The sequence below is a fragment of the Columba livia genome, chromosome 2, assembly GCF_036013475.1.
Source record: "Columba livia isolate bColLiv1 breed racing homer chromosome 2, bColLiv1.pat.W.v2, whole genome shotgun sequence".
Taxonomy (NCBI): Eukaryota; Metazoa; Chordata; class Aves; order Columbiformes; family Columbidae; genus Columba; species Columba livia.
Window position 1 is genome coordinate 91,181,009 of NC_088603.1, and position 144,179 is coordinate 91,325,187.

General features: G+C 36.4%; 1 protein-coding gene and 1 long non-coding RNA gene across 7 annotated transcripts; one reads left to right on the top strand and one right to left on the bottom strand.

Annotated features, from left to right (window-relative positions):
- Positions 1 to 33,169: 33,169 nt before the first annotated feature.
- On the top strand, positions 33,170 to 81,082 carry VSTM2A (V-set and transmembrane domain containing 2A). 6 transcript variants are annotated; one of them, XM_065052796.1, is made up of 5 exons: positions 33,170 to 33,688; positions 36,103 to 36,269; positions 37,193 to 37,243; positions 40,886 to 41,222; positions 80,862 to 81,082. In XM_065052796.1, exons 1-5 carry the CDS (start codon positions 33,610 to 33,612, stop codon positions 80,903 to 80,905), a joined length of 678 nt encoding a protein of 225 aa, XP_064908868.1. In that variant the 5' UTR covers positions 33,170 to 33,609; the 3' UTR covers positions 80,906 to 81,082. The 6 variants fall into 6 exon arrangements, with proteins under 6 accessions (XP_064908868.1, XP_005507573.1, XP_005507572.1 ...); XM_005507516.3 differs by lacking the exon at positions 80,862 to 81,082 and adding an exon at positions 56,718 to 57,373; XM_005507515.3 differs by lacking the exon at positions 80,862 to 81,082 and adding an exon at positions 56,840 to 57,373.
- On the bottom strand, positions 35,135 to 37,040 carry LOC135578573 (uncharacterized). The gene is made up of 2 exons (XR_010470362.1): positions 36,882 to 37,040; positions 35,135 to 36,312 (listed from the first exon to the last, which is right to left on the bottom strand). It is a non-coding gene; the product is annotated as an uncharacterized LOC135578573 (long non-coding RNA).
- Positions 81,083 to 144,179: the final 63,097 nt, after the last annotated feature.

Genomic DNA, 144,179 nt, shown 5'->3' on the forward strand with positions numbered 1-144,179 from the left:
AGAAGGATGGGCTGGAAAGAAAGATGAAAGTATTTGAAATGGAAAAAAAAAAACCTTGGGCGTAACTTTATTTTCATCCTCAGAGTCAAATCCTTCTGTCCAGGAATGGGTTGATCTGAAGGAAAAGTCAGAGCATATGAACAATCTCTTAACTCAATTTAGATTCTACATGTTGACAAAGTATCTCCTTGCTATTGTCTATAACTTCTGGTATCTCATTGTTTATTATCTTCCTACTTGTGGATCAAATAAAAAAGGTCACTTGCATTAGTCAAGAGGTTTGTAATGTTCTCAGGAGTCAAAAATGAACTGAAATTATATACTTGTTCTTCATAGAACTACCTCTTAATAGGCAGAAACACACAGTGGGAGCAAAATACCATCTAGGTATTCCTGCTTTATATGCTGTATAGAGTTTAAATGCACTGCCATGTCAAATGAGTTGGAAATTCTTATTATAATTCTTGGAATTACAATAAAACACACACCTTGAGTGTGTGGTGCAAAGCCTATTTGGCCTGAGATTTTTAAAATGTGCTACATAATTTTAACTCAGCTTTCAAGTAATGCAGCTGTTCCAGCTTTATGAAGATCACTCTCATATAAACAGTTTACCTAAACCATACTGCCATTTAGGTATATGTTTCATGGATCCCTACAAGCAGTCCATTGACTCCTCTCTCAGCCCTAGGATTTACTGAGTTCATGAGACGTCAAACTAAACCAGACACAGGGTGATGAGGTATCTGGCCTGGTGACAGAGACTTCGTATCATTGGATTTCCAGCTCTCCTCCAAATTTTCTATATGACCTCAACAAATACCACATTCTCAAGCTCCTTTTGTGCTGTTAGATGCAGGTAATAACACTTTCTTTTTTCCATTTACTTTTCTTAAAATGAACAACAATGGGTGCACATTGCCTGGTGTGTGACAAGATGTGGGGTTATGGTCCCATCTGCTCTAGCACATGCACAAGAACTGCCTAGAGACCTGTGCAACAGCCCGGAAGAGAATGCTAGCACACTTCCTGTCACATCTCCAGTTGATGACTGGTCTTTGCGTCTTCGATTTCTGTTAACTGATGGAAAAGCGCATTACTAACCCTGCTTTGCTGGGAGGGCTGCATTATTCACATCAACGCGTGTATTAATCTTTTCTCTGTATAAATAAAGCCCATACATCTCTATTGCCTACACCCCTGGAAGCATTCTTTGAGCAAAATTTGAAAATTTAGATTAAAAGAAAAAGATGTCATATTAAAAGCAAGCCTACAGATAACAAACTTCTGCAACATTGGACTTTCTGAGACACAAAGTTAAGTGACAATAGAATACAGCACTAAAACATTCACAGGTTCTTTAGGGTGTCACAGTGCATAATGTGAATGTGAACAGGTCATCCAAAGAGAGCTTTATTATTACTATTACTAAGAATGCTTTATTATTACTATTATTATTACTGTGAATATGTAATGATTGCTTTACTGCTGTCTATTTCCTACTCTGACTCCCAGGCACAGAAATGACAAAATACTTCAACAGATGAAAGGCTGTCCGTAGGGTATTTCCAGCTCAGTAAGAAGTGGGAAGTGCAAGACGTCTCACAAGAAAGCCTATCTTTTAGCAATTTATAGCTGTATTGTGCAGATCCTGAATCTTTTGTGCAGGATCTTTGGGGCATTCTCCTTTTGTCCATTCTGAGTATAACTCCATCTTTGTCATCCTTCTTCTTTCGTCTTTTTTTTTTTCTTCATCTTTTTTCTTTAAACAAGGATAGCTTCAGGCTGCTCCTCTTGTTTCACTAGAGCTTTAGACTTCAGTATTAGGTCAGGTCTGTGAACTCTACTGTTATGTTAAAAATCCTGAGATGAATCCTAGTTCCCTCGTGGTCCATGAGAATTTTGCCTTTGCCTTCAACAGGACAGGATCATACAGAGATGTTTTGCGCAAAGATCCAAGAAAGAAGGGCTTTCTTTTCCTTCCCATTTAACTCTTCCCTAACAGACACTGAAGGGGTTGTCATGTTTGGCCCTTAGATACATAACTTCTCTGAAACAATAATATTATATAGCTCTACAGTGTAAACTCTCTCACTTATATTTATCAATTCACTCCACTGAAGGGGTTGAAGATCATTAGCTATAATTAACAGACTTGAAAACCAAAGGACAGAGTCATTTACTCAAGGCCATCATAGTGATTGCTAACAAGAAAAGGAGATAAACTCAGATTTTATTATTTCAAGGCCAGCACCTTATCCTCAGGAGCCAGACTAGTAGCCTGAGAGGGATATATTTACTGAGGGTTCTTTCATCAAGCTTATTTAGTTTCTGTAAAACTAATTGGTGTCTTATGCTCTGAAAGAGGAGTCAACCTACTAGTTCTGTGACCAATTTTCATGAAACATAGTGGAGTTTTGGGGATAGGACCTCATATTGCAATAATCAAACCTATCCAAATGCCACCCGAATATTGAGACCACACTTGAAATCAGAAGGTAATAGCTAGGAATAATTTATCAGATGTAATTAGTGCAGAATCACCTTTGATAACGTTGTCTGAAGTTTCTGCATGGCTCAGAATAGGGTCAATGCCTCAATTACGTCGAGGTGCCTAAACATCACAGAAAAAAAATAATGCTGTGATACATTCTGTGTCTAGTGGAAGCTCTTAATCCTGAAAATTGGGGTGTTTCTTCACTAAGAGACCCCCAAAAGCTGAATACCTGTGGATTCATCAACATTAGAAGCATTGCAGGTGCTAGACCCAACTATGTACTAGCTAACACTAGGACTGGAAGTTAAACTGTTATTTCAACATGGTTCTGCAACCACACTAATAAGCACTAATGGGAAGTAGGCATTGTATCTTTCTGATAGCAATGAGCAATATGTCTCTGCACAGAGTTACCTTGTACCACATCAGCTCTGCATTACCTCTGCTCTACCTTTCACTATGTAATGAAAAAAAAAAAAAAGCTGTTGAAGGTGCTGTGGCTTTTTGTTTTCACATGCAATGCTGCAGAAATAAAAATAAAAATAAATAAATAAAAAGAAAATCTCATAGTTTAAATATATGTAGGGATTTGAGGGAGTTCTGTTCCTTCAGAAGTTTCTGTACCACTCCAGGAAGGCTTTAGAGGAAAAAAAAAAAAAAAAAAGGAGAGAAGAAAAAAGAAAATAAAGAAAGTATATTACTTCTGGTTTGTTTTTATTATGAGTTTATATCTAGTGAATGATACTGGTATGATTTTCCTTGGTTTCTATGAATTTTGCAGTACAGAAGAGTTCATGAATTTGGGAGCATAAGATGAAAAATGACAGAAGAAGGGTAAGCAGCAGCAGGAGTACAATGTTAAAAACAATAATTTGCAGTATTGATTGACTGTTGCCCTCACTCATCACTGTTATACTAGCTTCATATGGTATATTACTGCCAATATCAGACTATCCTATATTTCTGTGAGTACGTAACATTAATGCAACACTATCCTGAGACACTGGGAAAAGTAAGCACACATATATTATGAATACAGATATAGATTTTGCCGTTGGTTGTTCACCTGTAACAACCACAAAGAGCAAAGAAGCTGTATAGCTGAGGTTGCTGAATCTCGTAATAATCACAATTTAGCTTGCTCATCTGTACATAGCATTTTATATTATAGTTACACTTTCCGCCTGCACACTTCCATCCATAAACAAACAAGTCAGTCTGAGTGACAAAACTAATTTCGTAAATCCTCATGTGGCCTTGTAAATGCGGGCCTCATTTTTCATAACTGTGAAGCAAATGCTGTCACCACTTATTTTAATAAGATGTTAGGATGCTTTCTGAAAAAAAAAAAAAAAACTGTGATAAAAGGCAATCTAGGAAGAGATATTGATATTTGCATGTTCTTTGATGCAGTCATACAATTTCTTTAAAAAATTCTGAAGTCCCCCTGGTTTGCCCACTTGGATGAAAGCTTCGTGTCCTTGAGATCATAAACCACAGTATATCATCCTTTGTGGGCAGACCCTGTTAAGTAACATACCAAAAGACAAGAAGAGACTGGGCATAATGAACAACACAATGCAGGCTGCTTTATAATGCTGCAGATTCACTCTGGCTTTAGAGAAACTAGAAAGAAACAAAATGGCAGGCATGGATATGTTCTCTATACTTCAGAGTCAGGTGGAGAAAGAATGAAGGAGCACCTAGGAAACATTGCAATAATAAAGCTCCTGTAGTTCATCTAATAAACTTAGACTTATATTTGTTTGGTCTCCAAATTGTATTTCATTAAGATCAGTAAAAAGATTGAAAAAAAAAAAACACCTTAATTTTACTTGGTGAAAATCAAAACCGAGCGTGGTATGAAACTGGTCTAATGACTCTATAGTGGACAAAGATCAGATTGCTCATGCTGATTAAGAAAATTTAAGAAAATATTTGTGATACTGTGGACCTCTGAAGTCTTAAGTGCGTGCATCCAGACCTTTGAGAGAACAAATTGTCTTATACTGTCATGATTCTTGCCTTTCCTTTTTAACAACACCTCAGAGTGGGCATGGAAAAAGATGCAGCTGTACAACAAGTTTCTGGTGTAGATTTTTAGAGCTTTCCTTCAATAGCCAAGTTAAAATAACTTATTTACTTTAACAAATACATACCATTACTATATTAGCTATGTTATGTGCACTTTTGCAATTCAAGGGAAATAATGAAATCTGATTCATGGTACCATCAACATGTACATAATATACCATCATATGTTTTCTGAACTCTGAACAGAACAATTCTGATGTTTTCACAGTGCCTGACTGAGGCTGAATCACCAACAAGAGGAAGCTGTTTAAGACTCAAGAATAATCAATGAGGGCAGGCATGTACTATAAGCTGATGAGAAAAGGAGAAGGAAACACTGAAAATACTAAGTTAATTTTCAGTTTTAAAATTTCAAGTCTTCAGCTATTTTTACTTTAATTGGAAGGATATCTGCTTGTATCCCTGCAAAATCAGAGATTTTTCAGTCTTATTACCAGTAAAGGAATTTCACATGGCAGTCACATATTTAGAATCACAGAGATAAGAAATGCTCAAAAGAAATACACATTTCTGTGAACAACTTTTGCATACCTCTAAAGACAAGCAGGCATGATTTTTGTCCACAGAGGTGATAGGTTATAGTAGTATGGTTATTTGCACTATAGTGTAATAGCATAATAGTTGATTTTTATTTTTTTTTAATAATAATTAAGCTCTTAAAGTAGTTGAGAGAAATTAGGAGACAGAACAGAAGGTACCAGCACAGGGTTATATTGGTAGGGACACAAAGACTGGATAATGCAAAAAAAAAAATCAGAAAAAAAATCTGCAATTTGGAAATGTGTTTCTGCTTCATTTGGCCTTTGCAATGAAACCACCCCTTATGCTTTTACTGGCCACTTAATGCTACTGTGAATCTAGACCTAGTTCTGATATCTGCATCTTGCATTATCTCCTTCCCAGACCTCTATGTCTGAAGATGAATATTTTCAGGCTCTGTCTCATTCTCACAATGTGAAGATCTTTGTGAAACAGCTTTTCAAGTAACATTTCAATGAACAGAACTCTAATGATTTCATTAACATAATGGCTGTTCACGGATTTAACTGTAACTGAGCCAATGCATTGCCATTTCAGTGATGTTTAACAAAGTTCATTAATCCTGGATGTATTTATTTAGCACTGCCACACTTAAATTTTAATGTAAGAACTGTAAGGACATACATTTACTTGAGAACTTGACAATTTTCATATGTAAACATTTTCAGAATAATTTAATATATTTCTACTTTTAGAAAACTGTCTCTAAAAAGAATTAGACAGTACTACATGTAGGACTCTGAACACATTCTTTATGATAACGTATGAACCTCTAATGAAGCTGGGAAAGATGGTCAGCAAAATTACAAGTCTGTAGAATGAACAGCTAAGAATTACGCTGACTCCTGTTTATTATCAAGAAGATTTTACTCATTCATTCATTCATTCATTCATTCATATATTTTATTAATATTAACAGAGGTGATTAAATTGAAAAAAAAAAAATCCGTAAAGTTAAGTAAAAGTGCATCATCACTTTATGAGTCAAACTGGATTTTTATTTGGGATAAAAAACACATCAAATGTGGAAAAGGAACCCTTTTAATGTTACTGCAATGGTTCTAACTAGAGAGTAGGTAAGAACTTCAGCTGAAGGATTTAAATTATTTCAGATGCACTTTGCATAATAATTGTTTACCTGGGTGGTTGGCAGAAGCATTGCCCCAATTCTTTACTCTTTTTTTTTCTTTTTCACTAACATAAGAATAAACACTTCCAGATTGTAACAGTTACTCATAACTATTCCTCTAAAAATACTCTCATTCAAGATCTTCGGAGAAGCCCTAGAAACAAGCTTTAACACACACAATAGAGGTAAGTAGCATAAGAGTAGCTCTGATAGCATGACAATTTCAAGTTCCACGTTGTTTTCTATTTGACATTTGATTTGCTACAGCATAAAAACTAATCTTCACAGTTTTAAGGTTTCTAGAGCCTTCTTTCAATTGTGTCCTGTAAGGAGACAATATTTTTTTTCTAAATGGGAATTAATCAAATTATTAAAAGAAAAAGAAACCACAAAATAGGTGTTTCAGACTGAAGAAAAGCTGGCAGACATTCTCTGGATTTTATCCTTTTCAAAAGGATCATAGATGGACTTCTAACAGCTGCCAGCATCCTACAGTGGCTGCTGTGTGTCAGTCTCCTTCAACTGCTGGCTGTGATGTACCACCTCTTGCTGTGCAATATCTTTGCTGAGCAAGCCACGAACACACTGAAAGAGACTTTCCTTCCTCCACTGCAACAGTGCTCTTGCGGTTCTCTCTCTACACCAGCTCTTCAACCATAAATGTCCACTCTAACTCCTTCCATTCTGCAGTTATTTGATACTCCTTATTTCACAAAATCCTGTTGATAATATTGACCAGCAGTTAATAGGAGAAAAACATCTCATTTTTCCCTTTCTACATGATTCTTTTCTGACGTTCACTTTGTAAGTGTCTGCATAAGCCTGTCACGGTAAGGCATTATTTTTCTTCTTAAAGCTCAGAATCAGATTTTTTCATTCATACATGGAGTAGATCCATGCTTAAACTAGCTAAAATACTCTTCTAAATCCCAGCTGGTTTTAATATAACTTCACCAATTTGGCCACTAAATTTCCTACATCTTTTCATCACACCTTAACAAGTAAGAAGTTCCTTCATGTTCAAGCTATTAGCAACAGTCATGTGGTCTCATTTGCAGGGTGGCACGGATCAATGGAGCTAACACTGTGCAATCTGTGCAACAAGAAACTCAGAAACTAGAGAAGAATTTAGAAATTGTCTGTGTAACATCTTATTGCAACCTACTCAATATTTATACAGTAGGTAAATCCATTTCTGAAAATCCCAGGTAGAAGTTCAATATCCTCATTATTCCATATGTCACTAATCCAAGTGACCCAAGTAGCCAAAGGCTACCTCCCCATGCTGCTAACACTCCTGGTCCTCCTGCCATTGGACATTGCTGGGGGGCACTTGCAGCTGTGCAGCCCAGTAAGACAGTATTGCCTTGGTTAGGAGCAGGCCACTGGCACTGAAAGTCCTCAGGGCTGAGGGACATCAGGTATGCTTTGTCCAAGATCAATTTTGACTTCCTGGAGCTTTGTTTTGGAATATTTAGCTGCAACAGCAATTTCTGCAGTGATCAGGACTATCAGGACTACGTTTAAAATATTTGTTTATTTATTTATTTATTACATTTTTATAGTGTAACCATAACTTTTCTATACCTAGTAGTAACAAAGAGCTATTCTGTGTAAACTGGAATATTCAAAACTGCAGCATGATGGTGCAATATAGAGAAACACAGACTTGGTATGACAGCAGAACCCTTGAAAAAGAAGACAAGGGATGCAGTGTAGGGAGTGCAAGAATGGGATGGTAAGAGATACAATGACGTTGAAGACTCCATAGCTAGAAATAGCTCACCAAAGGGCAGACAAAGAAATGCAACCAGGGGAGCTGGCTAAAACCAATTTAAGGGATAAAAAGAGAACAACAAACAGGTACTCAACACACCTAAACCATGGTATTTACAGCAAACTTGAGTGTGATGTGGACTTGTAAATAAAGGAAGAAAGACCAGGGTATAAAGTATGTCAGAGAATATAAAATTAGCCCTAGAGTGAGGAAAAACATGTCTTTGTGATCAGTTTCACACTCTTTCTTGGGAGGAAAAAAAAAAACAAAACAAAAAAAACGGAGGAAGAAGCCCCATCATAACATCACTGTCCTCCTGACAAAGAATCTGGGACACTGTCACCTCCCCATAAATCCCTTCTTCCATCTCCTGCCAGACGGAAGTCACTCACCTTAGGTCTCAGGAGTATAGGGATTGGTGAGCATAACAACAGATAAAAGGGGTAAGTACTAGACTAGTACTAGTACTAGTTCATATAACCATTTTAAGAGTGTGATTCTTATCTATTACGGTTGAGCCCTTTTTCTGTAGGAGTATCTTTTCTTTGTTTGCCTTCACTTATTTTTTTCTGTACTAATAATAATTTGATTAAGCTTTTAAGATTTGAATTACACTAACAATAAATTCCTAACTTTGCATATTAGGTGTGTTTCTGTTTTGTCAATATATTATTTTGAGTGTAACAGGCTATCTGAATAATGTCACAATATTCAATCAATCTATATTTGAACTATTCACCTTAAGCTCCTCTGCTAATTGCTTTGACTAGACGAAATGGCCGAAGTTGTGCCAGGGAAGATTCAGATCGAACATTGGGAAACATTTCTTCAAGTAAAGGTTGTGAAACACTGGAACAGGCTGCCTAAGCAAGTGGTTGAGTCACCATACCTGGAGGCATTTAAAAGACATGTGGATGAGTTTCTTAGGGATATATTTAAGTTCTAGACTTAGATTATGCTTGGACTCAATCTTAAGAGTCTCTTCCAACTGAAATGATTCTATGATTTTAATAAAAATCAGTCAGTGATCAATGGAGTCAAAGATATAATCCATTTTAAAGCAAATATTTAAACTATATCCTCTTTCAAGTGTTTATAAAGGGATCTTCAGTTTGTAGCTTTGACAGAAGATCTATGCTGAGGACTTCTGAAGTTAAAGAGATAAGTTTCATTGTGCTTGGTACATGAAAGTTAGTATCACTTCTGGTTTTGTATAGTGTAAAAAGCTTACATTTTGACACACAATGAGCCAAACAAAATAGACATCTAAAGAGTATAGCTTCAAACTACCAAATAGTGTGTTGAAAGGATTCAAGTAATAACACTGCTTCAGTATTTGGACCAGTTGGAACAGTTCCACACCATTTAACATCAGAAAAATCAGCAGAGTGAGCCTCTCTACCTGCCGTATACACCGTCACAGACTTTCATGACCATGCACATATATAAGTAAATGTGGTAAGGCTGCTTTCTTCCATGTTCGTCACACACTTTTGTCTCAAAATTTTCTGCAGTAATTTAATTCCTACAATAGTATGTCTCATAAACCAGTATAAGTTAAATCATCAGATGTTGTAACCAGAGTAGGACTGTTTACTGTAGTGCTGTGTGAGTATTTACAAGGGAGAAACATACTCTAGTGTTCAATATAATGCACATCAAGAAAGGAAAACTTAATCAATGGTTTTCCAGTCTTGCATTATGTTCTCCCTCTTCCAAGCTCCTCAGCAGCAGAGCTAAGAAGCAGTCTTATGTTTCCCCCATTCACAAAACAGACACAAAAATAAACTTTCAATTGAGTATGACATTACTTATCTGATGCCCTTTTACTTCAGTAAGGGAGGCTTCTAAACCCCAAAGATAAATAAGAAACAGCAATCTCAAAGTTTAAAATACCTGTGGAAGACACCAAATATTTGCAAAAAGATAATTGGTATTTTTTTTCAGCTCTACATTCAAAAAATAAATTAATCTGGATCCTGTATTTACTAGAGCAATCAGCATCCTTTACAAAAGGGCTGAACAAGAGAACACTGCAATTAGCGAGTGTGGGCACAGCCATGATTAATAATGAACCATTGTCATGGTTTAACGCCAGAGAGCAACCAAGCACTACACAGCCATTCACTCACACCACCCTTGAGTGGGATGGGGCAGAGAACTGAAAAAAACTCATGGCTTGAGATGCAGGCAGTTTAATAGTATAGCGAAGGAAGATTATTATTATTAATAATAATAATGAAATATACAAAACAAGTGACTCACAATGGAAGGGCTCATCACCCACTGGCTGATACCCAGACTGTCCCCAAGCAGTGATCAATCCCAGCAAGGCTCCCCCAGGTTTATATGCTGAGAATGACATCATATGTCATGGAATATCCCTTTGGTCAGATTGGGTTAGCTTCCTTGGCTGTGTCCCCTCACAGCTTCTTGTGCACTCCTCACCATCTTGTTGACAGGCCAGTATGAGAAGCTGAAAAGTCCTCAACAGCTTAGCAACAACTAAAACATCAGTGTTTTAACAACCTTATTCTCATTCTAAATCAAAACCACAGAACCATACCAGCTACTAGGAAGACAATAACTCTGTCCCAGCTAAAACCAGGGTTACCATGAAAGAAAATACTTTATATACATGAACACAAAGCATTTTGTATACTTAAAGTGATTTAATCTTTAAACGTCAATTTGCTGCTACTGAACAAGCGTTTCAAGCCTTTGAAAGAGTTGTTCATACCCAAAAGACTTTGCTTACTATCACTATCTTGCTTTAAGTATCCAATAAGTGTTGCTTGCTTTCATTGACTAATAAAAATCAATAAAAATATTGGGTAGAAATATAATTTTTTTTCTTACAATTTTGATTAAATTTAAAACTATTTAGAAGTTGGAAATACATAGCTCCATATATATTTTGTTATCAATTTGTTGCACCAAGTTACAGAGGTTCCTTTAATTTTACTAGTTTATTAAGCTCTTCTTACAGGCAAAAGAAACAAAACCAAGATTTACATTGTTAATCTAATTAAATCTTAACAGACTAACCAGAGAATTGTTACCAGGCCTTTTACAGTGATCCTAATTCTTATAATTCAAGGCAAATGTAGTTAAAATCACACACACACAAGCCTTCTGGTGTCTACTGCCTTTCTTTGCCATTGTACTTACCATTCCATGGCCTCTTTGGCTCCTTGGTCAATCAATTACTTCAGCTGGGGCAAGCTACCAAGTGTCCCAAGTCCTTTACCAGGAGGAATATGACACTGACACTGATGATTTCTTCTTCCTCATTATTGGGTCCACTTGGGTTAATTTTTATGTGTTTACTAATAAGCTCTACCTTATGCTCTTTTTTCAGTTGTCTGCAGCTCCACTTTACATCCAAGTTTGCTGTAGATTATACTGGTTACTTGCTTCTTTTGTTTCCTTATTTACTCCTGAAGTAACTTTAGCTGGCTCCCAAGGTTACCTTTCTTTGATGATCAGTAATCATCCTAACTAACATGTTTACAGCCCTGAGTATCCCACACCCTCCTGTGTCTCGCTTACCAAATAATATCCATGCCTCTCTATTCAGCATTTTATTCCAGGATAATGGATAGCTCATTTACAAAGAATAACTACTTTTTATTGCAAACTGTTAGTTACACATGTATAGATACACACAAGAATTATGTGTTCTTGTGTCTGTTTATGACATGTATGCACTTATGCACTGCAGAATTGTACAAAAGCTTAAACATAGGATGGAACAGTCCCCTGCTCATTAGATAACAGTCTTTAGTTATACAAGCTAAAACAGGATCCAGAAAGGTCAAGAGAAGTCCAGCTATAGCCCAACAAGACGGAAGCATGTGCTGTGAGCTTAATGCAAAGCCCGTGGTCTGTTTCTAGCAATAGCAACACCAGATTTGCTGCACTATAAGGTTACAATTTATTTTAAAATTGAAATAAAAATTAGTTGTAAGGAGATAATTTCAAATATTTGTCTGGAGTAGTATTCAGACCATGTTAGAAAGATCACTTACAGAGTTACAAAGTACAGATTTCCAATAACAAAAAGATGAGCTGTGTATGAATAAGAGAAGAGCAAGAGGACAGATCAGTAGTCTAAGCAGTCACTGATGAAAGAGCTGGGGTTTTGTTAGGATAGACAAACACAAAGGGGAAGACATGGAATGCTGATAATTCCCGGTGTTGAAAAGGACAGAGTAAATGCTTTCTTCATGCCACTAGCGACAGAAGAAAACATAACAGGGCTCATTTAAAGAAAGGAAGTTAGATTAGATAATATGCATGTGTACAAATATATATATATATCTACACACACACATGTAGTTTTCATAATGAAGGATGGGAAGCGTTGGAATGAATTGCTTGAAAAGGCTGTAAAATACTGTTCCTGGGTGGGCAGGAGTCCAGAATAGACTGGACAACAGCAATTATATATGGCATAGCAAGATTCTCCTTGGAGATAATAGCTGGACTTAGCAATCTTTAGGAATCTTTCTACTTTTTTTCTTTATAATTTTTAGATAAGCTCTTGTGAACCCAAAAAGTTGGGTGGTCAAGTACCATAAAATTAAGAATAGTTCTAAACAAAAAGAAGAAAAAAAAAAAAAAAGAGGAAAGGATGTGGGAACCTGCAAAACAGCCCAGATTTCAGGAAAGAAAACTGATTTGTTAGTGCCTATAAAGACCACTGTAAGGGACTACAAAGAATTTGGTTAGTATTTGTATATATTTGTATTTATTGATCTAAATGTGTGAGCATTTGTGCTGTATTCTGAATTAAGCAGGATTTAAGCAGTGACATCACAAGAGTACTATACTCTCTGTGATTCTTCACTACAGCTCTGCATAATCACCATATGCCCAGCTCTTATTTCAGCAGCACTGCATTAGTTCTAATGGCAGGACTAATTCCAATGGATACATTCTTGCACCCTGGAAGCAGATCCTGCAATTTTAAGCATACATAAAGATTCAGTCCCCTCCAAAATAAAATTCACACTACTTTACTAGCAAATAATTTTTTATTATGAAAATGCATTGCTGCAAAATTTATGTTGCTCTACGTGAATCCTACACCACCATCCATAAACAAGTATGAACTGCATGTTTAGTTGGCAGACACCTAAGGGGCTTGTTCTCTTGATGAATTCTTGAAAATATGTTGACTGGAACTATATTTTTCATTGATTCATTATATTCAAAACATAATTAAGTTCCAAATGCATACAAGGCTCACATTTTTTCTGAGCAAATTGATACTAACAAAACTACCATACGTAAGTACATACATGAACATCTGCTTATGGTAGCGAGGAACAACCATCTACTCTTCACTCTGAAAAATAAATCTGGGAAATCTAAGGCTAAGAAAGTTGAAGCATATCATGCTACATACTACTGTTATGTCAAAATATGCTGAACCATGGCATGCTTCTGCAACTCTGGAGTGCTTGGTTTCTTTTTCTGTATAACTCATGGTTATGATGTCAAATTTGTACTATGATATCATTTCAAGAGCACTGTTAGTATGTAAAACTATCCCTCTTCTGTAATGTATTTATTTCTTTAGCAAGGTGGGTTGAAATTCAGTGGCTAGAAATGCTTACCCCAGGCAGAGAGTGGGTGGTTAGCTGCTGACAATGTTTGTTGGAGTGCTTAGTTTATTACTTCAGGGTTTGAATGTGATCCTTTCCTTTACAGCAAAGCTGGGTGTGTTAATATATCCTGCAGTGACATTAAAAGGCTTAAAGTGGTGATGCTGTCAAACTGACTGTGTCACCACATCCAAAGCTTTAAAGTGCAGTTACAGCTTGAAAAATTATTAGGAAAAATTCCATATTCATACCCAGCTGATTTAATCCCCTTATGTACTTGATGTATATCTGCTTACTTTAGTGACTAAAGCAAACGTTTTATACTGTTAGCACTGCAAAACCAAGACAGGTCTGAAAGATTGCACAGGATTTCACTCTGGTTCATATATCACCTACAAACCTGTCAGGTGAATTCCAGCTGCAGAATATTTGATATTGAGGATGATGTAACAGAGTAAGAGAAGATTCCTAGTTGAATTTGTACAGTAGGCAGTTAAAAAAATAATCTTTTGACTCATATACAGAAAAGCTCTTCTAAACTCTTTTAGTGACTGCAACATAACACTTAACCACACATTGCAACATAACAAACAAACATACAAAGATAACAATTGCTAATACAAAATCCACATCTGTAAATCAGGAATCCAGAACAACAGTCATGTCCAAACTTCTTCAAATCCATAAGAGGTGTGGTTTTTCTGTACTTCATGGAAGACTATAGTCTGTTTCCAAGTCTCCTTTCAGTCGTGATTCTTTAAGATTGATCAACATTCAAATAAAGTGTTTACCCAAAAGTGGTCCCAAGATAAATTAATAGGAGGGGGTATTTGTAATATAAGAACCTATTTATTTGAATTTTGCAGGAAATGTGTCCATACCCAACAATTAGTCTTATAAGCTATCTGTATGGTCTTCTGGATCATTACAAAATGTACATTTTGGGTCCATGGATTCTTCTGATTTAACAGTCTGTGAACTTACTATACCACATAACAGACAAAGACTTATATAACTGTATTACATGTTTAAACAGATATCTACAAAGGAAACAGGCTTATATTAATGCTACAATCAATACTAATAAACCTTCTTGAACACAGTCAAATTCTGTATAAGATTCTATTTCAGTCCAAGTGCAGTTCATTAAGTTTTCTTAAGTTTTAGTTTTAAAGGAGTGATCTCTTCCGATTTCTACTCCGTCTCTGTACTTTTCTTTATTTTAGTGTAGTGAATCCGGGAATTGACTCCCTTGAGTTTCACAGCTTTGTTGTTCAGCAATAGCATACAGGGTCCTTTCCACTTCTCTTTCAAAGCTTTGTCCTTCCAGGTCTGAAGACAGACTTGAACTGCAGGTCAGAAGGGAGGTACAGACACATCCAATGGCACAAGTGCTTTCTCCTGGATATACCTATGTAATTATGAGAGCCTTTTCAAACAATAATGTATATTCAGTGTGGATTTAGTTCCCCAAAATATTCTTTTAGTCAGCTTTTCCTGTCTGTATTACTTCAGCTGTAGAATTTGGGTCTCGATCTGACAAGGACCAGAAGTCCAGTAAACTTTTTAATAGTCACTTTCAAATGGTAAAGACTATTTCTTACTCTTCTAACTGGCTGCCTACTTTAAGGTAGTAGAGAATCCTTTATGTTCAGATATGTGCTAGACACATTTAAAAAAATCCATGAATACTGTTCACACAATTCAATTTTGAAAAAAAATATGGCCAGAAAGCTGACATACTTAGGGAATTTCTTCTAAATCCTGTGTACAACCTACATCACACTTTTCTCTCTGAGGTCTTGTGCTGGCTTGACTGCAATTTGAGTTAATTTTCTTCATGCAGTTAAAAACTTTTCACCCTAGGATAAAGTAAAAAGTTTTCTCCAAGTACTGTTCAGTGTTTGGGATTTGGTATGAAAAGAATGTAAGAATTTACTTATATCTTAGCTGTTGACAAGGGGAAGAAGGACTTTTTGACTATCCAGCTGTGGGTGCAAGATAGGACCGGGGAGAAGCAGATCCAGGACAGCTGACCCAAGCTGGGCAACAGATGCATTTCATATCATGAACATCACGCTCCATATATAAGCAGGAAATTGTCAGTGACTGGCTTCTTTCCTCAATGGCCACCATCTGGGAGGTCTCCATCTCCAGTTCCCATTCTTGCTCTCAGTGCCCATTCCAATTTCTGCATTTTACTGCTCTTGCTGTGCTTGCAGTGTCTGCCCTCTGGCCTTCACTACTGGGAGCACACATTCCAGTGGCTAAGTATTTTGCTTTGTATCACTCTTTTATTATTGTTCTATTAAGTGTTTCCATCTCAGACCTCAAGTCTTCTCCCCTTTTACCCTTTCCTTCTCCTCTGGAGAAGGAAAATGGGAGAGGGTGGCTGTTTACCATTTGGCTTCTGCCAGGGGCTAAACAGTAACATTATTCTATTCTAAACTGGCTGATTTTTTATTTGCTCATCCAGGCAAACAAATTAGAAGTGAACAAAGAAGAACCAGACTAAGTTGAATCAATGTAAAATAAAAAGTTTTCCTCTGTTATTCTGCATTAAAACAAACAAAACAAAAACTGTTGGATTCAAACGAACAGAAAAGGAAAAAAAAAGAAACCATTTATACTTTTAACAAAAATTGCTTCTGTTTGATTTGGGATGACTGTAATCCCAAAAAAGCAGTGGAAATGAAGTTGTAGATTCAGACATGTTTTGCAAAATCCAGAGGCAGGTGGTGGTTTACTTTCATTGAACACCTCAGCAATCATGAGATGTGACAATGCATCAGAATTTTCTCCAGTTGTGAGGGATTGACTAAGTGTTAACGGGTCTCTTTCTGTGTTCCTGATTAATTTGCCTGAAGCTTCCATCTTTGTATTGTATCATTCTTTGGATGAAAAGGCATAAATATTTTGCTTCAAGTATCCTAATTTCTCTTTAGAAAAATATTCTCAGGCTACAGAATGCTTATCTAGAAAATAACAGAATATCTATAGAAAATATCTTTGATAGTGTAACTGAAAATAATGGAGAACCCCACTCAAAAATCTTTGTCAGGTGGCTGGTGACACCTGTTGGCTTCGGATCCTACGACCTCTGGCAGCCACCATATCATTTGTGGTTCCTAAAATCAGCTGTTAGCAGATTTGCCCTCAAATTATAAATTACGTTATCTTTGGATAGAGTCAGCAAGGGAAAAAAAAAAAAAAAGAAATGAGGTCACTGAATTTTTCTTGAGTTATTGAGGGTTTTACAAGTACAACTAACCTTCTTCATATTGTACATATGTGCCATCTTAAAAAAAAAAAATATAAAACAAAAACTCTCCGTGCCAGAAAATAAATGTAAATGACAGAGATGCAGAAAAAGTCATCTCTGCAATGCTAGTTTACTTTTGGGTTTTTATTACTCAGTTGGATACTTACACATGACCCCTGCCTTGCTCAGTACAAGGATGGATTACATTCAGGAAAATAATGAGGTGTTGAAAATTTTTTTTATCTTCTTTTTTTAAAGTGTGTCCTTAAGTCTTGTTTGTACTGCATTATTCAGACTTTCCTTTGAAGACATTTCTTTAGATTTCTTTGTGGTGCCCACAATAAATGCCTTTATTTTTACAGCTGCCTGTAAAGTGTAACTATAATATTACCCCTATTCCCTAGGTAAAGCACCAAGATTAAGAACCACTGATTTTGGAAGCCTGTGGTCTCAGATCACTCAGATTCAAGGACTCTGCCTGCTCTACCCTTCTTGAATCACAGCTCCCATAGGCTACAGCCTTCACACCAGTCCATCAGCACTGGCTGCCTTCGCATTTGGGGAACTCCTACCACCAAGAATCAAAGGCAGGTATGAGAGAAATGGGAAAGGTCATTAGTCAGCAGTGTGAAAAAAAGTGTTTTAAGCAACTGGCCTATCATCAGGCAAAAATTCTGTGGCAGTTTCAGGGACAGAAATAGAAATCAGCTTTTCAGTGTCCTCACCTTGAGGTAACCTTTGTAGCCTTGCCTCAGGCATAGTATGTGTTCCCGGTTCTGTAAAAAGGAGGCAGGGGGCCCTGAGGAAGCAGCCTCCCTCATGCTCCAAGGCACTCTGTTTCTACTCTCCAGGCCACCCTCTCTGAGACTGAATTGGGGTCCTGTGGCATAAAGGAACAGAGAGATATGTCATTAAGGACATAATGGGAGCCGTGATGGAACAGAGCAAAGGGCACTCAGTATCATGTCTGACAACAGTTGGTAAAGGTTTCTTAAAGAAAGAGTGTAAGAAACAGATGAAACATAGACTGTTGTAATTTTCTGCTTTATAATCATGAGAAGCTTAAGGTTTTCCCCACCCACAACTTTTTTTTTTCCTTTTTTGTCTTTTTTTTTTTTTTTTCAATCCAGAAGTTGCATCCAGGCTAGTGCACTGAACAGTCGCATTCATGAAATAAAGCTGCCCAATTAACTTCTGAACCTTTGGTTTTTTCCCTGCACAATATCTTACAGCAAAAAGTTTCACAATTGAGGACTGCAACAAATATATGTACCCAAAACAGTCTGCAGTCCTGTTTAGGACACTCTGCTTGTGGAGTGACATTGTGTATTTGAAACCCTGGGGTTCAACAGATGAATTATCCTGATCCCTACAGACTGAAAATGAGTGTTTTAACCCAAATGTAAAAATCAAGATGTTGATTGCTGTGTGGAACTCAAAACAGTGGAGTCAGGCAAGCTTTTTGAATGCTTAGACCCCTTTGGCACCCTAAATCATGTCCATATCCCTTTACAGGTAGCAGTTTCTCTGACATATGCCATGTTGAGGAATAATGCTTGAATAATGACTTTTAGTGTTCCTAACTAACATGAACACAAGGTACTCACATAGTCAAAGGGCATTATATATTTGGAAGCAAATTGTATAGAAAAAGCTTCATTGATATTGCTCAATATACCTGAATAGTAGGAATAGCCCTGCCTACTTTCTTCCCATATTTAAATACACACGTGTACAGACAAAAATGATGCAGTCATTTTAATTGTAAAGATAGAGTGAATTGATCTCTGAAATAAAACTGGATTTTATTTTTTTTTTTAATCTCCTCTGGATATACACCTGAAATCTTTTCACCATATGGTGAAATGTTGAGCATTTCACCTTAAATTCCTTGCTGAAGTCCATGGAGGTTGCTAAAATATGAATCTTCGAATGGCAGAGGATTACCTTGCTCATATGATTAGAAAGGTTCTACTATGTAACATTGGAAATATTAAATCTTGCCAGCAGATCAGACTAGTAGCCGTACACCAAAACCATACAGGTAGATACCAGTTAAATGAATGACAATTCAAGGAAATTATGAATGACTGACCTTTATCAGGTAGTCATATAAAGGAGGAGCAACTGTACATCACCCCCAAAAGTTTTCTTTTTAAATCTCTGACACTGTTCAGCCCATCATAATTATCCTAACTTACAAGTAATAAAATGTTTTGCGGGACAACTTAGGGAAGCAGAATGTATGAGAGAAATTATGCAGTTAATGGGGAATTGCTCAAGTTGTAATTTACTAAATATTGTTGCAGATTCCTTGTGTCAGCTTGCAATAAAAGCAAGATCTTAATGAATTAATTTATACTGGTTAATTAACTCCTAGATAATAACTAGCTGTACTTCTACGCAACATGAACCAAATATTTTAAGCTGGATACCTGAGGTTAGACACCAAAAGTCTCACAGAATCAGTTGCTGCACAGATCCTTAGTCTCAGCATGGACTTAGATGGCTAAAAGCAGGCAGCTGCGTTTGAATATTGGTCTGTCACAATGCTACTGTGCAGGTCCAACAATTAATACCATTTGTTACTTCATCCTGATTGACCCTTGTATGCCTGATACGTTTGCTAAAAAATTTTTTTCCTGAAAAATGAAAGCAAGGATGAAAAATGAAAACTGGGCTGCACGTGTATTGTTATAAACACTGCCTAGGAGTACAGAGGAGTATAGCAGGTAATCATTTATTTGAGTGGCACATATTTACTTGAGTGTGCTGGATACTCCTCAATAATGCATACCACCTCAAGCTAGGAAAGTGTGAGTAACTAAAGGCAGGAATGCAAATGTTGCTGTGTAAGCTTTTTCTTCTTCAGTCCCTTATTTGCAGTGGAGAGGAAAGCAGAGGGGGAAGGAGGAAAACAAATTGTAAGCAGAGACTTGGTGTGCTCCATTTGCTGCTTGGGCTTCCTCCTGCTGTTTACCTTTAAAGAGATCTTACATGGATGTTTTTCTGAGAATAAATAAATAAAATTAAGTTAAAAAGCCACATTTTCAAAGAATTTGCTTCGTGAAAAACCTAGACAGATTTATATAACTATGGAGAAAAAGTCGCACCTGCACCCGAAATTCAAAAATAATCTAAACCAATATATAGTTAATAACTGAAAAGGTTAGCTTTACTTTTTTTTTGGGGAAATCTATTTTCCTGTTCATTATCTTTCCAAAGTATGGAAGAGAAAAAGCCAGGGTAAAATATTTTTAAAAACTTGTCAGTACTTGTGTATCTCCGTGCATTTTTAATACTAAAACTCCACAAGATACAAACTGGAGCAACTCACTGAAGCTAACAGGGATGAGAATTTTACTCACATTCTTTTTACACTGTTTCTTTGATATATAGAACTTTCACACTAAGGAAAGCTCTGTCAGACCCCGACATTAAAACATCACCCTCAGAAGAATTGGGCACACAAAGTAATGACACTGTGCTACAGTGAGCAGGTAGTTTTAGCAAGTGGCCACTAGCAAGTTTAACTTAGGACCAATACATCATCTTTAATCTGTGAATTCCAAAGCTCTTTAGAAATAGCTATCATCCTTAACATAAACTTGGATAAAGGACTTCTAATTATATGCAGCATTCCCAATGAAGCAGAGAAAGTCAATGCCAGAACAAAGATCAGAGCAGAGCTCCTGCAAAGTCATGCCTGATGGGATTTAACCAGCAGGCTGAACAGTAACTTTTAACCAACAGTTTATAGAACTGCATTTTGATAACTAGATAGCTCACTGAAAGGAAGAATTTGACACTGTGGGTTGGAGTTTCCCAATACTTCATGAACATTTCAAATCAATGATTGAAAGTATCACATTGAGGGAAAGGCCCTTTATTTTATTTGTTTGCAGTTGTCTTTAATTAATTGAGCCTAGCTTTACTCTTTTTGGAACAGAGAAAGCCACACAACTAATGGGTGTGGCCAGCTCATGCTTAAGGACAGTGACAGAGAAATCCGTATGTTTTCAAAAAAGTCCTCAGTAGGCATGGTGTGTAATTCACCCTGCTATCTGCCCCCACGTCCCTCACGTGGGCTGCTGGAGGAAGACATCACTCTGCAAGCATCACTTTGCTTTTTTCAAAGACAAAGTTAGTGTCATCTTCTTGTACTAGGTACAAGAAGTGTTACTGCTTTTGGGCAACTTTTAAATTCTTCATTACTCTTTGAGGAATCAGACCAGATTCTGCAGGAATCACACCAGTGTGTCCAGCAGGAAAGTCCACATTTCTTTACTTTGTGCTTTCACACGCTGTTACAATTTACTAAATACTCCCCAGGGGTCAATTTGTGTAGCAGCACTGTGCATTATGCAGTAACTACCAGCATAGTACTTACACCAGCACTGGAGAGAATTACACCTGAAATGCTCCCTTTGGTTTTATAGTACAGAACAGTGTCCTCCTCAGTGCCTCCAACTTTACAGTATAAAGAACTAGAATGACTCACTGTCCCACTTTAGATTCAAAAGAAGACAGTTTTCCCTTGCTATTAAGGAAAAAAAAAATAATCTTTCAGACATCTTCTGTTCCAGCTGTAAAGATGTGTCAGGAAATGTAAATTAAGCATTCTTGGCAGGTAGCTTCTTCCTAATGTTTATGAGTCAGGTTGTCAGACACGAACAGCAGGGTCAGCCAACTTCTTCTCTTCAATAAGTGACATAGTTTTTTTACTTGTAGAGACCTAAATGATTTTGTGCTCTGGTTACCTTATTCTTATGTTTTTCTTCCAAGCAAAATTTTAAATGAACGTTTAAATGATATTTCAAATTATCTTCAAATGGGTATTTCCTATCTCTAGATGCAAAAGACTTTTCTAAAAAATTCTTTCTTCTTTAGGTACTATGGCAACAATTCAGGGTTTCTTGCCATTAATTTGTAATTATACAAATGAGCCACCACTGTCCATATTTACCTCTAGTGGATATCAGTGAAAGCAATTAAATGCAAAAGCTGTCAGTAGATGGGAGTTTACAAATGCTGAAGGAGCCTGTAAAGAGATATGAAAACAAAGTCCTAGTTTTTTCTCAGACTCAAAATTGTTTGTGTAACAATTTGGGGAATACTGATTGGAAATTATAGAGTCATACAGGAGTCATAGAGCCATAGAGTCATAGGAGTAAAAAACACCACTTGAATTCAGGGTGAAATACCAATGACTTGTCATCTTTCCTGTCACCAAGAGGTGAAGCTTTTACAGTTTAAAGACAGAAATATTAATATTTCTACCAAAATCTTATTGAGTAAAATAAATGTTTTGTTTTGTTTTGTTATGTTTTTAATCCAAGAGACACAAAAGGCATAATTCCTTGATCACAGTATCAGAAGGATCATTTTCCCAAACCTTTCTCCTGTTGCATGAGCTTAATATCATGGATTTAAAGAGACAATCAGCAGTGTGATTTTCCATCAGGATTTCTTTTGATTTTTTGTATATTTCTATATCCATATTCTGTGTTATGATTGTTTTATCCCATTAAGTGGTTATATGAGTATAGATGAATTTTAATGTAATTCTCTTTGACACTTATTTCATGGAAGAATGGGGGAAACTATGGAAACCTTATGAGGACATTAGTTGCCTAAGCACAGACACCAACTGGCTAAATGTCACCTTAGGATACCCTGGCTTATCTTTAGCTGCATTCTCAAACAGGTGTAGCATTGCTCCAAGTTCTGTTGTGCATTTGCCAACCACATGACAACACCTGGGATAGTCTAGGGAACCTAATAATAGCAATAGACACCTTTAGCATCAGCAGTTGGAGTGTTCCCCTATTTCAGAGCAGTGTTAAAGATTCAACTAGCGCCAGCAAAGCCTGGCCAGAGGTGGTATTTTTATAACTCCTGTACTTAGGGTGCAATGGCAGTAACAAGGATGAAGTTAAAATGTCTTCTGGTTCTCCTTTTAAAATACACCTCATGTAGTGAAAGAAAACCCCACTGCCGAATAATTTATTAATTAAAATATCTTGTAATCTTCTGCAACAGCAGTAAAAGCCCACTGTTGTGGTAATCCTAGAGCTGTCCCTCATGAACAGGCCCATGCAGAAGTCCTCAGTTTACAATATCTTCTTCTGAACACCCCAGAAACTTTAACTGGTATTCATTGCAGTTTTCAGAGTAATTGTGACATTTTATTTATATGACTACAGAGTAAAATATAAATGTCTCAACAGAAGGACAGAGCCAGTTTCCATTTAGATTAATGGAAATTCTTGCATTCTTCTGAAATTAAATCAAGCCCTTAATAAATAAAGCTTTATTTTTGCTTGAATAAAGTATGGAATAGCACTATTCCACAGAAGGTAAAAATAGTCTTTTTCTTTGAAATGCCTGTACTTGCAGATTCCTTCCATTTCCAGCAGACGCATTAGCGTCACATTTCAATTTTGTACTTAATGTCAAAATATGATATCAAAAAAAACCCAACCCTGGTTCCTCATTATGCTGAGCTGTACTTGCATAATTATTCTTCAGGCTTCACTTAATTATATGCCCCACCATGTGTTACTTTTCAACACCCTAAGTGGTACCATCTTACTGCTAGGAATATTAAACAATGAAAGGCAACATTCTTTTGTTTGGTTACAGGGCATGCTGTGTCTGAATTCAGTTTTTTCTCACAGGTCCTGCCCCCCCGGCTTCTGAATTATATTCTTTACAAGTGTTTCCAAGGAGGGCACTTACAGTCATGCTTGCTCTACAATGTTAGGGTTGGTATGTGGTTTTGTATTTTCTGTACTCCAGAATCTCCCCCATTATTCAGAATTATATTTAAAATCATAATAATAATGAAAGAGAAGAATGAAAGGAACAGAAAAAGTAAAATAAACTACAAACATCAGGAAGTGTTATTTCAAGTCAGGTTTTTCTTACCCTGTCGAGATCACAAGATAGTAATCAAGATGAGGAAAGAAGCATTGGAAAAACTACTTATCTACAAATGGTATTTCTTAGATTTCTAACATTGTGTTACCGTAAAAGAACAAGAATGCTAAAGAATGAGTGAAGAAAACCAGGCAGTGACTAAAAAGATACTGAAGATTTTGTTCCAATTCAGTTGTATGGGAGTCTTGAGCAAACCTTGTACATTCTGAAAGCTTTTTCATCGTAGTACAAAAACATGGAACCATCTGACCTCACTAGTGTCAAACATTGTCAGATTGACTAACCAATCCAGAATGCTTTTTCAGACAATAATTTAAAAGTGTTTGATTCTGTGAAGCACATTGTTCATGCCCCAGTTAGACAGATGGGGTTTTTATATGGTTAACATCATTCTTTATCAGACAGAGAAACTGTGAATCCTAGGCCACTGAATTTAAATAAAAGATGCCAATTGATTTAAATCAGCTTTGTGTCAAACTCAAAATGAGGATATACTAGGAGTGTCTCAAAGACAGGAAACTATTTTAATAGTTTAGCCCAATAAAAGTTAACTTCATTTTATTTTATGGTTTATTTTGTATAACAATATTCCAAATTATAATCCTAAAACAAAAACTCTCAAAAAAGCCAATGAAGACAAAAAAAAAAAAAAAAAAACCAACCCTCCATGCTCTAATTAAATCTTACTGATAAATCATCCTGAAAAACAAAGCAACCTATCAATCATTTCCAATCAACAAATACTAACAGTTAATCACAGGCATATTCACACTTCAACATGGATCCTCTTCTGTCTTTAAGCTTCTAATTAATAGTTGTGTTGTCAAAATGCAGAATCTTGAATGGTCCTTCAGGCTTTTCCTGTACAGAAGATGATGAATCCTTGTGCTTAGCCAATCAAAAGTTTATTTACTTGTTAAAGAATTTGTCCCTTTGAAGTAGATTCAAAAAATCAAAATTACAACTCTTTGTCATTTTAAATCAATTTTGATTGTTGCAAAGTGAATATCTGATAAATAATTACTGAAAAAGGCACATGCCCCTGGGTTGTGGATTGCTGTTCCATGGATGTTACCTACTATGATGGATTTATTATACCATGGTGGGTGTTATGGGACAGATTTTGTCATCTTTACTCACACTTCGTTCCAAGGATGTAATTTTCTTTACAGAGTGGAACCTATTCTTACTGATTCACTGAATAAAGAAGACTGAATAACATGTAAAAAAACACCAAGAAAAAGTCAGATTGTTTCTAAGGTGAGTATGTCCAAGACTGGATCAATTTTTTTAACAAAGCTGAAACGAATATGAGGCTCAGATGGGTTTCTACTTACCAGCTACTTTTGTAATCAAAACCTTCTCAGTTTGCAATCATCTCTGAAGCTTCCAGTCCCCCTTGGCTTCTTGATTCTGCATGGTGAAGATAGCCTTACAGTTATCGAGTCTACTTGAAAGCTACTGTTTCATAGATGAGCAAATGCAGTAAAATAATGCCCAAAGACAAATGCTGACAGTCTTGTTTTTTGTCTCCCAAGAAATGTTCCTTTCACAAGTTAAAACTGCTATGGTAGCTGTTTCACTGAACTACTTAAAAATTAGAGCAAAAGTATACCTGTATTTAAAATTATGAAAGTGGATTTATTTACAAAAAAAAAAAAAAAGTATACTGAATTGAATTGATAGCTGAAGCTATCACAGTAGTTTTCAACATCTCCTCTATGAAGCTTTCCAATGTGTTGAAAAGGCATTATAGTAGACATTTTGCATTGTCACTGTGTTACCTCAAAGGGATACGCAATATCTATTGTTGAAAAAAAAGCCTGCTTTAGTTTGAAATTCTTATATTTGTTCTTAGCAGCAGCATGATGAAAGATTGCAGTTTTATTTTATCAAAGGCCTCTCCCTTTTCAGGCTAGCTGTACTTCATTCCCTGGTTTTGCAAAAGACACTTTGTGGGTTTGTTCGTTCGTTTTAAAATAAATAATTAAAAATCATAAAGGCATCTCAGAAATAGCCAAAAGGAACTGAATACTGCAAATGAAAATTTTTGTGTCCCATGCTTTTCTGGATGAATAATCATAAATATTGTCCAGTGATCTTGTCCTAGTCACCCACATACAGACAATGATCAAATAGTACTTTCCACAACCTGTCTTGTCCGTGAGTTGCAGTGACTCCCTCAGTTTCCTGTTTCCCAGCTTGCTGAGAAAAGTTGCAACAACTATCCTTATTCTCAGCTGTTCCTCACTGCCTCCTTCCTTAAATAACTGTCCACAAGAGGGCTAGACATACCGTAGTTTAAAAACACAAACCAAAAATCCATTAAAAATAATATAGACACCAATATCATAATTGGATTTTTATATGGACTGGAATTTTTCTGAAATGCAGATGCTATAGTAGGTAGAAATTCATAAGCCTGTAAGACGGTTAAACTTGTGCTTGTGCACATCCATAAGGCTTAACTGACAATTAGAAATTACAAGTTAAGAAAAATGACCACAGAGCTGTTCTGTTCAGAAAGACTTATTTGAATAAGTAGTTTTTGTTTCAAAAACAAATTAACAGATAACACCTAACATGCAACACCAGAAAAAGTATTTTCAAAAGCTAAATAAAGAACTTGTCTTGCAAGAAAACAGTTTTTTTCTCTAAGGCTACTCTGTGCCTTCATGATTCATTATAAAGCTTCAAACTAACAAAAAAAAAAAACAAAAACACGCAAAAACAAAACAAAACAAAACAAAACAAACCAACCAACCAACCAAACAAACACAACAAAAAAAAGCGCCTCTTCTGCTTTCTTTGTTGCTATTTCAGTGGGCAGTTACACCCAATATGCCTGTGCCAGTGAAGGTAGGGGAAAAAAACATAAACTAAAGAAGTGAAAAAGGTAAATTCTCCTTTGTTACTCTGTTAAGAAATTTAAGTATGGTCTTTAAGCATTATGAGAACACTTTTTCCTTCATCAAACTAATGGATTTTAAGGAATCAAGTACATTTTGGGGCTACTCCCACACAAAAAAATATTAATTCTCTCATGGACAGAATGTGATTTGCCTTAGTATGCTTCAAAGAAAGGAATGGAGTCTTTTATCTGACCAGCCTGAAAGCTGTCTCCAGCCCTCCCCATTTATTTGAACCTGGTAAGAACACTCTCACCAACTGCACACTGAATGGTGTGGACAAAACAGTCTGGCTACTGTTCTACTCTTCAGTGTGCCTTTCTTCCAAGAAACCCCTCAACTATTACTATATTTGGGACCAACAATCTCAGAGATTCAAAGACACAAAAAAAGGGGAAAACAAACTGAAATTTCATTGAAGCTTGAATTTAGAAAAGCTGCAACAATATTCATAGCTCAGACATTATAAAATCCTACATTTCTGTATCTTTTTGTTTTGTTTTAATTAAAAGCTCTTCACTATATAATTCCAATAACTTTATGAACTCAGGTTTTCAAAACCCACTTAAAACAGAAATAAGTATCTTTAAAGATAGTTCTACACTATTCTGGGTATGAACCAACTGGGGGAAAAAAGGACAAAAAAAAGAGAAAAATTCATAACAAGGGTAATACAGTATTAAGGTTTTCTGCATAGAACTTTGAGCTTCACATGCTTTTGATAAACCCAGAGTACAGAGTATGCTTAAAATAGTTTTGTTTGTTTTCCTTTTCTCTAGGGGAAAGGGAAAAAAAAAAAAAAAAAAAAAGAAAAAGAAAAGGAGAAAACCATGCAAAAAAGCATTTGGATTGATGCCCAAAGTCCCATTTTAAGGTTCTGTGCATTTTTCTCCCAGTTACCTAATGATAGAGACAATGGCAGAGAGAGAGCCATAAAATGTTCACTATACATAAAAAGCTGTACTGAAAGAGCTTTGTTAAAGTTGTAAAATCAAGTACTCAAGAGACAGCAAAGCAAGAATTAATCTTGCCTCCCTTCATATCACGTAATATTCAACTACACTATGATGCAGGGTTTTTTTCTAGAGCCTCCTCTCGCCTTATTCAGGGTATGTGAAGAATGAAGTTCAAGTAATGAGCAGGTCTTTGATATCTTGTTTATTTCTATTGTTTAGTGTGTGTCCCTACACCTCACCCATGTCCACCACCACTCCAACCCTGAATTGAAGACAGAACTATTCACCTCCTTAAGGGCTTCCCTATGGTGCTTGTCACACAAAGCTCTGTGAGCTTTGTGAAGGTTAATTTATCTTAACAAAACATCTCTGAAGTGACAGGACAATGTATCCCACCTTACAGACAGGCAGCAGGGGCACAGAGGGAACAGTCAATGCTGATCTACCCAGGACTTTGTGGTTTTTTGTCAGGTTTTGTAATAATTTCCACCTTCAAACACAGCACCCATTAATGTTAATTGCAACTATGACTGCTCAGTGCTTTTTTATCTCAGTTCCCAGGATCCTGGGTGAACATTCAGCAATGAGAAGGACACTGTTACTCATCATCTGTGAAACACCTGATGTAAGGGACTGTGCAGCATCTCTCAGGTACTCTGGCAGTCAGAGATGTACTCTGCTTCTCCACGTCAGAACTTAGGTGTCCTGAGGGGAAGGCATCCTTTCTCTTGCAATACTTGTGAGAAATAAGGCAGAAGTACCACGTACAATAACATCCTTTACTTCCCAAGCCTGAGAAGATAGCCATTATTAGACTGGGACAATTTTGTTTACTGAGTGAAGTATGAGCCCAGGTTAAGAATAGGAGAGGCTCACCTGAAGTAGAGCTTGCTCATAATTGCATGAGAATGAAAGGAATGATTTAAGATAGTGGATAAAATTCATGATGACATTTTCTAACATTTGACCTCTTCATTGTTGTTTCATCTCCTTGTCACACTTTTCTTTTGCCTTTCTCTTGTTTTTACAGATTCTAATTACAGGGTTTTTTGCACTGCTAGTCCTTTTGCATGTCTGTTCACTCTGTGAAGATGCCCTACATGCACTTAGTCAGCATTCAGGACTGTAAGGAGTTTAGGCGCGATGAATGAAAACAGGATGCTAAGGGATATGAGCTGTTATTGAATATATGCAACCCATATATTTTCAGGCCTTTTAATATGGCCAGTTGTGCAGGAATATTTACAAGATTGGCAGAGGTACAATGTCTAAACACAAACGCAAACTCTATAATATATAATGTCCCTGATCCAAAGAGTAAGAGCGTGAGGGTATTTAAAACAAAAGATCTTAAAGGTAAAACAGTACGTATTTCTAACGTTTATTATAATGCCCTCCTCTTCCACTTTTGGTTTCATAGACAGATATTATATATTTGAATGACAGTGGGGGAAACTAACATTTCTAAATAAAATAGAAACATCACAGCCCAAATGCTTAGTTTCACAAAATTACACATTTATAAGTTACGAGCATGGATGTATGGCTTGTGTTTATGAAGAACAGTAACTAGAACAAGCAATCCCATTGAAGTAATAAAAAGAATAATTTGACAAGCAATCTAGTGCTACTAGTTTTGAAAGGTCATACCTTTAGTCTCTGTCATGATTAAGGTCATGGTGTTACCTTCATTGTGAAATAGCTCTCTGTTGCATTGCCATTTCTGGGAGCCCATGGTGACCTTATACACAAATGTGAGAAATTCTTATCTCAGAAGTACTTAAAACATGCAGATTTGTTTAACTTTTCTCTATTATTTGAAGATTGCAAATTCTCTGAGCATAGCCAAGGCTCTCACTGGTTTGGATACAGGAAATTCTGTGCACATGTTACCTCCTTAAACTGAATAAATATGCAATTATGTAAGAAGTCCCACTGATACTCTCAGGTTTGAAAGTTAACCCTCCACAAATTTTTTGCAGAATTATTACCAAAATAATTACTGTTGAGTTATGCTGCTACTAGATCTGCTAAACTTGCAAGTATAGAAATACTGAAAAATGATTGGTTGATGGGTTCGTTGGTTTATTTTCTCCTTTACAGGTACAGCTTTTTCATAATCTTCCTATATATTTTAAATTACTTACAGCAAAGATACAGTGATCCTGTTGCAGAAAGTCAACAGTGACATGCTGGAAGAGGCTCATATGAGCACTTCAGTTAACAAAGAAAAACAGTAGTCCTCAGCAAGGAAAACCAACCAACTTTTTAACTTCTATAAATCAGAAATTTCATCAAGAAATGTAAAATTTCCCTTGAAATAGTAAACAAATCTTTGAAATAACAATAATGATGAAAAAATAAAATATCAAACAAAATAATATAATATAAACCAGTAACTTTTTTATTTTCATTCTTAACAATTTGTTGGATAACAACACTCATTCATGGTCTCATTCAGAGAGATAAGACATCAGCTGACCAGCTTCTTGTGGGACAAGGCAACCCATACCTTCACATTTGTTTGTGGGAGCAAAGCATTCTCTCCTTATTGTTGGCTGGCAACACAGTAACTTTCATTTTGAACCTTTATTGAGATTGGAATAGTGATCTCCATAGGCACTTTTTTCCTTAATAGTTAAAAGCAGATGCATAGACCTGGGGTCTGTAAACAGGGCAGAGTGGTAAAAGTGTACAACTGTTTATGGGTTTGAAGGAGCACTTGATCTGGAGCATGTAGTGAAACCGTAATAAGACACAGGATGAACTATGCAATTCAGCACCAAAGCACAACTGATACTTCTCACGTAAGTTAGGCTACATGAAAACTCTTTCTACAGCACAAAAGGTAGAGGTTTCATACAAGATTCAGGCTGGACATGAGGAAGAAATTTTTTACAATGAGGGAGGTAAAACACTGGAACAGGTCACCCAGAGAAGTGGCAGATGCACCATTCCTGGAGACATTCAAGGCCAAGCTGGATGGAGGTCTGAGCAACCTGATCTGGGCGAAGATGTCCCTCCTCATTGTAGGGGTGTTGGACTATATGACCTTTGAAGGTCCCTTCTAACCCACTCTATTCTATGAATCTATGATTCTAAAGTAATGAGACACATTCACTATCCAGATTCATATAGCGTGCTTGATTGTGGACAAGCCATATCCATCAAGGTGAAATTTGACATTGATAGAATAAGTTGGATTATTTCTGTTTTCTGTTTGCAATACTTGACAGAATCATATGGCTTGTTACAGCATACAAATAAAGTAAAAATAATGAACATGTAACCAAGTTTTAGGATTCTTTCAATTAAATTATTTTCCTAGTAAATACATCCTCTGTTTTGATATTTTAATAACCATATATGTTATTATTTACCTCTCTGTGGCAGTAATTTCAGAATTTATTAGTTCCATTGACTACAAGGTATTTGGGAGAATTATTCTTCTTTCTAAATTACAATTTAATAAAATTAAATTTACCTATCAAGTGTCTTGAACTGGAATAGGCCAAAAAGAGGGGAAAAAAAAAAAAAAGTGATCTATTTTTGTTTTCTGCTTTCCTTCTAGACCAGGTGATGCTGCTTGGATTATTTTTCCTCCTGTCTAATTTACATTTAACTTGGCTGCTGATAATATGTCTCTAATTTGTAATTTCAACTGATTACTGATGACGTACATGGATTTGAAGTGAATCCTATAATCAGCCTTCATTTTCAGGAGTGACTTAGAATTTTGACTGCCCATCTGAAAAGGACCTGGTTTCTTTTATAGAAATTATTGAAACATTCACCATTTGAACCTGTAAGGACCTCTATAGTGTGTGTCTAATCACTGAATCACTCAAGTCCTTAGTTACTTCAGATAATTTAGATCCACCACCTTTAAAGATTTGTGCTTTTCTTCATTTTGAAGGTTTCTTTAGTTTTGATTATATCCATCATGACCCACCTTAAAGTAATTAAAACTCTACAAATCTTTCAGACAACTTTTTTTCCTATTTGGGGGATCATTTTAAACTTTTAAATCATTTTTGGTTTATTGTACTTATTTTTTTTTTACTCAAAATTATTGCTATGTTTAAGATATTACATCAATGGAATAGAACATTACCATGTGGAAATGTCTCCCTTATTTTCATAAAAAAATCATGGGAACTCATGCAGTTATAAAACAAATTCATGCTAAAATGTAGGCAAAATTATTGTTCTTCAGTCAGATAGCATTAGTTCTGTGAAACAGACCTCTGCAGCTATGTCAGATATATTGTAATGCTTGTAATAATTTGAATGGTGCAGTAAGTAAGGTGAAAGTTGCACCTTGTACCATTGTATAAATGCTGCACTCCCATTGCCAGAAATGACGGAACCTGTTCAATTCTTCATCCAACAGAAGAACATATTGCCCGTGTGGATAAAATTTTCTTTAATTTGGTATGACTTACATCTCTTTTTAGTCTGTGATTAGCAGTTAAGTTCAGCTATTTGGCAGTCTGAGTGATTATCAGGTGCTCTTTTCAGATTCTATTTAGTCTTTGTCTCAGCCTTGTGAAAGTATTTGGTGTTTGCTTAGTACAACAAGCACTTTCTAGATGGCTTCTTACTACAAGCAGCACGGTGATTTTGTCAGAAAACTTCCCTCAGTGCAGACGTTTTTTGGGGTGTTTTGAACATCTGACACAGTCAAGGTTAGTCGCTTTTCTAAACGTTATAAATATACATAGGCAAAAAACAGGAAAGAGAGAAAAAACATTCACCTCAGGAAGCATCATTCTTTAATATGCGGTAAACACCTTCTCTAGTGTACATAAATAAATATATTACTGTGAGTAATCTGTAGGATATCAAAATCCATTTTTATCTTGCTAAATATTTCTTCTATATAAATCTATATATCCATATAGATGCATCTGTATGTATCCGATGCACACTCTAAGTATCATCTTCTTTATCTGTCTTCAAAGACAAAATGAATAATATTTTAATGTAAGATGCTTGAAGCATAGTTATTTGGAGCAGGCAACAGCGACTGCAATAGGATTACCAAGTAACTATTTTCTCCTCAGACCCTGTAAGTGAGAGAGAAAAAGGAGAAAACAGAAACAGCTTAACTCACCAAAAATCAAACCACTGCATTGCCCTCTTAGCCACTGAGTGTTTTGGAATGTGAGACCGAAGATTACATCAGTACAATAAAGACTCCCTGCTCTCTCTACAATCACAAGCTGTACACCAAAAAAAAAAAAAAAAAAAAGCGCAGCTTTACCCCAGCATCAGAACCAGTAGTCCAAGTCCAAGTGAAAACAGGTAGAGAGGTGTAGAGAACAGGGAGAGAGAGGGAAGGGTTAAAGGCATTATCGCAGCCATTAGAGGGAAAAGTTGAAGCAATTCAAGCACAGTAGACTCTCTCTCTCCCCCCCTCCCCTCTCTTTCCCCCACACCCCTCTTTCCAAGCTGGATCAGTGTGTAGGGAGGGCAGTCATCACGCCATCCTGAGCAGCAAAGCTGACGCTGGACAAAGCTGCCAGGTAGCTGAGAAAAGGCACAGAAAGCAGCTGATACCCACTTTTCAACGTTGGTGGTTGTTTTTTTGTTTTTTCTTTTTCTGTAGTCTGAATCTGGACTTCAAGCAACACAGCGCCTGAGACAGCTCATCTGAACCACACTGTATTGCAATACTCGCTCTTCCCAAAGAAAAAGATTACACTGAGTAGCAGAATGCTGCCGGTGTCGCAGCTAGGGCTACAATACAGAGCCTTTTTGTAACATTTTAAAATCTCTTTCTGTTCATATATTTACACAAGCGTACATACACTCATATAGAAATTCTTCCTTTTTTGAGATCACCTTTGGCTTTTCTTACCCTGATGTGACTTCTTCTTCATCTTGGAATGATGGGGATCTTTCTAGCTTATGTTGGATTCATTTTCTTTTCAGTTATGTATATTCAACAAGGACTTTCTACCCAAGGTAAGATCACTTATTGTCAAATACGTATGTGTGTTTTTCTATGCTAAAACAGACTGAGAACGCGGGGGGGGGGGGGGGGGGGGAGCGGGCAGCAGGAGGTAGAGAATGATAAAAAGAATAAAAAGAAGGAAAGCAAGAACAATGCATACAAGATGAGGACACCAAGCATCAGGTTTACATTTAGTGTAAAAATTATCTGTAAATATGAACAACAGTAAGAAGTTTCCTCAAAGTGGGAATAAAACAAGCTTCCTTTACTTGATTGTAAAGAGGCAGATTACAGGCACTTTGCAGCAGAGTAAAGGGATGTTTTTGAATGGACATATATGTGTTTGGGTTGTGCATGTTTGTGTGTATGCATGTAGGCATACAATAAACACCTATCCGTGCATGCATAATTACTGCATTCAGACCTAGTACCGAATGACTAAATCTACTGCCTCCCTTAAAACATTGCAGTCTCCTTTCGTGCCGTGTCCCCTTTTCTCCTCTATCATCCTGCAATCCTCAGAGTCAGACCTTTATTTCGGTTCTGTGACTACGTGTTTATCTGCACCCCTCATCAAAAAAAAAAAAAAAAAAAAAAAAAAAAAAAAAAAAAAAAAGGAGGGGGGGGAGAAAAAGACAAAACCGACTTCTTTGAAGACCTCCCTCCCAACCCCCGTCGCCTTCCTCCCTCCTTGCCGAAAGGCGCGCGTTGCATTTCAAGCAGCCCCGGCGCCGCAGGAACCAGTTGTTTGGGACCTCGAGGCTGCGGCGACCGTGTCAGCACCATGGACAGATCGCGCGGGGCCGCCCCTTGCGCCCGCTGCCCCCGCCCACCGCCCCCTGCCCGCCGGCCGCTGCTCCCTGCCCGCCGCCCCCCGCCCGCCGACCCCTGCTCCTTGTCCCTCGCCTGCCGCACCCTGTCCCCGCCCGCCGGTCCATGCCCGCCGCCCCCGCTCCGTGCCCCCCGCCCGCCGTTCCCTGCCGGCAGCTCCCCGCCGGCTTTGCGAGCCTCTGCCGGGCTGCGCTCGGCGGTATGCCCCGGGAGGACGCTGGCAGTACTCCCCTCCGCCCCCCCATGCCACTCACACGCTCTGACCAGGAGGCGATGGAACGAACAGACAGAAAAAGAAAGAAAGAAAAAAAAAAAAAAAAACACAAAAACACAAACAACAAAACCAAAACCAGCTTGGAACCTCGAATATAGAAAATGCACAGTCCTTTTGTCAGTTTAACCAGTGACAACCAGTCACTAACTGCTGAGGGCCGGGGGATGCAGAAAAAGGGACACCGTGAAATATAAAGCTGGTAGCTTTGCTAAGTATCTGTTGCCAAGCTCAAACATAAGGGGAGAATGGAGTAACACTGGCTGAGTGTATTGCCAGATTATCCCACCAATTCCAGGTTAGCTAGGAAGACTGGATAAAGAGAGAGAAAGAGAGGAGGAGACAATGAGCAATATTTTCTTTCACATCATAATGTGGTTTAGTCAATCTGTAACAATTCATAACAGAAAATAACATTGCAGTGTATTTCAAAATTTTCCTCTTCTTGAAACACGGGTTTTACTTATTATCTGTAGCCCCCTCTACTTGACTATCATGGTTCATTATGTTGCACAATTTTAAAGTAAGTTATAGGAGAGGATGAGAAGAAAGTAAAGACTGAGACCTTTAAAAAGACTTGTGTCCTGGACTAGGTCCATCAGGATTAGATTTTAAACCTAGCAGTGGTATGCTTAAATGGGTAGATCCCATTTGTTAAATGACTGAGATATAAAGGTAAAGGTTACTTCAAGAAAGTGTCTGTCAGGACTGCTAAACAGAAGATGTATTTATTCTTGCTCAGATTATGCAAGTAGAGGTTCTCAAAGAAAGTAACTAGCTCAGGTAAAGCAGTTGTAATAAGCATTTTGATGAGTGGTCATAACCCACACCTCAAGAAACTGTCTGTTCCAACAGCTGCTCCAGCCAGCTGTGGAAGGTTTAACAACTTGCACATCTGCAGCTCAGCCCTACAAAATACAATAAATTGGTCTATTTTTTTCCTCTTCCAAATTGGTTTTGCACAAAATCCCTCAGTGAGTCTAGTGAAATACTGCATTCTGCCCAAGGGTATTTGGACCTAATTAAGTGAAACTTTCCTAGCCCATGGGAGCACGGAGTGTGGGGGGGGTGTCCGTCGCATCTCCCATGAGTTTAGAGTGTGAAGAAGGTGGATTTGTGCATAAAGCAAGAAAGGCATGCCTGGGTATGAGAGAAACTGGAGGAGATAATGTGTAGGAAAACTTGAAAATCAGAAAAGAGGGAGAATGAGAAAACAGATAATTTATTTAAAAAGAAAAATGAGAGAGAGAAAGAAGAAAAAACAGATAATATACAATGAGTAGGTAACAGGAGATCCCAACATGTTATGCATTTGTTTTGCAGCAAAATTCACTGAGTTTCCCCGAAATGTCACTGCCACTGAAGGGCAGAACGTGGAGATGTCTTGTGCTTTCCAAAGTGGTTCCTCTTCGGTGTACCTTGAAATCCAATGGTGGTTTCTGCGGGCGGCTGAGGACCAAGAGGCTGGAGCTGAGGTGACAGGCACTCAGGTACTGATCCTCGGCCATGGGGTCCCCAAGCCACCTGGAAATGCTGCAGGAGAAGGGGTGGAGAGAAAGGGAGGGAAGAAGAGAAGGGGGTGAGGGAGGGAGCAGAAAGAGGTTCTGAATCTCCCCAGGGACTTAATTTTAACCATGAAATCATAGTTCAGGAACCTACAGAGAAAAATACCCATCTCAAGGGGTGGTGCCTTTGGTGCCTGTCACTCTCAGGAGGCAGACAGGGATGTTCACAAAACCACACGGATTTACAAAGCCTTATTTATTTATTTATTTATTTATTTATTTATTTATTTATTTTCCCATCTCTTATTTTCCCATTGGAAAGCAGCTGTTCAGAGACTACTCCTAGAGGAAATTTTTTATTTCCCAAATGGCAAGATCCTACAAGTGCTCTCCAATTTACAGCTAGTGCAGTTGAGTTGGCAGCCCCAAGTCTGCATGCAGATGCCCCAGGAGGACACACATTTGAGGCGGGAGGGAGTGGGGGGGGGGGGGGGCATGGGTAGGGAGCAGGGTAAAACCTATGCCCCAGAGAAGGAAAAAAATAAAAATCATATAGCAGAGCAATTTCAGCCTTCAGAGTCGGCCATGTCCACTTACACTGTCATCCACGGACACTTTTCCCGTCCTCCACTGCCACCTCCGCACCGTTCTCGGCATTCAGCCGCCTCGAAAAGATGCCCACGCGAGTCGGGCGGGCTTCAGGCGTTCGTGGGGCAATGCCACCCTGCCACGTTTCTGGGGTGCCCCGCGACCGGTACCGGCTGTCCCCGGCGTGGCCCGTAGGTGGCAGACGCGGCTCGCAGCTCCACGGGTTCCACGGCGGGGAGCGGGAAGCGGGGCGCGGAACAGGGTGGCCACAGCGGCGGGGCGAGGGGCGGCAACCCACAGCATCTCTCCTTTCCCTGCAGGTGGAGCTCTTGCCCGAGCGGGACCTGGACAGCGACGGCACGAAGATCAGCGTAAGTGGCGCCTCAGGGTGCGGGCAGCCCCCGCCAGCCGGGGGGGACTTCCCTGAGCCAGAGCCCACCCCGGGCGCTGCCAGCGGCCGGCTCGGAGCAGGCACGGAGGGGTGCGGAGGGGCAGTTCCCCCCGCCCCGCATCCACTCCCCATCCGAGCTGCAAGCTGAAGCGAGCAGGCAGCCCGCAGCTCCTTCCTCGCCGACCCCGACAGAGGGATCCAGGACAGGCCTGCCCCACGCAGCCTACACCCTTGGGGACCCCTGAGCACGAAGGCGTCAGCAACTGATGCCCAAGCGGTAGACCTTCGGCAGACTCCGTTTCCACCCTGTGAAGCAGATAGGCTGCACTGATCCTTGTACCTGTTGTTTTCTTTTACCTTGGGCGACCACTGAATCTGCTTTAGTGCTCCAAAGCTGGTTTTAAGGCTGACATTTGGCCATGAAGCTGCACTTTCCTTCAGTGGGTTGTGCAACTAAATAGGTGTTTTCCCAGGTTCATGTCTGCTGGCAGGAAAAAAAAAAAAAAAAAGCTCAAAAAGTCTTTAGACAAGACCTCCATGTTAGGACTGATCTCCGCTCTTGGTCACTGAGACTCTTAGGAAACTGAGTTTCTGACACCAGAGTTACCAATCTGGAGACTGAGCCACAATGTTGTCTTGACAAAATCATGAGTAACATTGATCCAGCCCTTGTCCAGGGAAAGGGTGCCTTCCCCAGCAGACCTGTATCCTGAGTTAGGCACAGCCACAGCCACTGACCTCAGAAGCATTCAGACCCTTTTCCCTCAGTATGCCAAGAAATTTATAGTGGTGCGGTCATGGTGTGGTGCTTACTGCAGTGGAAAGACATGGATACTTACTGCAGCATGAGTAGTCCTTATGAGCCCAACGGGGGGTTTCTCTTTCTCAAACACAACCCCTTTAGAAGTGCCTTCTAGCTGCAGCCAAGGCTGTAAGTACCAGCAAAGTTTAAAACAGCTTAAAACAGAGGTGAATAATTTCTGCTAAATCCTTTACTCTGCTACTCTTTGATGCCTGCAAATAACTAACCAAGTGACTACATCAGGTCAAAGTGCAGCTAGGTATAGCAGAAATGCATTTATAAATGAGAATTCAGATACATCATATTCAAAATATATCTGTTTTAGCCATATATTTCCTATGATACTTCTCACCATACACTATAAACAATTTGTGTCATGAACCATATCTGTAGTTACATTTGTAGACTATCTTACAAATGAAACCTACGTGTGGTCTTTGGGTACTGTTCCACTATATGAAGTTCTAGCAGCCAATTTATTCTTTGTCAATACTGGCTCATTCAAAATCCCCATAATAGTCTATAAGATCTGTGTATAGGTATAGGCTGTAATGCTTGTTCCATCTTTCAAGTTGAGTATTTTTTTCATTATATATGATAGTTCACAATGGCAACTAATGACAGAACCCGAGGGAATGGCAGGAAGATGTGCTGGGGAGGCTTAGGTTGGACATTAGGAAAAGGTTCTTCCCCCAGAGGGTGGTGGAGCACTGGAACAGGCTCCCCAGGGAGGTGTCACGGCCCCAAGACTGACAGTGTTCAAGAAGAGACTGGACAACACCCTCAGACACATGGTGTGAAATGTTGGGTTGTCCTGTGCAGGGACAGGAGTTGGACTCAATGATCCTTGTGGGACCCTTCCAACTCAGGACATTCTATGATTCTACTATGGGATATCTGTACAGTGTAAACCATTTTATATTTCAAACTAAAAATAAAAGTCAACATTAGGCTAATAGTCTAAATACACTTGTTACAAACATAGCCTTTCTTTTTTTCCGTCTTGATGACACACAGTCACCATTAGTACTACTGCAAAGTATCTTCATGAAAAGAAGAGCAAAGTGCATTTAGTAAATTATTTAAAGAAATGCTAAAATATACTAAATGTATTGTTAAACTGTGCTGAAATACACTACTTCTATTGGTTTTAAATGGTAATCTGGCATAAATTGATAACATGCATACAAGCTGACTGCAACCATTTCTGAATTTCAAATGCAAAACCCAGAACAAATTTGGGTTTTCATTAGTACTGTGCGACACCTCTAACTTTGCAGATCTTGCATGGGAGCAAACAAAGACAGAATATGACCTACAGATCCTCTTTCTACTCATATGAAATGTCTTTAATCCTTTTGCTGAATATCAGCTGTTCAGTAGAGATATATTATTATTGAATAAGGTTTAAATAACTATGCAGCACTTTCTGTGTAATTAATATTGCATACATTATGTCTGAAAGTATGCAATCCATACTTCCAAATCAGTTTGCCAAGTATAAATTCAGAGCTGGATACAACACAACAGGCTGTAAAGCCCATCCAGTAACTTAAAGGAATATTATATTCACAAGTATTGCCCTTAAATTTATCAAGTAGGTAGAACAGGTGCTTTGCAAACACTAGTTACTGCAGCATGTCAAACCATTAGAAACAATGTGTTGTATAATCACCAATAACACATGCTTAGTTTCAATCTAACAGTTCTCCTTTTTTGTGATCTACTATATATTCATCACTCTGATTTTTCCTTATCGCTTGTCATTGATATGAGACAAAGCAACATTTGCATCCAAGTTTATGTAATGGTGGAAGTAAATCTGATTCAGGAGTTCTTCAAAACTGAAGTTTTCTATCCCACTGAATCCCGTCCAACTGTCTTCCTGTGGGGCAACAGATATTAGTGCGGAATAGCCAATTAATTAAATATAAATTCTCTAACATGATAAACACACAGCAAGGAATCTATGTTACTTTCCCTAATGCACCCTAATAGGTATCACACTTTTCTGGATGTATAATTTACTCACGTGTGCTTTAATTATGTGAGACAAAAATATATTGTGTTACCCTTAGATATTAAAACAAATTAAAAATAAATTAGCCTTATTTTAGCTGACAGCTTTTAAAATGATCTTGAATACATGCTACTAGAATATGTGCTGCAGAAATGATGGCTGAGTTTTTGTAAGTACACACTTACAGTAATGAGACAAAAGGAACTGCCTGAGACAAGATGTCTTGTTATGGCTAATAAACAAAAAATACCAAAAGTTTGGACATGCCTGAAGGAGATGAATTAAATGTCAAATATATAGTTTCAATGTAATTAAAAACTACAAGCTAATCTAATAAAATGTTATTAAAGAAGTTTAAATATTGGCAAACATCTCCAACAAAATTGTCAATGCACTAGTTCAAAAACTGAACTATTCAATAAAGCCAATTAACTGGAAAAGTTTAACCAATGAAGTACATAGATATTAAGTTTATGTAAGAAAGCTCATTAAGAATATTCATGATCTTAAGCAATTAATTGGAATGAGCATGGTAGATTGGCTTTTTTCTGAGGCCAATTAGCATGTCAGAGCAAACGATCTAAACAGTTTTGGAAAGAAGATGTCAGACATTCTCACAGATACAAATAATCATACTCATCTTTGATGCAGCTTCCCTGCAGTAAGCACAATCGCACCACTGATTATTTTGGCACTTGACTTTTCTGAACAGGCTCTATATTGGTAAAGTCTTCCCAGAGAAGGAATAATACCTGACAACACATTTGATTGTTTGTTTGTTTTTCCTGGAAAATTTACAGACAGTGAAAGTACAAGGGAATGACATCTCCCACAAGCTGCAGATTTCAAAAGTGAGGAAAAAGGATGAAGGCTTGTATGAGTGCAGGGTGACCGATGCCAACTATGGAGACCTTCAGGAATACAAGGCCCAGGCATTTCTCAAAGTCAACGCTAACAGCCACTCTCGGCGAATGCAAGCCTTTGAGGCATCTCCAATGTGGTTGCAAGACATGAAACCTCGCAAAAATGTCTCAGCAGCTGTTCCAAGTAGCATCCATAACTCTGCCAATCAGCGTGTGCGTGCCACCTCCAGCCCTGAAGCAGCAGCCAAAATCCCCAAACAAAGTCCACAATCAGGTATGGTAAAGCATTTTGAGCTTTCATTTGATTGCTTACCAGCATGTAAAAGGAGGCTAACTCAACAAGGTAACCAGGAATTGTGACTAGGAAGAGTGTGATGCTCATTTATTCCTCCTTCTGTCTGGGCCTATTCCTCATGTCATTTTAAGATGGATGTGCATGATAAATTAAATAAAACACCCATCGAGAAGTGTTTCTTCATAAGCTGATTTACACCAGTCGCCTAACTCTTATTCCTTTAACATTTAGTGAAATTAATCTACTTTTTTAATCTATCCTATTGAACTTGTTTTCTAACTCTAAACAGACCTTAGATACCCCAGATTGTTTGTCTGTTGTGTTAGGCTTCAGAAAGACCATGCATTTGTCAGAGAATGTGGGTCTGTCATCTTCAGCTGCTTGAGCATTAGCTTCAAATCAGGCATTAAATGGCAATGATGTCTGAATTATCTTTCACATAGAAATGAACATATTTACCTATTTTGTTTGGGAGATTTTGTACAACATGATATAAATAATCTATAAGTAATGTAGGTCTGCATTTTCTACATTGATACAGTAAAATTCACTGTTACGGAAAGGTACAGGAATATACAGGAGCTGTTGACCATTGCATGATAGGAATAGAAAGATGAACAGGATAAAAAATTGAGACATTATAAATGACCAAAAATCCTTCAGAGAACAAATGGTGCAAGTTTAAGGGTTTCTGGGTTATTTCTGTATACACCGAGAGCCCAATGTAAGGCAGGAGATCACAAGCTAGTTTAAAATCTATAGTGGAAGCTAACCTAGTTTGTTCTGATGCATCATTTTCCTGCTAGCAAATGCCATGTCATCAAAATAAACTGGAAATACAACAAATTTCATAGCACACTTATTGTAAAATCAGTTTCATCTTACAGACATATTATTAGAAAAATGTTTGGATATGGAAAATACATTTCATTACAGATTGGAACAATACGATTATTCATATGAAAACTCTTATATTAGAAAATATTATGCACATACTACCACCATTTTACCTCTGTTTATATTTTAAAATATTTATTTAATGGTTGCATTTCGATCTCTTTCCCTGAAACGGAGCCACTTTCTATTTTTAGCTCTTCTAAAAATGTTTACACTGTTAAAAGAAAAAAATATTTCAATAGTTTTAAAATTCTATGAAAATCATCATTCTACCATAGCCTCCCTTTCAGAGAAATGTATATATTGCTTATTTTCCATTGGACTCACACATTTCAAAGTAGCTGACTTGTCCATAAAGAGAAAACTCTGGTGTCTCTTTAATTTATGTGACATTAATTAAAATATTCACGAGTTTATGAAATATGTAGCTACAGACTACGTTGCATTGTGGCCCAAGTGTGCACACAACAGCTCATCCACTAAATCACTTTGGATATATAATTGAATATATAACATTGTTTATGTCTTTAGTTCAAGCAACGTCTTGCCTGGTTACCAGACATTTGTTATTTGAGAGCTAGTAGGGTAATACATGGAAAGATGCCATTAAGAAAAATAAAAAACAAAACCAAAAACCATAGAAAAACTTAATTTCTATCTTTTTCCTTTAATAAAGATTACTGCAGATCAAGTACAGACAATCCCAATCATAAAGAACTTAAAAATTAAACAGATTATAATGTAATTTAGTTTATTAATTCATTTGTTTTATGATGAAGCACAGATTAATGCCATATTTGTCACAGGTGAAACTTATCTGTTAGGCTTAATTTCAATGTAGTGGCAACTTTCTACACAGTAATTATTGGTGATATTTTTTATTAACATCAGTTTAACCCTTGAGAACCAAGATTTGGTTTTCTTTACTTGAGAAAAACTGGGACGGATTTTCCAGATACGGTGTGATTTGGATTTTCATTCCATTTTACACTCATTCTACACCAATAGAAATACCAAGGGGAGCACAAGGCTACTGGGTTTTTAGCTCTATGTAGCTTTGAGGAGTAGTTTCAGCTGAGGAAGGGCAGACCGCTTGTGAGACCTCAGAAAAACAGAAAGGAGGTGTCATAGAGAGTATTAGTCCTTCTTTTTCTGATATTAAGTAAACACCGTCTCCTAATGCTGTCAAATGAGAAACTCTTCCCTTCTTCAGCATCATGCCAACTATATATGCATGCACAAGACTGCTGTGTAAATACATTACATGCGAACAATGTATCCGTCCAGCCTAGAATAGATACATAGCTGAATACAAATTTATCATTATTAACCACATGCTTGTATTTGAAAGACATAGGGGGTGATCGTGATGTGTTTGTTCACATTGAGTAATACATTGACTTCATCAATACTGCTTGAAGAGACAAGTACTATTAACCACAGGTAATTGTATCAAATATTCTCCAATATTAGAGACCTGGTGCATAGTTATTGGCAAGCAATAAATTTTACTGCCATTCTCAGAGACTATTCTGAAACACATTTGCAGCAGAGGGAAAGGTGACACTGCAAAATTATTGGAAAATCTGTATTTAGTTCTTTCTGAAAAACTTGGCTACTAATAAAAAAAAATTGATTCTGAATATATAATTATTTTGTCCCCAAAATTTATTTTAGAAAGCTAGATAGCACTCTGCGTAACTCCTTATATCCTGAAGCACACTGCAGTATTTCATTTATTTCTTAACAATAGGTATTTAATAGGTAGTCCTAGAAAAGCAGTGTACAGTCACCGCCATTTTAAAATATCAGCATTTCCCAACTGAACAGAAATTTCTGCCATTCTCTTATTTTACTCAAAAGTAAGAATATGTGTGATAACTATGAGGGAGTTATATAGCCAGGACTGACAAATTAAAGTGATATGAGGTCCATTCAGCATTTGCACTGCTCTGAAAAATGCCATATGAGTGTAAAAAAGATATTTGTTATTGTTATCATAATGGAGATTCAATATAGGAAGAAAGAGCTAAAGGGAGCATCTCCCACAGTCAGTCTTCCAATAATATACTGAGAAGCACTAAATATCTACTTCAAAGTCAAAAAAGTCACAAAAGCAAAAGTCATCACTAACACAGATTGACCCTTTCATTTCATATTAATGGGTTGCAGCAAATGAAGTAAGTCATCACAGTTTAAGAGGAATCTGAGTAATTTGACAGGCTAATCTGCATATATCCAGAAAATGTCCTATGTAGGTGGAGTGACAGACATTTTTTTTTTCTGCATAATTCATAACAACGTATCTTAGTCAAAAGGTAAAAGTACAAAGTTATCACAGAGCCTTATAACTCTAAGCAATGTTGCAATTAACAGAGGCCCAAGAGCTGCAATGAATTCATATAAAAGGATGCAAAATAATCTACAGGCTGCACTAAATCTTACTCTTTCAAAGATACAGATCTGGACAAACCCTGCTCTCTGCATTCAAGTCACTCAGCATTTACAGCAACATAAGGGGTTGCAGAATTTGATGTGCTGACAATGTGTATATCCCCAAACTCTTCCTGTTCTGCCAATGCTCTGTTGAATCACACAAAGCCACTAGTTGCTTTTCAGAGTCAAGAAGAGCAGGCTCAGAGAACTCAAGATGGAATGGCTACAAATGAAGTGACTTTAGGTCCATTTCCTGACTGCTTACATACAGATTCTTTGCATTTCTAGCAATGTTTCATTCTTTCCTGAAGTAACAAATTCAACTATTGACCTAACTACATGCCAAAATTGTCCCTGTGACGATGGCAGAGTTGCAGTGAGTGACATGATAAGGAGCACAAAGGAAAAGGTAGTGCTTACCTAAGATAGAACAACCTGGATTCTTTCTTGACATCATAAAACACACTGTGAAGCTGATCATCAGGCTAGAATGCAAAGAGGAGAAGGCAAATGCATTTCTTCAGTCTTTTGATACTGATAAACTGATGACATTCCTTCCAGCCTCCATTTTTACCTACGGAATCCAGGAATCTTTTAATATCAAACTATTGTAAGCACAAGTTTTATGTCCATCTTGGGATTTTCTGGGATTTCTTTTGTGTTACATCTCTTCTTAAAGTGAAGGGACAAAAAGTCTGTTTTAGCCTTCATCAAGGTGACAGCCAATATTTCTGCTTTTTTTCACTAAGAGAAAGAATTTGGCTCTTGCAGTTGCTGTTTTAGAAACTGTGAGCTCTCATAAGGCTGGGAGGCAGCAATCATTACTGTGATTGTTGAACAGCAAAAATTTCTGTATTTCCTTAGGACTGCCTTAAAGCAAAAGCCAAATGAGAGTTTTTTTTCTTCTTGTTCTGAAACTTATTCAGCCATTCTCAGAATTTTTTTTGCAAAAAGGTGATGCAAAGATTATCCTATTTTACACCCATACACACTGCAATCTTTGGTTTTACTTCAAATTTGCACTTTAATTCTCTCTTCTGCAATAAAGTCACTCTACTTTTTAGCTTCTTTGAACAATGGATAAATTCTAACCATGTTAATTTATGTAGCCTTATTAACCAGTTACTTGTTGACCTTGAAACTGTAAGCATCTTCTGAGAACTGGAATCTTCTCCAAGTAACTTCATTTAGCAAAGCAAGGTCTTAAGAGCAGCTAAGACCTGGTTTTTTTTTGTTTGTTTGTTTGTTTTTTCAGGCCAGGATTTCCAATGCAGAATGAATTCACTACTGTCTTATGTTTCTTTCAAGAAACCTCATACCTTAATTTCTTATATGTACATACATAGAACCAAATGTGTTTAAGTGTTTAAATTCCTGTTCCTAGTGCTTAGTACAACTCAGCCCAGTAGTAAACAAGCTGGATTTGGTGGATCTGAAGTTCTAACTGTTATCAAAAGCAAAATGGTATCTACTTTTTGTAAACATCTGTCCCTGACATTGTCAATTGCTGATACTACACCACTGTCACCTTTCTATTAATTTCTATTCCTCTTGCAAAAACACAGGTTCAGGAAAGCACTCTCCAACTTATATGTGTTCATTTCTGGTTTTCTACTAGTTTTAGCAGTTGTTCAATCCTACATGCCCATGCCAGACTGAGTGCTCGGTATACTTAGTTTTAAATGTAACATCTCTGAAATCAGAGATATTCTTTTTATCATTAGTTATCCTATGGTTAAGCATGAATACTGAATGACAGAAGAAAATCACAATAATCTCAGATTTGTTGAGATAGTAAAGGATTCTGTCCTTAAACATGTTATATCGGCTGTAACTCGTATTCCTGTAAAAGTGATGGTGTTTGGGAAGAAACGTTAAGTAACCTTAGCTAATCACAAACAGGGGTAGGAAAGAATTTGAGAAAGCAGATAATTGCAGATTAGAAACAGCCTACTGCAGGAAAGGAGACCCCATGGAGATTTCCATTATTATTATTCAAAAATAGCCTCAAATACTCTTGAGCAGTTGCTTACCCATATATCATGCAGATTATATGAATGAAAACGTGGAAAACTGTCTTTGAATGCTGAACTACATATTTGCCTCCTATGAAGCCAATCCAGAAACAGTAAGGACAGACACAGCAGGAACTAAATGCACAAAGTTTAAGAAATTCATTTTGCCCTGTCTCCTGGTAAATTGTTGTTTATCTATACACATGTATATTGAGATCTTTCTTATTCTTTTAGTAACCTTACCAGTATATTTCTCTATCTGTTGTTGCTACATATGCACTTAATCACATCTCTTCCTTTCTTTTATATGTTTTAAAATGAACCTTTCAGACTCACCTCATCTTTAGAGCAAAACTGATATATTAAGATCTGGTAGGGGATCTCACAGGAGTTCCCTGAGTATCAGAATCACAGTCATTCTGTTCTACCTGCCTGATATAAATATCTTTGGTAATTAACCACTGGAAAGATTGCAGATGTGCCACACTTAGTAAAGAAAGAAAAAGAAAAATTCCAAGGGTGCGGGGGGAGGTGGTACCGGGGGAAGCTGTTTATGAGTTGTTCATCAGCTCACTCAAATTGCCTTTCATTGCTACACAATCTGGCAGTTTGCACAGGGCCATCAGAGATGGCAGCATATGTGACTGCCTGCTTTTGAAATAAATAATGGGATTTCCTTGCTTCCGAACACAACCCATTTGTTACTTGATACATCTACAGCAAAGCAGAAGACATTTTCACTTGTTTCAGATGAGAAGCAGAAATTTTCCCACCTATGGTGCCCTACTTCATTATAAAAATCCTTTGCATCACTTAGAATTAAAAAAGAATGGGTAGAAGGATCTCCTATGGAGAATGGATACATCTTTGCAGAAGCCACAATAACAGTGTTCCTTTAAAATAGAAAAAGGATGAAGATTAATTCTCTTCTATTCATAAAATGAAAGTGAATTATGAGAAGAATCTAAGCTTTACTTGTACCACCTAAAGAAGTTTAGGATAGCGAAGCTGTCTGGAAGCAGAATGAAGGGAAGGAAAATACCTGAAAATTGTTCTTTTCAGCTCATTCAGATTCAGGGGGAAAGGGCATTCTTGGTAATGTATTTTATTGCTTCAGGTTTTTTGTGTGTTTTTTCTTTAACTTAAATCATCATTTTTCTAGTGTTTGTCTTTGAAACAGCTAGTCCAGTAGGCTGGACTAGCTAGAAAGCTCAACACTCTTAGCATTTTCTTATTCTCTGTACAGGGATTTTCCATTTGATTAAAAATTAATGAGCTTCAAAGATATTCCAGACACATAACCTTCCTTACAACTACAGTAATAATCAATTAATCCTGCTTTGCTGATGATAAAGCTGGATGTCATTTGAAGAGTAGCTGATGATCTTTCCACTGGCCTTGTGAAGACTCTGCTCTAAACCCTTAATTTTACCTTATCATAAGGAAGCTACCATCATACTTTTTTGGCAGTGCAACTTGCTGCCTTGTCTGATCCACCTCACTGACGTTTGGTCCCCCACCTACTGACAAATGCTACTGTCTTGGAACAAAGCTGCCTAATATGCTGAGAAAAATAAAAATGTGAAAGTTAACTGCCACAGCCAGCATTGCCAGTGCTTCATACATGCAATTCATGTACTCATCAACAGCAACAAAAATACAGGTAACAATCTGTATGCTACTTCTACTGCCAGTCCTGCTTCTACTGTTATTCCCTCAGCTGCTGCTGTTGTCTGAGACACTGACTGAGGCTTTTGGCCACCAAATCACTGCCATATATGTCTATAATGACTGTAGAAGTAACTTCTACATGACTACAAAACACAGTGTATCTCCAGTTCATTCTATGCAACTGAAAAAAAAGAACAGTTAAAAGGGCAAGATGTTTTATCAAGTAGCAATAATAAATCAGTTTTGAAGCCAAGAACTACCAGTAGGTCTCATAGTGAGCTAGACATTCATATGGTGCAAAGCTGCTTAGTAGAATAACACTGTTTGAGAATACAGCCACATAGCATTATGCTTGTCTGAAACTCTGCCAAAATAATAGGTCAGTTACCAATTTTGTACTCTGTTGAATTATTCACATGCATACAATATGCACTGATCAGTGGCCATCTTATATCTGAAGAGTCTTTGAATAGCAATGAACGAATTTCATGATGACAGTTCATCCCACATCTCAGAACTGTAACAAGAAAGGTAAAATAATCTGAAATTAAAAAAAAAAATAAATAATAAAATAAAATAAATTAAACAATAGAGAACATGGGAGAGATAGAATTAATACAGGATTTGGCACAAATACATCAGGTTTCATTCTCACAATCTATCATTTTTAAGCCAGTGCACTGTTGTTGAAGGGGTGAAAATGTATTCTTTAATTTATATTAATAACACAGTAATAGCAAGTGTGAAATCTTGACTTGTGAACTCTGATTTAGCCCTTGCAGTTTAAAATGTTAACACTCAACATCCCTGTACTGCCCCAAGCAGAAGTTATTGCCCCAAACTTGGATGACAGAAGAAAATAGATACCTACTCCTCAGCTCACAATGTTAAGCATTAAATAAAGCCTTTGTGATGGCTGATAAATTGAAACATCTGGTTGTTAAATTAAGATAAATGAAGAGATGGAGGTACTATGATCTTCAGCTGCTCCAGCTAAAACCATTAAGAGCTGGTGAGTCACAGCCCTTAGGCAGAGGTATGTTCTGTTAGTCAGAGCATTGTTCTAATCTCCTTAACAACTGCATTATCCACCAGGCAAACAAAGGATCAGAAGAACAGTCCCTGCCTCAAAACACTTACCATCTAGGAATCAGTCAGAAGAAAACAGAGTCATCCAGTCAGATGGATACAGATAAATGGGAGCTTAGCTGAGTTGCATGAAAATAGCTCTTACATAAATTATATAAATAGAAGATCAGGTTGACTGGATGTCAAACATAAGCCTAAGCTGTGTCAGGTGTGAAAAGGAGAAAAAGGATTGCATATCTCATGCTGAAATATTTACAAAGAATGATAATTTTCCTTCTGTCTATGTTCTAATAACCCTCTTTGTATATGTTTTTCTTGGTATGACAGTGCTGATGAAGATGAGAGAGTAATATTAAGTATCATCCCACTTAAGTTTTTTTCCTGATAGGTGAAAGGATGAACAGGATGCAAAAAGCACAGGAGGAAAAGATCAGTTCTGTTTTTCTTCAAATAAAATTCTTGTTGCAACTTTAAGGTGTCTTTCAGAAATGGCTCTGTTAACAGTTTAATTATAATGTGGCATATATCAAATATACACACAATTTTATATATTACAAAAACTCTGAGCAATTTGGGCTGGAGCCATGTTTAGTTACAACAGCAGAAGCCTGTTACTAACAAAAGAGTCAATTCAAGAAGATTTTTTGTTAACAGCCTAAGTTCCCACCTTGATTCAGGATGGACCATAATTATATGCAAGTAAATGGATGAGGATGGGTTACCACAGGACAATCACAAAAAAAACTACATTTGCTTTGGAATCGGACATTTTCTACAGATACATAGAAATGTACTGGTTTAAATATTTTTCTGTCACACATTATGAAAAGGTCTAAGACATTTTGTATCCATGGTTTTCAGGGATAGAATGAGAGAGAAAGGTGCCCAGTGCTGATAAGAGCAATCATAAAGCAGTTACCAGTGGTTTTCAAACAATATCAATTAACCAATTTAGGGCCTGCATTTATTTGAGCATGTGCCACTCTCCTTCAGCTTTTAAGTGTTGCAGTGGGCACTGGATATTTGACTGCTTCTCACACTATTTTTATTTAAGTAACTAACACTGGTGTTTCACAGACTATTTGCAAAAACCTCTCTCAGAAACCCTTTTCCACAAAGTACTTTCTCACTGAAATAAATAGAAACAGCTGAAGTCAATGCATTACTTATAGATTTGAAGAGATTAAATGTAAAGAAAAAAACCTGAACAACCCAACTCAGAAACAAAAAACAACTTTAAAACTTTGCAGGCTCAAACACCAGCCAAAGGGAGGAAGAGAATTAGGATACCTGCTACAAATGGCTGATGTCTGAACATTTGTGACTGAGAGGCCTAGGCAGGCAGAATGTTATTCTTCTAAGAAAAGGAAGTCAGTCAGGGAAATTTGAGTATCAAGACAAAAAAAGCTTCCACAGTATAGTAAATATATAGTGATGGAAGTAGCCATAGTTGTACAGCTACTAAACAATTCAGAGACATCAAGAGCTCACTATATACTTGGCTGAACACATGACATTTGAGGTAGCTGCACACACACAAAAAAGTTTTAAGCTGCCAGAAGGAGGAACATGCTTCTGGGTATATCTGAAGCTGTGTGCCTTATGTTCAAAAAATGTTTTGACTCTGACATGCTTTACACCATATATTACCTGCAGAGACAGTTCATCTACACTTAATTTCACTGAATGGGTATCTAACTTACTGCTACTTTGCCACTCTAAGCTTGTTTATGAGAATATCACATGAAAATGCTAGAAAGATGAAAATTTCAGAATCTGAATTTTTGATGGGATAGTCTGTCCAGATAGCTAGACTTACTTTCAGACCGAAATAGCCTAAATAATTTTCTGAGAAACATAAACACTTGAAGAAAGCTTAGGATCACTGCTACAGAAATGAATGACACTCATGAGTCTACGCAAAACTGTATCACGATTTCCTAATCATGTTAGTATGCAAAATATTATTTAGTCCTGAACTACTTACTCACACAATTTAAACAAAGCTGCATATGAAAACAGAAGAAAATACACTCATGAGAAAGAAGTTGTGACTTACAGGATAAAGGATATAGGAAGGAGCAAAAATTACACTAGAGGTGGACTAAGCCAACTACACTATCCAGTTCATCATCCTGAAACACTGTACTGAAACTCAACAGTGATTTTTTATTATTTTAATCAGAACAGTGTGAAATCTATAAATGCTGATGTATTTCTCATTTCAGTTATATGTTTAGGGATTTAAAGCAGTAGTTTTCTTCCAAAATGCAAAAAAAAACCCTAGAATTTCAGAACTTCTGGCATGTAAGATAAATTCATTTGCCCTGTATGGTGACAGTAATGAGCCATTGATACAGTTTTAGGCTGACCACTGTACAGCCAATGGAGAATTGGAAGCGTAAGCAAATGTGTCTGTGCGAGGAGGCTTGAATATGATACTTACTTGCTCGTCTTTTGTCATTCAGTTCCCCAAAATCAAACACAGGTGGTTAAACCTTAAAAGACACATGAGGAATAATTCCCCCAAGGAAAGAAAGGAGGATTTTATGTTGGTGGAAGGGAAATTTTCTTCCCGAGTGTAGGTATATATTCTAGCAGTACAGGAGATCTACAGGTAACTGTGGTTTCTGCAATTCAGAGGAATTAAAAAAAAAAAAAAAGAGCAATTGGCAAACCAGAAAGGAAGAATCTATTTATTTAAAACCTATGTGAGACATAATCAAATAAAACTTCAAATAAAGTAAACTGTACTTGATTTCACCTATATTTATGGATGCAAAACTGTAAATGTGTTCCAAAAAGTCTTATGGTTCGTTAATATTCCCAGTGAAAACAAAGCTGGTATTTCACAAATTTTTGCTTACTTTACATGGAAATAATGCAAAATTATGATCTCATGTGGTTTCAAGTGGCACTGACAAGAAGGCTATTTCAAACCTAATACTATAAAGCAAAACCAAGTGTTGCAAAACATCAAACCAGGCACGTAAAGATGGAAAATATCAGCACGAATTCCTGATAAATGAGACTTCCAAGGTTTCAACACACCTGTGATTTCAGAAACCAGTAGTACAACAAAATTAACTCATATATCCCCCATATACACACAGGGGTATTTTGGCATCATGTAATACACGCAGAGGATCTAGGATGGACTTCTGTGTGACTGGCTGTATTTTTCCTGTCCTGGTCAGCACAAAACGGGGACTCTCCTCAAGCTTTAGTCTTCCCTTTTAGTCAGTGGCTTATTAGCTGAAGGAAACACAAGGATACACTCACTAAACCTATATGTTTATTAAAACTTTAAAGCAGTGCTGCTGAATTCACAGATTCATTCTGTTATTTATATGACAATATGCTACTCATTGAAAGCGTAACTGTAAGAATCCAGTTTTCAGACTCTCTGATGGTTATTGAAGCTCAGAGTGCAGGAGGCTATTATATCCCAAAGACCTTCCAAACCACAGCAAGCACAAGGAATGCCAAATTTGCTGAACTTCAACTCATGCATATGCAAACTACTTGAGACTCAAAGTGGTTAACTATGTATGGTACTCTTACAAATAGGGGATGCTAAAACTGTAGGGCCTGAGACAGCTACTTAGTTTACAAATCAGTGCTTTGTCCAGTTGTGACAAATAAATGGGCAAAATTGTGAAACCGGCATTTGCTTTTCTCTGTCTGATTTCCAAAATCCCATGTATTTTTACGCAATTTTTTTCTGATCAATATCTTAATGAAAGCAAAGGATATAGCTACTCAGGCATGCAGTGAGTAACTAGTTTTTGATCAGTCAGGGTTTACTAACAATTTGCAACTTCTGCTGGCTTTATTTTATACTTAGATGCTCTATAATTAATCTCGTTAACAGAACAAAATTGATGTTTAGCTATTTGATCCATAGATTATGAGCCATGAAATATGGTTCAGCATTTTTGACAGATTAGTTTATTATTTTAAACACTAAGATCAAAATTATTTATCACTCTGTTTTTTCTCTGTTTGCCTAGCATTTAAATAAGCCATATATTGGAATAAATCACAGTTTCAAAGAGTTTAATGGCATGAACTACTCTTTCATGCTGTTACACAGAAACTTATTTCATGATCACATGACTTTGGCAATACAGCATTTGTGTACAGGAGAAGACTAAGGATTTCATGGATATTTTCTCTTTTGGATGTATGTCAGGGGCAGGAAACAAAGGACAACATATGAACATTTACATCTGTCGGGAAGAATTTAACTGGATCCCTGTGGCCGATAGGTCAAAATGTGAGAATCTCTGATCCACACATCAAGTAGAGTTTCACTAATAACATAGAAAGAATATAAGCATACATACTGCTGTTCTTCTTCCAGGTCGCAGTCTTTGAGGGTAACAAAATTGTAGTCCAGTTTTTCCCAGTGTTCTTGATCTGAAATAAAATTTATTTTACCTTTCATTATGCTAATTATAAAATAATGTTAGAAACTACAGGGAAATGAGTAATTGATTTAGCAAATTCACAGCCAGATTGACCATTTCTTACTTATATTACCATGCTCACAGTTCCAGTAATACTACTTATGTACTGATCAGAATTGTACACGAAAAAATAAGCTGCATGAAAACTCTGAATTTGGATACTCTGTATTTTTGAGACCTTTGTATTTGGATCTTGATCTGTACTTTGCCTCTGACTTAAGTCTAGAAATAATGAAAGTAAATCTCTGATTTAAACACCCTATAACTTTTAGATTTGCAGTCAAAATGGAAATTTCTGACTATTTATGCTTGCTTATCCTTTATTGAGATGGAAAGCAAAATAATAGAGTATGAGTAAATGTGTCAGAATAGAAAAAGGAAAAAAATCTAAAAAGGCTGTTTTCAGTTTTGCTATGTCATTATTCTATATTTGCAGCTTTCACCCTCCCAAAATCTAAATAAATACTTGGGTTCATGAGAGAAAAAAATACAGCTCTTTTACACATCTCCAGAAAACAAACAAACAAACAAACAAAATGCTTTAGCACTTTAGCATGCATACTAAGCTAAATCTTTTGCAAGATAAAGAAAAACCAACTTGCTGTTTACAGAAAAATATTGATGTAAAACATGTGATATGAATTGGAGGGAGGTTGTGATTTATACAGAGACTGAACATTAGAAATAAAAATTTTGTCATTTGTTTGCAATATATGACCACTACAGAGTTTTTGTATGGAAAAAAAAAACGAGTCAACAATCAGAGAATGCTTTGCCTGCAAATATTATGGTACTACTATTCCCACTGTGAAATAATTTTAAGTCAAAAGTATTTTATGTCATACTATTTCTCTTCCACACATTACAACTTTCTACTTCTCAAATTATAATGCCATTAATTGTTAGAAGAGCTCTTTTAAAAATATTCATGAGACTCTTCTGAGTATTTATGCTTATTTGCATTGTACATATTTTGTGCAGAGGAAATGTATCTCCAAAGACCTCTTTAGAATTGTCTTGAGCACTGTATTTCTCTAGTTCAATCAAAAAAAAACATTCAAATAGAATAAAATGTGTGAAAATAATTCAATACATCACAACATGATCTAACATTAACAAAGGTTCTAACTAAGTTCTGCTAACCTATTTAAGGAAATAAAAGCCTTTATAAAAATCTATCAAATGACAAGTTTTACACCTTAGAGAAAAGAGAGAACAAAACCACGCTGCAATAAAATCACAACCAGAAATTGAACTCGACCATTGGGCGCAAGCTTGTAAATTCTACCTGTATGAGAACAACCCACGTAAAGAAGGAAATTTGCCTGTGTGTTTTCTTCTTTCTAATACAGAAAAAGTGTTTTGAGAAGCCCAGCAAACTACTGCAGTGTGGTACAGGTAGGCTAGCATTATCAGATGGGCAGGAGAAAAGCAGACTTCCCACTCCTGTCTATGTCCAGCAGGAACTAAGCTCAGAGTTCCCTTGGACTTCTTCAAAAATCTTAGTAATCTCTTTGAGACACATTTCCATTTAAAAGTTAATATTCATTTAGAAATGCAGTTCACACATGGATAGTTGAAATATCACTGTTACTCAGAAGCCCTTGTGTATGTGACAGAGGACTAAGAGTCTTTTATGGCAAATATTACATATGCAACATCTCACATCATGTATTTCCAAAAAGAAGCAGTGTTCAGATATTCAGGATTTAGTTTAATTCCTGCTTTTGAAGAGAAAAATTGCTGAAGAGAGGAACATAAAGACTTCTGGCTACACTTACAAACAGAGCAGATACAGAGAAATGTTTTACTGATAAACATCTGAAAACTTTTTTAAAAATGAGCATTTGCCTTGAGTTCTTTTTGCTTTCATTGTGTATACTCTTAATGAGAAGATAAATGTGATTTTGGGGGCTGCGATGAAATCCAGCATTCAGTTTAATATTAAATTCGTTACAAAAATAGCTTATACACGATAACTAGATTTTTTTAAAAATAACCAGTTATTGAAAGTCCAGCATTATTACGGACTGGTTATAACGCCAGTATTTGTTATAGAATTGATGCCTGCAACCATCAATAACATTCATCTTTTTGAAGTATACAACACAGATATAAAATCTGTTAATCATTCATAAACCTGCTATAATTTGAACTTTTATTTATAGCATAACCAAATTAAATTTATGATTTTCAGCTCAAGTAACGTTTCAAATTCTGAATGTAATCCTTTATTATATAGGGAGTTATCAAGCACTGAGACTTGGTATGTAAGACATCTAAATACTCATGTCCTTAGTGTGAAAACCTTTCTGTTTAATTAGTCTAGTTATGAATGTTTTTATTCTGATAACACACTTAAAATATAAAGTCATCATTTTAAAAAATAATGACATGTATCATTGTTTTCATAGCTTTTTAAAAAGAAAAAAAAAATCTTAAAAATAAATACTCCAAATCTTTTAGCATTGTTTCACCATTGTAAATAGCACAGCCATTTGCCAATATCTTCTCTGTTTTACAAGAAAATATTCTTTAACTAGCCACTAGATGACTTTTTTGTTAGCAGTCAATGATATGATGCTGGAAATTACTTTGTAAAGAACACTCTGAGGTTGAAGATGTTTGGGTTTGTTTCTCTTGGTATATGGTTTCACTGGATAATGTTGTTTAAAAAGACAGACAAGAAACAAAAGCAAAGCGAAACAAAAAACCTCCCCGGGACTGAAATACTTTGTATGTGTTGTTATTTGCAGTGCATGCCAAGACATTCATGGGCACCAGAGCCAACCTGGCAAGCTAATTAAATATATAAATGTATGTGTTTAAAACAGCCTTATAAGGAGCATTGGAAATCTGCAAGATGAGCGAATATCTTATAACTTCTTCCGCAGGTGCGAGGATAGCTACAAGCCATGGACTTTCTGTCCTGCTTCTTGTTTGTGGCTTTGTGAAGGGTGCTTTGCTTTAATCTAAAAGTGCTGACTTTTTCCAATATCACTTTCTCTTCTTAAAGCAAAGAGCAAATCGCCTGTAAAATCCACGGAGCGGACAGCAAAGTTGACCCTAACCTCCAACCACCACTCTGCACCCAATGTACTCTAAATCTCTACACAAGGAGCACCTTCTTCAGGAAGTACAAATAAAAATACTAAATAAATAAAATAAATAAATATAATAAAGAAGAGGATACCACATGTTTTCTTGATATATCTTATTTTCTTTGGCGTATCACTGATCTTTCATTTGAAGAGAACTGGTGTGATGTAATCAAATGTTTTGTAACAGCAAGACCTAGTTTCCTTTTCTTTCGGCAAGGAGAAGCCTCATCTTTTACTTCTCAGGGGTTGGCCTGCGAGTCATCAGTATTACAGAATTAACCATGGATGACATTCGGTTTCCTACGCTGAAAGAACCGTTCCAGCCTGGAAGCAAACAGAGGCCAAATAATGAAACAAAACATAGTGATTTAATATTGATCCAAATAAAACACTCCACAAACTTTATCAAAAAGCCTTTTTTTTTTTTTTTTTTTTTTTCATGAGGAATAGAGAGGAGAAAAGAAATTCTACAAGGCAGCTAAGCAGAGTAGAGGATGTCGTTTCTGGAAAACAGATGAGGATATTTTTATTTTTTTCTTCTAATTATTCTTTTCCTCCATGGGTTTTTCCCCTCTTAATTTTTGTTTATTTCTTATTCAATGGTGGCAGTTACTGATTTAGGCCAACCCCTGATGATTACATGGAGGTTTATATATATATATACACCTTTTCTTTTGTGTGTGTGTGCGTTCTATTTTTAGTGTGTTTTCTCTAATTTTGCAACTCCTGTATATGCAAAACTAACTTAAATTCTGTAAATTGCTTACAGTCTGTGTGATATAACTTCAGAGTAGACATACTTTGGTCCTCATGCAAGCCGGTTTTTAATATTATCTATATGTCGTGCCACCAATAGACATCTTATTTCCTTTTTTGACAAAACATCATTTTTTAGTTTGTAATTCAGTACTGTGTGGATTTTGTAATACATACCTTCACTTCCACTGATTTAACCCCTTTCAGCCCTCTGTTTACTCTGTAAATGCACATTAAAATTTGTTATAGTCTCTAGACAATGAATTATTTTAGTTTTGTGTATGTTGTGTTCAAGTTCAGATGCTGAAAGCTCTTTTAATTCCTGATGTTTATAGAGAATGAAGTTATTTGATCATTAGAGTGTAAAATGCAGGTTTGCAGTCAAATACTGCATGTAAAGGAAGGTTAGAAGGGGAAAACAGACAAATAAAACAGAACACATCTCAAATGATATTATTTTGGTAAAGAGTTTTAGAAAAATGAGTTTATTACACTGATAAAATATATTCAGATCACAGCTCCTTCTACATGACCAAAGAAGCATCTTTCTCTGCTTTTTCTGTAAGTGGATTGTCATTACTCATTGATGTTCTTAATTAAAATACTTTAAGCCTGTGAATAGAATGTAAGAATTTTGCTGTTGAATGAAGTAATACGCAGTACATGAATTACATTCATTAATGCAGGAAGGAAAAATTGCTATCATTTGCAGCTGCAATCAGGAAGGTTTTTTTCTTGTTCCACTCCTTCCACTGATGATGAACAATCCACACCCTTTCATTTATCAGCACAATCACATGTACCACATGCTTATTATGAACTATTTACAGCAGCATTAAGTAACTGCAGTGTGGTCAGCTGTGTCATTTCTCCTCTTTTTGTAAGTAATGTAGAAGGAAGTTTATAAACTATGTTTAATATCTCACCAGTCCATGGCCTACAGGTCTAACATTTTATTTCAAAATGCCCGTAAGTCTAAAGTTAATTCATTAATTTTGGAGGAGAAAGAACAAATAGTAGCATAGAATCAAACTGTAACACACCAATGCTTTGGAAGAGGATAGCATATTAGTGCAAATCTTATTTCCCTTAACCAAGTATTCTGTACTGTAAACTTGACTGAAAAGAGTCAGTCTTTCTTTGATTTTAGAAAATGTTTAGCAGTAATAAAGAGAGTAAAAGTTTGGTCTAATACAGGAATCTAAATCAGGAATAACTGTCAGGAGAAAATGGGAAAAAGTTATTTTATATCAACATAAAATTAATGATCCACTAGGCATATTGTGTATTGAAAAGGTTTTGTTCCATAGTAGTAACAGTTTATCAGACTACTGACAAAGTAAATAAAAACAGTTGCCGTTAAAGTGTTCTGAATCAAAACCAATATCGTGGATCAAAGGGGAAGCAAATGAAAAATGTGCTGAAGCTTTTTTGAAGTCTCATTTTCTGAATACACCTATGGTACCAAACTTTCAGAGCTCTGGAGGAAATGCTACATTTTCCCTGTGAAATAGATACCTATGACTGGATGCTGTGAGAATCTCTGAAGTGGAGTTCGGAACCCTCAGTTTCCATTGATCTAAATCAGAACCAAATGCTTAACATCATATGTGTTTCGTATGCTTACTGTATACATATATCTTGTATGAATATTCTGTGTATGCACATAGTCATATAGACAACCTGCAGTGACATATGTCATTTTTCAGAAGCAGTTTAGCCTCACATTGTTAAATTTAGCCTCTGATTACTATGTTAAATTGATACCGTGTTTCACTTTCTGCTGTTAGCTGCTTAGATATAAATCATCATGTACTAGAAAGTAAGATTAAAGAACCAGTTGAAATTAAAAGTAGGATTCTACACCACTTGGACTAGTGTGACAGAACAACTCAGAAGACATTACTAAGGAAAGTGCTGTATTATGATCTGTGATCATTCTTCAACAGCTTCAGCAAAGAATGGAAAAGATAAATCTGTAGGACTTTTGAAAAGCCTTTAAATCTTGCATGAGTTGCTAAGGGGATACAGCAGTTATGCTCCTTCCTCCCTCCCCAAGATAATAAAACCAAATTTTTCAGATGAGGCTGGGCTGGTCCAGGCCTTCTGGTTGCAAATGTAGACCCCATCTTTACAGTTTCTGCCAAGCTGTGTGAATGCAGCAACGACTTCTAACAAGAGTGAGTATTATATTTCTAAATTCCATGCTATGTCCTAACAGCAGTTCTTCATATCAGGAATCTACTTGAAGCTCCAACAAATTCTCAAAATTGAAGTTAAGCTGGAGTAGCCCCCTTTTTTTCCTAAGAATAACATTATCAATAGTATGTGATACAGGAATGGAACTACTGCCTTTTTCTGTGCTGGCCCAAATCTAGTTTAGATTTTAACACTAATAGAGAAAAACTGGCATAATTATGTCCTTATATCTTCCATTGAGTTACATATCTAAAAGGGCAACTTACATCCATCAGTGGCAAAATCTCTCAAAAGCCAACCATCTTAACATTTCTACAAAAATAGTTCAGTTTTGAGGTCGTTGTTTTCATGACTTGTTCTTCTCACTTGGTGTACCCAAGGCCTCATTGCATATGTGACTTTCTTCAGATTTTTCCAACAATTTTTGGTTTTAATGGAAGTGTAAACATGGGTGGGTATTAAACACCTTTGTATTTCAAGGTATATGCCATCCAAATACAGCTCACACACTTTGAAATGTTATGTCTTGTGAAGCTAAAAGGAACATATTCCAACTCAAATGCCAATGGCATATCTGTAGCACTTTTGTACTACTATCATGGATTACTACTGCTACTGAGCCTGTTCCTTTTCAGTGATTACCAGTGTTCTTCTTATCCCTGGAACTTTGTGAATGCAAGTTGATGCATAACACATTTGAACTTTCTTAACTGCATTTTGTAGATTATTCAAAGAAATTTGTGGAGCAGGAGTGGTGCTCAGACCATAGATTTAAAAAAGTTTGGCAGACTAAATTAAGATTGACTGTTCCTCAGGACTCTTGTTAAGAAAGATACTAGAAAATTTTAATGGTAAACATTGAATCTAACAAGAATTACTGTTATCTCTCTTTCATTCTCAATATTGAATATTTATATTACAGCACTACCTGAAGGCAAAGATCAGAAGTAGGTACAAACATATGAGGCATCAGAGCAAAAGCAATAGAACTGCTTAGAGGATCATACCTATGTGTGTAATTCAGTGCTGTTGTGATTTAGGATGAGAACGCACCCTAGAAACAGGTTTTCTCAAATTCATTTTTTAAAGTATTTTTGCTTAATCCAAATGAAATGTGGAATCTGTGGCCACTGCAAAGGTCTGAATGCTTGCCTAATATTTTTCAGTGTTAAACATTTAACTTCTAATGATGTCTACAGTGATATCATCGTTTAATTCACCATTAAAAAAAAAAAGTCTTCACTGCTGCCAATCTTCAACTCCTTCCTCAAAAAAGGAAGAGAAAACAATTCAAATCTTTGTTATTTGCATGATGGGAGAACATTTTTCTATGACATTACTATCAGTAAATGTCAAATGCTGTTTACAGAGCTAAAAGCATTAAGAACCAAGAATGGGATCAACATGCTTTGCAATATAATTTTTAAAGGTTAATGTTCCATGATTAGCTTAGCTAAACAATGCTAAGCACAGAGTAAATTGCTTAATGCAAGTCATCATTAATGGCTTCAATCTTTTGGACTGAGCTTCCTAAATATTGATTTATTTGATTCCACAGTCATAAAGTTTGCACATACATTCACATAGTTAAAAGATTATACATTGTTTTCCTGGTGCTCTTCATTTAAACGGTACAGGAAGACAATAACAAAGAAGAAAGTTAAATTTCTCTGTAATAATGAATTACAATGTATTGGTAAAGTTACTTGCAAAGAAAGAGAAACGTTCTTTCTTGAGAGTCAAGCGTAATTGCAATCATTTTATCCTTTTTGTGTTATTCTTCTATTCTCCCTTTTTTTTTTTCCTTGCCAGTGCTTCAATATGAAAAATGAGACAATACTGTATTTCTTAATAATCACTTCTTACAAGGTGACAGGAGACAAAATAATGTCATCTTTGTCATGAAAGAAGTTGGGGGAAAAAAGGAATCTTTTCATTTAGAAACAATATAAATGTTTACATGTCTTATCACCTCAAAATATCTCTGTTTGTAGGTTTATGGGGAAGAAGCAACAGAGAAAGTGATTTGTGTTTCAGCTTGACTTCCCAGCTCCTAGTGTGTTTTCAATTAATCATCATCTTACAGCTAAAGAGAGGATTCTTCTGTAAGTTTCACAAATACAGTAATTTTCCCTGTAACTACTAGTGACAGGTTGATTTGAGTTTTGAAATGATAAATACTTACATCTCAGAATATTTTTTCCATACATTTATAATCATTATGAGGAATGGCAACAATTAAATCCATGAACAAGTCTGGAAGAATATCACAAACCAGTAATATCTCAAAAGTTTCAAAATATGGCAAACACTTTAATTAAAAAAAAAAGGTTTCTGGTAGGATTTTCTTTTAAAGTTTTATTGTAACCCATTCTTATCTGTAGATCTATAAATACTCTAGATTTGAATTCCAATTGTATTGTACTGCTAGTATGGAGGGCCTTCAGGTGGGAGCAAATGGAATTTTCACTTATTGAAGTGTTCCTTTACATCAACATTACAGCACAGAAAGAGGCCTTATGTGTCCATGAGACTATTTATAGTGACAGCTCATAAGGAAGCCAAAACATACATGATAGACTATGAATTCTTTTCCTCTTTTTATATACCATGAACTTGAAAAATGAGACACTGAGTATGACAATTAGCTGGTTAAAATAAACTATTTAATTTAAATACTTGAAGAGGCAAAGTTTCAAACATTCTTTATGTAAAAGACTTATATAACTATGACCTTTTAAATTACATGCAGTTTAGATTTTAAGCAAAGTTATATATATTATATATTAAATACTTCTATATAAAGTTGAGAAGGAAGGAGATGATGACTTCTTTTGTTACTTCTGATAGAACACTCTGTTAATTGCTGTGGATTTCTTTGAATATCAGTTGACTTAACAAACACTTCAAATGATTGGCAATTATACTTCTTAAAAACCAGGTTCCAAATTTTATCATCTGCACTACACTTCAGTTTTTGGATTTTAACTAACACTGGTTCAGGTTTCAAAATGTTACTTATTCACCATAACAGAAAAGGACGAATTCATGCTTTATAAAAAATAAATGTCAACTTATTTACTAAATCACCTGAATGCCTTTTATTTGGTGAATTAGACGTGACATGTATTACTTTTGCCCATAAGTGGCATCTCCTCAATGGGGCTAAATACTGACAAAAAAAAGACGTAGGAATGTGGATGCTAGTTATTTCACCTACTGATTGGATTCCTGTGTAAGAGACAGAAAACAGAAGGCATGATTCTTTCTGTTTCCCTACAACAGCCAACAATGAAGGATCTTTATAGGGACTACCAAACCAAATTACTGCTGTAAAAAAGTGATGTTGATAGTTCAGCTCTGAAATAAGGTGAAACACTCAATGAAATTAAATGCAATTTCTCTAGCAAAATGCAAAGGTTTCCTCCCAAAACTGTGACTCTTTCAACTGATCTGAAAGAAGGTCTTGTAACTAGGGGAGGGGTCTGTCTACCTTTTGCATCTGCATGATGGCAACCCGAAAGAGACCGTCAGCTGCGTCCGCTCCACCATCATTGCCCTACACTTGATTATCAGTGATGAGGACACTCAGGAGATGAAAATATATTACACAAAAAATAATTTTCTAAACTTAAAAAAAGGAAAATTTTCTGCTATATTTAGCTTTATAGCAGAAAAATCTTATTACACTTTTTAGATAATTTTCTCTTAAAAATTAAGGCAATGTTTATTATTTTCATAAGAATTGTAGATTTTTTAAAAATAGTTCTTATCACTGAAGATATCATAAAAGGCTTAAAAAGTGACCCAATAACCAATATGTGCCAAGAGCTACTTGCATTAATGGAAAAACAAACAAAACCAAATTAAAAAAAAAAAAAAAAAAAAAATTGAACAAAACACCACCACCACACACACACACTCTCAAAAACCAACCAAACAAAAACAAACAAACAAAAAAACAAAACAACACAACAACAACAACAAACACACCAAACTTTCTTGCCTGGAGTTCGTTCTAATTAGGTATGTGAAACACCCAGGAAAAAGAGGCAGCCAGAAGAAAACCATTGGAGTGATTCTGATTTTTGTATTTCGCTTTTCCAGTATACTTCTTGGACCCAGCAAGGAAACAAATTCTGAAAGTATATATTATGTACATGCAGCAGCAGAAATAATGTATGTAAAACTGCTGACAATCCTGTGCAAAGCACAGGACGTACTGAATTTACACATCGGCACTGTACACACCTTCAGGATATCTGTCATTGTCTGGATTCTAGAAATGCTGAATGTCTGATGTGTATTGGAGATCTCAGATATAAGCTGCTCCCATCACTGAATGGGATTTGTCTAACAATAAAAGTTGTTCCCTTTCTAAGGCTCCTAAGCCATAGGACAAATAAAATATAGAATACTGAAAAATAAAGAATGTTGGACAAAATTCCTCACTTTCTGTGTTGGTGATTGACACTAATATGGAAGTACAAGAAAACTTCTCTCCTCAGCAATAACCTCCAAAGATAGAGAATACTGGTTCATCTGAAGTTTACAGCCCAGCTTTATTGTTTTCACTTATGAAAGGTATGTCAACATTTAAATAAAATATAAGCAAATATAGAGGAAAAAAAAATGCACATTGAGCCAAAATCCTCATTCAAAACAATATGAAACATAAATTATCAAGTATAACTAATATTAAAACAAAGTCTTATTGGAGACATTAAAGAGTCACGGTTTTATCATCATGAGCTTTAAGAAGATGTTTGGGAATTTATGCTCTATTATTTGTTTCAAAAAATAACAACCTTAAAGCTGCTTGTAATTTTTTAAGTTAAATGATATTTAGTATGGTTAACTATAAAGTTAAACAATATAGGTATCTGAAACATTTGCCAGGAAGAGGTACACAGAAGACATAGAATTACAGAGACAGACCTGCTAATGGTAACACAGCTCTTTTTCTCAACAAATGAATGAAGCAGATGGATGGTTTGTGTTTTCTTCACACTTTTCCTACTGATCAGTAGTTGCCAGCAGTAATATCAATGTCTACCCTGGAAATACAGACATGCAGAGATTTTTTATTTTTAATTAGCCACTTTTCCTTCTTCATCAGACTAGGCTTTTGGTAGTCCTCAGAAATATGTAGCACATAAAAAAACACAGGCAGTTTTACAGAAGTATGTGGGCCTTCAGATATTTTCACTGTACAAATAAAATTATGCTAAACATTTCCTTAGGAAAAGAAAGACATGTTATTCTTTAAGATGAGTTTGTTATACGCAAGTCATATTTGAAACAGTGTTCAGAAATATTTGCCGTCACATTTACTGCAATGGAAGCTCTACTTGAAACATTCCCATTGCAAAATTCTAAAATATCTCATTTGTCTTCATTTTATCATGCATTTCTGGATTGTATTCTGTATTCTGCTTCAGCAATTTAAGCTACTAAGCCATACAATGTTGTGGAAGTGGATGAGAAACACTTGTTTCATCACTCTGAGTTGCTAGCTGTGGTGTGGTAACAAACAGGTGGAGTGGCAGAAATGTTTTAGAACTGTCATGCAGAAAAATAACCCAAACATCTTGGGGAATTTAAGATGAATGTCATTTAGTAAGCTGGCACAAGATCTGCTAATGAACCAGCATACAAAGCACCTAGTGCAGGTTAAGCTATGCTAATGGAAGAACACAACGCTGGGGAGGCAGGATGAATATGCCACCAACTCTTGAGCACTAAATACTGAACTAGGTGGACACTATTACATGCTGCAGAAATGAACAGTGCAGAGATTTCAGTGTTTTTTCTGAGTGAGAGCAAGCATAGGACCATCACCCTGGCTAAGACTGTAAAGCTGTAGTATTTTCTTTTAAACTTGTCCAACAATAAAGACTTGTTTCAAGATTTTCAAGTTTTTTACACTATAACTCCTATACCCTAAGAGATATATTTTGAAGATAACTGTGAAAAACAAGATCTTTTTTCATAGCCTTTTCTGCAGTACTTTTCAAGTTCTAAAATGAAGACTTTGATGACTTATGAACTTAAAATAATTAAAAGCATTTACTGCCAGCAATTCTTAGTGGGAAGAAAGGTAGATGTGATGGTTACTTCAGTATATCACAGTGGAGCATTAACATTGGCAGTTTAAGGCATTGTAACTGAGACTTTATTTTTAAATTCATATGATGTTGTAATGAAGTTGATTGATAGTACTATTTTGCTCTGGTTGGAAATACAAGCAAATCATTGTCACATGCCAAGAAAACATAAAAGTGTCGACTCAACCAAAGAAATTGGGCCATACTGCTAACTACGCAGTACCCTATCTAAGAGAAACATACATTGTATAGACTTTTAAATTGATTTCTCTCCTCACTACACAGCACATATTTTAGCAGAAATGAGCAATCCAGCCTTAATCCTAATGCAGCTACAACGATCTTCCCACTGGTTCACTTGAACATGAGAGAACAGGCCATGTAGAAAAATGGAGGAATGTAGAAATTAATAAAGATTAAACACATGTAGATTGGCAGAAAAATTATCATCACTACCAGCTCCTGTCTTGCTTGAAGATCTATCATATCCCAAGCTGCTAATTCTTTTCCTCCCTCGCCTCCTTCATTTTCTGTTTTCTTCTCATGCATTTATTGTAAAGGAATGTATAAATATGATGTGCTCGATTATTAATCATGTAGCATTCAAGCTTGGCAAGTAGCTTCCTAAATAAAAATGCAGAGACTTAGAATCAATCCCACTGTGGGAATGTTACCTAAAAATAGATGGTTCCTGTATCAGCCACATCCTTTCGACTTTTATCACTGAAGTACCAGGCTGGAATTCTAAGTATTCACAAACTGTAAGATATACTCACTTTAAAAAAATTAAATAATTGAATGACTGAAGGTAGCTCAGCCCAAACTCAGGTGCTTTCCTCTGCTGCATTGGTACAAAGAACCTACTGTCTGTTGGAACTGCATGTAAAGTCATACAGTAATAGTAATTGTTCACCCAGATTACAGAGGATTGATATTAAGAACAAAATAAAGCAAAGCTTTAAATCATAGTCTACTTCCACTTCTGGCCGGCTTGAAGAGTCCTGATTAGAATTTACTAGAACACTCTTTCTGCATTGTGAAAGGTCAGGTTTAAAATGTCACCAACATAGCATTCAATGAAACTAAGAACAAACAAGCTCAATTTACTTTTGAACACAGAGGCCAATTCTGAGCGAGGAAGGAAAAGAGAACTGGGAGAACTGGAATCACTGTTAGTAGTGAGGGCAAAGTAGGACAGTATACTCCTAGGTTATACTTTTTTCCAAAACTCTCTTTAATAAAGAGTATCTTCTTATTACATAAGGAGACACTCTTTCACTTGGTCTAAGACTGGGTGTAAATGACAAGGTTTTCTGTAGTTTGAGGCCTACAGCAGTGGCCTCTGTGGAAAGAGGTTGGGGACTGCCCTATGCTGAGCACAGCCAGTTCCAGCCAGCTCTGCAATAGATATACTGCTAGACAATGCTGAACCCATCTGCCACATATATGGTGCTTCTGGGATAAAAAATCTTTAAGAAAGATCAGACAATACTGGGTACAAAAATGAGGAGGGAACAAAAGAGTACATAACAACAAAGGGAACACCAAGGTCAGAGGAGAAGGAGGTGCTCCATGGAAGAATAAGTACACCTGTGAAAAGAATGCAGCCCATGGGAAGCCCACAGCAGAGCAGAGCTAAAAAGTGAGAAGCAAGGAGCAGCAGAGGGAAACCACTATTTATTGACCGTAACTTCCCCCAATAACAATCTTGTATGGTGCATTGCCTCACTGAAGGGACTGAGTGTAATTTATGGCAATAACAAATAGAAAGGACAGGATTTTGGAGTGAAGTTGAACATGGAAAAAAGGGAAGGAAAGGTGTGTAAATGTTTGGTTTATTGTTCTTTTCTTTCCAGTACCAAGATCACTAATTACATATTTATTTTGATTGTCAATAAATTAATTTACCCCAAATCAAGTCTTTTTTTCCCACAATGGTAATTAGCAAGTGTCCTTCCTGCTTCCACCTTGATTCAGAAGTTTTCTTCTTCCTGTTCTTCTTCTTCTTCCCCTGTCCAACTGAGGAAAGGATGTTAGAGAACAGCTGAGTGGGAGTTTGGTTTACAGCTTGGACCAACCCATCACAGCTCTCCTTGTTGTTCAGGAAAAGAGGAGTAAAAAACGAACAGGAAAAAAAAAAAAAAAAAAAGACAGTCTTCTCATGTATTCTAGGTTGTAGAATGCATGAGATAATGTGTGACTGACTTATCTTTAATTTCAACAAAACCTTTCTGGTTGTGTCTAAGTCTTTTGGGAAATGTTCCTGAGTGCAGCATGGGATTTCAGGACCAAGAAGCAAACCAATGTTTATCCAGAAATTCTTGCCATATACTGGGTTGACTACCATGAAGGAGATAGTGTTGCCCTGATCACTGCCTGTCAGTGACTGCTGATAAGGATGATGGTTCTTTCCAGTTTCCTTATATGCATTACTTTCCTTCAGGGTGATTTGTTGTTGGGTCCTCTGAGTGTTTATTTATTCATGCATTTCTTTTTCATTGCAGTTCTTTATGTTTCTTGTGGGAAAAGGAAAAGGAAAAGGAAAAGGAAAAGGAAAAGGAAAAGGAAAAGGAAAAGGAAAAGGAAAAGGAAAAGGAAAAGGAAAAGGAAAAGGAAAAGGAAAAGGAAAAGGAAAAGGAAAAGGGAAGACACACTTTTGACGTGTCTCTTGACTAGAAATATTTGTCCCCAGGTGAAAATGAGTAAAGCTGTTTAGCATGGGGAGCTGGGGTGAGAAGACAGACAGGCAGTGTCAGGTCAGAGAAGTTAAGATTATTTTTCCTTAGAATGCTGTCTTTCAAAAATGAGACAGTAGCAACACTAAAGCTGCCTAGAAGCATCTGAAGAACCAAGATTTGGACATCAGGGACCTCTAAAGCCAGCCAGAGGAGAGAGCTTTTTGTCAATGAGGGAACCTCGTCAATATAAAACAATCCTTTCATTAGTCGTTATGAGAAAAAGAAAGATCTGAGGAAGAAAATGATATTTCGAGTCTATCAAATAATATAACGACCACATTAAATAGTTAATAAAAACTCAAAATATCACTAGCCAAGAAAGGGCATTTAAAAGAAACAGGGAACTTGCTACATTTAGAGTTTAGTCTTGAAAACACAAATTCTCAGGTCTTTGAATGATTACATAATTAAGCCTCAATTTTCCCTTGATCAGGCAAGGGATTTCAAGAATGATCAGAGAGAATTTTGTAGCTGGTAGAAAGTTTTTTACTGTCAAAATCCCCTCTTAAAATCTGTTCTAGAGTTGATTTTGTAGTGACAAATGGAAGGCATCAAGAATTGCCTCCCATACTGTTATAACATGAGGTTCAACTTTTCTTCAGAGTCATTCTGAGCAGTGATAATGATGGTGTTAAATATCATGGGGGAAATCACTAAAACTGCCTCATACAGACAAGGCTGAAAATGTATAAAAGGAAGGAGTTCAGAGAGTATAAAATAGGAAAAGAAAGGAAAAAAAAAAAAAAAAAAAAAAAAAGAGAGATTAGTAGTTCTGCAGTGAAGGGAAAAAACAGAAGTTAAGGAAAATTCTGATAACAATAAACCTATTACCTATTTTCTTGTTTGAAACAGAAGAAGAAACCCAAAATATTCCAGTATATCTGATAAGAAAGTTGATTAGCTCAATGATTAACTGCCTCTGTTTAACCCAGTTCTGTGGCAGTATCTAAGCTATATAACACACAAAGGAAGACAGAGATAAAAAGAAAGCATGCTTCACCTCTTGCTCAATTCTGCATGGTGAAAGGAACAGAATTTTTTACATAAAACTCTACATACTACCAATAAAATCACCATAAGTATATTGGTCTGGCTAAATCTCTATGAACATGTCACATGACTTTCCATTTTTTTTGGTGCATGTTAAATTGGTAATTATAACCTTATGCCTGTCTCTTCTGACAAAGCTTTCTATCCATGTTAATCCTACCATTCTCAACTTCTCAGAGATTGTGTCCTATATGCATCGGGGTCTATAGTCGTGCTGAAATCACGTTCTGTTCTGCTTTTTTTCTTCTACCTGTAAACTGAAAATTTGCAATACTTTTCAGTCAGGTATCAGCTTTCATTTGTGAATAGTTTTTTTTCTTGGATTCAAATTCTCTTTCTAATCCTGTCCCCTGAATTCTTTAGAATCATTTTTACACAATTAAGTAAGAGAAGAATCTTGCCAGTATAGATAGCAAGAATTGTAGATAGCAAGAAGTAGAGAGATATTTTCATTATTTGCTGACCTCTGGAAAATTCAACAGCTAAAGTTTTAAAAATAAAATAAAATAAAATAAAATAAAATAAAATAAAATAAAATAAAATAAAATAAAATAAAATAAAATAAAATGTTTTATCTCCATTTTAAGTTTTAACTCTATAGTTTTGTCTCCCAACACCAATCGTTCTGCTGCATGACTTGTTTAGAGGATATATCCTTGGCTAACACTCAACCTCTTGCTAGTCATATACATCAAGCTAGCTATTCCGACAATATTTTTTTTTTGGAATGGTTTCTAGAAAACTTCCCTTGTGCATACAAGATGAACTGAAACTTTACTGAACAGTGGAAACCCAGTCAAACTGTTCACATAGACACAGTCATAATCTTCCATTTTTATGCACAGAGAAGCATTTTAAAACTTGCTTTGTATAATTGTGAAAATCTGCCAATCTCTCAATTTAATTTCTCTCATGAAAGTTTTTCTCTATACAATATTTTTCCTATACCTTGATGAGATGAAGAAACACAAAACTTTCCATTGAATAAGATCATGAATTGTCTTTGGTTGGTTTCCAGGACAGTAAATTTGACTTCAATATCCAATTTGGCAATCTTACAGTTTATCATTGGCCGTATATCACTTTTTTATTTTTCTTTCTTTATTAATACTGTTTCCTATTAATAATAATGATGAATTATATTTATGTAGTCCTTTCTCTTATGCAGTCCTAATGTATGTTACAAAATATATATTAGAATCACTTTATCCTGCACTGAATTTTATCTGCATCTCAGCTGAAACATAACTATCTAGTAACATTCTGCAACACCTTCACAGTGATTTAAAACAGAAGAGATCAACCCATTAAAGTGAAAATGCAAGAATAAGTTTTCAGATACACACAATATAAGTAGCTAAACTAGATAATTCCCAGTACACTACCTTTACTCTTACTGAGAGCACCAAGGAAAATTCATTAATCAATAATAGGCAGGAGCTTTCACTTCATTTCAGTAATGAGACTGAAATGGGAATTCCGAAATCAATCAAGGACTTCAGGGCTTTCGGAAAACTGGTTAAGGGATCAGGAGCACAATTAGTGTTCTCTTCTGTCCCCTCAGTTGCAGGTTATGATGAGGAAGGATACAGGAAGACACAGCAGATCAATACCTGGCTGCAGGACTAGTGTCACCAGCAGAATTTTGGGGTTTATGATCATGGGTCGGTTTACATGACACCTGGCCTGCCAGCAGCAAATGGGACACACCTGTCTCAAAGGGGTAAAGGATCCTTGGACATGAGTTATCAGGGCTCATTGAAAACTAGTCTTGAATGGGGAAGGTGAGGAAATCAGGCACAGCAGAGGCAAACCCAAGAGTGGCATACCAGCTTTTGAGGAATGGGGTGCTAGTGAGGCTCTTTGGTCTGCTGTCTCAGTGGAAGTAGGGGAATGAGAGACATGTGGTAGATAACACATAGGATTATAGATGTGCTAAATACTGCAGAAGTGCCTGAGAATGGCCACAAAGGAATTAGGGCTTCTCACTGGAAAAAGCTGGCAGGATCAATAGCCCAGCTGAAGTGCACCTATATGAATACATGCAGCATGGGCAGCAAACAGCAGGACCTGGAAGCCATTGTGCAGCATAAAAACTATGATATGGTTGCCATCACAGAAACATGGTAGGATGACTCCCGCAGCTGGAGTGCTGCACTGGATGACCATCAACTCTTCAGAAAGAACAGGCAAGGAAGAATAAGAGGTGGGGTAGACCTGTATGTTAGGAAGTGTTTTGATTGTCTGGAGCTTGATGGGGGTGATGACAGAGTTGAGTGTTCATGAGTAAGAATCAAGGGGAAGGCCAACAAGGCAGATATCCTGGTGGGAGTATGTTACAGACCACCCCACCAGGATGAAGAGGCAAAGTAAATATTTTGCAGGCAGCTGGGAGAAGTCTCATGATCACTAGCCCTTGTTCTCATGGGGGACTTCAACTTACCAGATGACTTTTGGAAATACAACACAGCAGAGGAAACAGGCTAAGAGGCTTCTGGAGTGTATGGAAGACAACTTCCTGACACCACTGGTCAGTGAGTCAACTAGGTAAGGCACCCCACTGGACCTGTTCTTTGTGAACAGAGAAGGACTCACAGGTAATATGTCGGCTGGAGGTTGCCTTGGACACAGTGATCATGAAACGATTGAGCCTTCTATTTTTGCAGAAGTAAGGAGGGCAATCAGCAGAACCAGTACTTCGAGCTTCTGAAGGGCAGACTTTGACCTGTTTAGGAGGTTGGTTGGCAGAGTCCCTTGGGAGTCAGTCCCAAATGGCAAAGGAGTCCAGCAAGGCTGGTTGCTATTCAAAAAAGAAGTCTTAGAGGTGCAGGAGCAGACTGTCCCCATGTGCTGAAAGACAAGCTGGTGGGAAGAAGACAGGCCTGGCTAAATAGAGAGCTTTGGCTGGAACTCGGGAATAAAAGGAGAATTTATAACCTTTGGAAGAAGAGACAGGCTACTCAAGAGGACTACAAGGATGTTGTGAAGCTATGCAGGGAGAAAATTAGAAGGGCCAAAGACCAACTAGAACAGCTGTAAAGGAGAACAAAAAAATGCTTCAATAAATACATCAGCAACAAAAGGATGGTTAAGGAGAATCTCCATCCTCTGTTGGATGCGGGGGAAAACATAGTGACGGAGGATGAGGGAAAGGCTGAGGTACTAAATGCCTTCTTTGCTTCAGTCTTTAACAGTGAGACCAGTTGTGCTTCAGGTATACATGCCCCTGAGCTGGAAGACAGGGACAGGTAGCAGAATGAAGTCAGTATAATCCAAGGGGAAATGGTTAGTGACCTGCTACACCACTTAGACACCCACAAGTCTATGGGCTGGATGGGATTTACCCAAGAGTACTGAGGGAGCTGGCAGAGGTAATCGCAAAGCCATTTTCCATTATTTGTCAGCAATTCTGGCTAACCAGGGAGGTCCCAGTTGACTGGAAGTCAGCAAATGTGACACCCATCTACAAGAAGGGCCAGAAGGAGGATCCAGGGAATTACAGGCCTGTCAGTCTGACGTTGATGCCAGGGAAAGTAATTGAACAGATCATACTAAGTGCCATCATGCAGCACATACAAGAAAACCAAGTGATCAGGCCCAGTCAGCATGGGTTTATGAAAGGCAGGTCCAACCTCGTGTCCTTCTATGACTAGGTGACCCATTTAGTGGATGAGGGAGAGGTTGTAGATGTTGTGTACCTAGACTTCAGTAAAGCCTTTGACACCATTTTCCACAGCATTCTCCTGGAGAAACTGGCAGCTCATGGCTTGGATGGGTGTACTCTTCACTGGGTAAAGAACTGGCTGGATGGCCAGGCCCGAAGAGTTGTGGTGAACAGAATCAAATCCAGTTGGCAGCTAGTTATGAACGGTGTTTCACAAGGGTCAGTATTGGGGCCAGTTTTGTTTAATCTCTTTATCAATGATCTAGATGAAAGGATTGAGTATGCCCTCAGTATTGCAAACACCACCATGTTAGGTGGGAATTTTGACCTGCTTGAGAATAGAAAGGCCTTACAGAGGGATCTAGACTGGCTGAATCATTGGGCTGAGGCCAGTTGCATGAGGTTCAACAGGCCAAGTGCCAGGTCCCGCACTTGGGTCACAACAACCCCACGCAACACTACAGGCTTGGGGTAGAGTGACAGGAATGCTGCCTGTTGGAAAAGGACCTGGAAGTGTTGATTGACAGCCAGCTGAACATGAACCAGCAGTGTGCCCAGGTGGCCAAAAAGGCCAACAGCATCCTGGCATGCATCAACAATAATGTAACCTGCAGGACTAGGGAAGCGATTATGCCAATGTGCTGGGTTCTGGTGAGGTCCCCCCTCGAATTCTGTGTTCAGTGTTGGGCTCCTCACTACAGGAAAAAAATTGAAGTACTGGAGAGAGTTCAGAGAAGGGCTATGTGAATGGTCTGAAGAGCAGGTCTTATGAGGGAACTGGGATTCTTTAGCCTGGAAAAAAGGAGGCTCGGGAGAGACCTTATCACTCTCTACAACTATCTGAAAGGAGGTTGTAGCATGGTGGGTGTTGGTCTCTTCTCCCAAGCAACAAGTGAGAGGAAATGGCCACCAGGGAACTTTCAGATTGGATATTAGGAAAAAAATTCTTCATGGGAAGGGTTGTGAAGCAGTGGAACAGGCTGCCCAGAAAAGCGGTTGAGTCACCATCCCTGAAAGTGTTCCAAAGTTGTCTAGGTAAGGTTCTTAGGGACATGGTTTAGTGCTACAGTTAGGTTATGCTTGGACTCCATGATCTTAAGGTTGTCTTCCAACCAAAATTATTCTGTGATTCCATTATTTTATTTGACATTTTAGTTTTATGGCTTACCATTTATTAAACAGATAATTATTTAAGAGCAAGTATTTACTACTCATTTATAAGATACCATACTACTTTAAGGTTAGAAAATTATTATGGCATTAAGATGCTGTCCTATATTAACTTTGAAAATATTGACTTATTCTGGCTACAGTGGTAGAGCACCAGTTCCAGAACAGACCTGGTTTTCAACATTCAGCATTGGAGTTGCAGGCATGGGTTGTTTCGATCAGTCTCCCTAATTCTAAGATGAGAATGAGTAGATATTTGTTTAATACCTTGTGTCATACGTTGCCTACCTGTGTACATGTATAAAGCTACATCACCTTCACTGACAGCACCCAACTATATACATTATGGAAACTCAGAATTGCTTACTAGCTTGCTTGCTTATTTGTAACTGGTTAAGAATCCTAATCAGTTGTAATACCAACATACTGTTAATAAAAATCAATTAGTTCACCACCTGAAAAAGCAGTTATAAAAATTTGCTCTTCTATTTAAAAAAAAACACACAAGCTTTTACATAAAATAATCCTAAAATATTGTAGTATTTCTTAAAATTACTCAGTAATTTCTACTCTAAATTAATCTATTATTTCTTTATTTATCTGCATGTGCAGCTAGACTAGAAATTGTTCAATGAAGAGAGTGTGCACTAGATAGTGAAGGCTTATCTAAGCTGTTATTCACCTGTACAATTTCAATAGCTCAAAGCCTTTTTTCTACAGTGTTATTTTTCTTTTAGCACTCATTTATTGAGTGCAACTAGAGAGTCCTTTTCATTAAAGGCTTTTAGAAGCAGATTAGACAAACAGTTATCAGAAAGTTTGTTGCACGATTCATCCTGTACTGAAGGAGAGGAATGAACTTGGTGACTCTCAAGGTCCCTTCACCCTACATGATACAACACCCTCACCAAGGTCAAATGTTATAGCTGACCTTGACAACTTTGAGTATGAACCCATGCCATGTCATATCACTGATAACGTTTTTGATTAATTGCAAACTTGTGGCCGTTGCACATCCCCGATGAGATCCAGAACATTCAATAGGGTAGTTGATGGCTCTTTAGCACCTTTTGTGCCCCACTGTGCCTGTCCCCACATACACACCTAGGGTGGTGCCAAGGTACTGACAGTCACATCCTCCCCTACCCCAGGGCAGGGTGACTTCACCTCCACCCAGCTGGGGGAGCAGGAGGAGTGGGACCCTGAGTCAATGGACAAGGTCCTCAACAAAGGACGAGCCCAGAGAAGCTCGTGAACCACGTATTGCCCACAGTCAGATCTGACCAAGCTGTAAAATGGGGTCCCTGCTGAAAACCCACTTGGAGTGATACTCTCACAGCAGTGAGTCTGTGAACTGGAGCCCTCCACTTAGACTGGAACACCATTTAAGGGGCTTTCTGGGACTGAGTGCACCTCTCCTCCTCTTTTGATGGGTGTTTTTCTCATCTGGATATATCCTTGAGTGAGGTCCTTGCCCACCTCAGGCAAGTGATTATTCTCTGCTGGGCACCCTAGAGTGAAAGAGGCCTCTAGTTTGTTTGTTTGTTTGTTTGTTTATTAAGTGAATGTGTGCATGCTGTGGATCCTCATTATTATTATGTGGTTGTACAACAATAATTTTCTAAACTGGTACCCTAACCTGTGTTTTATGTTGTCAGAGTGCTAAATAATTTGGATAAACCCTGTTTCTAGTTGGTTTATTTGCTATACTTTTCTGGCTAGAATAAAGTCTGGTTGGAGCTTGTTGTCCACTTAAATTGACTCCCCCATGACAAAACTTTGTAGTATTAAGCAACACAGAAGTGATTATTCTAACCTATACTTATACATTCTTTTATATCTTTTATCATTATAGCATATCTTGTCAAAGAGATTATGATAATAGATATTGCAAATACAATAAAATATATTTGGACACATACATACATCACAGAGTATCAGACAGCAAATGTATAATCTAAGTTGTCAAATGTGCTTTGAAAGCTATGTTTATATCCCAGAGAGCTGCTCAGTGATTTGTTGAAGGGCAGACATCTGGATCATTATAGTATCTGTATGAACAAAAAATAGACAGTTGATTTCACAGCCATTTTTGACCTCTGAATAATTTCAATCTGACTATGCAAAAACTCTTTCCCAAGCAGACAACAGCATTGTATTCTTGTCAGTTATTGTAGGCAGTCAATGTATGGCTGCTGAATAACTGATTCAGTCCTTACAGAATTGATATTTAGATATGGCATCTGTTTTTCTTGGCTTCCTTCTCTGCTGACTCTGCCAGATTCTTAATCTACTTCCCTTTCTTTCTCTTACATGCAAAGACATTTTTCCCATTCCTCTCAATTTTTTGCAGTAAGCAGCATGTTGACTTGTCTGCTTTTTTGTGATCACATTTTTTCAGATGCACTGTGCAACTCATTCTATAATTCCAACAGGGATATGTCAAGTTTCAGCATATTGTTTGATTTTCATTCCCCCTGACATTGCTGCATACACAATGGACTATGAGACAAAATACAGAAAAATCTGAATTCACTGTAAAAGGTGGAATACTTGGGATAACAGTAAGAATTTTTCCTCCCTAGTGCAGATTGCTTAAACATTTTTTTTAAAAAGTGCTAGGACATCATAAAATACATTCAAAACCTATAGCTTCAAAACTAGAAAAGCTGCAGAGGCAACAAAAGACTATGATAAGCTTATAACAGGGTTTTCACAGCCATTTCATCAATTTTTTCTCTTAAATTAAAGAAAGTAAAGGCCATTTCATCTATACATAGCCTGACAAACTTAGACCCACCAGGTGCTTAAGCATCTATAGACAATATAGACAATGCCAAATCTATCCACGGTAGAGAATAGTGAGGTAATGCAATTCAATGTTGCATGATACTGCATAAAACTGCCCAGAATCTAACAATATCTTATGTAACCTACTCAGCTTCATGCACAGTAGTTCAAAATCTAAACACATTAATAGTGGCCAAGGTCAGAGACAAAACACAGGACTAAAAGGCCCTCAGCTCTCACCATGGAGGGCATTTCTAATTATAATAGATACCCTGACAAAAACAAAACAAAAACAAACAAACAACAACAACAACAAAAACTCAACCAGCTAAGGTCAATAAATTGACCCAACATGTGGAACAAGTCTCGTGATATAGCAGCTGTATTCACTCTTCACTTTAGTATTGCCACCAAAATATTTGCGTGCAGTATAAATGGAGAAGAAAGTTAGAAATGAAGGCCTTGCAAATGAAATGGAAAACAGAAGAATAATAATGACCATTATGACCAATGTTTTCTACACAGATGTACATGCAGGTGGCTCACAGACATGAGTAGGCTAGCCGAAACCACATTTTTGGGAGGGATTTTGGAGAGGGTTCGGGGACTGTTTCCCATAATAATGAGGGAATTAAACAGAATTTCTAGAGGTATCTGTTCTGCAAGGATCTTGAGTAATTATTATTCCAATGCTATTGAATCCTTGTTGCCACCACCAGTGGCAATAAAAAGGCACTTTAAGAAAAATAAAATCTTAAGAGACTAAGGGAGATGACTCTAATGACCTATTTTATTGCTATTTATCTGGCATTGTTTCAAGATAGGTCACAAAACTCTTGAAAACATGCTTAAATTTCTGTGGAATCATAATACTGTCTGAGTGAAGATTAAAGGAAGTCTTGACCTCTCTGACTCTTTTACAGACCTCAGAAAATTATCTTATCATTTCAGTGAATCCCTGCCTCTTGGACTCTTATCCATAGGAAAAAAAAAAGCCAACAAATTCATAATTAACACTGGTATAAAGAGTCTATTTGCTACCTGTACTATTGATACCATTTCATCTAGTCAGTCAGTTATCCCTTTGAATTTCACAAGTCCCTTCCAATTTACAGCATCTTACTGAATGCTAAAGTGCAAGGCCTGTTGAGTCAACTACATCACCTTGTGCTGGACTGCTCCATTAAATACCACTACTTTTCCATATGCAAATAAAAAAGTTATTTTCATTGTTTCATTACTTTCTAATACTGTGCTTTCTGTTCTTTAAAGAAGCTGATCTTCATTAGTTTACAAACTTAATGACATTTGAAATGCCACGCCATTAACTTTTGGCTCTGAAAGCAGGGTTGACTTTGGGCATTCCATCAAAATCCAATAATCCAACTCTTAAATTTCATTTTTGCTCTACTACTCAGCACGTGAAGGAGGAAAGCCTCTGCAGATGTCTGCTTTACACAACCACATGCAGTAAATGTATGCTTTCCCCTCCTGCCCTTTGACAAGTAAAATGTACTTATAATCTTAACCCAGCACCATTTCTCTGGGTGTGACTGGTAATCCCTGGTAAATTCTGCCAAGGATCCAAACAAGAACTTGTCTGTCCCTGTAATGTCAGGTGACATCATGTATGTGTTTGTTGCACCTCATCTTTGAACACTGTAGGCCATAATTTCCAACATTTCATAGAACATGTTGTAATCATTAGGACGTGCTTTTAGAGAAAAGTGGAGCAACAGAAGAGGTTAGTAACAGCAGAGAATCAAGCAGGCAAATAGATCATTTGGCTCAATAGACTTAAGGATTTTCTTCCATCTGCCAAGACAGCAGTTAAATACAATGAAGTTAATCCCTGACAGCATATCTCAGCAAAACTTTCCATAGCTTTTACATTCCCTTTAATAAAAACATTTTGAAGAGGCATGCCATTATTTTTTACTCTCCAAATGAATTATTCACTGACCTTTACTGACTATGAGCAATCCCAGCAACATTTCAGATGCTATTAGAATATTTTTTTTTTCCAGCACTACTTTTCCTATTTTTACTACTGAATATCACATTACAGAAAATGAAACAGGTAAAAATAGTATGCAGAAAATTCTCTTTGAGAAGTCAAATCATATTCAGAAGACCATTCCCAAGACCAATAGCTTTGAATTCAGGGGAGAATTCATATTCTCTTCAAATCTTTCTTTCCTGTTTTATGTATATTCCTACCACTCTTGCAATTCCACAAACTGTGGACTGAAATTACATTAGCCTTTCATAGACAGTACACTGATGAGAGACAGAGAAGGATCTTCATCCTCTTGCTGTTTCTATGTTATGATTTCTTTGTTATGGTCTCTGTAACTCCATCACCAGTGTTATTTGTTAAATAATAAGATTAATTAATGATAAGACCAGGCTGCTTCTCGTTGGCTAACATTCTTAGACCAATACAGTTCTTCTGATGTATATGGAAGTTACATATTAAATATATAATTATGTTCAATGAACTCAGATTTAGACAAATAGAAGAAGTTTGCTTTGCAAGTCTCTGTTTTTAATTGAAATGAGTTAAACAGTACTCATTCAAGTGAACTCAATTTCTTATAAATTGTCAGCAACTTCTCCATGTCACAGCAATAGGTAGAATTATTTTTACCAGTAGAAATAAATTATATCTTTCTCTATAACATCTCTAGAATATTTCACTTTTTTTTTTTTTTTCCCTATGATCTAACAAAGAGCAGTTTGTTATACTGCTATCATGGTCTGAGTCCCAAACCTAGTCTTCAGGTATAAGCAGAAATAACCAGTTGAACAATAGCAAATTACAATGCAGGGGTCTCATTCTTTCCTAATAATTTAGAGTGAGACTGTCACTTTTGCTTAAAACTATTCTTCTACTAATCAGTTACACCCGCATAAAAACATTTCCTCTTTCTTTGCTGCAAAAGGTTTAACTATGAATAACAGTGCTGCCACATCCTATTCAATGTGGCAACATTCTTAATTCTAGAGACAAGAAGCTCTGTCACTTTCCTGATGATCTATCCATAGGAGGTTCCTTGTGCTTTTACATTTTTACTGAGTACAGTTAACCCTTTGCATTGGATTAATGCCCAAGAGTAGGATCTTCCCTGCAATAGTTAGGTTGCCCAAACTCTGATTCTTATTCTGGTAATTCTCTTCTTTTGGAAGAATTTGTAATATTTTATAGAGCACATCCTCAATCTGAATGGAACTATTGGTATCTCAAAGGTTTTGCATATAGTACCATGTTACCCACAGTCTGCTAAACATGTTCTTGACCATTGTCAGCATCCTGTTACTAGTAAGTAGCTAAGTGAGTATCTACTTCTTAGCTCTCATACTTCCCTTGTTTTCATCAAAATATCTTAATTGGGCCACTTAATTCTGTAGAAGAGCAGGAATAATTTCTTTTTGTGACTGATAATTTTGCCTGTTTTTCTAGGAAGAAAACTCCATCTTGATGTTCCTGTAAGAGCTGAAATATGAAATGGAAACCATTTTTCCTAAAAAATAAGAGGTTTGGGGTTTTTTTTTTTAGGTTTTCTTTCTACTCTTACTGGGTTCCCTTTAAGAACAACACCACCACAAACCAGTCGTAACAGCTGCCTGAGTATGAATCACAAACACTAAGCCAGTGTAAAAGGGCATGTAACGTTTAGTGATTAGTGAACTTCTTCTGCCATATGGGGTAAGCTGCAATGTAACTGAAATGAGTCGGGACCTTTAATGATGGTTTGTTTTCCCATTCAGAAATTCCATAACAACCAATAGTCATTACACACATGTGAGATGGAAAGACCCCACAAGTTTCTACTAGTTATGCAACTCCAGAATCTGGTGTTCAAAAGGGTGTAAGTAGCAACTGCTTTACTTATTACACCAACCAACATTTTAATTAATATACTACAATTGTCTTGAGAGTTCAACATACTTCCACAAGGTAGAAAGATCTAAAGTGTTCTCTAAATCTTCACCGGCTGCATGATGGTTGTCCCACAGCTAGCCTATCTTAAGGGTTCCATGGTCTGACTAACATATATCTGGCATATCATCTGGCAAGAAAAACAAGTTTTCAAGCTTTCAAGATCATTGTGTGATAATATGGTAAAGTCACTTCAGCTTTTAGGGTTGTGAGGGAAAGATATGATGTCTTGCATTTTACACCCCCCCCTTACCCCCCCCAAAAAAAAGCTTCATTCTGCACCACACAGAAAACCTATGTTATCCTACTGTAGGTGGCAGATCCTCATAATGTCAGTTACCACACAGGAGCTTGTATTCAAATGACAGTACATATCTATGTATGTACAGGAAGGAAACAACACAGATGAGTCCATATGCAAATCATGAGAGTGAACTCACAGATATCAGTCAACAAGCAAGTATAGCCTGCAGTATTAATATATTCATACCGATATTTAGAAGAAGCAAAATTCTCACAACAGCTTCTCTAAAGTCAGCAGAATCAGTTGTGAAGCAAAACAGCACACAACACAAATGTGAAAATCTAATAAGTTACAGAAAAAAGTTAAGGGTTTTGGCTCAGAAATGAGTATTAGGCAATTCATGTTAAAATATGCTACCTTATCCCAAGTACCCTAAATCAAGAATGAAAATAACAAAAATTTTCCATCTCTGGTTTCATTGACATTGTTCAAAACAATCTTCACTTAGAATAAGTCAGAAGATGTGTGGTACTATCTAGGTCAGCAAACACAGCTGCCTATTGTCAACATACCTCTTAACTTTTAAGCAGTTTCTGTCATTTGGTTGTGTGTTATGTTGCTCCCACTATGTAGATTATACACTACCACAGAATGCAAAGAAACGGAAGGTCATTGCCCAAGTTCCCCAATGTGCAGCATATGCTGTGGTCATGAAAGCTTGAGCCTCGTCACTTACTATGAATGCAAGCTGTTCCCAGCTAATATGAAATAATTTGCTGTTGCATATACAATGAATATTAAAACCATCAGGACAGTGTGAAAGGAAGTACCCGCCTGCTTTATGAGAGATATTTGTATATTTGCTAATGGAACAACCATTAGCAAAGAATCCATCTGTACTCATAATTTATTGAGAAAAGCTAGGAGCATTTAAATTTAAGAATTAGAATAAAGCTTAAGAAATATGTTTTGTACGTGCTATTCAGCCTTTTCTACAAAAATTTGACTTCACTTATATAAGTCAATGGGAGTTTTATCATTGTCTCTAAAAGAAGTAAAATCACACCCTACTTTAACAACCTCTTAATTATTAGACCATAAAGTATTAAAAATTACTTTTCTCCTCATACATAAAATCTTCAGTAATCTATAAAATACTCTTTTCCTGTATACTGTAGATTTTTGATATCAATACTTGTGTTTCAGAAACAGTAATTGCACCAGCTTGGATTGAATTATACACTTCTTTCTAGTACTTCTAGTTTGCTCTTGACTGTACTAACTCTTATAAAAATATCTCTGTAGTGATCCTGACTGGGAAATCATTGTACATTGATAATTTAGTGATCTGTGTAATTTTTCAAGTGACCAAAAAGGAGGATGTTCAAACATTGACAAGATCTGCACAGTGTGTGATGAAAAAATCCGTCTGTTATCTGTTCAGTGCTGTATGAATGCAGGTTCTCAGCATCTGGAAGGATATAAGATTTAACCTCTATCTATATTCCTCTTTTTACTCTGTCTTATTAAAAGTTATTTTATCAAGTCATTTGTTGTCAGATCTTGCTTACTGAAATCCAAAAAGGACCCTGGTCCATCTCTGTCTCACACACACCTCTCTCCTTGCCCCAGTGCAAAACATTTTTCAGGGCTAGTCTTGCCTCATCTACCTTTAATATTTTGTTCACCTTCAAACAAAAATGGATTTGTACAATGTTGTGAGGCTGATTAGCCCTTTTTCCCAATAAAACAGTCAAAAATCCTATACTTGCAGAGCTTGCGTTCTGAGGTCATTTACTTGCAGAGCCACCATTTTGAACTTGAATTTATTTTCCCTCTTTGGAAGAAATAAAGTGTATTACTATACTATCACTGAGAGGGTAGTACAGATTATAACCTAAGATGGTCACTGAGAGTCTACAAAGACAAGCTGGATGAAAAAAACCTCAGTTCAGCAAGGAGTAGTCTTGACAACCTGGAAGGTGGCACTCTTCCATTAGTCAATGGGCAGATGGCTAATAGGCAAGATGATATCATGGAATCTAGCTTTCAAAACCAAACTATTCCCTAGGTGTTTTGTTCCAGAAAGGCTCACTTTGAGCAAAGGGAACATGGCTGAAGTGTCCAGCTTCTGATCTCATCTGAATTTACCCAATGTAACTCCAGAAATGCCTGCTTTTTAACAATGAGTGTACTGTTGCAAAATGTATAGCTGACAATGTCCAGGAAGGCTGGAGAATGAAGACTGCTGTATAAAATCTAATAGCAGAATCCCTCAGATTAACCTAGAACTCCAATAAGAGGATTTATTGGTTAACAAAAAACATTTCAAAAGATTTATTATTTGGGGAGCTTCAAAATCAATCATGCTGATAGATGGTTTCATTTGAGAAAGGCCTGTTTCAGTACTGTGAGTGGGAATAAGCAACAACAGCAAAGTCAGCTGTTGCTTAAAAAGCTGCTTGACACAGTGGCTCAGCATACACTGCTGTGCTTCACAGTGATGGAAGGAGAGAAAGCTCTTAGAAAGGTGGACAGAATCAATCTCATGTGAGGCAAACAAAGAACTAACTGCCATTTTTGTCTGACAGTTTCTTCATTAAAATAAGTAATTCCCCCCAACATGCAGCAGTCTTTGCTAATAAATGTGACTGTTTATGTTCAAATATTCATGGAGTAATACTGAAGCAGCAGATTTACTTACTGAAGTGTCCTGAGCAAGTAAGTGTTAAATTAACTACACTTTACAGACTGGGCCAGAAACTGTTACATATATAAGGATTTAGAATTAAGCTACAATCAAACTACACAGTTTCCTCTCAGTGCAAGTGATGATGGGCTTTAGAGAGCAGACATTCCTCATCTGACAATCTGCTCCATAGCCACTCTAATGCTAATGACACTGAGTCCTTAATGAGGCCAGTGTCAGTACAGGATTCTTCTGGAGTGATGAAGGTCAGCTGCATCACTCTCAACATGCCTCCTACCCGCACAGAAGCCTAAGGGGAAAAACTAATGGCTCATCAGTGGCACAGATGTGCCTGCAGGAAAATGTTCTTCTGGTTATTTATGGTTGGATAAAGTCATTTACAAAATCTCAGTGGAGCCAAGGGGCCATAACCAGACTCCAGAATCTATTTTCTTTTTTAATCCTCACAGGAATTTCTGAATACTGTAACTACACTGCATTTATGAAATGTTCCCCTCAAAGAAAAGGTGGTTTCATCCAAACCCATTATTGGAAAGAGGTTTCTGCAGAAGGATTTCTGCAGAATATTTTCCACTAAAAAATCAGGGTGAAAAGCACAATTGGCACTTATTCAGTATAATCTATCCATTTAGCTGGGGCAAAAGAAAACAGGAATTATAGAGGAGAATGGGATAAAAAAGGCAATGACCCAGTGCCTTCAATAGTCAGCAGAAGTATTTCTGTGAACATATGGTTCAATGATAATGTTACTTAAGCAAAATATTCTGATGTATACTAAAGTATTTTTTGGACAATTTTGCCTCAAAAAACCAGAAGGTTCTGTATTTTCACTTTTGGTCAGATAGAGGCCCATATGACAGAAATTCGCTTTACTGGTAATTTCTACCACTGACTGATTAACTTTGAGAAGTTAATCATAAGAAAGGACTATGTAAACCCTGGGACAGATGAAGCTGAAATATATCAAAGGATGTACCACAGAGAGATAAGTAAAACACAGAAAGAGGAGTACTCAGTATATGAATGAAGTGCAGGTTTGTGAAGCAACTGAAAAAAGATGGTTAAAGCTTAAGTACAGTCTTCCTGCTAGTGGTCTCTATTACTTTTTCTATCTTATCCCTCTAAATGTTTATTAAGGATTCTTGCAAGAGCTAACGATAGTCCTAATAAGTGATTTAACAATATTCTTTAAAGAATAAATTGCTTAATTTTCATCAGGTTTTCTGTTTTCCACTACTTAAAAAGTGCAAAGCGATCTTCCCTTAGATCACTTCATAGATTTAAGCCACTTCCTACACCCAGGTGCATCAATATCAAATTATTTGTCATATCCAAAACAGAAGCTCAGTTTTAATTTACTGCATCTCTAAAACATCTGTCTGTGAAGTATCATACATAAATATAATCAACCTTGCAATGAAGTGAAACACCATTTCCTCCAGTCAACACATCAGAAGACCTATCCTAATAAATATTTTTTTTCTTGATTTCTATATCTGTTCTGCATTAGCCTCCTCTGGAAAGTCAAAATAGGTCATGAGACCTGCATCACCTTATATAAGCAAGTAATTTTTATCTTATTTCTCAAATTCTATAATCTAAACCACTGTCAAATATACTCTGTTAGATTCTTTTACCTGTAAATGATTTGTGCTTAATAAAATAAAGTAAACTTATAAATAAGGCCATTTTGGTTTTCCACTATGTAGTCAATCTACTTAGAAAGCACTAAACAGATCTATGGTCACAGCACTGAATAAAGGAAATAAAGAAAAAAATATCTTCATAAACAATATAGATGTTATATGTGTGCGCATAAAACACTGTACCAGTATTGAGTATTTTACATAGCATACATGTTCATGACGAGCAGTTTCATTCTCTGCATATTCTCAAACAATCCTGCAGGCTATTGCAATTATTCTCAACAGTCTCGAGATTATCGTATTGTTAAAATGATCTGCAATGTAAAAAATATATTTTTTCACCTTTTTGAACCTTTGTGTGCAATTCTGAAACTTACAATTGTGTCTAAACTTATTAATGATTTACTTAGGTATCAAAAATTAAAATATGGATGTTTTTCAATTGTTAATTGGGACAAAGAAAAATTTAAGCAAAAAGAAAAACTAGGTCTCTTCCATCAATGTAAATAGTGAGAAGCTTCCTTATGCTTAAAACACTACCCTTGAATGATTATATTTTTCAGCAGAATGCTTATTTGTGTTAGAAAATAAACTGCTAATTTTATATCAGATGAAAAATTAGCTTTGTTTTACTTCAGTTTGCAGTGGAAACCATTGTGGTAAATGACACAATTTATAGAGACATGAAAACAACAGCCAAAAAATTTGCGTATGTTAAAGAGTAAGAGAGGTTTTTGTAAGTATTTTTCTGCAATAAATATTATCATATGCTCTACTACTTCAATAAAATGAAGGTTCTGTGGCCTACTTTTAAATAAAGATTTGAAAATCATAATGCAAAGCGTAAAATATTCATCAATTTATTCATTCAGTTTTTCAAGCAGTTTGCACAATTTGAACATTGTGCAGCACATAGCATTTTGACATACAGGCAAGCTGGATTTCTCAAATTCATAAAATGCAAATGCACTTGCTTAGAGTAGAATACATGCTTAAACAGAATGATGAAGAGCCAAAATACAAAATATGCCTGTTCACCTACACTTATTTTAGCCCTACCCCAAAATACATTAACAAATGAAAAAATCTGGCTGCTAATGAGCAGCTGTGAGTTTCACAAACCATCTCCGGACTTACTAAACTGGACATGAAGTTTTGTGTACACAGCTTGTAAACAGAGGTGCAGGGAAGTGTAATTTTACTTTAACAATATGGCTTCCTGTGAGCATACTGAAATCATACTGCAGTAACAGAATTATCTTGATTGAAAGCAATAAACATTAAGAATTTCAATGGCTTCCAGTCTTTGGGACACAGAATTTACTACGTGATACTAACAGCCTCAATTTAGTAAGGCCTGAGTGTTTTGCTGACTAAGGACTTCAACATATGCATATAGTTTAGCTGTAAAATATTTTACCAAGTATGGCCCCTAATGAAGAATTAAGTGAAAATCAAAAACACTTCTGATCTTTCAAAAGTATTTTTTGCATAAAATTAATAAAACTTCTTTCACACACATTTTTATGGCAGTGACTTTCTGAATTTTATATCTTTGCTTCCAACCCTTTTAGCCATTAAAGAGGCAACAACATAGATTAAATACTCATTTCCATGCCTTGGTTCATGTCTTGTAAGGTGGTCTATGAAGAATTGCAAGTGTTCAAGAGGTCAGTTATAACCGAAATAGGGTAATGATTTCCTTGTAAGAAATATATTTACAGAATACTTGCACTTTTCAAGTTTTCCTGGAGAGCTACAGTGAAATCTAGTGCCTAGTCCACAATGCCCTTCATCCTTATTTAAAAAGAATATGGATTTTGACTCACGTTCACACTTACCTGGGTAATTTTAGCATGCTTTGAACATAACTCAAAACTAAATTATGCTGAGAAGCATTTGCAACTTAACTGGATACTGACCGAGAAATACATCTGTAAAAAGACTAACATCTGTCACTGTGGACGGGCTGGAGCCTCCATTACCCCAGATCAAATTTAGACTTGTGTCAATAGTTTGCATAGGGATGGAGGATGATTAGTTACTTTGGGTCAAAGACACAATGCTAAATTCCATACTTACTTACGCCTTCTGCACATCACCTCTAAACAAGGTAAAATTTTCAATGACCTTATCTATTGCTGTTGCTTGTCACTTTGAAGATCAATTTAACTTTACAGCATCCAAAGCACGTTTTATTCTTTTTTGTTGCTGCAGCAAATCTCAACACAATTCTTTCATTGAGTGCTCTTATGTCCCCAGTGGGCACTTAAGACTCTCAGGGTAACTGTAATAAAGTGCAGTCTGACGGGGTGCAACCTATAGGTTTTCCTGAACTCCAGGGAAAAAAAAATAAATCCATCACTCTTCTACCCTCCCAAACATGATTGCAGGGGGCTTAATATTCAGATTAAGAGAGAAAAAAGAAAGGGGAGGGAAAGAATAAATGTGAATAATGTGAATATCTAAGGAGTGCTAACAAAACTGAGAAAAAAACCTAATAGCCTTGCCCCAAGCATGTAGTGCAAAACTGAATTTATTTCATGCAGGGTATAATACTGTGATTGGAACTCAGTCATAAAGGCAGAATTAAGGAGAAATCTAGGCCTTCAGACAAGAAGTTCTGATTTAAACATTAGATAAGGTTATACTATCCAAAATCTCAGTTTTTAATATATGTTTGCCTTCAGCTCACCTAGCAGATCTGGCAAACGGAATTACTTATGTAAGCCACCTACCCAACATCTTTTCAAAGTCAAATAGAATAAGTAGTTACAGTATTTTTCCAACATGTTCTTTTTAAAAATGTATTTACTATTTATTATTTTTATTGCCTGCAGGTGCTTGCTGGTATACAACAGAAAACTGAATGTGTTTACTAAAACAGTTTTAAAATTCTGATATTGCTCAGTACTTAATAGTATTATCATCCACCTTGCTTTCAGCTTAAAAAATCAGATTTCAAGGGGAAGATGGAGGACATGTGATGGACCCTTTAGCTCTCTAAAGAAAACCACTTGCTGTTTCTGCTTTGAAATTAGTAGAGGGAGACATAACAGTAATAAATTATGCAGCATCATGTGCAAAATTAAATGTCATTTACTAATATTTTAAACATTAACTTACAAACTCCATTTAAAAAGTTATAGTCACAGAAAAACAGGGCTAGCAAGGTATTTTATCATATTAACATTTAATTTTTAAAAATTATTTGTTTCCAAAGAAAGCAGTAGCTCTAAATAAGAGAACATGCTGGTTTATCTGATTTGATTTTAAACCTCAAGACCTGTGTGTTCCTGTGTTGTACTCATGGAAATTTTGCAAAACCAAATTTATTTCCCTCAGTTGGTGAGGCTGCTCAAGCTTATAGCTATGTATTTATACATATTTTAAGGAGAACATGTAAATCATCCATCTACTGCAGAGTGACAGGAAAATTAGGTGGAATATTTGCTGTTTAAGTTATATAAACATATATATTTACATTTATTGCTTTGTTTTGCTTTTTCACCTCTAACCCCAGTTGAGAGCCTTAAACCAATTCAAGGACCTAGGTCTGTTATGAGTAAAAATGTTCTCTCCATCAGCAGGTTATACATCACCCTACTGCCATCTAGGTGAACTTGTAAGATTGAGGTATTTTTCTCTTTCTCTCAACAAGACAGCTCATGTCCTGCTTGCAGTGCTTTAAAGTACATGGTGTAGTCTTTATATATCTAATTACAGCACATATTTTGAGATACACCTGAAAGTATAGATTGTGGACTGTTTCTATCTTGAAAGCTAAAAGTCCAGCTCTTCTGTTTGTGACAGAGAGCAGTCTCACCTTACAGCAGTTATTATAGCTAAACCCCGTTGTAACAGAAATAGACGACCAAGAATGCTAAAATTTATTTGCAACTGCTCTGAATCTTATAGGAGGAAAGCATGGACAAACAAATGTTGTCCTTCTGACTTGGCCATTGTTTACACCTAAAGGATTTTGATTTATTGTGGTAAGAAGAATTCAGAAGAATCAACCTTAAAGCTGAATTTCACCCAAAATAGTGAATTTTCAATACAGATAGAGTGAATTAGGAAATTATAATGCATCCTTTCAGCTTCAAGTTTTACAGCATGAATCATTGCCAAATATAAGAAACACGCATTTTTCTTATATATGGTACTTGGAGAATATTATGATTTAGATGTTTGGTGCAGACATTGTAAAAAATTTTCATGTCAATTAAAGGAGTTTCAAATGGTGTATACTTTTTCATCATTCAAAGACTAACTAAAACTTCTCTAAAAGTAATTACACATGCTTGGAAATACAGATAGGTCAATTACATGCTCTAAAAGAAAAACTTTATAGCTTTTGCCTTACTGCTTTTTTCTAAGATGTTTTAGAGAAGGAACATTTTATATAAGCATTTATTACTGTGGCTTGTGCGATGTATAAAATCTTTCACAAAGACTGTTTTACATACAAAATATATCAACAAATGACAGTTCTAAATTCACGTTTAATGATTTTACTGTACTACTATTAAAGACTTTATCTACAATATAAGTTCTTTTTGTTCATTTGCTTTTTCTTTGTTTTGCTGTAGCAAATTTGAAGTAATGAAGATTCTTTGATTATTCAGTTAAGATAAGATTTCTATTATACAAAGAATATATTATTTGGTTTACATATGTAAGATTTGTTTACTTTTTTGCCTTAAGAAGACATTGAGTGTAAAAGAAGCTTTAGTTCAGACCCCTGAAAAATTCTATTAAAAAATTTCTTAGTGTCTCAACATGAGGAAGTAAGCTTCCAGTTCAGTCAAAACCATGCAACTTGAAGTCCTTTTGCAATAGTTCCCCCTAGAATCTTTCACAGTGTTTTTCCTTCTACATAACCTTCTCTGCTTGTGTGTACCAAACTTTACATTTAAGAAGAGTTCACAGGGGTCTATATATTTCTGCAGGTATCTGAGGAAAAAAATACTTTTGTCTCTGCTGTCTACTTTTTAAGATATGTAATCCTAACATAAATATTGTTTGGGTAATGTTTCTCATTATGGTTACATTTAAATAATATAGAATGGAAGAATGGTTTGATATAATCCGGTTGCTTCTAAAAGAACCTACTCTGATAAGGGTTCCTTTCACTTCACGGTATCTGGGGCATCTATTCCCATAGAGAACATATACCCTGAACTGTAAAGTGAGCAATATATCCACACAAACTGCACACTAAAACATCAGTGTGCTTCTAAAATCATCTATCCTCAAGTGAAAACAAAAACCCATAGGCAACCCTTTCCAGATGTTGTTTCCAAGGAAAGTAAAATGAGTACGTACTCCCATGCATTGCCAAGACATATAGGCTGCTAACTGAGAAACAGTGACATGTAAGTAAAAACATTAGAAGAGACTACATAGAATATGGCCTCACTCACGGAAATACTTCTGCAAAACAAGCAGACTATAAGTAGAATAGATTGCAGCTATTGTACCACTAGATAACAAATTTCAAAGCTGAAGGCTTTCATCAAGCTACTCATTTTCACTTTTTTTGAGCACATATTAAAGTTACTTGAAGCAGATCTGGAAATCTGAAAGACTACAGGTTTTGATTGAAACAAGTGCTATTTCCTTACTGACTATGCTAATTAGCAAAATGGTAAAACTGAGCTGAATCATCATGCAAGTCTGTAAGAAGCTTCAAAATACTGGCTGTAAAATGAATACACATTTTGTATCTATTCAGGAAGAGACTAAAAGTCTGAATCTTCCTGAAACCTGCTGACCTTCAAAATACACTACAGAATAAAAATGCTAAAACTAAGATTTTTTTAAAAATGTAAACTGGTATTTGATACAGTCACAGCTTCTTGGAATAGAATTTCCTTTTAATGTTATCCAATTATTATAATGTACAATTATTATAATGTACAGAGATAACAGGCATTTACTGGTATGTTCACATTTCAGTACAAAAGTAGAGGATGCTTCACTAACAAGTAACAAACAAGAGACTGGTACTGTCTCTACCACAGTTCCAGCTCCAGAGGACCTAAAAACTGCTTACATCTGTACTTCAAGCTTCACATTTACTTTTCAATCCCTTAATATCCAAAGTGCCTGAACGTTAATGTGCAGCTGGCTGCTATTCTGTCACATATCAACCAGCTCCTTTGTCAAGAGAATAAATGTGGCAGAAGCTACATATACACATTCAAGTGTTGTCCCAAAACAGACATTGCATACAATGCAAGCTCCAAAGCAGTTCTGTAGCTTCCAAAATATGGGAAAAACACCCTCTGCCTTTTACATCTCAGGGAACACCCAGGCAGCACTTCAAAGACAAGATATCCTTGGTGAAGGTACTGCTTCAGACAACAATTTAGTGTGGGACCTTAACCTGTCTTCTTCCTAAAGCTGATCCACAGAATTCCCTTCTTCACTAACTGTACAGAAAGATCAACCTTCCTTGCCTTTCATTATTGGACAAAGGAATCTACATTTGCCTGTAGAGGTTTTGCTTCAGTAGTGAAACATGCCTTGAAGATTCAAGATGAGAGTCTTGCATTGCTGTGGATGGTTGGTTCCAGTGTGATGACTCTGACCAGAAGGCAGGTGGTTGCACTTTTCAATATTTCAAAGGTTGAACTTGCAAATTCAAGTGGTGAGCAGATTAGAAACAATGAGGTTCAATTAATCTGGTTTCAATTAATCTCAAATCCCTTAGTCTACTACTTCCTGCCTGCTATGTCTCTCTCTGAATACTCAAAATCAGCTATTAGGAAACATCAGTTCAGATAAAATAACATATAGAGCAGCTTGAGATACAGTAAGATTTCTACAAATGCAATCATTTGGTGTGGAATAGTCTCAGCTGTGCCCTCTCCCAACCTCTTTGTATCCCCAGCCCACTCACAAGTGAGGTGGTGTGAGAAGCAGAAAACTCTTGACTGTGAAAGCACTGCTCAAGAATAACAAAAACATCCCTGTGTTATCAACACCATTTCCAGCACAAATCCAGAATATAATCCTATACAAACTACTATGGAAAAAAAAATAATTCCAGTCAAATCAACACAGAAATTTAATTAAAATCTGTAGATGAGAGGTGAGTTGTCTTCTACAGTGGGACTTAATATAATATTTCAGCAAGGCTAAGGAAAAGAAAGAAAATATTTCTAAACAAACTGGGCATCTGTGGACTATGTTTCCCGCTACTGCAGTATTACATGTTGTCCTGGTTTTGCTAAAAACAAGTTTCTCTTTTAGTGAATTTGCCTGTCAGCTAAAGCCTTCATATTAGCTGCATTTTCCTGGAGAACCAGACACATGTTTTGGTAAACCTAGCAATGGAATGCAAACTTATTGATAAGCATAGATGGACATCTCGCAAGAGGGGCGACGAGAAACAAGTGACCAAGAAACTGACCAACTGTGTATAACATTCCATTCACGTGAATACTTCACATAAAAGTGCGAGATCATGAGGATCTCGGCCCTTTGCCCTTTTTCCCTTTGGCCAACACTAGGAGAGGACCTTGCTAGTCGTCCCTGCAAACTGAGGCCTAGTGACAGACTGAATCCAGCTCCAGTTGGCTGCAGAGTCTAATCCAGGACTTCAGGTGCCGGCTCTGCAGTTGCTGAGACTTTCAAGATTGGTTTTGTATATTTTGTATTATTTTCTCTATTCTTATTAGTAGCATTAGTAAAACATTGTTAATTTTTCCAACTCTCTTCTCTCTGTCCTTCTTTCCCTCCTGATCGCCTGTGGGAAGGGGGAGAGGGAGGGGCAATAAGGGGGAAGTAGGGGGGGGAGAGGGGGTTAACAATACATCTGCCAGGGTTTTATTGTCACCTGGCAATTTTAACCTTTGACACATGTTTCGGTGAAAAATAAAAAAGGGGGAAAAAATGGCTCAGAAAAGTGTAATTCTCCAAAAAGTATGGAGAGCCCTATTCTTTCTAACAAGTGACTTATTTTCTATGTCTGAAAAATCTTCAGCTCCTAATTTATTTTAGGTATTAGAAGTTTTTAAAAGTTCAAATGAGTCCCGATTGTCATGTTATGCCAATGTAATGACATTGTTATGTGTAATGTATCATCAAACTGACATCTTTGTGGTACCAGAGGGAAATAAAAGATAATGCATTACAATGAAGGACCTTGAAAAGGTAGGTTTCAGAGTTTAATGATTCCAGCCTAGGCAGAAATCCTTCCTCACTGTAGCATCCTGGTTTGCCTTGTTCATCCTTTCGTTTTCTCCTTCATTTAGGCTTAAAATGTTAGTAGCAACTTATTCAGTAACAAGTGCTTCCAACAACTGCATTTTCAGTAGTGGTCTTGCTTCAAAGTGTCCTATATTGCTGTCATTAACTTTGCAAAGTCTCTGACAATTGCAAACATTGATAAAAAAGAGTCATTCCCTAAATATAACACTCTAGCCATTCTCCACTTTTTTCATAGTAAATCAACAAAATCCAATAGAATGATTTGTTCTCAGGCTCAGGACATTCTTTCTCCTTAGAATTTATGTAAAATCAGTGCACATGATAAAGAAGAAGGTATAATACATTTCACTGAATGTAGCATTTACCCAATATCATAGCAGGGCACCGGCAATATCTAAATTCTCTAAACATCTTGTTAAATAATGTCTCCCCTTTTATTTGATTCTATATATACACAAATATATATCTTTAATAAAAAGTAGAACAATTACAAAAGGAAGGAAAGTCATTCACTGTAAAATAATCCACAGTACTGTAGCAGTTTCCTGTTGCAATTAGAGCTGGAGCTTGTACCAGAGTTTCCCACTTATTAAGTGCATATTCTAGTAATTCTGAGTGAGCTGCTTAACGTTTTCAATCATCAGAAATGGGCATAAAGGAGAAGTTCATTATTCTTTTCAAACAGGTCTTCATTATTGTATGTATTGGCAAGATGCCATCTCTGTAAGTACTGAAAGCACCTTTAAATTGATGCAAGGTGGTAGAGCTTCACTCAGTGTAAGAAAACTGTGCTCATTCAGTGCAGCTAAGGACATGAGACTGTGAGTGCATCCAAACTTCTTTTCCTTTTTGCAATTCCATTCATTCTGAAGTAATTTAAGACTTTGCATTTCCAATTTCTAATTACTACAGAAAGCCTGAAAAAATAAATGCGATTATGAAACATTACCTGTATTGGGTGTAGGCAGCAAGATTTTGGGCAATATAGGGGCTGCAGGGGTGGCTTCTGTGAGATTAGACCAGAGGTTGTCCTGTCCCAGTCCTGTTCCAGTCTTCTCCACAGGAGGTCCACCATGGGACAAAGCTGAGGATGTCAGCCATGTATGTGGTTCCTCTGGGATAACAAATTTAAGGAACGGCTAAATGGGCTGGCAGGGAGAGGACGAGGAAGAAAAGTGTCAGAAACAATCCTGAGAGCAACAAGGTGAGAGAAGAAGGAGAGGGAGGTAGTGCTCCAGGTGACCCTGCAGCCTGTGGTAGGGCAAATTATTTCCCTGCAGCCTGTGGAGTTGACAACACCAGAGTAGATATCCATCCTGCAGCCCACAAAGGACAGCACATTGAAACAGTTAGAGATTTAGAGAAGACACTGCAGCTCATGGAAAGCTTCATTTTGCATGGCAAAAATGTGAGAGGGAAGAAGTAGCAGTTTGGTTATGGACTGACTGTAACTCCCCATTCCCCATCCTGCACCCTGTCCTGCACTGCTGGGTGTGTGTCAGGTTACTGATCAAGGTTAACCCACAACATTGCCAAATTCAGATTTGCTTTGAGAAATTAATGAAGGTTTGTTCTTATCAGCTCTTACAGAAAATTGACTCACCTCTCCTGAATTCAAATCCCAGACTCAAATAATAGTTGTTTAGTTCAATAAAGGGCTAAGCCAAATATTCCTATAAGTATCAAAACAGGAAGATATTAAAATTGGATCTTTACCAGTTAAGTAAATTAAAAGATTTATTAAGAAGAGGCCAATTAGACCAAAGCCTAAGCTTTGATAACCTCCCTGCCGCCTTTGGGGTGACTCTCAGACTGTTTATTTTTCTTTTTTTTCCTACTGGTTCTCAAAACATTGCCAATGAATACAAATGCTTAGTGAAATAGTGTTTCTCTTATTTTAACCAATTTCAACTGATAAATAAATACAACACTGAAAGTAAAGTAAGACTTCTGCTCTCTTTTCTGCTTATTTCCATCAAAAATTGATTAGCTTCTTCAGCTCCTGAGGCAGATTCCTTTTTAACTACCTTAAAATATTTTGAGGAGAAAGTAAAATTCATCCCTCTTGTAACTTCTTGAGTTCTTTCATGCATACAAGAATAACACTTGCAGCTTCAGTTACAGATATACAAGGGGACAAATATTCATTATGCTGTAATTCACACTCTAAAAAAAAAAAAAAAAAACACAGTCTCATCAGGAAGGGAAATTCCTGATGTCTACCACATCTCAGGAAATACTTCCAGTACTTTGCACATGTTAACAAGGAACAGAATTATTATTTACTCACCAGAAGTATGGTTCACAAAACTCATTAAATATCTGCATGTATCTGAATAAAACACTTGCTGTAGCCCTTAGATTCAGTCCTCAGATGTGCTGAGCACCAGAGGTTACTGTTAACACTGGAAAGGGTTAGGTTTTTGAGAAATACTGAGAATCAGGAGAATCTCTTGAGTGACTTCTGAATGAAACCAGTAAACAGAACAGTGCATAAATAGAAACAAAAGCACAAGTAGTGCTTTCAGCACATGAACTGTAAAAATGGATTACTATCAATCAGATTTAGTCACATAAATAGTGCCAGTCTGAACTTCCAAACAGTTGAACATCATGAGATACAGCATTTGGTGCTCAACTTGATGGAGAGAGCAGAAGTCAAGCTGTTGTTCAAACACATAATTAAATGTTAGGAGACCTAAACTGAGAATCTGAAAGCTATTGAAAACTTGAAAGCCTTGTAAAAAGAACATTCCTAAAAGCTGAAAGAATGGTGTTGTTTATTTGCCTTTAAGATTAAAATATAAAAGAATGTATATTTCATGTGTATTTTCAGTTTACTAGGCCTGCTATTAATTTTTCATAGCAAATCACCTTGGTCAAGGCTGCTTCCTATTACAAGTTTCTTGATGTTTTTGAGTTAAATTATTGTATCTCCTGGAGTTCTGAATGCCACAGATATATAGCACAAGTCTAAGAAAAGCTGATTTACTTGCTATCAAATATCATAACCTTACCTTAGAAGCTTATAAATGAGAAGATTAAAGGATTGGACTCCAATAGAAAGGAATGGATATCACTACTATGTTATGTCTTGTATGAAGAATTGCCTTTAGAATTTTTCATACTTTTTGTTTTATTAAATCTGAAAACATTTCTATACATAGATGCACAAATACAAATGTTCAAATGTTAAATGTTTAAGCATTTATATATATAAAAACCATTCACACCTGTCTAGCTCTTGAAAGAGCATGCTGTGCAACTGACAGGTTACAGCAATGATTTCTAATTATTTGCATGTACAAACCTATATTTGGTAGTGCATATTATCTTGCAGTGAAGTGAGGCTCAGCTAAGGGGTAATTCAAAATAGTAAGATGTCACTGGAAAACATTAATTCACTGACAATAAACATCCTATCAAAAAGAGCCAGAATAATCAAGACTCTATCATCAATTTTAACTAAGAATACAGATTTTCTTTCCAAGATTTTTTGTTTGTTTCTAAAGAAAATTTGACAGTTTTCTAGAGATATTAATTCTTACAGTGAAGTAATAATCTACTTAGGCCAAAATATATCTCACAGTTCAAAAAACCCATAAACTCAACAAAACTTTGTTCACTTAAATCAACTGAAGATCCCCCTCAGAATACTTTCTCTGTTAGACCACGAAGACAGCTTTTTTCCTTTTTTTTTTCCCCTCTGTAAGAGTGTTCACTTCTTATGTCTACCTCCTTTGTTATTTCTCTCTTTACTTCAGCAACTCTTACCTCTTTTTAATGCATACCTGAAAGAACTAAATGCTTTTTGGAACAAGAAACTAAGGAGCAGAAGTATTACTTTTCTGATCTCACAGTAAGTCCTAGGTAAAACTTGTAATAGAACAGCAAATAAACTATTATTTGTCATTAAGAATTATTCTATATGTCACTTTTCAAGGTTAATTTTGGATTAGTCTTCACAATTAACATTTTCTGTAAACTTTGTCTTGGATTGCATCTAATATTTATTAAGAAGTAAACTGAAAATAGGGATCCATTCAACCTAAAGACCATGCCAGTCAGAGAACTTGCCCTTCAGCCCTCTTTCATCATAAGGGTGGTTAAAGGTGGTAGCCTCAAAAGTTTTGAAAAATTGTAGTGTTGATGGACAGCATACACTCCCTCTGTTAAAGCAAAGATCTTGTAAATCCATGATCCCATAAACAGATGTTACATCAGTCCGTGCTATGTAGGGAATGCCTGAGCATGCTCACTAGAAGATGTTATTATTAGTATAAGAACCTAGAACCTAAGCACAAGGCTTATTATTGCCCAGTCCAATTAACAGTTTGAATAGCCACTATCTAACCTGTGTAGGCCACTGGATGATTGACTTCTAATTCACTATACTTACATCATTCACTCTTGTCACTGCTTAGCTAATGAAACTTACCTAGGAGCTTGATCCAGCCCATCTCTGCTAGCTCTTGTCATTGAACTGCACTCCAGTCCAGTCCAGCAGAACCCATTGAAAGCCAGAAGGCTGCCTTACCAGCATCCAAATGTCTTGTCTCTCCCTTGTAGATGGCTGAATACATCCACCAATGAATCTCAGCCAATATCTACCTTCTTGATTTTATCAATGACTGATACGCTTTCTGAAGAAAAAGTAAGTTGGAGTCTTTGTTTACCTTCCATAGCTGTTCCACCAGTGGAGATAATGGAGGCTACAAAACTGTGTAGAAATGGTTAATTCCTGTTTTTTGACTTAAGTCTATGCCATCAAATGAAAAATAGACACATTTCCCAAGAAGAATTCAAGTTATCTAAGCAAGAGTGTGTTTTAAGAGAATAATTACAGATCTCTTACTTTTAACTGGGAAAAAAAATGGAACTGAGGTTCCATGAAAATTTGGATAAAGAATGCTTGCTTTTCTCAAAGTTTTGTTTGTTAAGAGCATAACAGCATTTCTACAGGAAGAAAAATCTGAGCATCTGTTTTTTTCTCTCACATAAACAAGTAATGTCAAAGACTGACAGACTCACAGAAGCATGTGGTTTTGGTTTTATTTTGTTTTGGCAACTGTGCACACTTGTTTATTTCCTGAGGTGAGGTCCTTTAGTGGGACAGAAGAAATTAGATGAAGGAAAAAAAACAAAGATAGGAGATAACTGAAAAGAAAGAAATAAAAAGCCTATGGAAACACCAAAGGAAATAAATAGGGAAAATGGAAGGATGCTGTTGTAAAGGGCTTGAAGGAAATAATAATACAGAGTTCAATCACGCAGCCATTCAACACAAGGGAAAGAATGTCCAGATTAAAATCCCTGAAAGTCACCTGGCACAGATGGCACCATCAAACTGTAAACACCTCCTTTATAGCCACCATATTCTGCTCATATCAGATTAATTTCTAGATATTATAATAATTAGGGGGTTTTATCTGATTTAATGACTGTGAGTTTCTTGTTCTTTTTCCTCTGCTTTCCACCATGACCTTAAGGACAGAGTCACTGTTGCAGTGTTCTATACATTTGCTACAGAGGAATAAAAATTAACTCTAAAGCTATGCAGAGATACTGGTTCAGTTCCATGTTCAATAACAATTCAGTCACAAACACAACCCTGTTTTCCTCAAAACATCCAAGGGATTTTCCAGTCCAACATTTGCACTGCCAGACTGGATATGAAAATATCTAGGATAGTACAGCTACTCGGGACAAACATTTTTTTTGCCTACAAATTTTCCTTCTCTTGTTAGTGATTTGGAGAAATATTTTGTTGTTGTTCGTTTATTTTTTTTCCCGGTACAGACATATGGTCATGCAAGTTCATGTGTTTCATTCAACCTGCTCTGTATGTGGAAGTGATAGATACTGCATGCAGAGAAGCAGAACTCTCAAGGCATCTGTAAGAATTCTGTTAATATATTTTCCATGATATCCAGTCCTGTTTAAGAATAACCTATCCTAGAGTAAAACTTTACAGTTCTGTTCCATATAAAACTTGCATTAATGAAAGGATATGCCTGAGGTCTCATTGAAAGTGTGATATATAAGTAATAACACTAACAACAGAAAACAAGTAAACTACTTACATGTTTAATGAATAAAATAAAATTTATTTCATGAAAACTGAGAATATTTTCCCGCTGTGGTATACTGTGAAGTATCCAACAGACTTTCATTTAATATACTGTGCTACAATAACTATACGGTTCTGATTAAAACCAAACAGGGACCAAATTAGGAATGTGTTAATGATAATACTATCTTCATGAAATCCTATGGCATTTGTTAGTTCCCTGAAGATGTACCAAAGTACATCAGAAGTCCCTAGTAACCCAATGATGTGTACAGAGATACATTCTGTGTGTTTTTATTTTTAGCAAATTCATACTTACTAAAAATTATATGAATGAAACAAAGAATTAGAATTTAGGAAAATAGTATTCACTATATTGGATATAAAAGGGGAGGGAGTCAGGAAGGAAACAACCGTGGGATATATTTTCTCTCACTTCTTCACCCATTCAACACATACTTTCTGGATCAGTGAAAAAGGATAATACCTGTTCACAGATCCGTGTTAATTAACTGTTATGTCTCGAGCTTGAGGCACAGTTCAGCAGGAGACAGCGTGACTGACCAACTCTTATCCAGGCTCTGTATTTGGCTACTGATATTTTCTCAAGTAAGAAGGAAAACAAAGTAAGATTGGCTTAGTATAACGTGTTTGCACTGACTATTCAACACTAACTAACATCATCACCAGGAAACAAAAGGTAAATTCAGAGAATGGAAAGTATTACTTCAAGTCCAAACCTTTGAGCTGCTGTCAACTCCAGCTCCCTTCCTAGACCCCTAAGATATTAAGAGCTCCAAATAAAGTACAGATCAAGGTCAGCAATTAAATTAAGCATCTGTGGAAGTTCTTGAGAGGTATGTTAGTATAAGGGACAGTTGCACTCTCATCAGCTAAAGGTAACTTGAGGCTATACTTACTAAACCCTGCAAAATGGGCTGAAAGACTAATGACTCACATCCGCATACATAAACTCAGATTTTAAAATGGTTGTCTTTACTGCTGTGACAGCTGCTTTATAGACTATTGCATCGTTAAATGGATCAGTATTCCTCTGATGCTGTAGAAAACCTGATATACACTCATAATGGGAGACTGACCAAGAGGAAATTAAATACAGAACTCATTTAGCTAACCGCTCTCTTTCTTTAAGGACTTCACTGTAAGCTAGTTAACTTGCAGCAAGATAAGGGAATATAATGATCAGTTACTCTTTTGTATTATTCCCTGCTACATGTTTTAAAGAGAATGGAGAATGTAGATGCAATGAATCCGTTGTTTTCTCCACTAAATTGGTAATCAGAAAACAGGCAAACAAAGGCATAAGTAAAAGGGCACAGGGACAGATCTTTTAATCAAAGGAAAAACCTTTTTTAAACCAAAGAGTCTTAAACCTCAAAGTGGCGATGCAAGTGGAAAAAAAAAACAAAAAATACCATCAAAAACCCCCACAAAACCAACAACAAAAAAAAAAAAAAACCCTTTTCTCAGTGTTCACTGGCAACAAGCAGAAGAAATAGCCTTAAATTGCTGTCCAGGAGTTTAAAATCAGATAAAAGGAATACTGCTTTTGCAAAGGACCTTCCCGTCTTATAGTTCTTTTGGAGTCATTTAAAGGAGTAAACAAGCATAAAACAAGAGCAAATTTAGTGAGCTGGGTAATCTTAAATTTCTACAGGACAATTAGCAAAAACTTTTAAAAATACTAAGCTGTTGAAAGGTAAGGAAAAGAACATTCCTCTGAATAAATAACTAGTCAAAAATAAGAACAGATATTAATTAAAAGCCAGTTTTCACAAAACAGGGAGTGAGTGCTCACTGGGTTCTGCAGTTTAATGTATTCACAAAATGATGAGGAAAATGAGGTGAGTAGTGAGAGAATAAACCTGACATTGCAGCATTCATGATCCTAAAAATGAAGGCTGACTGTGAAGGGCTCTAGAAGGACCTTTCACGATCAAGCAATATGATGGCAGATGAAATTCAACAAGCACTTTCTATTTAAAAAACCATTAACAAACTACTTCAGATGCTCCCCTTAACCTTTTTTTTTCCTCTCTAACCTTTGAAGCATCACAGTAAAACAAAGGTTCTCTGCCACTATATAGAGAATGCAGGTTCTTCTAGCAAACAAAAATAAACACATGACCCTTTAAAAATAAGGCTTTTCTTCGCTGCCACCTTCAGTCTGACAGGCTAACGCCTTTACTGCTGAGAATGCAGCCCAAAACCTTATACAGACCACTACCTCAAAAAACACAGGGATTACATTTTTATATAACTCTGTCTGTCAGTTATTAAGGCTGAGGGCAGCTGAATATTTCTTTTTGTATGTGTGCTTTAGTTATTAAAGTGTATGCTCAAAAAGGAAAAAAAAAAAAGCCAACTGAAATGTATACAAGCATAAAAGGGTAACTATTTTTCAAAACCTCATAGTGGTTCAGTCTGGAATGTACAATCCAATTACATATTAACAATATTCATTAAATATAGAAATATTTAAATAAATTCATTATTAAATATTAAAAAAAAAAAAAAAGAAAGAAACCTCAGTGTTTAAGTGTAAAAATGTACATGTTAAAAGAATAGTTACACAATGTCCTGGTTTTGTTAAAAAACAAGTTTCTCTTTTAGTGAATTTGCCTGTCAGCTAAAGCCTTCATATTAGCTGCATTTTCCTGGAGAAACAGATACATGTTTTGTTAAACCTAGCAATGGAATGCAAAGATATTGATAAGCATGGATGGAGATCTCGCAAGAGGGGCAACGAGAAACAGGTGACCAAGAAACTGACCAACTGTGTATAACATTCCATTCACGTGAATACTTCATATAAAAGTGGGAGATCACGAGGATCTTGTCCCTTTTTTTCCTTCTTTTTGGTCCCTTCTGCTTATGGCCAACATTAGGAGAGGACCTTGCTAGTCGTCCCTGTGAACTGAGGCCTAGTGACAGACTGAATCCAGCTTCGATTGGCTGCAGAGTCCAATCCAGGACTTTGGATGCCAGCTCTGCAGTTGCTGGGACTTTCAAGATTGGTTTTGTATATTTTGTATTATTTTCTCTATTCTTATTAGTAGCATTAGTAAAACATTTTTAATTTTTCCAACTCTCTTCTCTCTGTCCTTCTTTTCCTCCTGATCGCCTGTTCTTAGTGCGAAGGGTGAAGAGGGAGGAGTAAAAGAGGGAAGCGGGGGGCGAGGGAGAGGAGGTTAACAATACATCTGTGAAGGGTTTTATTGTCATCCCGCAATCTAAACCCTCAACACACAAATTGTTGCAAGAAAGCCAACTCCACAGTTAAGCTCTTTTTCGCAGTTAAAGAAGATAACTCGGCAATGTCAACAGGAAAAAAGTACATATAGATAGAAAGACCTAAAGCATTTATCTTTAGTGGAAAACAAAATTGCTGACGAAAATGTTATTTAACAGAAATAGTTAAGACTGAAAGTATTAAGTATCTTTTTTCAACCATACCTTGCTTTAAGTTTGTGTAAAGTAGCAAGAATTTGAAGCATTCCAATTTTACTAGTTTGATTTAGAAGGAAACAATTGCACAGAATTGATAAAATTTACTGTAAACACTTAAATAAATTAATATAGATTGGTTTTGATAGCAGTAGTTGACTTTTTGGCAGTGACTATATGGATATGTTGATATTCTTCCATGGGAGCTAAAACTGATCCATTTGCGATTTTCACAAGACCTTTTATGTAATCTTTGTTTATACTTTTTTCCTCCAGTATTATACGTTTTTCCTCCAGTGTAGTATAGTTTATTTTAACTATGAATGGATGATGCAATCTGATAAGAACTTATTCCATATGAAATTTAACCTTGGATTTTTTCTTGTCTTTTTACATTATTGACATTATTTTCATCTTCTGCTAGGTTCCCTTTCTCTGTTAGGACAGAAAGGAGAACTGTCAAAGACAGCAAGAGAAATTTTTCTTCCCACTCTGACATAAATGAGTAAACATTGGAAATATTGCAAGGAATGCTGGACTTGAAGATCATGATGGTTTCTCCAATTCAACTAATTCGGACAAGTCAAGGTGGTAAAGCTGAAAGGTGTTCTCATTCTCTAGCGAATTATCAAAGAAAGATATTGAAGATCTGTCAACGAAAATCTAGCACAAATATTATCTTCTAGATGACAGTAACTTTAACAACAGTTTATAAGTCTTGATGTGAGTTTACGCAGCCTGTGTGAAGACACCTTAATAAAAAATGACCTGAGTTATGTCTCTGGACATTGGCACATAATGGTATGTTCCAGAGACTAGAGAGTGTGTTATAGACCAGAGCTACTCAGGACTTTCTTGGGTATCAATAAATTCATCCATGCAAACACACCAATAATTAATCTTAACTTCTGTCACAGAAACTGAAATTGATGTGAAGAAACTCAGGAGAAAGAGAAGCAATGAAGGCACATTTTATCCAAAAGAGAATTGATGCCATTTGAAAACCACCACCAGAGTAACACCCATGGTGTTCAGACTTCACAGAAAATAAGTGGCTTTTCCCTGGAAATCTGTATTTGAAGCATACTGTCAATACTTAGCAATGTACAGAGTTTTATGAAAATGCTGGAACACTGTGATATTTTATAAAGTTAGGTTTCATCCTTAGGTTTTTGTTCCATACCAATGAAAGCAGTAATTTAACTATTGGGTTGAAGACATTTAATAGTCAAATTGTCGTTTTCATTTCCAAAGTTATTTTGACATTTACAGTAGATTAACATTTTCCTGGGAACAGTAAGAATTATGGAAAAAGCAGAGATCTGTGCTTATATTTGTAAGAGAGAAGCAGCAATGTTTTTGGTAACACAGTTTGATAGTAAATGCAACAGTGGTTTAACAAGATTCAATAGCAAGGTACATTGGATTATTTAGTGCATAGGGGTCAGGGTTATGTAAGACTGTCAGGGAGACCCTCTCATTGAGTCACGAGGTTCAGAAAGGACTCTCTTGCTTTCTGAATTCCTTCACAGAAGAAAGTCTAGGTGCAGCTGGATCCAGACTTAGCCTCAGACTTGGTCAATGGGTTATGTCTAAAGGACTCTATATGCACTATCAATCCTTATATCACTTAGCTAAGATTATGAATTTTCAGTGCACTCATCCCCAGTTCACTTACTGAGTAACTGACATGATAAGGATTCTCTCAACCTTGAGGAATAGCCTTGAGAGACGTCACTACCCAAAGGAAGATCCCAGTGTGCAGCCCACTGCCATGCAGGAGAGCTCAAAGGGCAATGGTCTGTACACTATTTATGAAGTAAGACTATTCACTAACATTCATATTGGTATACCGACCACAGTTTCTTCCAAATTTGGCTTGAGTCAGGCATGGACCAGAGCTGTGGCCAGGTGGGTACATTACCATAAATTAGCCATTAGCTATTGTGCTGTTATCTGTCTGCCCCTAATCCAGCTTGAGACCGACGCAGACATCTAGACCAGATGCACCCATCAGGACCAGGAGTGGTCATCGCTTGATCACAGTTATGGGAAAAGGGGTGGGGAGGACAGGGGGGGACACCACTACACAATGCTGTTTTGAATAAACTCAAAGGCAAACACAGCCTCTAGCTGTCCTATTAGGACTGACCCTATGTACAGTTTATCCTCCTTAGACAACTGTGGTAGGTTACAGCCTTTGAATGCCTAAGATGTCAGGCATTACAATTTTGCTGATAAAATGAAAATTACGTGAGAAAAATGGATGAACATGAAAAGTCAAAACAAAGCTCCCAATTAAAAAAAAATATTTTGTCTTATGTCTCCTTTTTTTTTGTTTTCTTGCTTTCTTACTATAAATCATTGCTTCCCCTATTTACTTCAATTTTCTTATTATTCTATGCCTAGGATGAAATTTCTATCTCTTAATTTTTGCTAATTAAAGGTCCAGTCTTATTACTCATTAATTTTCTCAGTGTAATTAACCAGGAAAAGTCACTTCCAAGAAGCTATTCACCTCCTGTTAAGATGGAAATTTTCCTCAAGTCTTAATTTTCTCCAACACTTATAGCACTGAGACTGTGGCTCTGTGATGAAGAAGCTAACTTACACAAGCACTGATGCAGTCTTGCCATAGCTCCATCTTGCTAGAACTCCCCCTGCTCCTGTCACCTTCCCTCAGCCAACAAACAGGACTGGGGAAGCAGATCAGAAGAGAACAAGCCATCAAATCAGCACAAGTGAGCAGAGAATGCAAGAGCCTGATTTTTACTCAGCTTTTAAAATACTCATTTTTAATTGTAAAGAAACTCTAGTTCTTGAGACTCTGTCCAGATCAGGTCTTGAAAGGACTCAATCTCTTTACATCTTTAGAAGTAATTATTCTAGGCTGGTGAGCATTGTGTTCCTAATTTACTGGAGTGTTCTGTTTATAGATGACTGTGAAATAATGTCTTGCTGGCCTTTCAAGAGTGACTATCTTGACTCTAATCAGCTGCATGATATTTGGTATATGCATCTACAAGTGAAAACACATCCAAATTCTTAATATAAATCATTTGCTAAAGTATAATACATTTGTCACTACATGTAAAAATAATGGTACTCATACATTGTTTCAGCATACAATTGTAACACAAATTGTAGCAAGTTATTTTGTTGATCTTTATAGCCAAATAAGACTATCAGGGTAGTCCAACATTCTATCTTGTTATTAAAGGCATTTAGATGTCACTGTTAATGATGCAACTAATCTGTTGTTCAATCGATTCTAAGATTTTTTAGCCTCAGAGAAATGTTTTTAAGGCATTGCCTGAACTGCTTTTGATTGCTGCTAGATAGACCCAGACATGCATAAATACTACTGATTAAGTGTAGCATCTCTTTGAGAGCAGGCTAATTCACAGCTAATGAAAGTTTTAATGGAGAGATTTTGGTGGTCATTTGAATATGGGATCAAGATTTTAATGTGAAACCTCTCATTTAGTTTTGAAAACTAGATACAACAATACTAAAGTGCTTTTCTGAGTCTATTCTTATAAAGTGATTTTCTGATATCTATGACTGAGTACTCAGTCATCAGGAAGTGCCAAATTTCACATATGTCCTTTCTTTCCACAGTAGTCTGGTTAACATGATTGAATTTTATATTTTTTTTTTTATTTGCAACTGTGGAAGAAAAAGTAGTTTGTGATCAGTAAGATATTCACGAGTTCTCACTGTGCCTTATCACCCTGCAGACAATCTCCTCTTAAAATTTTGTTGCTGACACATGAGGCACATGTAATTAGGTAGATACCATTTTCACAGCTCATCTGTTTGCAAGATTAGTGAACAGTTATGGGGCGTTCATTTAAATATAAACATGATCTGTACTATGTATTCTGATGGCTCAATGCAAGATTTTTAAAAGGACATACAGAAACATCAGGTAATTCTTCTGGTCTCAGAAGACAGGGACAAAGCACATTAATTATTGTAGGTGTATCCCAAGACACTAAAGATGGCCCTGACCCTTTCCCTAGCATTGAAATCCAGATTTCCAAAGTCACAGCAGCAGTGCAAACCCCCTCATCTAAAGACTTCACAGAAGTCCCAATTCTGACTGTCCTAAGGAAAAAAGGTGGAATGAAAAACACTAAAAATTGAAAGAGAAAAAAAAAAAAAATGAATTCTTTGTTGCTGTATTCTTACTTCACATTCTTTTATGCTGCCATGGAAGACCCTGCCATACACAACTCGGAGTCTCATCCCAGAAATAAATATTGTAAACTAATAACTTGAAGTTCCTGCTTTCAGCACTGTACTCTGAAAAATCAAATAATTTGAACTGCTTTTGTGAACGTGTAGGCGGTGGTTAATATGTAAAAATAAGATACTCAAGTTTTAATTAATGACCTTACACTAGTTTTTACCACCCTGAAGTAATGTTTATAGAATATATAGAAACTGAAATTATTTGAAAGACGCTTAACAAAAAAATACATGGGCTAATGTTGTTCTATTGCTCCTTCATATTATCCATTACTTTGTCTACACTATTAATTGTTATTTAAATGGTAAGTGGGATTAATAGTGAATTCAGACAAGTGTTAAATAGTCTACTGAGTTTTTCTTCTTTTGGTCTATTTTCATTAGCTTGTCTCACATCTAAACTCTGTAAAGATGAGAAGACCCTAGCATCTTGCTTCCCTAATGAGTAAGAGAGCTAAATGAAACCCAGAAATGGTGGAACTTAATGTAATATTCTATATGCATTCCCTTCACAAAGAAACTGCAGATGAAATCTTCATAGGAAACTAAACATACCCAAGAGCAGATGGAATACTATTGAAGCATATCTCTTATGTAGGATGTGAAAGGTGTGCAATTATGCTACAATCCCACCTCCTTTTTGGATGTTTCATTAATCAACCTACATATCTTGGTATGTCTCTAGCTGAAAAAGGACCCAAACAAGAAGACACTTTCGTAAACTGCCACAGATGGGAGAGCATTATCTCCACATTTGAAACACCTTCTACAAACATCTTTTACCTTGTGAATATAAAAATGGTGGAAGATGAATGTTGCCTCTAAGGAAGCTATCAGAATGGAGACATCCTCTGACAATTACCAAATCAGATGTTTATTTTTTCGTCACATGTTTATGAATAAGAACACTGTGAAAGAAGCAGCTGTAAGAAAAAGTAAAAAGATGGGAAGATATTTAAAACATTTTAGTTCACATTTATTAAAGAAAAAGCTAGTAAAATCTACAGAAAACTGAAAGACTGTTTTGAACCTGTTCTGTATAAGCAAGGTTCTGTGATAGCAAGGTCTTTTTCTGCCCGCCCCTCCCCCCCAATCCTGTAAACACTTTTGTTTGCTACTCATTACTTAGCTTTCCAGGTTGGACATATACTTTTACAAATATCCAGCTTGTGTATATACATCCTGCTGAAGATTAAGCAGAATTAAATGGAAACCTTTCAGTGAGTGGTGTTTCAGTGCTATCGAATTTTTGTGCCTGGATCAGGGTATCTGGCCTGAAGACAGTTGCACACTAACTGAAAAAATACTTCTTGATTACTGAAATACAAAAGTACACATTTAAAGAAAAACAAAACAAAAGCCTGTCCTTTCTAGAAAGGAATGAGAATATAGCATAGGGATCTAGACTACACCATTGTAGTAGATGTGGAGGTAACTGTATTGTCTCAGGAAACCAATCGTGTTTCTGAAAGATGTGATCTTCACTTGCTGCTTTCATGTATCTTGCAGAGGATAAGGTGTGGTGAAAGAGGTACTACCACTAGCCTAATATTCCCGCCAGACAGGTCAGGTAGTATCCAAAGCTGCTTCTACCTGAATTCTCAAATAACTTGTTTCTTTCGTCCCTTTGACTGACTAGAGAGCTGTTCTTTGTCTCCCAGCCACTGCAGAGAAATCCTTCATTCCTGTCAAAGATTGCCTCCCACTTTCCCCTCTGTTTACCACAAATCTCCAAGTCAGTTTTCCTTCTGCTTTGGATCTCCTAACTATTCCAAAGCTACCATTTCCTTTTTTTCAAATCTTCTCCCACCTACTCCTTTTTCCTTGTCCCCACTTTCCCTAACACTGACCTTCTGTAACAGCCAAAGCTGCTGAGATCTCGCTGGTCTGTCTTGGCCACCTCTGCTACTGGCAGAGCCCACAACCCTACACCTCCACCAGCAGGTACTTACTTTTCCCTGGGCACCACAGCTGGTGCACCCCACTCTTCTCCCAAACCTGAATGCTGAACTCTTGCTCTGAAAGGTATGGTTTCTAAACATAAAGCACAGTTGGAACAACCTTCTCAGGTGACATGCTGAGGCTAGAAAGAATGACATAAACAGTAAAAAAATACATGTTTTCTAACCTGTCCACCTTCTTTTCTTATCAGTGAATTTAAGTGCTGTACATCCCGTTTCACAGCAGTTTTGCATCCTTCTTGACTGAATCCAGACAAACTGGTTAGCAGTCTTTGCTCCCTCCTCCTTCTTCCCACTGTTTGGCCACTTTTAAGGAAAGTAAAAATAACAGATAGACATTTACTGCTTCTAGCCCTTTTTCTCCTCTTTTTTGAAGGCCATGCAAGGAGACTGCTGATAATTCACTCTGTTCTAGGATACATATGCTAAACCACAGTCTGGCCCATCACACTTATTGAAATGTATCACAACAGATTTACAACAATACATTTTAATTAATCACCCTCCAGAGTTTCAGCTGGAATTAATATTAGGGTCACACTAGGAAATGTTTTAAAATCAAGTGTACCAATATACCATTTTTTCCCCTACTCAGTCAGTCTTTGAATTTGGCAATAAAACTGGCTGAATTTATGCCAAGGTGATTCATTTCATCCAGACCTCAAATTGTATTTGGACAATTAAGGAGAGAGGTGGGAACAGTTCAACAAATCAAGAGGACTTTATAAATAAAGATTTGTCTAGTATAATGGAAAGCATTAGCTACCAAGTAAAAGGATACAAATAGAAAGATAATGTTTGCTGAAGAAAAATAAAAACAAAACCTGACCTTTCTGAAATTATGTAGATTGATTTGCTGGATGAGAAAACTACAGAGGCCAGAATGAAACAGAAAAATGAATACATAAAAATCCAGGCCTGTACAACTAGTAAGTAAAGTCCGCTACCTCAAGACATCAGAGACCAAACCTTGAGCCCAGTAAACACAGAGAGACCAGACTGGTTCTCAATTTCAGATATTTCCCATTCTGCTATTTTTCCCAAGTTCCAGTTACCTACTGCACTAGACTACATTTGGTAAGGGTGGTCAAGGACCATTGATAAAAATAATATGATTGATTTAATTTAACATAACAGTGAAGCCTGATTTAAGCTGTATATATGTTTATGTTTGATCCACTATTTATTCTACTGATAAAACATCTGCTTTGTGAAAACACCATGAGTTTTCATTATATCAAATTTTATTCCTGCTAAGAGTTAATACACTGTCCTCACTGCAAGAAATCAGAAGATAGCTCTGTACCGACCGAGCTGTATATCCTTTGGAAAAGAAAAGTAGTGCCTGAAGTAAGCAGGTATTTAGAGTTACAGAGGACACACAATTTTCTTCTCTGTTATATTTGACTTTTTAAAGAGTGAAATATGAATAATCACCACTTTTTTTTTTTTTTCTTTCAAGCACTTCATAAACAGAAAATCAGTCTCTATATTGTACTCCAAACAAACAATGCTAGAATTACAATTCACTTCCTTAACTTTATTGGTACAGCATCACAAATCAAGTGTAACATCATCAAAATGACACAAGAAAACTTTTTAATATTTGTTTTTCCAGTTCTGTGAGTAGTGATTCTCCATATTTTGTTTGAACCGTTCATTTTCACTGAAAGACAGTTGAAGGAAAATGTAATCATTTTCTGAGTCATTTTAAAAATAACTGTGAGACTGATTTTCCATTGTCCTGAAGAGTGTTTAGTCATTTAGATGGTTCAGAATGGCCCCGGTTCAGCAATCTACTTAAAGTACATGTCTGACTAAATGCGTGAATAGTCCCATTGATTTGAAAGCACTTACATCCTTAACGAGAGGCACACTAGGGAAAGACGGCCTGAATCATAGCTGGAGGAGGAATCAGGCTCCATCCTGGATACTGCACTTCACATCACGTACCCACCTAAATGTTTCTGCAGAGTTTGGGACTGTCTCTGACTCTGTTTCATAACCTCTGCCCAGACTGAGTTAAAGGGTGACAAGGCTGCTAGCTACAGGTCCTCAAAATGGTAACTGGCCGGCAATTGGCTGCCAGACTGCTGCGGTGAAGTTTTAAGCAAATAAACACTGTTATTTTAACTGGTGTGCTATATGCATGTTAACTGATTATCTATAAAAAATAATTGCGCAAAACCTCTACATGCACAAAATTGTGCAAAATCAGTAAGCTAAATAAATAACAGAAATAAGAAAAACTATATTTTAAATGTAACTCATAATGTGATAAGATAATTATTAGTAATGTGTAGAAAGTGATCAAAGATGACAAAGATGATTATATCTTTGGAATACCATTTCTATGTTTGGAGCAGGATTACTCTGTTTCTACAGCTAAGATCCCTGGAGATGCTAAAGCTAAACACCATTATGCACCTTAAACAGATTGAATTACATATTGGATTGTTTTGCATCATAAATTTACATGTAATCAGTTGTGTTCACTAAATATAGATGCTAGCAATTTTAAGAAGTTGTATACACAAGAAGCCAAGATAAAGAAAGGATTGGTAGATAAAGTAGGTATAAAGATATTCTAATAACTGAATTTCTAACAAACAATATTAATAGAGTTTTACAGTTTGATTTGCTTCATAGGTCAGTTACATTTCTTTAAGTTTCCTATTATAGGTGCTTAATTTCATTTCATATAAATTAGGACAGAGATGGAAATATCTATTAAAATTGTATTACATTACTGAGTTTTGAAAAAACTATATATTTTTTTTCTTTAACTTGTAGCCATTATTAATGTAAACATGGCAAGTTTTAGGATTCTGAGTACCCAAATGATGTCCTAAATAGAAACTCTGTTAGGTTTACCTCTCCAAATTGTGAAGTTGCACTAGTGTACAGTCTAACAAACAGCGTTGACATTCTCAGATCTTGTAAAGTGGCTTTCCAGAATCCTATCTCCCTTTTGTCTTTTGTTCCACTATACAAAAATATTTTTCTGACTTTATGTCATGACCTCAGACAGACAGGACAGAGAAGCAGAGAACCACAGGTTGGCTGTGGATAGTCTAGGGAAGGATCTCTGCCACCATGAGCTGCTGGAAGAGTGCAAGAAGGCCTTAGTCATTTCCTTCTCTGCTTCCCCATTCTCAGTAGAAGCTTTCTGTGCAGAAATCCTCTGTGCCCGTAGCCACTCTTCTGCCAGCATTGGTGCCATAGGAAAATAAAAGGAGCACACAGTGAGACCTGCTGAGTGAAGTGCTAGAGATCTCCATCTGCTATGTCCTAGATCTATTAACCTTACTGCCAGGCAGGCAGTATCAATATGAGACGGTGTCTCACGGCACAGTACAGTCACCATAGTGTTTCTGTTCAACACCAGGGAGCGTTGCTGGACTCAACATCACAGCTAGAGGCAACAGCATAGCAAAACACCACACAGAGACTACAGCACCACTTACAACATGGCTTTAAATATAACCGCCTGCCAGGAGACAGGCACAAAACAATGCTCTGGAAATACCTATCCTAATGTATTCCAATCAGAATAACCAAAGAAATTTAATATTCTCAAATTTTTAAGGAGAAACACAAGTCAGTATGTTGAATTCAAGAACAGCTAGGCATTTAAGCCTCATTCTTCTTGTTCAGACCTTACACTAAGATGATATTGGCAGATGTGAGATCAAAGGATCAATAATATTTACTTCCTAGTAATATACATAGTCATTTCATTGCATGTTGCCTTTTCCTATATTGACTATTTTCCCTGCACCTATTATTCTCTCTGCACCATCTAACATTTTCATATTTCTCTATTACTTTTCTTAAATATCTTCTATTCTTCATGTATCTTCTCCATATTCATCGTTATTTAATCTACTACAATTGTTATTTTCCCACGTCCAGCAATATTTCATTCAGTCTTGTAATCCCTAGCTTATCACTTTTTATTTTTCTCCCCTCAATACACTGTAGGTGTCTTTTATTTTTTTCTTCCTGGTGTTAGTTATATGCTCTTCCAAGAATATTCCTTCATATCTCTTCTCCTTTGAATCCCTCCCAATATACCTTTACCTGTGTGTCACTGTGTTTACTTCAAGCTGTCACCCACAAGAGCAGTAACAATCTCTTTCTCTTGCCAGAGAAAGGACTCCCTCAAAAATCTTGATGTGGTATATGAATCTGTATTCAAGTTAGTACTACACACTAAATTAGACAGAACATTCCTACCATCTGTTCAGAGTAGCTGTAAAGAGTTGCACAGACGTAGGTTTCATTGTACAACAACAAATTTTATTGGTCTTTGTAACCCCAGGGTCTATGCTACACAATGAGCACCATCTACTGGCATCCAATTATTTATACGTGTATGTAGATACAAAGCATTTCTCTATTCCTGAGCCTAACAAAATTAATCTTTAAAGAATTTTTTTTTCAGGTGGTCTGCTATCAGATCACTGCATAGTAGCAGTTACATTTCTGGTCCCAAAGGAAAAAAATAACTAGATCTTTAAAATGCTTTCTTTTAAATTAATATAAACACACACATTATTTATCATACACATATATATGTGAATATACATACGAACAAACACATATATTAATTGTTTATATCATCTGCCCTTTACTTTTATCCTGGGAAAGTCTATCAAAAGAAAACAAAACCAAAGCCCAACAACTTAATCCCACAATAATAACTTCAAATAATGAACATAAATGTATTTTATTGATATTGTGAAAATCTCTTATCTACAAAAGGCTCTGAATAGGGAGAGATTTTGAACTATGAATTTAATTTGGACAAGTATTTGATACACATCACAAGAAGAGCTGGACAGGAGTTTTCTGATCAGAATAGTTTTGTAAGAAATGTACTTTCCACAGCTCAGCATGTTCTGAAGGAAGCTTTTGTGTTTTTCTAAGTCTTAAAGTTTCTGTGAGTAAAAAGCACAAGGAATCTATTGTCTCTAGAATCACAGAATTGTTTAGGTGGGAAAAGACCTTTAAGTCACCAAGTCTAACCTTAACCTAACATTTCCATGTCCACCACTAAACCATATCCCTGGGGACCACATTTACACTTCTTTTAAATACCTTTATGGATGGTGACTCAACAATTTCTGGTGCCTGACAGCCCTTTCAGTGAATAAATTTTTCCTAATGTCTAATCTAAACCTCCCCGGGCACAACTGTAGGCCATTTCCTCTTGGACTATTGCTTGTTACTTACGCAGTTCCTTCAGCCACTCCTCATAAAACTGGTGCTCCAGATCCTTCACCAGCAGCCTCACCAGTGCCAGGTACATAGAGTACAATCACTTTCTTAGTTCTGGCCACACTATTTCTGGTACAAGCCAGGATGCTGTTAACTTTCTTGGCCACCCCGGCACACTGCTGGCTCATGTTCAGCCTGCTGTCAATCAACATCCCCAGATGTTTTTCTGCCAGCCAGCTTGGAAGCCACTCTACCCCAAGCCTGTAGCACTGCCTGGGGTTATTGTGATCCAGATGCATGACCCGGCACTTGGCCGTGTTTAAACTCACACAATTGGCTTCAGCCCATCAATCCAGCCAGTCCAGATCTTTCTGTAGAGCTTTCCTACCCTCCAGTAAATCAACACACTCACCCAACTTGGTGTCATCTGCAAAATTACTAAGGGTGCACTCAATCCCCTGGTCTAGATCATTAATAAAGATATTAAACAGAACTAGCACCAACACTCAGCCCTGGGATACACTACTTGTGACCAGCTGCCAACTGGATTTAACTCGATTCACCACAGCTTTTTCATTTTCTTCTCATCCAAATCATATTATTTCATGTCATTCATTTAGCATGGTTTAACATCAAACTGATCTCATGATTCATACTTCACTATATCATAGGAGTGGTAGAGTTTGGATTTTCGCGGTGTCTGGGGTCTGTTCATTGTCTGTTGCTGTTGTTGTTGCACTCTTTCAATATCTTGTTTAGAAAGAACAATTTTTATTTTAACAGTAGGAATATACAAGACCTTTAGTACAATTTAACTAATAAAAAAGGTAATGTAAAAGTCTCTCATTTAGATCCTATGACTTGTAGAAAATATAAAGTTTGCACAGCATGAGGACTTCCTTCACTTCCAATTTTTTGCATAAAGAAGACTGTCAGAGCTATTTCTATAGTGGAGAAGTTAATTAATTGTGCCCAGGAACTTTCCATAAGTACAAGGAGCATGGAATAACTTGGATCTATGATAGTAAATTCTCTTAGTTTCCACCACAGGGATTGCTGCAGGCAAGCTAAGCATTGATTATAGCCTTTGGAGTGATGTAAACCCCAAGCTGTGTCAAGAAACTGTTTGGGATTAGCTAATTTACATTTAGGGAACATGGGAATAATTTAATGGAATAGGTAATCACATTCCACTGCCTAGAAACGCTCGTTGACTCTGATTAATCTACTAGTATAGACACAGCCTTAGAGAGAGAACATAATCCTAGAGACAGGCTAATCAAGATGTACTTCCCAAAGCTGCATATTATGCCGTGGGAAACTTGCAGCCTCACATAAGCTGCACTGATTGTCTCATTTGAGATACATAATGAGACATCTACAGGGATATCATTCAGTAGTAAGGAAAAATTACATAATTGTGCTTGACATCATTGACGTATATCCCAGTAATCAAACTAATGCAGCACAGTGACTCTGGACTGTACAAATATGTATCACAGAAAGAATACCTTCATGGATATTCTCCTGATATTCATCACCAGCTAAATTGTGAGTTTCAACCTATTTCAGGATTTCATCTAATTTCAAGAGGTAATAAAGATATCAAAGAAATTGGGTTAAAATTCTGGTAATAAAGCACTGGTTTAATTAAATAATTCTACACATTTTTTTTCAGTGGTAATAGCACTGAAATATCCATAGCCTTCAGTTTGATGGAAAAATCCTGTGTATTTTAACAGAATATGTGATCTAGAACAATAAAGGACATGGTTTAGAAATTAAATCCATGCAGTACAGTGGCACCATAACTATTGCGTGCGTTTCTCAACATTTGCATCTGGATGAAGGCAGTATTTCAAGAGCAAAGATTAAGCTTCCACTCTAAATGCCAGTTACCTTCTGAACCCTAAAAGGCTTGTGTGAGACAGTATGTACGAGGATGTTTGGACTAGCCCCATATGTTACCATAATGGCTGCAGTCTTACAGGTATTCTCTCACTCTGAATTGAGATAATGAGTTAAACTTAACATTCTTTCCCAGCGTACTATCCTCACTGAATTCTCCTCAACATAAAATATTCCTTTAAGTAAAATATTTTGTTGGTCTAAAAAGCCATTTAATTATATTGCATTATACTGGATAACTGAAAATGCATTATCAAAATGCTACCAAGCATTAGCGGTGGATTTCTATACAGTTCTACTACTTGTGCTAAATGTAATTAAGACCTTCCATTTTCAATTTTAAGTTTACAAAAGGAAAACACAAATTGAGCTATTTACTTTATATTGTACTATACCTTTCTCAATTAGCTAGTGAGAACAAGCCTTCCCCAGTCTGCTAGTTCTTCTGAAGATTCCTTTTCCATGCTTTCACATGATTCTGTGTGTGTTTTTAAATTGATTTGTACATGCACCTCAAATCTCTAGAAAGACACAATTTTTAAATTGCAATAGAAAGTACATCAATATTTAAATACATTAGATACTCTTGAACATTTACCTTGAGCAGTTTTCTTCAATTTGCATAAAAATGTATTTCTTTAAAGTCTGCGGAGAAACTGGAAAATGAAGATACACCCTCTAAACCCAGACATGTTTAATGCTTACTTTAAGGAGTATTTTAGCTAGATAAAAAGTTTCAAGTTCAGGAAGAACTAAATAGAATATTAAGGGCAAGTGCTGCAGTAAGTGTAATATATACTAGAAGCAGAAAGCAAAGAGAATTTTTTTAAATGAAAGTTTAACCTCCTAAATTCCCTCAAATTGTTACTGTAACATTACAAATCTTTTAATTTGAAAACTGCATTTCCCACTTTTCTTTCAAAGTTTCTGAGTGAAGAAGCAGAGTTTCTGTGAATATGAAAACTTAAAATCAAATGAAAAGCCCTCCACATGCACCCCAGGGACAGCATTGCCTTAGCTAATAAAGTCTGTTGATGCTCAGGTATCTTGATGAGGAGGCTAAATTCTACTTGGAACCCTACTGCTTGCCAAAAGAATGCAAGCTACTCCCAGCACTTCCTTGCTCTTCCTCAATCTACACGTTGATATCTCCACTTGGACTGAAATGCTTCAGTCCAGTATATATTGAATTTCTGTGGATCGCTACTGTATAAATAGTTTCTTGGGAGTTTCAGATATAAACGTAAAAAAAAAATAAAAAAAAAAAAAAAATCAGTGTCACCTCTAAGAATGACTGCAAAATCAGTATTACCGGGAAAAAAAACACAGTATCTTAGATATGAAATACTCATGTAGCTGCATAAAACAAATAGATACCTAGCATCAGGTTGTTAAAAAGTAGCATCTGACTGCTTTTTTTAAAACTAACCTTACAGCTACAATAATTCCATATCTTCCCAGTTGTTACTCCCAATACACTCAGGTTTGTGCTTCCTGTTGAAGTTACAAGATAACACCACAGGTACTTTCCAGTACCTCAAGACCAGTTACACAGCTTCTAAATTTCATTTTTAATAAACTAAAATGGCTGCTGATTTGCTTGTACACCTTAGAAGACCACAGAAGAAAGCAGCTTGTGAGAACAATTTAATTAACTCCTGATGCATGCACACTAGAGATGTATCTGGAAAAGGTTCAATACGGAAACAACAACAAACAATAGTTATGTGACACCAACTTGTGCTTATAATATTATAACATTGCTTAAATCAAAATCATAGTATTAGGGTTTCTACAAAGTGACAAAAACTAATAGCTATTTAGAATAAAACAATCAAACAACACAATGTCAGATAAATGAAAACCACAGGTCAAGATGTAGTAACAAGATGTACAATGAGCGAATGTGCCTTAGCCTCTCAGGTCAGTGACATTAGAGATTAACCTATCACCAGCAATTGTTTTGTGGCTGTAAATGGCAATAGTGTTGTGTCAGCTCATCTTGGTATTGTGCTGTTGGGAACACAGTGTGCTTAGCTAAAAGATAAAAGCTATCCTCTAAATTACAAAAATGTAAACCTGCAGAGAAGACAGACCTTTCTTTCCATTCTAATGTATTAGTTAAAACACAATTACTCTCATGCTTGCAAATCAGCCTGAGGGCATGGGCATGTCGGATTATTACATGGGAAATCAAGGTCTGTACTCCAGAACAAAAATAAGTACATTAGACTAATGATCACTCTAAAACCAGATTTATTTTTTATTTGGTTTAGTGACTAGTCTAATTTTGCATAACATTAAGTTCAAATTTACTTATTTGATCTACAGGACTGCTGTCTAATCACAGAACTTGGACACGGAACAAGCTTATTATCTAGTCTGACCAATTTGTTTAGAAACAGAGGATAGTTCCCCATAGGTTTTCTAACTATTATACAGCACTTAACACCCAAATCAGAGTGCTTTCATCATATTCACAACATACATCATCTCTTAGCATTACCGATTTTCCCTGATCCTCTTCCTCTCCTTATTTTAATCTCCACCATGTAACAAACTCTCTACCTAGCTTAATTTTCTTTGCTTCAGGGTGTGAAAACTACTTAGCATAACATGGCTGTTCTCAGCCAAATGCTTCTAATACTCTCTGTGACCAAATTTCTCTGCTATAGAGAGCCTTATATATTTTGGACTGAAATTTGTCATAGTTAGGAGGAGATTTAAAAGTAATTTAAGCCCTTAACTCCTTTAGAAAACCATAGCAGTTAGAGGCCTAATTAACTCAATGGTTTGTGCCTTAGATCTTAGGGATACAAATCTTTCTAAAGGGCAAGCATAGGATTTGAAAATTTTATACTGAAGATGTACAAAATGAACTTTTTTGAGCAACCACCAATATCCAACTGTCAAGTAATATTTTCTTAATGAAACCTTACATCTATTACATCTTTTGGTATATGGCAATTTGAGGAGGAAAAAAACAACAATATACACTTATAATATGTGGATTTACATGAGTTAGAACGGAAAATAACTGAATTCACATTCCAGTTGTGTTTGCTGAACAGCTCCCCACCACAAGTACAGCTACTGTTCGAACACCCTAAGTTTTATGGTTAACAGTGAAGTGTCTTTCTTAGCATATTAGTGTACAAGGCTTAAGAGAATACAAGGTTTTTGACAACACTTGAAAAAGAATAAGAAAATAAGGCTCACTTAAAAGTGATGTGCAGGTGCAGGACTTCAACGCTGGTCATGGTACCATGCCTGACAAATATGCAGGAAGGTCACAAGTAAATAGACACATTCTGAATAAATGAAAGCACATGCAAACCCACTATGTAGGAAGCAAGACAGAGGAGATAGAACAAATATTTATACAACTTATCTATGCTTTTGATGGAAACAAATTTACTTACAAATTTACTGTAAAACAGATGATTGAATAGAACAACCGAGGGACATTTCATATGTAAATTATACAGCACTAACCAATAATTAATCTTGTAATATGAACCATAAGAAATCAAATCTGCTCTACAAATTACACTTGAAAATTATAATGTATCTTTCAAATAAAACAAGTATAAGGGCCATACTAAGAAAAAAAAATAAAATCAAAGTTCAAAAAGTAACAATTTATTTCAGATGCTGTACTAGTAAATCTAGCAAACACCCCAGAAGTTAAGTTGGCACCAGACACAGACAATACCTAGCACATTATAGAAATTTTAAAGGATAAATATGAGGGAGTGGTACTCAAGAGGGAGGAAGGAGAGAAGGGATGACAGAAGAAAGGGTTGAGGAACGGATGAGAAGGAGGAGGGAAAGGCAGGGAGAGAAGGAGAGTAAGAAAAAAAGGAAGACAACTCTAAGGAAATAACTTTCTCCTTTTCTAATAGGGAGAAAAGAAAATACTGTTGAGATATCTGTGAAATATATTTCCCATTTTTCATTATATACTGCAAAAATCTGACTTTCTGGACATGAATCAATACTTTTGTTAATACTCAGTCTTGTTCATTAATAGTACTGGGAACTGTAGCACCACAAGTCTCTCCCGATTAAAAGACAAGATCGGTGATAACCATCATTTTTTCACAGAATGGCTAGAACTCTGCTATTCTTATCTGAACATGTTATGTCTTTTGCACTAAATAGTAAATGATAGCATAATGAGGATAAATGGGCACCTTGACTAGTTTTAAGTCGTGTTGCTGCCAGCGATTCTGGTAAACTGCAGTTAGGTAGATGAACATCTGCAATGAATGCTGCTACAAATCATCAAACCTTGCCAAAAAATAATTACCTTAAGGGTCTCAAGCCAAGGGAAGGTTATAATTTTTGGCAAAAAAAAAGAATCATTACTATGGATCTGGTACTGTTGTAGTAATTTTTAAGGGACTGAGGGACAAGAAGTGTTTACTAAGCAGACCCTCTAGAAAGCTACCCTGCTATGTCATCCTCCCATCACTGATGAAGACCATCCCTCCCCAATATTCTTCCGTATGTACCTGTTTAAAATGTCAGCTTATTGAGATGTGTTAAGAGTGTTTTAACAGCTCACATTCACCATCTCAATGGCTTTCATCTTTCAGCTCCACTGGGACCACATACACCAGCAGACCTATAACAGAGCAGGAAGAAAGGTTACAAGTATGGTGGATAAAGCCTCTTCCCCTGCCTGCAGCTCTTCTTCCTCATCATAGCCTTCACTTGAGCTCTAGTTCCAGGCATTGTGTGCTGGTCTATGAGGCAAAGAGCCTGAGATCCAGCTTCATTGCCTCCAACAGGCTCGTGCTTCTTGACAAAGCATTAGAAACTACTAAGATTGCCCACACCCATGTGCACAGTTAGCACAAGCAATATTACAGATGACTTGGTTCCCAGGCTGTGGCACGTTTATTGATGACTATGACTGGAGCTTCCCCAAAAGACTAAAAGGTTTCTAAAACACAAAAGCTTAAAAGCTTATTTCAATAAAACATCTAGACTTTTAAATAAAGAAAACTCTAAGCAGTGTGAGAAATCAGAGAAGGGTTGATAAGCACTCCACACTACAGCCTTGGAGTAGAGACCTTTCTTCCAACCAATTTGTGGATCTTTTTTTCTGAGTTTCAGCCACTTGACGAAACTCCTACCATCTCCATCATTCCTGGCTCTCAGTTCCCAGCCTGTCACTGTTTCTTAATATGCCTGTGGTGCAGGCTTCCAACTGCAAGTTGAAATTCTCTTCCGGCAAGTGGCTGCACAAAGTCCGAATGCCCCCTGACTCCAGATGGGTCTACCTATGTGTTTCTAGGTAAAGGAATAAGCCAGTGACCAGGCTCCATAATGGATCTGATCAGGTCATACCTCATTGCTGCTCTTCACCCTGAAACTGTGGTTTCCATGTCATTGTATCCACACAGCATAGTCAGATAACACAGGTATTTCTAATGGTGATTAAAGCTTTTCATAAAACACCACCATGACTCACAGTTATAAATCATATTATCCTTCAGTGAAAGATAAGCATCTGTGTACCCACGGCCCTTTTTGAAAGCATATGGTTCTATGCTTTTTAAAATGCAATCTACAATAAAAGCTTAAATCACAATTCATTTAGAACACTGGTTTTGAGTTTGATGGAGGAATTTGCTTTTCAAACCGCATGACTATTTTTACTGGGTAGAAGTGGCAAAAAAATCCAAACTTTTTTATTGCTACAAATGACATTGTGATAAAAACTTCACACAGTGCAGAAACATAAAATTCAAGAACCAAATTTGTAGAAATATTTCTTGATCCCTCTGTGACAATCTGCTCCAGAGGCAAAAGGGAACTGCATACAACATCACTGCCTACTAGCTCTGAAAGAGGAATGATGTCTAAATTTACATAATTGCCCTGAATCAGTAGACCATCTATTTTTTCTTTCAAAGATTTGAGAATACCTTACTCCACATTTCCCTTAGGAATTTATTTTTCATTTTAAGTACAAAGCCCTTTGAAAACTACTGTTCCCAGCAAGTTTTACTAAAAAATAAGAATCAGAATTATAAATCTTACAGATTGTATGAAAATTTATTAGAATTTTCTCTTTCTCCATGAGAAGAAAAAAGTGAAATATATGTCATATATATGGTTTTGGCTGCATTAGGAAAGAGTGATCTTACGGACATTTAAGAAATTTCTGACTGAAGAAGATGATCGTAGCAGATGACTTCACACCTTTTCCTCTGTTTTTCCTTTATAATTCTTAAAATCCTCTCACTCTCACAGACTGTCTTATTTGTTTTGTTTAATTGATTGTATAGGCAATCAGATGTTACAGAGAGATACAGGGCAATTCCTTTTAGAAGAGGTGTACACAACCAGCAAAAGTGAGTTTGCTGCTTTGATTGAAATAATGTTGCAAGTGTACAGCTCTTGCCTCTGGCAAACCAACAGCACAAGCAAAGAAAAAGCATTACATGGTGCCAAAACATGAATCAGGATTTTTCTAAGTGTAACAACATCTTAGGTCTGCTTATGATCCAAGGAAATTCAATATAAACCTCCTATTAACTTCAACAGAACAAGAAACAATACCTTAAGTAGAAAAAAACTTATTAATGTCTAATATTTGAACTAAACACTTACACAGTTGCCTTCAGCTAAATTAGCTACCAGTATGATACTGTTAATGTTCTTCATGAATTGCTTAATTGGAGAAACTAAGTGCATTCGTATATTAAACTAGAAACTTATGTAATACTAAAAAAAGACTACTTTCAGCAAATAATATTAATTTTAAATTCACCTATGCAAAATATTCAGTTTTCAAACAGCTGATCTTTTTATTACAGCACTACCTGGCAGAACAATAGCAGACACTGTAAAATTTAAGTTATGTAACTGGAAGTATTATGTCAGGGTTTTGTGAATCAAGCATACAGGGTAAAATTTTCCTTATGAATTTCATGGTAACTTTTTGTGACAAATAGCACTGAGAAATAATTTTGATACAATGGAGGTATTGAAAGATACTGTTTTACCCTGAGAAGCCAGTAAAAATATAGAGACAATGAGTCAACATTGTGCATTAATGATATGTAAGACTACAAACTAGGCACAATAGATATAACACATATGACATAATACATATGATATAACACATTTTGGAAAAGTATAATCAATAACGATGTGCTAATGGAATGGTGGAAATCTGCTACAGAATCTTAAGATCGGACTGAAATATGATCTAAGAGTGCTTATGTTATCAGTGAGGCTAATATTGGCATTGATTCACTATGAGAGAATTAATTCCCAAGTTACTAGTGGACTCACTGGTTTATCACAGGGCTAAATTCCTGGAAGTATGCAATAACTGATTGTTCTATAACAGTCCTTAACAATATTTTTTAGCATGACTTTGACAAATAATTAATACATTTTAGAAGAATAGGTCAAGGAGTTGAACCAGTAGTTGTGACTTCATTCCAATAAAACAAAGAAATAGAATTAGCCATGTAACCAAAGCTCTCCATTTCATACTACAAAGTGAAAAACTAGGAGACCAAATTGCCAAAGTGAGCTGAACAGAGAAAGAAAGGGACTTTAGAAGTCAAGGAACTCAAAGCCAAGAAATGTTTGTCTCTTTTCTTAGCCTTTCATTAACAGATAGGAACAAAACTGCTTGATTAGCATGGCTGCTGGTGGAGGAGGTGCAAACAATCTGTGAGCTCCTAACAGCAAACACTTGAAGTAAACCACTGCAAAGCAAAAGTGTCAGTCTGAAAGTGATTCACACAGAAAAGATTAACTTCCTAAAGTTTGCACTAACAAACAGAATTATTTCCCAGCATCACTGTCAGATAACAAAAAGCACATCATCAAACCTGAACTGGGAGAAGCATAGGAAGAACTGTAATGTGAGTCTTCTCTATAAGTATAAATACAAGTGTGTCCATTCGAAACACATTTGGGAAAGTCTAATATATTTTGATTCATTCTCCATCTACAGTCTTCACTGCCCAGTGGTGTCTGACAGGCAATTTTGCTGACTCCTCACTGGCTCTTTACAAATCCAGCCAGTCAGCTGAAACTACACATTAAACTTTCCACAAGTCTCACACCTATGGTTTCTTGATTATCTCACTAGTATTGCACACACACAGAATACACCACTCAGTAAAACAAGAATAGTGTTTAATAAGAAGACAGGACACACTACAGGTGTCAGTCACATAAATGTGCTGACCAGCCACGTGCTCACAGTCAACTGACCCCTACATTTTCTTTTCCCTTTATTTTCCTGTGCTTGTTCCTCCTCAACCACCTTGAGCTGTCCTTTTCCCTGACTTTGTTCTTCCCCCTAAGAATCCCACATTTTCATTCATTCCCACCATTCCCTTAAAATATGCCATAGTAAGTTTTACACAATCCCCGAATCTCTTTATATCCCATAGTGACTCCTATACACCTGTAGGCAGTAACTCCCCAGTCTCTAAGGTGCTCTGGGAAGGGAGTTTCTTTGAAGGAGCCTTCCTGGTGGGTCGCAATGGGAATTAGAACTGATGGTACTCCCATGATAGCACTAGGAGTGGGATACAAAGTTTCTCTTAACATCATTGGTCATCTGATCCTTGGTAAGCCTTTTTCTTTATGACAGACACAAAGACCTAACCTAATAAAACCTAAAAACATTTTAAACTAACTGTACAATTAGAAATTTCAGTTGCAGAATTGCTGAAAGAAAGTCTTTGATTGCACATTTAGTTTCAGCTTTCAGAGAAAAGTTGAACTGTAAACATCAAGAAAACTTCTATTTTCATTTTGTTGCCAATGACTGTGTGTAAGATGTGAACATTTTCTGTGTTTCCTTTAACTGTCAAACGCAAGTAATGCCTGACTTAGATTAATGATTAATGAAATACATAGCAAACAGAACCTACTAGACTTTGATTATTTTTTTTTTTTCTCAGCAAAATGTAATAACTAAGAGGGAAACAGCAATTAGAACTCACATTCTTTTATCTGTCTGCAAAGGAAGTTCAACATTCAAAAGTAAAATTACTGTAAAATGAAGACACTTGTTCCATAGTAGGAAAATTGCTGGAATAAGCAATAACCACACATGTAATTCATGTCTTTCACATATATTTTTTAAAGCAATCAGCCAGTTAAAAAAAAAAAAAATTACAATTCTCTGTAATATAAGTTCTCCGAATCATGTCACACGTACATGAACTGAGTGTCATATCAGAGGGAATGGCAAGCAGAACTCAGTCCACATGTTTTATCTCTGCAGCCTGAACACCCTTGACAGCCAAACAGCAATCAGTTCAAAATGTATGCAATAAAGCCAGTCATTTATATACATATAGCTTCTTGTCTGGTTCAAGGAAGGCACTCTTCTGGGTGGTACTACTTAAGCAGAGGAAGGACAAAGGGCAAAGCTACCTCACCTTTTTACCTTCCTGACAACTTCCCCAGCATGATAGAATCACAGAATCATTTTGGCTGGAAGAGACCCTCAGAATCATCAAGTCCAACCATAACGTAACCTAACCTAACTCTAGCACTAAACCATGTCCTTAAGAACCTAATCTAAATGCCTTTTAAACCCTTCCAAGGATGGTGACTCCACCAGTTCCCTGGGCAGCCTGTTCCAGTGCCTGACAACTCTTTCCACAAAGAATTTTTTCCTAGTATTCAGTCTAGACCTCCCCTGGCACAACTTGAGGCCATTTCCACACACACACAAAAACCACCTCATTTTGTCTCCTCATACAAATTTACAAAAAATCTAGCTAAATTTGTCTTGGTGTCTATGCAGAAGACCTGCGGTGTAGTCAGAGCAGCCTATGAGGAAACACTGCTGTGTAATCAGGTTGCAGTCTCATATCTGGATCTTCAACATAACGAGCATTCTGTATTGATCTATGATGCATTTAAATGACTATATGTCTCACTGACTTCACTGACACAGATTTGATGCCTGTAATGTCTTGCTAGCGCCCAAGTACTCTATTATCATTGTACCAGATCCCTGGGAGGAATTAACTCCAATTTTGACGCCCAAATCTCATTGAAAACCATTGTTAACCAAACTCTAAATAGAAGACAGACACCTAAATACATTTGTCAACTTAGTCCTTACTAAGCAGCATTGGTTGACAAATTTATCTGATATAACAGAAAACAAACTGATCAGAAATGGACAATAGAAATAAAAAAAATAGAAACACACTGAAAGATAATATGTCCTGTTACATATCCAGCCATCCATTTTGGAGATCCATGTAGCAGCAAAGATGCTAGGATTACTGATGCATTGGAAACTATGGAAGTGCCTGAGAATGGTCACATAGGAATTATGGTTTCTCCCCCCAGAAAGGTAGTGTGATTAATAACCAAACTGAAGTGCATCATGCATGCAGCATGGGCAACAAACAGGAGAAGCTAGAAGCCACTAAGCAGCAGGAAAACTATGATATAGCTGCCATCATGGGAACAGGGTAGAATGACTGGCACAACTGGAGTGCTGCAATGGATGGCTATAAACTAGGGACAGGCAACGAAGGAGAGGAGGTGGGGTAGCCATGTATGTTACAGAGTGTTTTGATTGTCTTGAGCTTGATGAGGGTAATGACAGGGTCGAGTGTTTATAGGTAAGAATCAGGTAGAAGGCCAATAAGGCAAATATCCTGGTGGGAGTCTGTTAAAGACCACCCATCCAGGATGGAAAGGCAAACAAAATATTCTATAAGCAGCTGGGAAAAGTCTCACTATTGGTAGCTCTTGTTCACATGGGGAACTTTAACTTACCAGATGTCTGCTGGAAATAGGACACAGCAGAGAGGAAGCAGTCTAGAAGGCTCCTGGAGTTTGTGGAAGACAACTTCTTGACAGAGCTGGTCAGTGAGCCAACTAGGGAAGGCAGCCTACTGCAACCTTTAGAAGTCAAACTCGGAAAATATATACTTTTTCAGTTCAGCTGTATGCCAGCTGAGACAAAATTGATGCTCAAGCCTGGTCACTGATACCAACTATGCTAAAGTCAAACTATTTCTCAGCATCACTGAGTGCAGCAAAGCCCATTCTTTCAAGAACTTGTGCCCAAGTGAATGACTATGAATTTCCACATGGAAGTGCAACACTTTGGAAGGGCAGCACTTCCAGAGAATGTAGACTTGATTCCTTGGGAGACAAATTTGGATTGCATTTACAGCTTTAATAGAAATTAAAAATTCTCTATTGGAGTCAAGGAATATTTGTGTTCCTTTTTACTTGAACAGCTGAGAGATAAAAAAAAAAAAAAAAAAAAAAAGATTGTCATGTTTTGTTTAAATAGAACCTGGAAAACAATCAAACAACCCAACCACACCGAACAGGAATTTTACCACTTTTAATGCCTCTTCTTAAGCATACTTTAAAAGATTTAGTAAAAGGTCTTCTATACTCTCTCCCTTTGCATGCATTATCTTTCAACATAAATGAAACATCACTTTTAAGGTTCAATCATTGTACTGGGTTATTGTAACAACTCACAAGGAAAGTCTTTTAAGTAACCTTCAGAAAAAACAAACAAACAACAACAACCATACCACAAGCTCTGTACTTAATTTATAAACATTCTGTAAATGAAGAAAAAAAAAAAAAAATCTTTCTTCAGTTGTTAAATACCTGTTTTTAACAGCTATATAAACCAATAAAAGATGGCTGCTTGCGTCACATATTGATGCTGTCTATAGAGGTCAGTGGAAGGACAGTTGGAGTTAGAGTAAAATTCAGATGAAAGATTAATTCTTCATTGAATTTTGTGATTGAAGACCTCTTTGAACTTAACCTGTTCTGCAAGTTAAAATTATCACATTGCCAGCCATGGAAAACTGTCACGGTTTCACTGAATTCAGTGGAGCAAAGCCAATTTACACCTGCTGAGGCCCTTAGTATTATATGAGACGAACAGTATTTTCACTCACAATAAGAGAACTTTTTGATCATATTCTCTGAAGTGAATGGCAATCTCTGAAAGCAAGAAGATGGCAAATGTTTAAAAAAATATTTAGTCAAGTGAAATTGAGTTTGCTTCATATAATTTTTCCACTGAACTTTCAAGATGAAATCCCAGTCCTGGCACTGATAAGTGCATGTCTACACACTTAGTTTTCAAAATGTGGTTTAAAATATTTGATGCCAAGACCTATTGCTGAATAGACTTTTGAAAAAAAATATTAAGTAATAAACCTAAATATCTGACTTTTTATTCTGACTTGACTATTTAGCCTAGAACTAACATTATTTCTACCTGGTAGTAGGGCACATTGTTATGCTTTTCTGATAAAAGATCTTTTTTCTGAATAAAAATCCATATGGAAGTGGGCTTCAGTATCAGTTATGCATTTTAATTCCAAATGCACAGTACTACAGTTACAGCTTTGCAATAAGTTTTCAAACTGCTTGTGCAGCCAAACTCCAATGCAGAGCTTTCCAAGACCACCTTCACGGGCCTAGGATAACAGAAGCATCTACACATCTGCAGAGGTCAAAAGTAGTTAGGCCAGATTCTGTGTGGGCTCTCTTCTTTCAGTTTTCAGCTTTCTTCCCCTTTGAACTGGTGGTGGAATTAAATTTGAAATAAAGTAAAAGAGAGTTGGGAGCATACTCAGGAGTTCATTCAATTTCAGTTCTGCCTGAAGTTGCCTGCAATATCTATTTCCAGTTTTATCACATTTCTTCTGCTTGTATTTGGCTTTAAAACTTCATTAGCAATATATTTTCTCCTTTAGTTAGAAATTGATGACAAACTCTTCATCTTCAAAATACAGAGCTGAAGGTTACCAGTGGATCTAATTTGGAAGAAGAATGTTTTACATTCACAAAACTGTATCTATGAAGAAGGATGAGGGAGATGATATGAGGTGCTAATAAACCAAAAAGTACAATACAATGGGGTCAGGAACAATGGAAGCAGAGAATGCTTTCTGAAATCTAGGTACATATCATGCTTTTCCCTCTATATTGTCATTTTCTTCTAATATTGTTGTTAACCCAGAATTTTCTGGCTACAATTACATTTTAAATCAGACTACATCAATGTCTCACTGCTGGAACCCTAGAGAAGCTTATAAAAAACTACTGGGATTTTGTTCTGAAAGTTCAGTTATACACAGATTGAATTGTAGAAGGTAAAGACTCTGATCCATTAAACAGTCTCACAGCTGAGGCAATAGCTCCTTCAGATTCAATCTGATTTCTGTGCTATGACTTCCTGAAGGCACTGAAACTGCTAACAGTAAAAAATTGAGCTGAATCAATCTAATAATTCCATGAGCCACAAACAAATGAAGATTATTTTCCTCTGTGGCATAAGGCTGAACTTCTATATAATTTAATATTTAATAAACACTAAATTCTTTAAGCAACATCTTGTGGAAGCTTCTCTTCTCTGTCAGCCCTTTATTTTCATGAAATCTGGTAGAACTTAGTCTTTGAAACATTTGTCTCTTGTTCAATTTCAGCCAGACTGGATACACAAATCCAGAAGCTATGTATGGATAAGGTCTATCCCAGTAAAGGAGTGGAAAAAGACTCATTTATTTAGAAAATGTTGTTATAGGAACTTCTTTTTCTAGATGTGCTCAAATACTTAAAACCACAAGGTTACTATGTTTTCACTTTTAACCATAGAAGATTCTGAAATTTCATGCCATGGAAAGTTTTTCTTCTATTTCAAGAGAAAAATCTAAAAAATATAAGTATGTTCAGAACTTCCTAGGATATATGAATGCTATAGTTTCCACAATACTTGCTAAAAGACTTGATTCTTCTATGTTGCTACAGAAATCCCTTTAGACTTTGTATAACTCTAACCAAATTGTTTATCTTTAAAGTACTTCTCATTAGTCTGAATTTTATTACTTTATACATAACACAATACCAAGATATTTATCTCTGTAGCCTTACTGTTTCCTGTAGAATTCAAAATAGGAAGTCAAACGTTTTCCTGGAGTGAAGACAATATTCATATTTATGTTAACCAGATCAGCTGCAGTGGAAGCTGCAGGAGAACATCTCTAAACAAGAAATTAAATGAAAGAAATGGAGAGCCAAGAAACAAAGTAAGTAGGAAGGAAAACAAAGGAAACTAAACCACAAAGGAATAAAACAATTGGGTAAAAACCTTGTTGTTGGGTTTGTTTTTTTTCTGTTTGTTTTTGTTGTTGTTGATTTGTTGTTGAGGTTTTTTTTGTTTGGTTTGGGTTTTTTAATTATTATTTTCAACTTTCCCCCCACCCCATCCCCCCAAGAGGACTGGTAAATAAATGAAGACTTCAATATTAAGAAAAACAAAAAAAGACACTGGGCTAAGGTGACAGGCAAATAGGACAGAACTCTTTACAAACTGTCCAGAGTTGGTGAACTCCTGTTAACTGAAATTCCAAATTACATGTAGGATCTTCAGCCTTCATAGCCCAACTGAGTTTTATAATTATTCTGTATAGCTGTATTAAAAAAAAAAAAAAAAAAAAAAAAAAAAAAGAAGAAGAAGAAGAAAGTGTACCACAAAAGAAAACTGTTAATTTTGTTGCTATTGGAAAATTCACATGCTAACCAAAATTTTTCTCCATAATCTTACAGGTTGACACATATGTGAATTTCTGTAGGACCTCTGTCTCATTCAGAAAGTTGTCAAAAATAACTTATGATTAGATAATTAAAGATTATCATAATGCTTACGTGTACATTTTGAAACTGTAGGTCACTCCCACAATCTTAATTCTGTTATTTTCTGCCTCTTGCATGCTATACTTTTTGAACTTTCTAGATATAATTTCATCGATGTTGGTTGATATTTTTCCATTATATTCACCAAATTATCTTAAACAAAAAAGACAGGTAAATGAATTTGAAAAACACACTAGACATCTATACCTCATGTTTGAAAGATTTTACAAATATTGCTGTTAACAGATCCTACCTTTGTTGTACAGCACAATCTATAAAAACAAAGCTACACTCCACAACTCACTATTCATGTGTTATTAGATTAGGTAAATATTTTGGCACATAAAACTTTTTGTTCAGATCATACTTTAAAGAAATAGTAGTTATTTAGAATAATATGTATTTTAAATACTTGCAGATTTTCAAAATATTCTAACAGTGTCTTTCCCTTTTATATACAAATCCATCAAAAATATTATTACTTTTATATGGCCCAGTGACCATGTTTGAAACAGTTCCTTATTATATGTGAGATAAATGCTCAGCAGATAAAGTTTATTAAAATTAAATACTTACATTATAAAAAGAAAGTTGCTTAATAGAGGAACAGATGGTTAATGGGCTGTGACTAGCCACTAATGAATTGTGAATATTACAGCAAGAATCTATCAACAGATAGGAAAATTATTCTGGACAAGGACCAATTGCCTGGAGTCAGTACACAATCTAATTTTAAACCCTTTCATTTTGATTTTTTTTTTTTCCCAAATAATATGAACTATATGATGGAGTCACTTTGCTGGAAACAACTGAACAGAACTGACAAATTCATAATGCTGCAGACCATGAAATTCCAATTGGTCCAATCAGAGATACAGTTATCGTGCCTATAGAGATATTATTATAGTTACAGCTTGTAGCCTTTCCCACTGTGATAACTGCTCCTTGGAAACTGGCTAGTATTGCAAAACAGTTCACTCAAATTTCTTCAGCAGACCCAGCACATTTTTTTTCTTGAAACAGAAATCTCCTTATAATTTAACTTTTCTTCTTAAGAATGCACTTAAGAATCACTCTAACAGAGCTTTTAACATAGAAACTCCACCCAAAATCTTTATTTTGTATGTCTGCATTTACAGAGCTTTTTACATTTAAGTGTCAAAGCAGATGTAATGACTAAATCCACACATGAGCTCTATCTATATGAAGAACTACCTTCTGTGTAACCAACACCAGTCTGCTTCATTTCTATACATTTTTGTAAGGATTTAAAATGTTGGCACAACAAACTCTGACTGCTTTCTTTTTTCTCTCTTTCTCTCTATCCTTAGAATCAGCATAACGTACAAAAGCTGCCAAGGACAATATAGTACAAGAATCTCAAACAAATTTAAGCAGTAAGATTAATTAAAAATATTTGTATGAGTTTATTTGAGCTTAATTGGACTCAGTAATTCCTGGCACTGTTTCAGTAGTTGCCTTTGACTTTAGACACTTGTAAGAAACTATTAATATGTTTCTAGTATATAGCTAAATGGTAGAGTTTCTCTAATGGAAACAGAACTATTCCTCTTTGGACCAAATACTATATAACAGAAGAACATTCCATCTTCAAGAATTCTAGTGATGGAGAATCCACTGAAATCATACTAAATTTATGATTCATTGTTAAAATGTATTTCAGCATATCTAAATTTTATTTCTGCTCTGTATTAGTCTAACTTTAACTTCCAAACATGGGATCTTACTATATTTTATTGGCTATCTGTGTAATGTAATTGTTTCAACTATTCACAATGAGCTACTGATAGATTGATCACCCTGCAGCGCTCTGTCAGAAAAAAATATACAGTTTGAGCTTGCTGAGTCTTTAATCTTTTTTTTTTTTTTTTTTTTAACTCATGTCTCCTCTGTACTTTCTAAATTTTCAGCACTTTCATTTGAGCACAGACACAAAAATTCAGAGTGTTTCCATAACAACTACAAACAGGATACACAGAGAACTTAATTTTCTTGCTCAGCCTTCCCTGGTATTGTCCACTGGGGATCACATTAGCTTTTTTAAGGAATTGATTCATAGTAAAAACTAATGTTCTACTAAACATTTGATTACCTTCAAAACACTCAGGTTTGGTGTTTTTTAATTATTCACACCTACATTTTGTAAATATGACCTATAAAGATTTTTCTTAATCAGACAGCTTTATACTAGGGGGTAGTTCCAATGTGTTTCATTCTGCACATTACATATTCCAGAGAAAATTTATTAAAACGAATATCTTCATTATTTTATTATATTTTAGTCGCATCCATTTCCTCACACCCAAACTTGAGTTACACAGAACTACAAATATCTAATGCCACAAAAAATGCACTAGAAGATGTCCTTAATTTAAATGACTTGCTTGTGCACTTTAAATTTGAAGCCAGAAAAATATTTTTGAGTTAAGAATATTTTCTTTAAATTCCTTGCCCTCAAAAGTGGCCACAACACTATAGCTTGAACATTCAAGATACTTGGTTTTCTCTTTCTTTAAACCAATACAAGATCACTATTTGCATTAAATAATGCTAGTCTTCAAAATAAGCAAATGATTGTTAAAATAAAGATATAATAATTAGACTTGAGCACTTGCAGCTACAACATCACCTGAACATCACCTTCTTCTAGAGTCTCTAAAGTCCACTCTGGTAATCAGTGCTGAAGTTTTAAACACTTCCTATTGATCACAGCACAAAATTATAGGATTTGGTAATTTCCTTGTAGGTTTTTGTTTGCTTGTTTTGGGGGAGGTGGAGTGATTTGGTTTTGTTTGTTTTGTTAAACCAACCAACCAAACCAACATGACTTTTGTGAATAACACAGATACCAGTAGACTGAATTTTCATTCCCAAGAGAAAGGGAAAAACACTTTGCTATTTTAGTCATATAATTAAGTAACTGATGAACCAAAGATGTTATGGCTTCATTTTAATTTGTGTCAATTAGTTAGGCTTTTTTTTTAAAAAAAAAAAAAAAAAAAAAAACAAAAAAAACAACTCATTCTAGTGATTCATTATACTTACAGGAAAACATTAGATCATCTGCCTTTCAGGTCTGTCAGTAACCAAACAAAATCTCATTATCACAGTCAATGTATAAATCACCTCTGGTAAATAATAAATCACACCATTCTGTTCAGTTATTAGTAAATGATGGATGAGAGTCAGTAGAAAGAGAGAAATTGCGCTGTTTGGAAAATCTAGATAATCCAAGGCTTCTTATATATACTTGGTACCTGCTCAGCTATTCACAAACAAGGTAGTATTTTTTACCTACCAATAAACACAATCCAGTTTGTATCATTATATTTTTTCCTTCCAATACTTCTGCTACTCCAGGAACACTGCTATTCTGTGTCCTCCATTCTAGAACCCTTCTCATTTCACTGAGATTATCAAGATAATAATTTTTCAAGTGCTTGTTAAATGCTCCTGTTTGATAACAATACCCTATGCTTACAAACATACAGTAAGTTCTATTACATTTGGTTTGCCTATTGTCAGCAAAACTAAAAAGAAAAGGTTTCTGTGAAGTCCAGCTAACAAAAAAGATGTTAAACTTTATTACCCAGAATGCAATGCTGTCCATGAAAAGGGAGCTTAGTCTAATTGGAGGTAGCACTTAACAATCAAGCTACTTGTAATCTTCAAAAGCCACATCTACTCCTTCCTGCTTCTCCATGGGTTTAAGACAAAAAAAATTACACCTATTGTGCCAACAAGGTCTTTCTTATAAAGATTAAAAGCATGTTCTCATGAGAATTGCAGAACTGCCCTCAAAGCAGGAGTCTTGAGTGAACTGTAAGATGGAGGAAAGAACACTTGATTTGAAGAGTTAATGTTGAACCATGAGTTCTTTTCTCAGCTTGTGTGTCTGAAGTAGCACAGTGGGAGAGGATTAACAAAACCTAGCTCCTTCAAACTTTCTCTTTGAAATTCTAAGCTGCTTACTGTAAGAACCTTAGGAGCAGTCTTGCTCTCCTTGAGCTTCTCTACTCTGCCCCCAGATGCACATGCTCAAATAAGAGTTAAGCAAAACTTTGGCTATAAAAATACCGCAACCTTGCAAATAGTTTGTGTCTTGCTCACTTAGAACTCTCTCAATCTGGATATAGAGCTCAGATTATCAGTTGCTTCTGGTTTGCTTTCTTTTATACTTGCTATGCTGCACAGTTGGGGAAGATGTCTCCAAGTTTTTTAACCAAAATAGAATAAGTAGACCAAAGATTATAACTAGAAGAGTTAGCTTCCCTTTATACACCTGATACTGGCCAGAAATCACAAGAGAGAGCAGATTTCTGCAGTTGATGTTTCATGTTATTCCCAGCTCAGAATAACTGTAATGAAGCAGTACTTTAGACACATAGGGTAGCATGAAGGACAATTGTGAGAGTACTATGAGTTTGTTTGTTTGGTGTTTTTTTTGTTTCTTTGCTTAAAAAAAGAAAACAAAAGGTCTTAAACTATGTGATAACTCCTGCTTTCAGTATGCCAGAGTAATTCTGGCTATTTTTTCTGGGTTTACTGATTCCAGACTCCTGTCCATGTATTTCACAAAACATGTATGCATAAATAAATTTGTAGGACTTTAGTTCACATTCTCTCATCCTTATAGACTGAATTCTGTCCCTACTCCATAACAGAAAGTAGCGAATTCCCAAAAAGTTGCTCCAGCATTTGACTTCTCAAGAAAGGCAAATGCCCTCCTTTGCTTCGTGTCTAAAAATTTCTACACTAACCTTGACTCCTTTCCACCGTGGGCGGAGTCCCAAAGTAACTTTTTAAAATTAAGTTCACATAATCTGATGCACCATCTCCATTATTCTTTCATGACCTGAATTAATCCATTGACTGAATGCTGTAGCTGGGGTTAGAGGTCCCAATCTACTTGCGAAGAAGTAGCACTTAAGGATTCTCAGCATTTTGCATCTCAGGGCTCTATATGATTTTTGCTCTGTACATCGTTCCAGTTTTATAACACACTGTGTGATTCCTTTCCAAGGAGCTTCATGTATTAATCACGGTCATCTACTAGAGAAAATCAGGTCATATTCTCTGTTTAGATATATTGAATGCACCACGTTTCTTTTTATTGTAGCTCCACAAGTTGTTTGTTTGGTTTTTGGTGTTTTGTGGTTTGTTCTTTGTTTCTGGTTTTTTTTTGTTGTTTTTTTTGTTGTTTTTTTGTTTTTTTGTTTGTTTTTTTTTTTTTTTGTGAATTACCACAGAGCTTCTGTATTTTTCCTAAAGAATGATTAAGGGAAGTTAGTTTGATAACTTTTTTTTTCTCCATAGTTCTTTGAAAACTAAGCAAAATTTTAATGCATTATTAATCATTATTATTGTGGGACACTAATTCTGGCATATGTTTAACAGTGACCAAATAAAGGAGAGAAATAAAGTACAAAAAACAACCCGAGTATTTTGAAGATTATGGTACATGCTCTGCAGCATTTTGTGAAAAGCAAGGTAAAAGAATGAAAGAAGAATGGTATGGCCATGACTATTATTCTCATTGACATATGAAACTAAAAGAGTAACAGGGCCACTGAGTTTCAGCTTTAACCTCTGGTTATAATCTGCAGCTGCTTAAATCCCATCCCTTCCTCTCTGCAAATCCACACAACTTGTGCTGTGCAAGTCATGTATTCATTTCCAGTATGGAAGGCTGTTAAGTCATTAGTTTATTTTTGCTGCCTAGAAGTTGGTAAAAAAAATTATGTAAGAAATAACTGAAGCAAGAATGTAATCATTTTACTTATGTATTTGTTTATGTGTTTTTCCTCCCCAGCCTTTTCTAGAAACTGTATATGTGAAAAATATCAGCCTGTTGCTTTACAGCTACAACATATTGTGTACAGCCCTCTCCCTATGGAGAGGTCTTCAGATTCAGTAGCCGCTCTTATAACAAAGATATTTAATGTGTCTGTCAGCTTGATCGTTTTCCACATACCTTTAAAATTCCCAGTATCACTGAAGATGAAAAAAATCCAACCTTATGAGTACAGTCTCTAAACTCTACCTCTGATGAATGTTTGACTATCCTCTCTACCAAAATTCAGCTCTAGAGATCATAGAATTATAGAATACTTTGGGTTGGAAGGGACCTTCAAAGGTCATCTAGTCCAACGTTCCTGCAATGAGCAGGGACATCTTCAACTAGATCAGGTTGCTCAGAGCCTCATCGAGCCTGGCCTCGGATGTTTCTAGGAACGGGGCATCCACTACCTCTCTGGGCAAGCCGTGCCAGTGTTCCACCACCCTCATTGTAAAAAATTTCTTCCTCATGTCTAGTCTGAATATTCCCTCCCTTAATTTAAAACCATTACCCCTATTCTTATCATAACAGGCCCTGCTTCTAGGGTATAAGGTGCTTATACCCTATACCTTAAATCCTAAACAGCAGGATCTGTTACGATAAGACAAGGTGTTATGATATAAGGTGCTACAGGTATAAGGTGCTGCAGTATCACTGTGACTTCTAAGAAGTCAATTTTGGAGGAGGGGGGGCAGGGATAAAATTTCAGGCTACACTTCTGTCTAAAGGTTATCTGTGAGTTCCCACTAGCATCCAGTCCATTATAGCATTTGAGTCTCTTAGAGGCCTCAGCTATGGTAGCTTGACTTCAATCTCCATCTGTAGTGGTTCATGGGTCTTTTTATTTATTTTTTCCCCTCAAAAGGCCTCTGTTCAGTCTTCTTCATGCCAATCAAAACAGTTGTTCTCATCCTAATATTAACTTTAGATACCTTTTAACACCTTCATTATCCCTTTTTAAAATTCCAAAAATTAGATTTTTTCATTGCTTTACTAATAGCCGTATTTAATGTAAGAAAACTGAAGGACATCTGAGGTTTTGTTGGGTTGCAGCTTTAAAGCCCATCCACACTGGAGGCAAACATAAAAACAAGGACCTACATATTGATTCTGTGATATTTTTCCTTTTGATAGGAGTAAAGGAAATCTGAGTAACTCTGTATTCTGTAACAAATGTATTTCAAAAGGCTAAGAAAGTCTCAGACAGGATAGCACAACATAATGCTTGTAACAAAAGGACTAAAATAGGCCTCTACAATCTCACTCAAAATACTATGTTCCAGGAACACTTTTCATCTTTGCCCTCTGAATGTAAAATGTTCTGTTGACATCGTGAAGATATTAATACTTCCAGCACAATGTGAAATCACTTCATTTTCACAGTTCAGATCAGAATGCAAATCTGTGTATTGAAAACACCAGAGGGATAATAATTATAAGTTATTTTCTGACCATGACAGGAAATGAAATGGTATAACACACTCTTTATCCTAACAAGATTCTTGGAAACAAACATTCATTGACTGACCTACCATTTCTGCATCAGAACTACTTCCAAAATAAGTCATGACAAGGCTTTGGGCAAGTATCATGGTATTATATCAAACAGATGTTAGCTTTTAAAATCCTCACCTACTAAGGATGGGGAGGGTCTGAGAAGATTTGGACAAGTACCTGAAAGGCCAAATCCAACTTGTGTTAAAAGTCAGTTGGACTGATGCCTTTTTTTTCCATATAATATTTTGAAAACATATTTATATCATGAAAAACATTAATTAAACTTAAGACTTTATAATTTGGAGAAAAAAAACCCAAAGTCTAGTCCAATTGTGCATAATCATGCAATCCAGCAATCTATCTGTTCAGAAGCACATGTCACAGCCTAGTAAAAATGTTCCCCAGTATAAGGCAAATGCAAGCATTTATATATTCAACTGCATAACCTACTCCATATTTTGCTATACATTCCCACCTTCCACTGAAAGGATGTTAAAGATTTTCCTAACACTTTCCTAAACTTCAAGTCAGACTGGGCTGCTGCCCAGTTCACTTGCCTTACCTGGTATTACTGCTATTTATTTTTTTTTTCTTAACTATGCTAGTTACACTCCCAACACTGTTCTCACATTGTACCAGGCACTACAAACAAATGTGTCTAGCTCATGGCAGATCATCTGACAACCTAGACCTTAGCAGTCTTACTTAGCATGATGTTCTACCAACAGACCATAGGTAAAGCTATTTCCTGGGGCCAGACATTGCAAACTTTAAATTTTACATTTTCTTCTTACAAAGTGCTGCTTCTTCCATTCTCTGTCAATCCTGTTGGACATAGGGTCCTGCCTACTGTGTGTACTTTATGCTTATTAGTAATCCTAAATGCAATGTTTTCACATCTCTATGCATAAATTACTGCAAATAAAATTATAGTCAGAGGGATTTTCTGCTTTCTTCCATGATTCAATGCCATTCTTGCTATTTAGAGGTATAATCCAAGCTTCTGTTTGATTCATGAATCTTCACATGGATTGCTGTTTTACAAGTGTACTTCTGGATATACACACAGTCTATACCTGAATCATTGTTTTGTCTGGGTAAATAACTGACCACTGTTAGAAGTATTTCTTCACCCATAAATTATTACAATGTCATCGTTTGATAATTTGTGGAACTAGCAGGTGCAACCAAATGCCAGAGCGGAGGTAAACTACTTCACATGACGTAGGGACTCCCTAGCTTGTATTAATTGCCTTTTGGCCAGAATCTAGTCTTCTCTCAAGGCAACAGATCCTATTTCCTGTGGTATTTGTAACCTAGAAAGAGCCACTGCAACTAATACCTGTCTTTCAGGTTACTACAGATCCTAGTGTTCCCTCCCTGCTCAGCTTTCCATTTCCTGCCCTCAGCAGTCGCACCATAGGATCCTTTTAAAAATGAACAGATGCAACACAAACAATTATGGCACTTGAAAGTGCACTATACAGAAGAGTTTTAGCAAATAAAAAAAAAAGGAAGAACAAGAAATCCTCGTTTTCCTAATACTAAAATCAAGTGCATCTTAAGCACAAGTGGCTTTCCAATCCTGATCTGCAGGGATGTAGTGTAATTGTATCCTCTTAATACCATCTCAGAATCTAGGCTGAGGCAGTTTCTAAAATTGGCAAAAATAAACAAAGAGACAGGGAAAGTGTACAGCAATGGAAGAAAAATTCTTTGCAGACTACTTTTTAAAATTGAACCACAGGAAATGTGTCTAAATGGTGATTAACTACTTTATGAGCAAAGCCGTTAGTTAAATCATATCTGAGCATGAAGGTGCTCCCCACACCAGTCATCCTTAGTCTAACTAATCTTTCTGTTCCTAGAGGTTGATTTTGTGGCGTTAAATAAATAGCTGGAGGCCTTGAACGGCACCACGGAAGAAACTAGCTCAGCAGGGGACAGCTCAGATTCATACTAGCTCTCATCTTAAAATAGAATAAAATTTCCTAACATGGAAAATCCAAATTCTTATATATTCTATGAAAACTTAAATCTTATTTTAAATCACTGTATATAGCTCCTAGCTTGCTTTCTCTTCCAAAGCATTTTGGCTTTACAAGCTCTTAAATGACATTTTTCTATGGATATGGAAAATCCATTAAAACAAACCCCAAAATATCTGATAAACCATTCCCACCAATTATTACCCAAGGCTTTCAGCATGTTTCTCCAATTTTTTTTAAATTAAAACATCCATAACATCTCTGGAAGTTAAATGTAGTAATACATCCATGATACAGATTAAGAAACAAAATTCAAATACAGTGAGATGAGTTAAAAATAATATATTTTTTAAAATAATAGTTAAATACCAAACTACATTTATTTACAGATCAGGACATTTACTCTTCGAACACTGAAGAACTATGCAAAGTTATCCTTCTTACAGGTGGAAACTGCTGCAATCTCTTGTTAATTTAATTGTAATCCAACGTATTGACTCACAGACTACTTTGGTCAGTCTTGGGTTACATTCAGATGTTCTTCAGAACCCAAGTGAATGTACACCCATTATCCTAAGACGAAGCTAAATAAAAGCAGAAATGAGATTCTGAGGATTGAACATTTAGCCACTTTTACATTGGGAATAGGCAAGGACTGGCTTGAATTCTGTTGCAAGTAGAATGTGAATGAACCAGAAAATCCCCAGTGGTTTAAATATTTATGTGAAAAAAGGTGACTCATTTAGGACACTGTCCAGTTCATATTTTTAATACATTCATGAATAAGATACAAGACTGTTTTAACACAAGTCCCGTACATTAAAACATGTAACATTCAGAGCCAATCTAAGAAATTAATGCATTACTAGTGCCAGCACAAGTCATACATATGCAAGCAGTTAATGGGTTGATAATGTGCAGTGAGATATTGTCATACCTAACCATTAACTTCCTAATATCTCTTATCAAAAGCCATGTTACAATTTCCTATGAGTATCTTATTTTAGCCTTCACACTTACAACTTACAAATCCCATTCTGTCCTACTCTCAGAGCCAAATTAGTTTTCACTTTGTACAGAATGAGGCTGAAGAACCCTTAATAACCCTGATCAAAACTTGCCTCATATTCAAGTTAGATATATCGTATTTCCCCAAATGACTCTTAACACCTAGTGTCAATACTGGCTAAAAATGTTGGCATGCAACCCACCAGTCAGAACTAGCATACATCAAAGAAAAATCAGAGTGCTTTCTCTATTTAAAATAGTACAGCTAGATTAAGTGATTCCATGTGCTAGATTTAAAAAGTCCTTCTCTGAATAATTAATTTCCAGAAATCACAATTCCAGTGTACATGTAAGGATTTCAGTGATTCAAAACCAATATGATTACTATTATTTTCTTAAAGAATGTGGGAATGATAAATACTCCAATTAAAGTTTTGTGGGTTTTTTTTCTCCCTTTTTGACACACATAATTTATAACGTGTCAGAAACCTCACATCTCCATGACCAGAAGTCTTCCCTGCTATTTTACCATTTCGTGTATTTGCTTTACAAAATTACCTTACATCTAGCATTACAACAAGACACCTGAATGCCAGATCAGACAACCTTTTAAACTCTCATTTTTCTGTTTCTGCAGTTTTCATTACTTTATATAGTCAGGTCACAAAGAGCAAAAGCTTTGCAACCTGCATGTTGGTCACATTTTTCAGGTCATTTCTATCTGTAAAGTCCTGAGAACTTCCTAAGAATGTGCAAAGTATCCTTCTACATGATAATTTCAATGAGATATTTGTTGATCTGCTAGTACTATAAGATAATATAGAAAAAGGAATAAGATATATTTTTAAATGAGAGCAAGTTAAGAGGAATAGCAATTTAACAGGCAAATAAAAATTCAAGACTATTGTTTGCACTTCCAGTTTAGATTTAAATACCCGAGTAGACAACAAAATTATAGAAAACATCACATGGAAGAAATAGCCAGCTGCTTTTGAAAGAGTAAAACTATGGGGGAAAAAAAAGTGTAATTACAAATTAGCTGACATCTAACATATCCTGCTAGGGTAGCATTATCAGACTATTTTTAATAGCTTAAGGCTTTTAAAATTAGTAATAAAAGACAAATTTTGCTCTTATGCAGTGTTATCTAGTACAGAAGCTAAGTTTTTGTGGATGACATTCCCACTTATTTACCCACAACACTGTGTGCTTAATATCTTAATTTTTTAAAGTCTTTGCCTGTGATAGCCTTATCTCTTTGGAATGGATTTCCTGGGCTTACTTTTCCCACAGATCTCCCAGCCCTTACTTGGGAATTAATATATTAGCATATAATATTATAAGAATTTGGATTCTTACATGGAGCAATGAGTAATCCTTCCTGTTCAAATGTAGGCCTTAAAACTTAGAGAGAATTCGTCTATGATCTTTGGGGGAACAGAAAAGCGTAATAGAACATCATCTCTTCCAGATCTAATGTCTTTGATTTCATTGTGATAATAGAAATAGAAAAAATATTTTAGGTGAATAACACCTAAACTATAATTAAAGTGCCCGTGAAGTATTAGGATTTTAACTTACACAAAGGGAGAGCAAAAGCACAGATACATAAATTCTATCTACAAAACATATTGTCTGCTTCAGTCATGAGTAATTCCACTGAAGTCATTGGAGAGTTGCTTCTGGAAAAACTATCATTACCTATCACATAGTTCAAAGACTAATTTCAGATAAAAGACAATTACACTAACAGTCTAATATGCTGTCCAGCAGGCTCTGATATTACACGAAACACTTCAGCCTTAGCATCTCTTTCCTAGCTAAGTATCCAATCCTGACTTAATTCAGTGTGTTTAGTTCACATAGATAGTCCATTCATTCAAAATACAATACTATTCTATCTAGGTATCCGTTACTAAAAAACAAAGAGTTATACAGTTTAACTACTTGAAAGCTTTTTGCAAGCTTCTAGCATCGATCTGGTTCAATCTCTCAGCAATCCCATCCAGCAACAAAAGACAGAAAAGCCACATAGTTTAAACATACCTTCACCCAAATAGCTCTAGCTTCCACTCCCACAG

What these genes read in the sequence shown, in the direction of transcription:
- VSTM2A (XM_021294541.2), top strand. Translation starts at nt 33,610, where the DNA reads ATGATGGGGATCTTTCTAGCTTATGTTGGATTCATTTTCTTTTCAGTT. An exon ending in GCGACGGCACGAAGATCAGC is followed by an intron (nt 37,244 to 40,885) that starts GTAAGTGGCGCC and finishes GAAAATTTACAG; the next exon opens with ACAGTGAAAGTACAAGGGAA. An exon ending in CAAACAAAGTCCACAATCAG is followed by an intron (nt 41,223 to 53,546) that starts GTATGGTAAAGC and finishes GATGTATGTCAG; the next exon opens with GGGCAGGAAACAAAGGACAA.